The sequence below is a fragment of the Manihot esculenta genome, chromosome 11 (assembly GCF_001659605.2).
Source record: "Manihot esculenta cultivar AM560-2 chromosome 11, M.esculenta_v8, whole genome shotgun sequence".
Lineage (NCBI taxonomy): Eukaryota > Viridiplantae > Streptophyta > Magnoliopsida > Malpighiales > Euphorbiaceae > Manihot > Manihot esculenta.
Window position 1 is genome coordinate 23,854,688 of NC_035171.2, and position 144,179 is coordinate 23,998,866.

At 35.1% G+C, this 144,179-nt stretch overlaps 7 protein-coding genes and 2 long non-coding RNA genes across 11 annotated transcripts; 5 read left to right on the top strand and 4 right to left on the bottom strand.

Annotated features, from left to right (window-relative positions):
• Positions 1-7,649: 7,649 nt before the first annotated feature.
• LOC110617248 (outer envelope protein 61) lies at positions 7,650-22,901 on the bottom strand. Of its 3 annotated transcripts, none has more exons than XM_021759916.2 (11): positions 22,453-22,897; positions 20,596-20,826; positions 20,362-20,418; positions 20,126-20,254; positions 19,809-19,886; positions 19,587-19,657; positions 17,893-17,939; positions 17,541-17,733; positions 9,294-10,002; positions 8,437-8,580; positions 7,650-8,170 (listed from the first exon to the last, which is right to left on the bottom strand). In XM_021759916.2, exons 1-11 carry the CDS (start codon positions 22,546-22,548, stop codon positions 8,024-8,026), a joined length of 1,902 nt encoding a protein of 633 aa, XP_021615608.1. In that variant the 5' UTR covers positions 22,549-22,897; the 3' UTR covers positions 7,650-8,023. The 3 variants fall into 3 exon arrangements, with proteins under 3 accessions (XP_021615608.1, XP_021615609.1, XP_043817648.1); XM_021759917.2 differs by having other exon boundaries at positions 9,294-9,999; positions 22,453-22,896; XM_043961713.1 differs by having other exon boundaries at positions 8,166-8,277; positions 8,337-8,580; positions 22,453-22,901.
• A 22,445-nt stretch (positions 22,902-45,346) lies between these two features.
• LOC110626367 lies at positions 45,347-49,791 on the bottom strand. Its single transcript, XR_002489711.2, has 3 exons — positions 49,379-49,791; positions 48,320-48,523; positions 45,347-48,188 (listed from the first exon to the last, which is right to left on the bottom strand). It is a non-coding gene; the product is annotated as an uncharacterized LOC110626367 (long non-coding RNA).
• Positions 49,792-52,280: 2,489 nt separating this feature from the next.
• LOC110625979 (elongation factor-like GTPase 1) lies at positions 52,281-56,063 on the top strand. The gene has a single exon (XM_021771689.2). The coding sequence runs from the start codon at positions 52,759-52,761 to the stop codon at positions 55,840-55,842; it is 3,084 nt and encodes a 1,027-aa protein (XP_021627381.1). The 5' UTR covers positions 52,281-52,758; the 3' UTR covers positions 55,843-56,063.
• A 1,766-nt stretch (positions 56,064-57,829) lies between these two features.
• On the top strand, positions 57,830-60,153 carry LOC122725116. The gene is made up of 2 exons (XR_006352525.1): positions 57,830-59,663; positions 59,712-60,153. It is a non-coding gene; the product is annotated as an uncharacterized LOC122725116 (long non-coding RNA).
• A 1,812-nt stretch (positions 60,154-61,965) lies between these two features.
• On the top strand, positions 61,966-62,760 carry LOC110625453 (50S ribosomal protein L12-3, chloroplastic). Its single transcript, XM_021771049.2, has one exon. It carries the CDS (start codon positions 62,039-62,041, stop codon positions 62,600-62,602), a length of 564 nt encoding a protein of 187 aa, XP_021626741.1. The 5' UTR covers positions 61,966-62,038; the 3' UTR covers positions 62,603-62,760.
• Positions 62,761-70,665: 7,905 nt separating this feature from the next.
• On the bottom strand, positions 70,666-72,277 carry LOC110625796 (probable carboxylesterase 15). The gene is made up of 2 exons (XM_021771448.2): positions 71,527-72,277; positions 70,666-71,204 (listed from the first exon to the last, which is right to left on the bottom strand). Exons 1-2 carry the CDS (start codon positions 72,183-72,185, stop codon positions 70,898-70,900), a joined length of 966 nt encoding a protein of 321 aa, XP_021627140.1. The 5' UTR covers positions 72,186-72,277; the 3' UTR covers positions 70,666-70,897.
• A 26,582-nt stretch (positions 72,278-98,859) lies between these two features.
• Positions 98,860-101,096, top strand: LOC110625982 (single-stranded DNA-binding protein, mitochondrial). The gene is made up of 6 exons (XM_021771694.2): positions 98,860-99,037; positions 99,294-99,463; positions 99,646-99,854; positions 99,986-100,086; positions 100,617-100,676; positions 100,864-101,096. The coding sequence occupies exons 1-6, from the start codon at positions 98,965-98,967 to the stop codon at positions 100,881-100,883; spliced, it is 633 nt and encodes a 210-aa protein (XP_021627386.1). The 5' UTR covers positions 98,860-98,964; the 3' UTR covers positions 100,884-101,096.
• Positions 101,097-118,010: 16,914 nt separating this feature from the next.
• Positions 118,011-122,726, top strand: LOC110626775 (protein AIR1). The gene is made up of 7 exons (XM_021772851.2): positions 118,011-118,563; positions 118,692-118,847; positions 118,974-119,135; positions 119,464-119,625; positions 119,769-119,885; positions 121,894-122,001; positions 122,089-122,726. Exons 1-7 carry the CDS (start codon positions 118,174-118,176, stop codon positions 122,587-122,589), a joined length of 1,596 nt encoding a protein of 531 aa, XP_021628543.1. The 5' UTR covers positions 118,011-118,173; the 3' UTR covers positions 122,590-122,726.
• Positions 122,727-123,242: 516 nt separating this feature from the next.
• LOC110625650 (UDP-glycosyltransferase 88F4) lies at positions 123,243-124,834 on the bottom strand. The gene is made up of 2 exons (XM_021771289.1): positions 124,253-124,834; positions 123,243-123,263 (listed from the first exon to the last, which is right to left on the bottom strand). The coding sequence occupies exons 1-2, from the start codon at positions 124,832-124,834 to the stop codon at positions 123,243-123,245; spliced, it is 603 nt and encodes a 200-aa protein (XP_021626981.1).
• Positions 124,835-144,179: the final 19,345 nt, after the last annotated feature.

Here is a 144,179-nt window from a genome sequence, read left to right on the forward strand (position 1 = left end):
GAGACAATGTAATCTTATTGATAGTCTTCAATTGGCTTTGGGGGACTAGGTAGAAAGGGACACTGATATTTAAATTCTCATTTGAAAATCTTTCAACATCTTTATCTAGCAATGCCATGTATGATAAGGTTCTATCTCTTATACCCACTTTAGTCTCATCAACACTTAATGAGTTTTTGTTGGTGCTCCTTTTTAATTATGAGACAAAGGCAATAGTTTTTCAATTAGGTATAACTAAAGCTCCAGGTCCTCATGGATTCTCTGGCTTATTTATTTAGAATAATTGGGACATTGATTTTTTTTTTGTCAAGCTGTTTATAGTTTCTAAGCAAATGGGCAGTTATTGAAGGAGCTAAATACGACTAATATTATTCTGATTTCGAAATGTTGTAATCTAATTGATACTTATCAATTTTCCTCTCTCAATTTTTGCAATTTTGTGTATAAATTCATTTCCAAAACTATGGTCAATCAGTGCATTCTCTAATTCTTGATTGATTAGCATGCCTTTATTCTAGTTCGGCCCATTGAGGATAATGTTATAATTGGCATAAGGTTTTTCATTATTTGAATACTTCTTCTATGCATGCTATGGCTCCGAAATTAGATATGGATAAAGCTTATAAATTGGGGTTTTCTACATTCTATTCTTTTAAAAATGTGTTTTGCTTTATAATGGGTGCATTTGGTAATACAGTGCATTACAATTGTAGAGTTTTTCTATTCTAGTTAATGGTTTTCTTACTACTCTTTTTAGCACTTCTAGAAGACTCATACAAGGGGATCCTCTTTCTCTTTATATCTTTTTATTTATTTCTCAATCACTTTCTTACTTACTAGTTGATACTTATGTCAAAGGTCTTATTAAAGGTATTAAGGTTTCTTGGTGTACTCCAATAATTATTGATGTTATATTTGTAGATGATACTTTATTGTTTGCTTATGTAACAAGATATGAAGCATATAATTCACTAAATATCCTTAGTCCTATACTATGGCTTCATAGCAATAAATTAATTTCCATAATACATATTCTGTTTAGCAAACATACAACTTATGCTCTTAAGCACAAGTTGCTTTATAAGCTTACGATGCATGAATTGCTACTTTCTTATTGCTATTTAGGTCTACCAATGCTCGTATGACTTTCTCGATAGCAATCACTAGCGACTGTAAAGGATAGTCTATTATAGAACTCAGGCTTAGAAACAAAAACGTTTGGCTAAGCAAGTTGAGCTATAATGGTCAAATTAGTTTTATATGCTCTTCCCACTTATTCAAGAAGCAATTTTCCACAAAGTTTAACAACATGCTATTAAATTTTTTGTATGGGGTGATGATGAGAAAGTTAAAAAAAAAAAATACATTAGATTAATTGACATAAATCCTATCAATCAAAGTTGTAGGGGAGGGGTTAGGATTCAAGGATTTTAAAAATTTCAAGCCTACGTGTTTGGAAGAGAAGTGTTAGAGGCTTCTCCATAATCCGTCTCACTTATAGGTAAAGGTTTTAAAAGGATTATATTTCCCATGGTCTTTTTGTCTTTTTTTTACAGGCCGACCAAAGATACTACAACTCATTAATTTGGTGAAGTCTGTTGGCTAGTAGAAAGTTCTTCAAATGGACATTATAATGAATATAGGAGATGGGCGAAGTATTTCCATTTGGTTAGATCCATGGGCACTCAAGTCGAATAAATTCAAATTGTTTAGTCCTATAACTCTTCCGGTTAGTATTGATAGGGTGGCAAATTTAATTGATCATAGTATATTGGACTGGAATCATTAGGTAGTAAAGCAATTATTCACTCATCATATGCTTTGACTATTCTCCATATCCCAATTGCTCCTATTGGTTTGTTAAGGTATCTTGTATGACCATACGTGCTCTATTTGTCAGATTTCTTCTAAAATCTTGAAACATGTTTTCTTTTAGTACCCACAAGCTTGAGTAGTTTAGCTCATTGGTCTCTGTAATTATAAATCTCATCTCTAGACTTTTAGTTTTACAATATGGTGGGACCCCTTAATTGAAGGTTTTCTGATAAAGGACTAATTAGACTCTATCGGAAGTTTTAACCAATATCGTTTGGTTAAGACGATATAAGAGAAAAGATAGGTTGAAAAGACGAACAACCTTATTGAAATTCTTCAAAGATTGAAAAAGTGAGTTTCTAATAGTCAAGGGAGGCTATTTATAATAGAAATAAAACCCTAATATGCAAAATTATGAAAATATTCAAAATATCTCAAAAAATAATTAAAATACAAAATTGACCCTCCTAAACGATGAAATTTCCATATCGAACTTTGTGATAAGCCTGTGACCCTTATCACACTTTTGAAAGTCGTGCGTCTCGAAATTTCCTTTTCGAAAAGCTATCGTGGGTCTCCATCGCACGTCAGCAGCAAAAGTTAAGCCCGGTCTAAGTTTGCCGTAAAGTCCAATGCTAGTTGCTCCATGTCAATTTCAGATGGATGTAGAAGGTCCTTTCTTATTGACTTTAGTTATACTTACCATATGACATATTTGGAGGGAAAGAAATAAAGGTGTTTTTGAGTATGTAAAATCGAACCAATCACTATTTATACCATATATATACTGATTTCAACATGTTCTAGCAAAATAGTGTTTTCACTAATTCTCCCTTTCAGCCATATAGGTCTCATTTAGTTATTAATTAGTGTCATCCTCTTACAGAGTTCATCAAACTTAATTGTGATGTGGCATGGATGGATCAATTTTTACTTGCTACTATTATTGTAATGGCTACAGATAGTGTGGTATTATTACACTAGTTTGGTGTTTCCCTATTATGGTAGGAGAAGTGTGTGCATTGCTTGCATCGATCAAATTAGTGTATGATATAGGCTTTTAGTCTATCAAATGTGAAAAATATTCTACTATCATGTATGATGCTCTTGTAAGTATGTTGTTTGTAATATTGTGGAAAATTAGGGCTTTGGTTGTGGCTACTTTTAATATTTATTCTAGATTTCTACATGTTTTATTTCATTGGATTCCTCGTCGTTAATAATAATATCAATCGGTAAATTTGCATTCTTTATTGTAACAAAGATTTGCTGCTAAATATAGCCATATAATATAAATACTAATTTGAAGGTAATACAAAGGAGGAATTGTGGGGGTAATTTTTTTTTTAAAAAAAATAGAGTAATTTCATCTAAAGTTGGATGAGAGATATTATAGATAATAAGAAAGAGCTTGAATCTTTCTTGCTTAATGCAATAAAGGCTAGAGCAGGGAAAGATTATCAATATCAAGTGTCAAATGAATTAGAAAATCAAGTAAAGAGTACTCAAGAAAAAAAGAGATGCCCCTTCAAATGCTATAAGAAGTTTTAAGAGCTATAAACCATCATCAAGGAAGGGCTCATCAACGCATAAGTCCTATAAAATAACAACTCTAAAGCCCATAAATGAGTATAATAATTCTCCAATATATGAGACTAAAATACAAAAGATCATAAGCAATTAAAGAAAAAAAATAAAAAGAAGCTAAAATGTAGGAGGAGGGAGAGGGTCAATAATTAAGAAATTGTTGAACTTCCCTTTTGTTAAACTAGATTGATGATTCTAGAGAGCCAGGAGAGAGTTTTAGATAAGAGAAATAAAGGCATTTTAAGTCCCACAAAATCATTGTTAACTACATAAACTATGATTAGTATTATTAATTGAATTATTACTATAAAAATGGTAATTTATATTATTAATTCAAATGTTATTTTTATATTATAATATTAAAATGAAAAAGAAAATCATCTTATTAAAATAGATTCATTTTCTTTTTTATTTGTTTCGAAATATGTGTTTGGTGTGAGATCCTATTAATTTATCAACTTACAAATATATTCTTATTTAATCAGTCTATTTATAATTTGGATAAAAATATGCTTATAAATATTTACTATTATTAATATTATAAATTGAAAATTTTAGAAGTTTTTAAAACCAAGATTTGGAAGTTCTAGTGCCATAGATTTACAATATTCTATAGTCCAAATACATGCCTAAGTCATTGATTTTGGGTGGTTTTTCTAGTTTAGAACTTTGAAACATTAGTAATTAGTTTAGATTCAATTTTGGCTTCTATTAGGAGAGTGCAAAGTTCATTTTAATTTCAAATTAACGTATCATTTCTATCGTTATTATCTTTGTTTCGCTTTCACATAGAGTGACATAGTTGTTGTATGTTACCATTAAATTATATTTTTAGTATTTAATATTTTATCATGTGCATGTTTACTTCTAATTTTTTGCTGTTACATTTCTTTACTGTTTAGGATATTTCCGTTTAAATTCTATCACTGCAATTTTATTAGTCTCATGTGCTATGTTGGTTCCGAAATGCAACACTCATAAGTTGAACAATTGAGAAGTAAAAAGCATGAATGGCGAATTTATATGAGGGTAAAAGCTAATTTATGAGCAAGACACGAGTGCAAAAACCTTTTCAAGAGAAACACATAAGGGAGCATATAAGGTTCAACATTTGTTTTCTTATTTTTTTAAAAATTAAATTTCAACATGGTAAGTAAAGATAAAGAAGTTGAACATCATTCAAAGCAATCATCGATTAATTTCATCGTTTTGATATGGTGCTAAATGATTTCCGCAGCAATATGGAGAGACTTATCTTGAATTCCTCAATTTAAGGGATGTAATGATGTTGAGGCTTATCTCGAATGGGAGAGAAAGGTGGAGCTAAATTTTGAGTATCACAACTATTCCGAATAGAAGAAAATAAAATTAGTTGCTATTAAATTTACTCACTATGCATTAGTTTAAAGGGATCAATTGCTTTTAGCTAGGTGTAGAAATCAAGAAAAGCCAATGAAAACTTGAAAAGAGATGAAACACATCATTCGAAAGTAGTTTATTTTGTCCTATTACTATCATGAGCTACACCAAAAATTACAAAGATTGACACAAGGGTCCATATTTGTTGAGGACTATCATAAGGAGATAGAAATGGCAATAATGAGAGCTAATGCGGAAGAAGATCGAGAATAATGGCTAGATTCTTGAGTGGGCTCAACAAGGAGATTGTCAACATCATCGAATTACACCATTATTATTTGGAGCTTAAAGATATGGTAAGTATGACAATGAAAGTATATAAGCAGTTGAAAGGAAAAGGGCTACGAAATCATACACTAGCAACTAGATTTCTTAGTGCTCCAAAAAAGAGAAGGAAAAATAAGAAAAAGAAGTTGAAGGCAAGAAAAGCGTAGAGCTTCTCAATGTCCAAATAAAAATAGGCAAAAGGCCTTTTTAAATCCTTGAAAAAATTTTAAAATTTCACTCAAGCCTTCAACAAATTTTTTGTCAAACACCTTAATAAATAATATTGAATTAATTTACCCAAAAACGTTAACTTTTATCCATCCTTCCGTCCTTTCAACTAATGGTTTGCTTCATATTACACTTGCTTATGTGCTTACTCCCATGTTCATCACACTAATAGCTTCCTCTTGCTCTACTGCAATATTGCAACTAAGAGTTTTGTATTTGGAAATTGGAAATTTGATGAGCTTCTGTTTAATTGGATGAATTTGTAGAAAGATGAAGCTTAAATTTTTAATTAATTTATTTTTTATTTAAAATTAATTAATATGTATTAATCAATTTCTATGCAACCTTGGTAATCCTACCGTTTTTGACAAATCCCACGAGAAAGCAATTAAAAAAAAAAATAACTATTGGGTATGTTACTGATACATGTTCTCCATTTAAAATTTTAATTTGTATAAAATAGCAAAATTTTTTTAGATTTTGAATTATTATGTAAAAAAAATTAAATTAAAACGCCAAAAACCATAACGAGATTTCTTATAATATCAATTAAAATATAACAAGTAAATAAATTTAAATGCAATTATTTAATAGAACCGTTTTGATATGAGATAAAAACTTACAATAACAATGTCACATTTGAAATTGCTCAAACTAAATAATCAATTCATTTCAAAAACTTCATTTATTGAAATTAATTTGATCAATTCAAATTGTAATTGGAAATTAGAGTCTTCTAAAGAAATTTAAAACAGTTGGATGATAATTTTTGCCACCTCAGCATTTAATGCAATTGGCACAAACTTTCATACTTTGAGGGACAAATTTCCATTTTCTTCGATTCATTGACTCTATCAGTGGATTGCTAACCTTATGAAGAAAAGAAAAAGGCTAAACTATAGAAATTTTCCTTTTTCTTTTTTATTAATTTTAATTTTATTAATTTTATCCTATTTTAAAGATGTGTGTTAATTTTAATCATTGATCAAAATTTAGAATTGGACCTTTAACATGACTGTTGCGTAAGATTAATTATTTAATATATAGTTATTGACATTGTAAGAAGTTCGACAATAAAAAAAAAAATTAAAAGTATTTCGATTTTTATCAACTATAATACAATTTTAAAATTCTATTTCTTTTATAGCCAATTGATTAATTTTCATCAGTGGAATTGATATTTTATTTTATTTTTGAAAAATAATATTTATTTTAATTAATATAAGAAAAATAAATATTCTCTCCTCAATTTTTTTTTCAAAATATATTTATAAAATGACTTATTTATAAAAAATATATAAATTTTTATTAAAATTGAAAATTTATAAATAAATTCTAAAAAAAGAAAAGAAATATTTTTTATTATAGCAAGGAAATTGAATACTAGTTTTATTTTATTAAGTAATAAAATATAAATTTTGATTTTAAATCAATTAAGCTATAACTGATAAAAATTGAGATGGTTAGTTCTGTAATTATTAAATTTTATATTACATTAACATAATAACCCACGTTTGTTTCAATATCAACCGTCTTAATTTTCTGTTTTGATCACTAGTAACCATTAATATAAATCTTTAAAATTAAATTAAATTAAATTTAATAAATTGAAAAAAAAAATTGATTAGAATTGACAAATCACGAAAGGTTTGGCATTTTTATTTTATCATTTGACCAAAGAAAAAAGCCAAGAAGCTTCTTAATTTTGTTGGAGGTGGTGGATCTCATGACCTCAATTGTTAATTGTGAAAATATTTTAACCCTAGTTAACTACACTAATTTACTGAAAATCCTAATTTAAACTAAATCTGAATCATATTCTCCATCAAAAAGATTTGAACTATAACAGGCCATCAAGTCTCAGGCAGATATCTGTATTCACCAGCTCCAAACATCAACATGATTTGCCAAATATAGTCTGCTTTTCAGCACAGTTGAACCTGATGGATCAACTTCATAAGTGATCAAAGGCAGCAGTTTCAATCCCAAATCCTTGCATTGTAAACAAATGCCCCAAGAGTCCTTTATTAGAGCATTCAAACATTATTGCTGCAGTCAAAGTGTCGTTATCTCCATCAAAAATATTATGATTTTAGTGATTCGATAGAGAAAATGATTTGGCTCTAGTTTCAATTAAGGATTTTGACCAAAGGAGTATAGAGAATTAAATGTATTATTTTACAATTAAAAATTAATTGAAATTACACGAACAATGCCATATTGAACAATCAAATTCAGATTTTAAAATTTGACTAAATATCACCCAAAAAGCAAAAATTGAACAATTTGAATTAAAAAGCAAATCACCGTAAACGTTCGACTTTTTTAACCAATTGGCCTAACGGAGGATTAATAGATTTATAGTTTATTATATAGATAGGTTACAAAGTTTTTGGACATTAGTTCAACACATTGAATCTCCTTTCCGAGATTCCATTTTAGGAATTCAGATATTCTCACCCTATTAGTTTACAAAACAAAAATTAGAAGTTTAACAAATCAAAAGATTGTGGATAATCATCTTCTTCAAACAAATGCACAAATTACAGCTGCCCTCCAATTTCTCAATTTCCTTCATTCCCTAAACCCTCTGCTTCTCTTTCTACTTCCCATTCTTATTTCAAGGGTACAAGAATGGTTCAGCCAAATCTAAGCTGAGATTGAAGTTAACTTGCCTGACAACTTTCAAATAAGAGTTGGGGCCTCCCTACCTCCCAATGTAGCCTAGCCAGTGAAGGATCACGGCTAAGATGAGCATGCATATAGCCATAATCATACCGGGTCTCCCTAGTAACCAGTTCTTTGCAGTCCTTGCACCTTCAGCTCCTCTCTGGATCCTATCTGCCCATCGCATCTGTCACAATTTTAGTTTGGAAATAGAATTAGTATTCATATAAATGAAGTGCAAGCTACCAACCCAAATTATTATTATTTTTACTATTATTGTTTTTGAGGGGGTGTTTGGGAAAGAGAGTGGGTTAAGGTTGTATTCATTGTGCTGCTATAATTTCTTAAACAATTCCACAACTGTTAAAAAAAGGAAGAAAAAATTCTTGGCCAAATTGGTAGTAAATCCGAAAAGAAAGGTGTTTCAATAGTCAAAAAGGGTAAAGAACGTGCCATTCTATCCAAGTCCTCCGGTGACAAAGATGACATAGCTTGTTGAGCTTTTGCTGCATCTTCCGGAGAAAGTTTCAATCCAAATTGTTCACTCATGTTGGCCATCATCTCTGGGCTCATATTCTTCATCATTGATGTGAACATCTGCAAATTTTCATAAAAACACACACATGAAATTAAAAATATAGGTTGCATATATTAAATTGAGAAAATTATATTAAATTGAGAAAATTTACTATTTAACTCTAGGTTTAATTTTCATCACACAATTAAATCTTTCTGTCCATTTTTCCGTTAGTATCTTATCATAAATTACCATTTAAGTACAATTTTATCCTCCAATTTTGCAATTATTTATAATTTCATCAAGTAGTTTTAGCTTGTTATCTCTTCTCCATCCTAGAGAAGAGATAGAAACAGAAGGAGGGAGAGAAACAACGAGATGAATAGATAAATATGAGAGATGAAATTATAACCAATTATAAAGGTGAGGGACAAAAATGTAAAAAATTGCAATATTCAAGAATTAAATAATAATTTAATTTTAAAAACTAATGGCAAAAAGGACAAAATGACCTAAGTGTGTGATGAAAGCAAAACCAAGGGATTAATAAAGAGATCAAAATGTTATTAGTAATAAAATTTAGGGACTAAAAAGTAAATTTTCCTACTAAAAATAAATGCAAGCTAAAAATCATGTGCTCTAACCATGAATGATATTATCTCGACTCACTTGAACTGCTATCAAAATTAAAGATGGTTATTTAAAATCCTTCAGTATCCACCATGGAATGCTTTGGCTTAAATTATATGCGGATTTAATCACTTGAATAAAAATGACAACAAAATCTACATGCCTGTCGCATAGCTGGATCTTTCATTTGGTTTCTCACTTGCTCTTGCATGTCAGTTGTTGAGCTAGAAAAGCTTGGCTGAGAAACACTTCTTGATCTTGAAAGTAAACCATCAGACAAACTCGTTTCACTAGTAACACTGCTATCAGCTGCAAAACTTCCTTGGCGCCCTGTCAGTTTTGACCCATTGTCCAAACTTCGTTCAGTATTATTTAAAGCTGATGCTGTTGGAACCGAGTTGTTTCCTCTCAAAGAGGATGCCATTTCAAACATTTTTTGAAGCTCTTCTGGGGACATCCTACTCATCATATCAGTTGCTGTTTTAAGCATGTCTGGGGACATATTTGGAGGAACTGAGCTGGGTAAACTAGTTTCTGAAGAACTTGCCATTTCAAACATTCTCTGAAGCTCTTGTGGGGGCAGATTACTAATCATATCAGTAGCTGTTTTAAGCATGTCTGGCGACACATTCGGAGGAGCTGAACTGTTAAGATTAAGACCAGCATTCGAAGAACCACCTGCAGCGTATGGATTTCCCCCCTGAAATGAGGAGGCCATTTGAATCATTTTCTGGAGTTCTTCAGATGACAGCTTACTGATCATATTTGAGGCAGTTTTGAACATCTCAGGAGACATCTCTCCAGCTTTTGCACCACTTAAAGCAGCCAAAGTTTCAGGATCAGCATTAGATATGAAATTTTGGAATGATCTGCTAAGAGGGGAAAAAAGGAAATATTAATTGAAAGTCAAAAGTTTAATAGTAAATTAATTTAAGGGAGAAAACTATTTAGTCCCTCAGGTTTAGTAAAACTCACTAGTTCGTCCCTTAGTTTTGAAAAACACATTAAAACGTGCCTAAGGTATTAGAAAATCTACTAATTAGACCCTCCGCTAATTTTAATCATTAAGTGCTGAGAAAAGTCTAAAATGAGGGTTAATTAGTTTAATTTTTATAAAATTAAAGGACCAACTAATGAATTTTGTTTATACTATAGGGATTAAACAGTAGAACACTTAATGTCTAAAGTTAACAAAAGACTGATTAGTAGATTTTTTAATATTTCAGGAACGTTTTAATGTATTTTTAAAATCAATTGACTAACTAATGAGTTTCACTAAACCTGAGGGACTAAATAGTTGTTTTCCCTTAATTTAATGAATGCAGAAGATACAAATGAAATCAACAGTTCTAAAATAAACTACCCCTAAGAATTTTGTGCCGGTGTGTGTGTGTGTGAGAGAGAGAGAGAGAGAGAGAAGGAGAGCACATCCTTTTTTTTTCTTGTAGAATTTTGTGCAGGCGTGTGTGAGAGAGAGAGATAAAGAATTTTGTTTCTTAATATAGTACTTAAATACACTCTGATTCCCTATTGGACACTAAATAGGAATATACTCATTTATTAAATAGGAGTATATGCCTGTTATTGTGTTATCCCTAACAAGCCTTGAGAACGGAATTTAGAGAAAAAATAGAGAAGAAAAGTAGATTGACAGAGAATCGACTGTATTGATGATTCTGGAACTCCCTGCTGAATCTCTTTACTGAGATGTAGACAGCTTCCTATAACTGTCTTCCAAAGTCAACAGAAGCAGTTACAAGTAGTTACAACTAATTACAACAGAAAGAACTACTATTCCCGCCAGATATTCCACTACTACTTGCTCTAATTCCTTCTAGAAACTACTAGAATCATTTATTCCTCTTCCTATAGTATGTAAAAATAACCCCTCCTTGAGCACTTTCTTGTCCCCAAGAAAGTAAAATTTCTGGAAATTGAGCTGTAAAAAAGCTCCTATCTTCCCAAGTGGCATCTTCCTCAGGCTCATTAATCCACTTGATAAGCCCTTGCATTACTTGCTGTCCGTCCCTAGTGATTACTCTTGTATGCAAAACCTTTTCAGGAGCTACAACCATCTGGTCTTCCAAATGAACAGGGAAATCCAGCAAAGACGATATACCAGTGCCAATTTTCTTCTTTAACATTGACACATCAAATACAGGATGAATGGAAAAAGTAGCTGACCGCTCCAATCTATAAGTTACTTGCCCCACCCTAGCCAGCACTTTGTAAGGCCTATAGTCAACTGATAGCTTAAGAGCTTATCACATAGCTACTAAAGTTTGCTTTTATGGCTGAAGCTTCAGATATACCCAATCACCAACAGAAAGATCTTTTTCCGTTCTTCCTTTATCAACTTGCTACTTCATTCTGTTTTGGGCCTTCAATAGATTTTCCTTGAGCAGTTGGCTGAATTGCTGTCTCTCATAGATAAACTCCCCAACTACACCCACCTTCAGATTATTAACAGAAAGCATAGGTAAAAATGGAGGGGCATAGCCATGCAAAGCCTCAAATGGAAGCATCTTGAGAGCTGTAGGGTAAGAAGAATTATACCACCATTCTTCTAGAGGCAACCACCAAGTCCAATTTGAAGGTTTCAAATGGACCATGCATCTGAAAAAAGCTTTCCGTGCACTAGTTAACTCACTCATTTTTCTCGTCAGGCTGAGGATGATAGGCAGAAAAGAATGTCAGTGTAACCCCCATTCCTTTAAATAATTCCTGCCAAAACAGGCTGGTGAAGACTTTATCAATCTAAAACAATCACATGAGGAATCCCATGTAACTTGAACACATGATCCATGAAAGATTTAGCTACTGAGGAAGCTGAAAATGGGTGTGACAAGGGCAAGAAGTGAGCTACGCTGGTGAGTCTACAAACTATTAACAAGATTATTTCCTTTCCTTCAGACTTAGGAAGGCCTCTATAAAATCCATAGAAATTTCTTGCAAAGCCTAAGGTATAGGAAGGGGCTGCAACAGCCCTATATAAGAGCAATGCTCTCCGTAACACCTAGCACAAACTTCACATTTCTACACCCATTGCATAACATCCTTAAGCATGTCAGGCCAGTAAAAGTACCTTCTCAGTTTAATATGGGTGACATTGATTCTTGAATTGCCACCCCTTACAGAATGATGATAGGATTCAAGTAATTGTTGCCTCAAGGTAGAAGAACAACCCACGTACATTTGAACTTACTACGATAGAACTCCATTCTCCTACTGGTGTCATTGAGAAGCTACATGATCTAGTGACAGCTACTTTATTAACTCAGTCAATCTAGCATCATTTGCATAGCTATTAGTTAGCTGTTGTATCCAACTGGGGACTATTGCAAATTGCATACTACAAGAATAAGCATCTGCAAGTTTTCTAGAGTATCTACCTGCTACTTTATTGTCAACTCCTTTCCTATATGGGACTTATAGTCCAATCCCAATAAATTGGAGATACCCCTTTGTTAGGGATTTGTATGCAATCTCTGCTTCAGCAAGTACTTAATATTTTCAGTCAGTTTTGGTAAAGAACTAACCTTGCTCTAAGCAGTGCCTTCATTTGCTAACAGCAAATATGATGGCCAACAACTCTTTCTCAAAGACTGACATATACCAAGGCTTTAGATATAAAAGCTATAGAACAACCCCCATGCCCTCAACTGCTGACATCAGTTTCTACAACAAATGGCTTGATAAAATCTGCTAATGCAAGCACCAGTTCTTCAGACATAAGCTTTCTTAGGAAGTCAAATGCTTGTTGGGCTGCTAGGTTCCCAGGTTCCATTGGAAAGAGTCCTTCAATAGATCATTCAGAGGCTTGCAAATTATATCATAATTCCTTACAAATTTTCTATACTAACCTGTCAACCCCAGAAAACTCCTCAACTGCTTCATTGAAGTAGGCACAGGCCAATTTACCATGACAGCAACCTTCTTAGGATCATTAGCTACTTCTTTTCTGAGATTATATCCTCCAAAAATTCAATCTCAGGTTGCCCAAAGATGCACTTAGATTGCTTAGCAAATAGTTGTTGCTCTCTTAACACTTTAAAGACTTCCTCCAAATGCTGCAAATGGTTGTGTACCAGTATATCATCAAAAAAAGATAAGGCAAATCTTATAAGACTGGAATAGATGGTTTATCAAGGCCTGAAATGTGGCAGGAATATTAGTGAGGCCAAAAGACATTACTTCAAACTCAAAAAGGCCATGATGTGTATTGAATGCAATTTTACAAATATTCTCAGTTTGCATTCTTTTTTTTATGATACCACTGATTGTAACACCCTTTACCCTGATTCCTTTTGTTGACACTACATGTTTCAGAAATGTTATTTCATTAAGTCAAAAATCACATTTATTGAACTAGGCATGAAGTTATTTTTTTCCTCAGAATCTGCAATACTATTCTCAAGTATTTGTCAAGGTCTTCCCTAGGTCTTCCTCAGTTTTATAGTATATCAGAATAACATCAATGAACACTATAACAAACTAATCTAAATATGGATGAAAGATACAGTCCATCCAATCCATGAATGTTGGAGGTGCATTTGTCAATCCAAATGGTATAACCAAAAACTCATAATGTCCATACCGTGTCCCAAATACAGTCTTAGGCACATATGTCCCTTTAACTCTCAAGGAATGGTAGCCTGATCTGAGATCTATCTTAGAGAATATATAAGCTCCTTTCAACTGATCAAACAAATAATATATTTTAGATAGTGGATATAAATCATATGACATCAAATGAGAAACGAGAGTATAATTATAAATATGCTTTTCATTTGTACACGGTTAAGATGTTGATAGAACAAAGGAAACTATCTCAAAATTTTTAGTTCAAAATCTTTTACATTTACTTTGTTCACATTATAAAATTTATATGAATCATCTAATAACTTGATAATTTCACATTAAATACTTGGTTTAATTTTGAAATTCTAAGAAAGTATAGCTTATGGAAATTCTTACTCAGTGTACACCTGAACAAGATAAGGAGTGTTACAATAAGGATCCAGCTCTGAGGTTTATTTTAGAAAAAGACCTTAGCCCCATTCAACTCATTTAATAGGTCACCAATGATAGGGGATAAGTAACTTATCTTTTACTGTAAAGTCAAGTCATTAAGTTTTCTGTAATCAATATAGAACCTCCAAGTACCATCTTTCCTCTTTACTGGCAGCACTAATGAAGAATAAGGACTGGTACTGGGTTGGATGAAGAATAAGGATTGGTACTGGGTTGGATGATAGAGGCAGCCAGTATATCATCAACCAGTTTCTCAATTTCAAACTTCTGAGAATGAGAATATTTGTATGGCCTAATATTTACCAGCGGGGCAGAGAGCTGAAGAGGTATAAAGTGGATGTCGCTTCTGAAAAGGGGCAATCCTTTTGGTTCTTCAAAAATGTCCCGGTATTATTGCAATGATTACTACAGCCTACTATCCTCAATAGAATTGGAAGAAGAATATAAAAGGCTTCCCTCCTCCTAAAATTGCATGATGCAGGACAATAGTGTTTGAAAATCCACTCTTTTTCTATGTCACAGATTTTCTAAATGCCAAAACCTAGATTTGAAAGAATCCTCACTAATTCCCTCCATTGTAAAAGTAATTATAGGATGCTTCAAAATCAAATAACACAAGATTGTAATTTTTCAACCCATCCACACCTAAAATCATATCAAATCCCCCCCCCCAGCTCTGATATCACAATAGCAGCAATAATTCATGACCCTACATCTTCCACTTAAAGTTTTCACATTGATGGATACAATACAATTTTCCCCCATCAAACCATATGGAATATTAAGACTAATTCTAATTTCAACTCAGTAGTTATTTTCTCAATAAAGGAGTTAGTAGTGCTGCCACTATCAATTAAAATCACCATCTTCCTATTTCTATATAATCCCAGCATTCTTATAGTCCCCACCCTATGGCTTCCTATTATGGCATGCACTGATAAAGTATTATCAGTATTCCCAAACTCCTCTACGTCAACCCTAACCACATAGCATTTTTCATTAGCACCTTCTTCCTACCTTCTTCCTCCTTTTCTTCTGTATACATTGCATTTAGGGACATAGGTTTACGTTGGTGGCTAGGGAAATACTTTTATCCACACCTATAGCAAGGTTTAGGTGGTGAATTGGTAGCAAGGTTTAAGTTATTATTAGGCTTAGGTGTTGTGGATAAGGTTGTGGTTGGAGAGACATTTGTAGTACTAGTATTAATTGGTGTTTGGATGCAATAATTGAGAGTTTGCTTGCTTGATCTAAGTTGGGAGGTCTAGGAGGATTCTAGTAGGATTGATATGGTTTGTGATATTGTTTGAAGGGCTAGAATAGGAAATGGATGACTAATTATGGGTGAAAGTTCTAATTGGCTTAGAAAAGATGCTAGAATTTCTTGATTCTTGCCATCTATCAATTGTTCGTGCAATCTTGCCACCTATATTGCTTGAGCTAAAGAGCCAAGCCTCAACATTCTCACCAGTAACCTGATTTTATCTTTCAACCCTCCAATAAAACTGGATAGGAAGTAATTCTCCCTTAATTTGGCATAAGCCTTTCCATTCTCACCTTTAAGTTCTCAAATACTCTTTGATAATCCTCCAAAGTTCCTTCTAGTCTCAATTTATTAAATTCTTCCACTACATCCTCTAATTCAGAGTTTTCAAATCTATGCATTCTCAAATTCATCCCAAGAATGGTTTCCCCTTGTTCCAATTATGAAACCAAGCATCTTTCTTGTCCATTAAAAAGAGGTTTTTGGGCCATTAGGTACTTTGTAAACTATTTGACACATTTGCCCAACCACATCCTAGGTTCTTCTCGACTGAAAGTAACAAACTCCATTTTGGATAAAAGTGATTGCATACCTTCCATTGTGGACAGATTGTTAGGATTGTGGTGACGTTGAAGACCTCTAATTTCTCCTTGATTGTTTTGGAGATTCATAGGATTTCCAGGTCTAGCCCAGCCATTATTTTCACCATGTAAGATCTCAGTCCTACAGGATTACATTGTTGTCCTTGGAGTTCCTTCTCACTTATTCCTGTAAATCTTTCAATTCATCACCATTTCTTTGAGTTGCTTCTCGCAAATTCCTCAATTGTTCCTCCAATTTTGCAATTCTCACCCTTTCTTGCCTAACCACGACTAATCTGGTTAGGGTGGCATCGGAAAAAGTTCTCTTGCTGCTAGATTGATAGCTCTGATACTAATTGTTAGGGTGTTATCCCTAACAAGCTTCAAGAATGGAATTAGAGAGAGAGATAGAGAAGAATTTAGAGAGAGAATAGATAGAGAAGAGAAGTAGATTGCGAGAGAAAATTGATTATATTGATAATTCTGAAATGAATGCCAGCTGAATCTCTTTACTGTAACTGTCTTCCAAAGTCAACAAAAGCAATCACAAGTAGTTACAACTAATTACAACAGAAAGAACAACTATTCCCGCTTCTATTAACTACTCTAATTCTTTTCAGAAACTACTAAAATCATTTATTCCTTCTTTTCCTATAATATGTGACAATGCCTAAAACAAAATGGACCCTAAACAGGAAAAATTATAACTTTACTATAATCATGAAAAGCTAAATACTATTTGAATTAGGAAAACTAAATAAGGAAAAGAAAACTGCGTGAATAAACTGATGAAAAAATCAATTTTACACAAATCTAACGTGTGCCTTCTTTTTCCCATGCGAGAACCTCTTACAGCCTTCGCTGAAAAGCTTGATTTGCTGCTTATTCATAACAATTTTTTTACTAGAAATTACTTACTATGTGATCTGTGTACGGTTGTTAAGCTTCAGTTCCAAATATTCTTTCTTGTTTGCCAAAATAGTAACCTCATCCGTTTCACAAGAGCTTTACATGACCAATTATTATTTTAGTAACTTCTTTGTTGTTTCTTATACTACTATGCTAATAAATGATAAAACTAAAGCTTTGATTATGATAAGGATAGAAACAACAAAAGCAAGGAGAAATAATTGATAAGATTACTAAATCAGTGCACCATTTCCTTGGAGGAAGAGGCTACTAAAATTCTGATAGCATTGAAACAATTAGATTCCATGATTATAATATTGGGTCAATCAAAATAATCAAAATGCTAGGGGGGGAGGGGGGGGACTCTGTGCATGTGTGTGTTCCTTAGCATGCTAGCCAGCTAGCATGGTTTTAAAGCTCACTCAACTGGGTCAAGTTATCATTGTATGCAACCATAAGGGTTACAAAAGGTACAAGAACAAATAAAATAATAGTAGTAATAATAACAATAATAGCAACAACAACAATAAAATTAATAATAATAAAGAATGCTAGTCTAAAAAATTGCATACACAAATAAACAATAAAAAGAAGGCTCACTTTCAGATGGATATGAAATAACCTTATAGCTTCTGGGTCATCTTTTAAAGCATGCAGAGAACCTGAATTGGTTGAACCCCTGCCATTAGCTCTACTTTGATGGTTAGGAGCATCAACAGTTTGCTGTGGTTGCGAGGCCGAGCACTCTGCAGAAGCACCTAGCTTTTGAGAAGATGTAGTCTCAACTTCTTCAGTTATTTCCTCAATTACCAATCCTGTTTAGCAAACAGAACATGTGACCATCAAGAATTTTACAGAATTGGGCATATAGCTCATAGATCTCATGCAGCAAAGAAGTGAAGTGGAGAAAAGAGAAACACGTGAAGACATATTGCGCACACACACACGCTCTAGATGGAGGAACAAGTTAATACTTGGTGCACGTTGACCACCTTCTTGAGTCAACCTTTCCTTTGCATCCCTGCATCAACAATGGAAAAAATTAACCAATCTGCCATATTAAATATAAGTGCCTTTTCATTATATTTCTATTGGAAATTCCAACAAGCCATGCAGAAGTTATCTTACCATTGCAAATTTAAAGAAGAAAGTTAAAGATAATAAACCTAGTTACACAAAACATAACAGTAGCCTTTGTGCACCAACTGAAATATCACTACAGTATGTGGAATGAAAACTGTAATGCAAAACAACCTTGTTTTGAGAAATGTGAGACTTATTTGCTTAGTGTTATGCAAAATATTATTCTACAAATGCCTTTTTTGGACTGCCCACTGTTATGGATGCCAAATCCATTCTTCAATATAGTCAAAATATTAAAGAAGTCTTTTCAGGATAGATTAATATTAATTATCATTAATATTTGTGATCTGAACTTAGGATAAACTTATTTTCAAGTACTATAAGATTTTTAATTTGTTAGGAATTCTTATGCAAAGCAAAACAAATGCAAAATATCCTATATTGGAATAAAAAAACAATAACCACAAAGATTTTGAGTATCCTCTAAGTACAACAAGTTAGTTGGTCCGAAAAATCGAATCAACCCATCCTTTTCCAATCAGGTCAATTCAGGTTATAAAGGAAAAATTCACAAACCAATCAGGGTTGGGTCATTTCAAACCAACCCAATCCAACCCCTGAACAACCCTGCCTGCTAGACCTAGGATTTTCCAATGAGTACCCTAGAACCCTCAGCATGAATACCTTGCATTCCAAGTCATCTCCAGCTGTTTAGTGTATTAAATAGTCTACTCAGTGCATTAGATATCCAGGAACTCCAGCTAAGAAATAACTAGTACAGCTACTGTGACGGGATATGGATCGGTAAGCAATTGATGACAGTTACTGACACCTTTAAGGTTTAACAATGAGAACAATCTGTCCCTACAATGGCTGGTGAGTGCACACATCAATTCAGTGATGCCTGCAAATCACTCTATTTAGCTGGAAATATTATAAAACCCTTCAAAGGTACAAGAAATAGAACATTCCTAACTTAGACTCATCTATTCTCACATTTACACAAGCTTCTATCTCATTTTATCCCTTGAGCACTCTAATTGACTTAAAGCTTCGGAGTGCCAATTAGGGAGGCCCTACTTGGCTCTTTGACCCGTTAGACCATCATTCAGAAATACCCTTCTAGCCCAAAAGTGGTAGTTAGTAGTTACCCCTTCCTAGTGGCCGTGCTGCATTATATAGAGGTCATTTAAGCCATATCACTATTTTAGTCCACGTGGCACCCATCCAAAAGCACCCCGGATTTGTGGACAATCAAATAGGATATGTTATGTGAGAGATTCATATGATGATATTGTACATCATCCTTCTTACTTATGAATATCTAACCATCAAACAACTTTACCAGTTAGGGGGAGAGCTTGAAACACGGAAGAAGGAATGCATAACTGATGTCAAAACCAAATAAAAGAGAAGGCTTAACATTTGGAAAAGGAAAACAGTATGAACCTATCAACGTGAAGACTTCATCTGCTTTAGAAAGCAAAGAAGTGTTAGAAGACATCATCTAACAGCACTAGGAACATTTTAATGATTGAAACTTTCAGCACATGGATCATTCAGAGAAATTTAGAAGAATCCATACCATAAAACATTTGCAATAGTTTCGTCATCAGGAGAAACTTCATGTGCATTGCTCAAATCAGAGACGGCATCCTTACAAATACCACAAAAATAATATAAATTTGCTAAAGATTTTAGGATACTGATATAAACTTGCATAACTGCATAACTTTGTCAAAATGAGAAGTTAAATATATAATTCAAGCGAGTAATTCAGGAGAAATATGTATACAAATAAACTTACTTCCAACTGCCCTAGTTCTTTATATGCTTGGCCCCTCCGATAGAGAGCTTTGACATTCTTTGCATCATATTCCAAGACCTAAAATAATATAAAATGTGTAATCTTGGTTAGAAACCCACAGAAGATTAAACTGAATATAGTAGGCCAAAATATGTATAGAAGGATAGCAAACTTTTTTATGTTGGTTATTTATTTTATAAACTTTCTTGCTAAAGAAACTTTGTTGTTGAACATTAGGAAAATAATTAGAAAGAGACATCATGTACAGCAAAAAAATGAAAGATGCCAATGAATTAAAAATATGTGCTGCTCCACACCTCTGATCCTTCAGTTATGCATTCTTCATACTGCCTTGTTTTCAAGTAACATGACATCAGGTTAAGAGAGCATGCCAACAAAAGTGATCTCCCTTTGGAGGATGGAATTCCTGTTAGGTTTTTCTTTGCCTAAGATCATAAAGATGGAGAAGAATTATATCAGTTTAAATCATATAAACTACAAGAATTGACTGTCACAAGAAAAAGACATCAATGTACATAGATGCAGCACTTACAAGCAGATATTTCTGCAAGGCATCTTTGAACCTTCCTTGGTTGTGAAGTTCATTACCCTGACAAAGGGTGGATTACAACATGTTAGCAAAACAAATGCAAAGGCAGTAACAATTCCAAACACTACTGTATACATGAATAAAATGCTAGACAGAAACAAAGCCGGCAATAGAGAGAGAAAGCAACTTCACATAGAGAAAATGAATATCAATATCTGATGTAATAAGTATAATTACTTGGTTCTTCAGCATCTGGGCTGCATTTATTTCATAGGCGACCTGGGAATCAAAACGGGCACGCAAGGAAGCTATCTCTTCAGGTGATGCATTAGCCATTTTCTCACCAATCTCAGCCATATCCTCTGGACGGGTATGCTTTAACTGTTCAGCAGCCTGTCTCAAGTCTTCAGGCTTCATGTTCTTCATACTTTCTGAGGCCATTTTCATCAACTCTGGATTAGACATCATCTGCAAAACCAATTGTCCTTTGTGAGAACTGAGAATCAAAATCTAGGTGCTAGCAACTAAAACAAGCCAGAGATGTAAAATGATGGTCAGAAAAAACAAATCAAAAGAATAGCATAAGCATAAAAATTAGCTATAGCCTAATTTATAAACAAGAGTGGTTAAAACTATTATGGTTTCCTTTGGTTGTAGGAATCACCCAGTAAAATGATCTTCGAATATAACATCCTTTTTTTGGGTGCTACATTGTAAAAGATTACATTCGTGATCTTTTGGATTCCACCATAATTTTCCCATCCAAAAGGATGATGGGGGAATTGCATTCTCATGGAATTGGGATTTCAACAGTATGTTTGGATGGAGTGAAGAGAGGTTCTATAAAGTAAATAAGATATAAGAGATTTAAGTATTAAAACCTCCCCAGTCCACTAATTTGTTGGGTTGAAAAAATAAAACCTTTAAAAATTTTCCCTTGCTAAACAATATTCCTCTAAATAGAAGCATTACTTTAAAGATCTTTACTTTACCTTCAAAATTTTTCTTCCAAATATAGTGCGGAAACAAAAAAGAGAATTAGACATTATGGCCTTTATTGATAATAATGTTTTGATGGAATAGTCTTATGCATGTTATATAAATGCTTGTGTGCCTATTATAATGTAGATTTCAAAATAAGAATTTGCGATGGAGATTTTTAGGAAAATTTGATTGTCTGTTTTTAGTTGTCAAATAGTAAAAAGGTCATACTGTAGCACCTGGTGTCTTAGATTTACTATATGCATACATTACTAACTACGACCACTAATAATAAATAAAAAATTTGGAAAAAAAAAAAAAAGTGGATTCATAACTAAATAATTTTCAATCATAGATGTAGTCTATAATGCAAAGCAAAAGTTTTATTTTTATTTTTATTCATATAACATCAGAAACATGCAACTCAACTCAAAAAAGAATCAAATGTCTGACAGAAAAATTATAAATAAACAAATTATGTAAATAATATGCATCCATATTAGGAGTATTACAGCAATCTGTTTCTCTTCTTTGTATATTTCCCCCTATAAAATTTTGCTAAATCCCAGAGAATTTATACTTCTGGTCAGATAAGATAATGTTACAAACTTCCTATACCAGCAATACTTCTCAGAAATCCACTATCGTCAAAAAGTTATTGTAGTGATTGTGAATGTTTATTCCAGCAACCAAATCATGCCTAGAATTACTACATATTTTAGGTTTCCAATGTTGGATTAACAAGTTCAGCCAATCCCCACTAGTAAACCATAAAATTACAGATTTTGGTTCTCATTTCAATATCCTTTCACGACCAATGATTTGCACATTAAACAATTCTATTCAAGCAATTAATTAATCCATTGACCAATAACTCAAACAATGAATTAACCTAAAATCCTCAAAGAAACACCACCACGAAACCAAGAAGAAGCAACAATGGAAGCCCCTCTATTCAGATTCACAAATACACAAATACACAAAGCCAAGAAAATAAAAGTATTAAGAAAACCAAATTCAACCAGTAGTAACTACGATCAACCCAAGATTGACAATTCCAAACGAACCTGCACTAAATTGCAAGTATTAAGAAAACCCAAAAGAGGTAAAAACCTGTTGTTGGATCCTGGCTAACTCGGCGGGCGACATGCGACTCATTTGCTCCTGAGCAAGTCTGATCAATTCAGGATCCATCATTCCGTTAAACATCCTATCCCTCTCTCTGTCTCTACACTTAACAAATTATCGCCTCTCAAATCCAAACAAAAAGAAAAGGCTAATTTGCTGTCGTGGAAAAGAAGAATGTATCAAACTTGTACAATTTGTGAAGAAAGCAATCGATGGAGATAGAATAAGGTACGAATTTCTGGCACAAGATAGTGGGATTCTTATATATAGATTTGGAGAATAGAGAAAATGCAAGCCGTTAGGGAATAGTTATAATTGTCTTGTTGCAGAAGAAGAATTCGCCTACCAAACATGAATGGTTTCAGAGTCGGAAAAGGAGAGGAAAGAAGAATGGACTACGGGCACCTTCGTCTAAAATTACGGGTTTGCCCCTTCACGGCTTTACCTATCGAATTAGATTTTGGGTTTGGGAATATGTTTGGTATCCAATCCGACTCAACTCACCGTTTTGGATATATATGATTAGATTTCAGACCAAAATGGGGTATTGAAAAGGAAATTGAAACTATGATAATTTTAAATGATAAAATTAAATTTTTATAATTTGTTATAATTATAATTAAGAGAATTATATTAAATTTAAAAACGTTAATAATAAATTATAATATAGTATTTAAAATTTTATATTATTAATAAAATATATAATTTTTATTTTATATTTTATATTTATTTTATATGATATTAAATATATTATATTAAATAAATATTTATTATAAATAAATTCCTATTATATAAAATATCATATATAAATAATATATTAAAGTATTTTACTAAATAAATTTTTATATGTTCTTTATATTTGAAAATTTTTTACTTTTTGTGAAATTTTTATTTTTTTTAATATTTTAAATTTTTATCAAATATTTATAATATTATATAAAAATAGAAATAAAAAGTAAATAATGAAATTAATAATAAATAATGAAATTATAATAAAAATATATACTTAAATATTATTTTATTATTTAAATAAAATTTTAATGACTATATTATAATTTATAATTATCTTATATAAATTTAATTTAGTTTTTTTTAATTTTAAAAGATTTTATTTTATTATTTAAAATTTAAAGTGTGAGATATAAATGTAAATTATTATAAATATTTAGATTTTTTTTGTTCAATATTTTATATTAATGCTATAAAATTCTGTTTGTTTTATAAAAAATAACTTTTATATTTTTATATTTAAAATATTTAAAAATTTAATTAATAAAAAATATTTTTTAATTAATAAAATTAAATTATTTTAAAAAATACTTTTTTTAAAAAAAAAATCATTCGTAACCGTTTAAATATTTTATTAAAATTTCTATATATAAATTTATTAATATATATTATTTTAAACTAAAATTAAATAATAAAAAATATTATCTTATTAAAAAATATTTTTCATAAAAAAGTTTTTTTAAAATATAAATTATTTTTTACAAATAAAAAAATATAAATTTAAAATTTTCATGTATAGAGTATTTATTATGAATTTATTTATATATATAAATAATTAATTTAATATAAAATATATTTTTTATAATAATATTTTTAATTTTTTATATATTTTCATTTAAAAATTTAGAATTTAAATTAATAATATAAAATATATTTTTATATAAATTATTAATTAAATATATAAAATTAAACTAAATTTAAATATTATTGGAATAGTAATGTGTTGGATATGAGGTTAAATAATTTATAATAAATTTCTTCAAATTTAGAACGAATTAAAATATTAAAAGTTCTACTCCGTGTCAGATTTAAGCACGTGTTTTTTGTGCTGCCTTCGACTGTATGGCTCCCTGGCATGATTGGACTTTGTTTCTGTACACATCATCCCATGTCCTGTATTTTTTTCGAGGAATGCTTTTCGTTTTTCAATTTCAACTAGTTATTTTATTATTTTATTCTCTGAGAAAAATTACTTTTGTTTTTAATTAATCAATTCATTTCTCTATTTTAAAGCTTAATATTTTTATATTTAAAATTTAATTTCACTAAAATTAAAAATTATTCAGTAAAAAATAACATTAATAATATAAAAAATAACCGAACGATTTTTTCTAAAATTTAATACTTTAATTCTTAAAATTTAATTTTTATAAATTTATAAGTTTTTTTTTTAAAAAATTAAAGGAAAAATATATTTTTGTCACTAAAATATTATATAATTAATAAATTTATCCCTGTATTTTTTAAATTCAACACTTTAATCCCTAAAATTTAATTTTATCAAAATTTAAGAAAAAAATTTTCAAACTCAATCTTCATAAATAAATAAAAATTTTCATAAATTTAATATTTAAATTCAGCAAAAATAATAAAAATTAAAATATATAAAATTTAAATTATTAAAAGTAAAAAAGTTAAAACTCAATAGAAAAGTTAAAATTCAATAGAAAGTATTTTTGTAATATTGCTCGTTGATCACTATTCGCCATTTAAAAAATTCATTAAAATATTTTTAATATTTAAAAAAATCTATTAGTTAGTTTTTCATTAATTTGAGTCGTTAAATATTATAAAAAAAAATCTAAAACTCTGATATGGAAAGACTAATTAGTAAATTTTTTAATAATTTGAGAGATCAACTAATAATTTTTTTCTAAATTATAGAAACTACATAGTAAAATATTTAGTGATAAAATTAATAGAAAAACTAATTAGTAGATTTTTTAAAATATTAAGAATATTTTAATATATTTTTTTCAAATTTGAGAAATTAAGTACCGAGTTTTTTTATAATATAAAGACTAAATAGTAATTTTTTGTTTTATTATTGATAAAGATATTTTTGGAATTATATTTATTCTCTTTGATCAAGTCGAAATCATTGACTTAAATAGAAAATTTTGACGGAGGGATTTTGGATTTTGACGGAATTAAATCTCAAAGATGAAAGAATTGGATTCTAAAAATACAGAGATAAATTCGTTAATTATGCTATATTTCAAGGACTAAAAATAATTTTTTATATTTTTTATAATTTATTTTAGTAATATAATTTAATATTATTTTAACGGATTAAAATATAAAAATTAAAATATTTAATTTTAAAAATAAAATAATATTACTTTGGCTTATTAGTTATTGATTCAAATAGTTGTGTAGAGGCAACCTCTAAAGGAGACTAAAGTCATGTAGAGCTATGAAAATCGTCAGTTATAATTGCAAAGATCTAATGAGCTCCTTCACAATTGTTAATCTGCAAACACTATACAAGTCTTTTGTTCCCAATATTCTATTTCTTATGGAGATCCGGGTTAGTGCGGATAAAACGACTTATATAAAAGCTTGGTTGGATTTTTAAAATCTGGTTGGTGCTCATTGTAAGTTTAGCTTGTTTATGGAATGATAAGTTTTCTTTACAACTCATGTCTTATTCGGTTCATCATCCGGATTTTTAGGTTTTAGTTTTTGAGTTTGTTTTATGGTGCTTTAGTGGCTTCTATGGTTGGGTAGAGTGGAATAATAAACATTTATCATGGGATCTACTACATCATTTGCATAGGAAAAATTGTTTGGCTGCTTATGGGTGATTTTAATGAAATCATGTTGCACAATGAGAAGGCAAGAGGACCTATAAGACCATAGTAGTAATTGCAAGCTTTTAGGAATGTGGTTTTAGAGACTAATTTAGTTGATTTAGGCTTTTTTTGGCTATTCGTTTACATGGGATAATGGACATAATAGCTAGGCTTTTGTAAAAAAAATAGTTAGATAGGGCTCTGATTTTTTTCCTTGGCAGGTGATTTATCCTGAAACTAAACTTAATCATGCTCTTCATTCAAGTTCCGATCACTTATCACTTATGCATGATCTGGTAGGTATTGGACCTTGGTTGGATAGGTAAAGAAAACATTCTCGTTTCGAGTCTATATGGACAAGAGCACTTGAATGTGTAATGTATTTCAAGATAGTTGGATTACTGATTCCGGTGGTAGTATGGGTGATCAGTGGAATGAGAAGGTGCGCCATTGTGTAGATGGGTTAAGGGGTTGGTATAAATATTTTTTTGGGCACTTAAGACTTTAGAAGAAGGAAATTTGTTAGAAATTGGATCGATTGGATCAGTCATGTTCTGAGAGTCATGTAGTTTAGAGACGGGTGCTCATGTCACAATATATAAAAATTCATTTGCGAGAAGAGATGATGTAAAGACAACAGTCGAAACAGTTATGGCTTTAGGAAGGTGATAAAAAGACTAAGTATTTCTATTCCATGGCCACTTCTCTTAAAAAGATAAATACTATTCATAGCTTGATTGATGATAATAATATTGAGTTGTCATCGTCAATGCTGCATTCTCATATCTCGCATTTCTATGAGAAGCTTTTTATGTCAAAAAATGTAGAGGTGCATATTGATGATTTAAACTTTGTTCAATCAAAATTTTCTGCTAATATGAATGAGCAATTTAGTCATTCAAATAAACAGAATGAGATCCTCCAAGCTATCCGACAGATGCATCTTTTGAAAGCTCCAAGTCCCAATGGGCTTCCCCCTTTATTTTATAAAAAATATTGGTTGGTAGTTGGAGATGATGTGTGTGATCTAGTTCAGTATATCTTGAAGGGTGACGAGTTTCCTATTAATTTAAATCAAACTTTTTATGAGTTTGATTTCCAAAACTAAGAATTCTAAAAGTATCAGTGAGTTTCACTTGCTCAGTTTGTATCATGTTGTGATGAAAATTATGACTAAGGTTATTGCTAATTATTTGAAAGGGATTTTAGGAGCTGTAATTGATTAATCACAATGTATTTTATTCCTGGGAGATCAATTGCTAAAAAGGTCCTTATTGCTTTCTATGGTTTTTTATTATATGAAGACTTGGAGGAGAGCTAGTCATCCTCTTTTCTTTGAAAATAAACATAGTAAAAGCATACAATTAGGTGGAATGGTTGTTTTTAAAAGCTATAATGCTGAGATTGGGCTTTTGTCCTACTTGGGTGGCATTAGTTATGAAGTGTTTTCGGTCAATCTCTTACTCTATTCTCGTTAATGGAGATCCAGTGGGCCCTTTTCTACCAACTAAAGGTTTTCGACAAGAAGATCCATTATCATCCTACTTATTTCTATTTTACTCTAAAGGACTAATTTGTTTGTTGAATTCTACTACTGGTAGTGGAGATTTGCAAGGCATTCATGTATGTAAGGGAGCTCCACTAGTTTTCCATTTTTTCTTCGCGGATAATTGCCTTGTGTTCCTTTATGCAACGCAGATGCAGGTTTTTATTATGAAACAAGTGCTATAGATGTATGAGTCTTTATCAGGACAGAAGGTGAATTTTCACTACTTGAAAATAATTTTCAGTGCTCATGTTGATGAGAATTTATAGTTCTCATCATCTAATTTATTGGCAGTTTAGGTTATTCCAATCCATGCTTTATATATGGGTTTGCCTACTTTGGTTCAAAGATCGAAAAAAGAGGTCCTCCAAAATCTTTAAGATAGATAATGGTAGAGTTTATCTGGGTGGAAAGAAAAAATTTTATCTTGTGTTGCTAGAGATTTTTTTATTAAAACTGTTGCTCTAGTTATATCCACGTACATAATGTAATGCTTTCAGTTTCCCTCCTCTTTTGTGGTGAAATGAAATTTAGTCAATATTGGTGGGACCAACGATTAGAGGAGAAAAGTTGCATATTTGTGCCAGGGTTAGGTTATGTCGGCCTAAAGCAGAAGGAGGTTTGGATTTTTGAGACTTTGAGGTTTTTAATAAAGCTCTCTTTGATGAACAAGGTTGGAAAATATTAAAACCCACATATTCTTTTCTTGCTAGATTATTTAAAAGGAACAATACTTTTCTGTGTCTCTTTTCTAAAAGCCAAAGTTAGATCAGTCCTTAGTTTTACTTAGTAGAGCATTTTATACGGAGTGACCTATTACTAAAGGGCATTCGTTTACAAATAGGCTGACAAAATGGCACGTTTATGGTAGGATCTCTAGGTTTCGCAACAATCAACTTTCCATTTAATTACTCTTCCACTACCGTATAGCGGAGATATCACTGTTTCTACATTGATTAATGAGCAAAAACTATTATGGGATTTCCATTTGGCTTCTCAATTGCTTTTGCCTATTGATGTGTAGCGATTAAAGTTAATTCCACTTTGTGTTTTTTTCAAGACTCAACTCTTAGATATAGCACTATATATCTAATGGCTCCTATTCGATTAAGAGTGGTTATCGACTTGGTTTAACATTAATCAATAAAGCTAGGAATTCCATCACCTTTACTTTAGCTAGTGGGTTTCATTGGAGTACAATCTGAAACTTGTAGCCCTTGCTAAAGTAATCAATTTCCTTTGGCGAGCTAATTTGGGTATTCTTCCTGTAACGACTCAGAAACCGGACCGCTACCGGCGCTAGGATTCAGATCGACTTAAGGTTGTCGAAACCCGTAGCAAGCCTAACATACAACCTGTTATACCTGATAAAATCCCACACATGATTATACATTTTCATAAAAATTTTAAAATTTTCTTTTACCAAGTTTGACCTGAACATACATCATATCTGTAAACATAAAAACCTCATACTAGAGCCCTCATCAAATGCTCTAGTAGGGTCAACATCTCATACGTCAAGCTTGGTTCATCATATCTCATCATTAAAACATTTACATAAAGATCATGTACAACAGGGATTTACAATAAACATTAGGGCCAAGCACAATATTAATCCTCATTACATAACTTTACATTACATGTCCACTATAACTCTATTACATGACATAACCATTACCCTTGCTGACTTCTTGCTATCTCTGACTCTGCAAACCTGGAGGTTAGGGGAAAGGGGTGAGCTACAAAAGCCCAGTGAGCAGAACAGTAAAAAACGGTTCATTAAACATATGCTTTTATGAAATGCATCACATAACAAACAATTCACATCAAGGATGGACTTGTCACCAATGGCCCTCTACATAATCCAATGTGCCCGGCCCACAACGGGAGCTCCTCAGGACTTTCGCTTAACATATCATAACATAACATATCCATCTGTGCCAGGGGCGTAGAATGGGCCTCGACTTGGACTTTCTCTTACTCTGTGCCAAGGGCGTAGAATGGGCCTCGACCTAGACTTCCATACCATATCATATCATATCATATCAAGGGCCAATGGGTCATCCAACATCCATTCACATCAACATCATATTATGCAATGCGTCATATTCGTGAATTCTAATGCAATACAACCTATTACATACATGGCATTCATGATGCATGAACATGCTTAAAAGTTTAATTGCTTTGAAATAAAAAGAGTTGTGTTCTACTCACCTCTGGCTGACTCTGAACTAACTCTGAAGCAGCTATCTCACTGCTGATCACCTCGGTTTCTCAGGTCCGATCCTACACAGGTGGACTCAAATGAGGGATCAAACATGCTCTATAAGGACTCTAAACATCTCCCAAAAAATCCCCTAAAACATCATAAAACATACATGTAAAACAAGTAAGAGAAGGCTGGACAGGGGACTTTCGGCGGCAGGTTCGGCAGCCGAAAGCCCCTACAGATCTGAAAGTCAGGCACTTTCGGGGGCAAGGTTCGGCGACCGAAACTCTCTCCAGATCCGAAAGTCACTAACCTTCGGGGGCAGGTTCGGCGGCCGAAAGTCCCCTCCAGAGTCGAAAGTCCAACTTTCGGGGGCGAGTTTAGGCGGCCAAAGCTGCCTCCACAGGCAGGTTCGGCGGCCGAACCTTGCTTCGGCGGCTGAACCTTGCTTCGGCGGCCGAACCTTGCTTCGGCTGCCGAACCTGGGTTCTCCAGAATGGCAGAACCCGATTCTGCCTCTCTCAACCAGCCACCCAAAACTTTCCATACGCACAACCAACTATTTTAGAGCATGCATATACATTCATTCATGCATATAAGGGCATAAAACTAGCACATACCCCAACAAACATCACATTTAACATACATCTATCATTAAACTAACATAAACTCTAACATTTTAGACCTACTCTAAACATGCATTAAACACCCTTAAAAATCCCTCAAAACTTACTTAAAACATAAAAGAATGTGAGGATCTACGCTTACCTCTTGAAGATCGAGAGGAGAGGTGATCCAAACTTGGAGATTGGGAGAAATCGAGCTCCGGGGGTCTCCAAGCTTAAAAACTTTGATCTTAGCTTAAAATCTTCAAAATAAAGGTCAAAACTCATCAAAAACTTGAAGGATTTGAAGGAAAACATAAAATCAATCAAAGGAGGGCGAAATCTCACATATGCCCGAAAATAGAGAGAGAAAACTCGCCCATTTTCGGACAATGGGCTTTTTATAGGTGGCTGGCCAGATCACCTTCGGGGGCTAAAGGTGCTCCCGCAAGAGAGCCATGTTCGGCGGCCGAACCTGGGCTCTTCCTCCATGGTGTTTTCTTTCAAAACTCAATTTTCTTTCTTCATTAAAACCATAAACGTACTAAAAAAACATTTTATGAAAACCTTATTTTACCCTTCTAGAAGATCCGACGTCCGAGAAATTTCGGATTCCAACGGAGATTCCGCCGGAGGGTAGGAATTCCGATGCCGGGGTTGTAACGACCCGAAAATCGGACCGCTACCGGCGCTAGGATCCAGATCGGCTTAAGGCCGCCGGGACCCGTAGCAAGCCTGACATACAACCTGTAAACCTGTATAATCCCATACATGATCAACAACATGCATAAAAATTTAAAACTTTTCCTTAAAAACATCCAACTCAACCTGAACATACATGTACATAGTCCTGATCATAATCGTGATCCCTCTGTGGGATCTCATCAATGCCCCAACGGGCGATACAACATGAGATGAGTTGGCTAACATCTGTATCAACAAATAACTAAGATCATGCATCAACAAGGGATTACAATACACATAGGGTCAAGCACATCTATAACCTCAATATACCTCATTACATAACATACTGTAATCTCTTACATTACATTATAGTACAACTGTCATGTCCACAATCTAGCTATTACATACACATACTTCAAAACTCTGGCTAACCTCCTGGTCTACCCTGTACCTGCACATCTGGGGTTAGGGGAGAGGGGTGAGCTACAAAGCCCAGTGAGCAGAATAGTGAAATCATATATTAAAATTTCATGCCATTATGTAATGCAACACATCACAACTAATCACATCTCGGATGGTATTGTCACCAATAGTCCTCTACATAGTCCAACTGTGCCGGGACGTAGAATGGGTACAACCGGTCTTTCCCTTATCATAACATATCATAACATACCAATGTGCCAGGGACGTAGAATGGGTACAACCTGGACTTTCTCTTACATCGTGCCAGGGACGTAGAATGGGTACAATCTGGACTTCCATACCATCTCATGCCATAACATCATCATATCATATGAGGACTAAGGATCATCCAATAACCAATCCACATCAACATCATAAATGCAATGCAACATATTCGTGAATACTAATGCAGACAACCTACTATATTTCATGGCATTCATGATGCATGGATCATGCTCAAAATTCATATTTCATTTATTTTAAAACTTAAGGTTTATTCCACTCACCTCTGGCTAGCTCTGATAAACTCTGTAGCAGCTGGCTCACTGCTGGGGTCCTCGGTTCCTCGAGTCCGAACCTACACAGGTGGACTCCAATGAGGGACCAAACATACATAAACATAACTCTAATATACTCCCCAAAAACCGCCCAAAACATCATGAAACAATCATAGAAAAACATGCAAGAAATGGCTGAACAGGGCACTTTCGGCGGCAGGTTCGGCGGCCGAAAGTCCCTCCAGAGCTGAAAGTCAGGCAGGTTCGGCGGCCGAAACTCCCAGACAGAGGCGAAACTCATGCATGTTCGGCGGCACCTTCGGCGGCCGAAAGTGCCAGACAGAGACGAAAGTCTCCTTTCGGGGGCAACTTCGGCAGCCGAAAGGCTTGCCTCCCCAGCCATGTTCGGCGGCCGAAAGCTCCTTCGGCTGCCGAACCTGGTTTCTGCCAAAGGGCAGAAACTTGGCTCCTTTATGCACATTTGCCTCCAAACTCTTCCAACATGCATTTAACTCATCCAAAACATGCATACAAGCTCCTAGGGGTCTCAAACTACCTTAAACCCCAACTACAACACACAACAACAACACAATCCAACATACATTGCTCAAAACACATCATTAACTCAAAAACCTAACTATGAGCTAAACATGCATTCTACCCCATAGATCTTGCATAAAACTTACTTTAAACATAAAATGAGCTTAAGATCGGCTCTTACCTCTTGAAGATCGAGAGGGAGACGTCCTAAACTCAGAGGTGGGAGATTTTGGGTTCTTGAACCTCAAAGCTCCAAAACTTTGCTCAAAGCTTGAAAATCTTCAAAACCAAGTAAAAACTCATGAAAATCGAGTAAGATGGGAAGGAAAGAACTCAAGATCGGTGAGGGGGCGGCGGAGAACTCACCTTGGCCGGAAATGGGGAAAAGCTCGCCCGTTTTCGGCTAAGGGACCCTTTTATAGTGGCTGGCCAGGCCACGTTCGGGGGCCGAAAGTGCCTCCGCATACATGCCATGTTCGGCGGCCGAACTTGAGGTTCGGCGGCCGAACCTGAACTTCCCTCACTCATGCTTTCGGGGGCCTAAAGGCGCTCCCGAAGGCATGCATGTTCGGCGGCCGAACTTGACTTTCGGCGGCCGAACCTGGGTTTTCCTCCAAAGACTTTTCATGCAAAAACTCATTAAATTTTCATACTTAAAACCATGAAATACCTTAAAACATTTTATGAAAACATGTTTCTACCCTACTAGAGGCTTCCGACATCCGAGATTCCACCGGACGGTAGGAATTCCGATACCGGAGTCTAGCCGGGTATTACATTCTCCCCCCCTTAAAAACATTTGTCCCCGAATGTACCTCAACTAGCACATAACATGGCATCAAACATAACATACACACATAACACATAAACACAAAGAGATCTAACCTTAGAAGAGATGAGGGTACTGCTGGAGCATAGACTCCCGTGTCTCCCAAGTGCATTCCTTCAAATTGTGGTGGTTCCACAGGACTTTCACCATCGGGATTTCCTTGTTTCTAAGCTTCCTGATCTAGGTGTCAATGATCCGCACTGGTTGTTCAACATAGGTGAGATCCTCTTGGACCTCCACATCAGGCTCACTAAGAACCTTGCTCGGATCTGACACAAACTTCCTCAACATTGAAACATGGAAAACCGGATGGATTCTTGCCATTGAAGCAGGTAAATCCAGCTTGTACGACACATTCCCAATCTTTTGCAAGATTTCAAAGGGTCCGATGTATCGTGGGGCTAGTTTACCTTTCTTCCCAAAGCGAACCACTCCCTTCATTGGAGACACCTTGAGCAAAACCAGATCCCCCTCCTGAAACTCTAACTGTCTTCTGCGGATGTCTGCATAACTCTTCTGTCTGCTTGCAGCAGTCTTGATCCTTTCTCTGATTATGGGTGCTACCCTGCTGGTAATCTCTACTAGCTCAGGCCCTGCCAAGGCCTTTTCTCCAACTTCCTCCCAGCAAACAGGTGACCTGCACTTCCTTCCGTACAAAGCTTCATATGGAGCCATCCCGATGCTAGCATGATGGCTGTTGTTGTAGGCAAACTCCACCAAAGGTAGGTGCTGCCTCCAAGAACCTCCAAAGTCCAGCACACACATCCTGAGCATATCCTCTATAGTCTGGATGGTCCTTTCTGACTGTCCATCAGTCTGGGGGTGGAAGGCAGTACTGAAATCCAACCTAGTACCCATGGCATTCTGCAGACTCCGCTAAAATCTGGAGGTGAACTGGGGCCCTCTATCTGACACTATCGAAACAGGAACCCCATGCAGCCTGACGATCTCATCTACATACACCTGCGCCAACTTGTCCACAGAGTAGCCACTCCTGACAGGGATGAAGTGAGCAGATTTGGTGAGTCTGTCCACAATCACTCATATGGAGTCCAATCTGTTGGACGCTGCCGGTAACCCCACTACGAAGTCCATAGCTATATTCTCCCATTTCCATTCTGGAATAGGTAGCGGGTTAAGCATTCCAGCTGGCTTCTGATGTTCCAGCTTCACCTTCTGACACACTTCGCAGGCTGACACAAACTGTGCCACTTCTTTCTTCATAGCTGGCCACCAATAAACCTTCTTTAAATCTTGATACATCTTGGTGGCTCCGGGGTGAACGCTGTATCTTGCATTATGAGCCTCTCTCATAATGTCTCCTTTTAGCCCTATGTCATTTGGTACACATAGTCTGCTCCCATAGCGGAGGATCCCCTTGCTGTCGAATCTGAACTCACTATCATTGCCTGACTGAACAGTCCTGGCAATCTTCACTAACTCCGGGTCCTCATGCTGTTTCTGAGCCACCTGCTCCAGAAACACGGGTGCCACTCTCATCTGGGCCACCAAGGCACCTGTACCAGACAACTCCATCTGTAGAACTTCCTCAATAAGCTTGTAAAACTCCTTCACCACTGGCCTCCTCTCTGCCGATATGTGGGATAAGCTACCGAGTGATTTCCGGCTTAAGGCGTCTGCCACAACATTCGCCTTACCCGGATGGTACTGAATCTTGCAATCGTAGTCACTCAGCAGCTCCACCCACCTTCTCTGTCTCAAATTCAAATCTCTTTGACTCAGGATGTACTGCAGGCTTTTATGATCTGTGAAGATCTCACATTTAACCCCATAGAGGTAGTGCCTCCACATCTTGAGTGCAAAGATTACTGCTGCCATCTCCAGGTCGTGTGTGGGGTAATTCAACTCATGCTTCTTCAGCTGTCTAGAAGCATAAGCAATCACCCTCTCATTCTGCATCAGTACACAACCCAGTCCCACACGGGACGCATCACAAAAGACTATAAAGTCTTCATCACCAGATGGCAGAGCTAAAACTGGTGCTGAAGTCAACCTCTTCTTAAACTCTTCGAAACTCTCTTCGCACTGGTCGGTCCACACAAACTTCTGATTCTTCCTGGTTAACCTGGTCAAAGGAGCTGCTATCTTTGAGAAGTCCTGAACGAACCTCCTGTAGTAACCTGCCAAACCCAAGAAACTTCTAATCTCTGTCACTGAAGTGGGTCTAGGCCAGTTAGCCACAGTTTCTGTCTTCTTGGGGTCCACCTCAATCCCATTCTCTAACACTACATGCCCCAAGAACGAAATGCTCCTCAGCCAAAATTCACACTTAGAGAACTTGGCATACAAGCCATGTTCCCTCAAGGTCTGCAAGACCAACCGCAGATGATGGGCATGCTCCTCGGCATTCCTGGAATACACTAAGATATCATCTATGAAGACAATAACGAAGTGATCCAGGTACTGACTAAACACTCTGTTCATGAGATCCATGAATGTTGCAGGGGCGTTGGTCAACCCGAACGGCATTACAAGGAACTCAAAATGCCCATATCTGGTCCTGAAAGCTGTTTTCGGCACATCTTCATCCCTTATCCTTAGCTGATGGTACCCCGATCTCAGATCTATTTTAGAGAAACAACCCGCTCCGGCTAGCTGGTCGAATAGATCATCGATCCTTGGCAGAGGGTACCTATTCTTTCTCACAAACAAGACCGGAGCACCCCAAGGTGAGGTACTCTGTCGGATGAAACCCTTTTCTACCAGCTCTTGCAACTGCTCTTTCAACTCCTTCAACTCGGCTGGGGCCATCCTGTAGGGAGGGATAGAGATCGGTCTAGTTCCAGGCACCAACTCTATCTCGAACTCTATCTCCCTAGCAGGTGGTAAACCTGGAAGCTCATCCGGAAAAACATCCTGAAACTCTCTGACAACTGGCACCGAGGCTGGCTCCCTGACCTGACTGTCTAGCTCTCTCACATGAGCTAAGTACCCCTGACATCCCTTCCTAAGCAACCTACGAGCCTGAAGAGCTGATATCAGACCTCTAGGTGTGCCCCTCTTGTCTCCTCTAAAGATGACCTCTGACCCGTTTTGATCTCTGAACCTGACTACCTTGTCCCTGCAGTCCAAGGTAGCACCATGGGTAGATAGCCAATCCATCCCTAGAATGACGTCAAAGTCTGTCAAATCTAGAACCACAAGGTCGGCGGAGAGGCATCTTCCCTCAATAAAAACTAGACTGTACTGGCAGACCGACACTGCCACCGACGGGTCACACTTGGGTCCACTGACCCATAGGGGACACTCTAACCCAGAGACTATCAGACCCAACCTCTCAACGGCTCTCGGAGCAATAAATGAATGAGATGCACCCGGGTCCATTAATGCATACACATCAGAACACCCAATGACGAGATTACCTGACACCACGGTGTTGGATGTGTTAGCCTCCTGCTGAGTCATGGTGAAGATCTTGGCTGGAGCTGATGGACCTTCACCTCGGGAACCAGAAGAAGAGGCTGTCCCTCTCCCTCTACCTCTGCCACTGCCCTGAGTTGCGGCTGGAACTGCTGGCTGTGCCACACTACCAGAAGCTGTCTGCTGGGGCTGGCCCATAAAAGGCGCTCTAGGACACTCCCGAGCTATGTGTCCCTCCTGTCTACATCTGAAACATGTATTAGTCCCAGCTCGACACACTCCCCTGTGCGGTCTTCCACATCTCTGGCATTCTGTACCATCTGAGCCTGAGCTCGAGCCACCGCCAAATCCCAGACCGGATTTCAACTTGTTCCAAAACTTATTTTTCTTCGGCTTCCTGGTGGTGTTATCCCACCTCTTCTTACCTGAGCTCTGAGAAGAGAAACCTGGTCCTCCTCTGCCTGGGGTCTTAACCCCTGAAGACTGGGTCACTGACTGCTTCACTGACCCCTCAACTATAGCACTTGCCTCCATTCTTCGAGCCATATCCACCACAGTGTGGAAACTTTCTCTCTCAGCTGACTGAATCAACGAGGAGTACCTGGAATGCAGCTTCATAACATACCTCTTGGCTTTCTTCGTATCTGTATCTAGAGCTTGCCCTGAAAAAGGCAATAGCTCTAAGAATTTATCCGTGAACTCCTCTACACCCATATGCTCTGACTGCCTCAATTGCTCAAACTCAATCATCTTCAGTTCTCTGGAACTGTCTGGAAAAGCCCATCCAGCGAACTCATTCGCAAATTCCTCCCATGTCATGCCGTCTAGTCTTGGGTCCACATAACACTTGAACCATTCCCGTGCCTTCTTGCACTTTAAAGTGAACCCTGCCATCTGAATGGCCCTGCTGTCACTTGCCCCTAGCTTATCAGTTATTGTCTTCACCACTCTCAGATACTCAAAGGGGTCATCCCCTGACTTGTATTTGGGAGCATCTAGCTTGAGGTAATCTGTCATCTTTACCTTGCTCCCATCAGCTGAGCTAGGTCTAGGAGGTTGAGTAACTGGGGCTGCTGGTTCTGTAGGTGGTGGAGGTGGAGGTGCAGCATTCCCCGAGGTGGGGTTTGCCGGGTTTGGATAGAAGGGTGAGGGTGGATAAGCTGGGTACTGTGTGTAAGTAGGATAGAAAGGTGGATAAGGCATGTAGGTAGGGTAGGGGTTAAAACTGGAGTAATCCGATGTACCTCCCATCGGATACCCTGAACCCTGTGGGAAGGGTGGATAATGGGGTGGAAAACCATACCCCGAGGCCTGAACGCCTCCCTGAGACTCCCCTGTCCCTTCTTCCTCCATGCTCACATCCAGGTTCTCATCCCTCCTCTGATCCTCTTCCATAACCTCCCTCACATCTGAAGAACTTCCTCCTCTATCAGTCCCCCTTCTGCTAGCATCAAAAGACCTTCTAGGGTCCCTTGACACTCTTTCTCTGTTGGCTCTACAAGACATTGCCCTAGGCAATGTGGGAGGACTGGCGTTCGTGCCCTCATCCTCAGGTGGTACTCCAGTCAATCGTGCAGATCGACGAGTTCCTCTCATCCTGTTTTCTGAAAAACAGTACACATCAAGCAAGCATTAGCATCATATGGTTCATGTGGGCACACATAAACCCTCATCACAATCATATCATAGCATCAATGCACATGTATATAATCATGGCATTTCACATCATCATACAAGACAGGACTCCACATCCTATCCTAGTGGACATGATCTTCCTATTATGCTTGACCTTCTAGAACATCTATGAGCCCGACACTCTAGGTCCGATCCTATGAACCTAGGGCTCTGATACCATTCTGTAACGACCCGAAAATCAGACCGCTACCGGCGCTAGGATCCAGATCGGCTTAAGGCCGCCGGGACCCGTAGCAAGCCTGACATACAACCTGTAAACCTGTATAATCCCATACATGATCAACAACATGCATAAAAATTTAAAACTTTTCCTTAAAAACATCCAACTCAACCTGAACATACATGTACATAGTCCTGATCATAATCGTGATCCCTCTGTGGGATCTCATCAATGCCCCAACGGGCGATACAACATGAGATGAGTTGGCTAACATCTGTATCAACAAATAACTAAGATCATGCATCAACAAGGGATTACAATACACATAGGGTCAAGCACATCTATAACCTCAATATACCTCATTACATAACATACTGTAATCTCTTACATTACATTATAGTACAACTGTCATGTCCACAATCTAGCTATTACATACACATACTTCAAAACTCTGGCTAACCTCCTGGTCTACCCTGTACCTGCACATCTGAGGTTAGGGGAGAGGGGTGAGCTACAAAGCCCAGTGAGCAGAATAGTGAAATCATATATTAAAATTTCATGCCATTATGTAATGCAACACATCACAACTAATCACATCTCGGATGGTATTGTCACCAATAGTCCTCTACATAGTCCAACTGTGCCGGGACGTAGAATGGGTACAACCGGTCTTTCCCTTATCATAACATATCATAACATACCAATGTGCCAGGGACGTAGAATGGGTACAACCTGGACTTTCTCTTACATCGTGCCAGGGACGTAGAATGGGTACAACCTGGACTTCCATACCATCTCATGCCATAACATCATCATATCATATGAGGACTAAGGATCATCCAATAACCAATCCACATCAACATCATAAATGCAATGCAACATATTCGTGAATACTAATGCAGACAACCTACCATATTTCATGGCATTCATGATGCATGGATCATGCTCAAAATTCATATTTCATTTATTTTAAAACTTAAGGTTTATTCCACTCACCTCTGGCTAGCTCTGATAAACTCTGTAGCAGCTGGCTCACTGCTGGGGTCCTCGGTTCCTCGGGTCCGAACCTACACAGGTGGACTCCAATGAGGGACCAAACATACATAAACATAACTCTAATATACTCCCCAAAAACCCCCCAAAACATCATGAAACAATCATAGAAAAACATGCAAGAAATGGCTGAACAGGGCACTTTCGGCGGCCGAAAGTCCCTCCAGAGTCGAAAGTCAGGCAGGTTTGGCGGCACCTTCGGCGGCTGAAACTCCCAGACAGAGGCGAAACTCATGCATGTTCGGCGGCACCTTCGGCGGCCGAAAGTGCCAGACAGAGACGAAAGTCTCCTTTCGGGGGCAACTTCGGCAGCCGAAAGGCCTGCCTCCCCAGCCATGTTCGGCGGCCGAAAGCTCCTTCGGCTGCCGAACCTGGTTTCTGCCAAAGGGCAGAAACTTGGCTCCTTTATGCACATTTGCCTCCAAACTCTTCCAACATGCATTTAACTCATCCAAAACATGCATACAATCTCCTAGGGGTCTCAAACTACCTTAAACCCCAACTACAACACACAACAACAACACAATCCAACATACATTGCTCAAAACACATCATTAACTCAAAAACCTAACTATGAGCTAAACATGCATTCTACCCCATAGATCTTGCATAAAACTTACTTTAAACATAAAATGAGCTTAAGATCGGCTCTTACCTCTTGAAGATCGAGAGGGAGACGTCCTAAACTCGGAGGTGGGAGATTTTGGGTTCTTGAACCTCAAAACTCCAAAACTTTGCTCAAAGCTTGAAAATCTTCAAAACCAAGTAAAAACTCATGAAAATCGAGTAAGATGGGAAGGAAAGAACTCAAGATCGGTGAGGGGGCGGCGGAGAACTCACCTTGGCCGGAAATGGGGAAAAGCTCGCCCGTTTTCGGCTAAGGAACCCTTTTATAGTGGCTGGCCAGGCCACGTTCGGGGGCCGAAAGTGCCTCCGCATGCATGCCATGTTCGGCAGCCGAACTTGAGGTTCGGCGGCCGAACTTGAGGTTCGGCGGCCGAACCTGAACTTCCCTCACTCATGCTTTCGGGGGCCTAAAAGCGCTCCCGAAGGCATGCATGTTCGGCGGCCGAACTTGACTTTCGGCGGCCGAACCTGGGTTTTCCTCCAAAGACTTTTCATGCAAAAACTCATTAAATTTTCATACTTAAAACCATGAAATACCTTAAAACATTTTATGAAAACATGTTTCTACCCTACTAGAGGCTTCCGACATCCGAGATTCCACCGGACGGTAGGAATTCCGATACCGGAGTCTAGCCGGGTATTACAGGGGTCTAGCCGGGTATTACACTTCCAATAAAGGAGAAGCTCCATCTTTGTATTCTATTTATTTCTTCACAATGCTTGTCTTGCTCGGTGGATGAAACGGTACTTCATTTGTATATAGACCACCATGCACAACAGATATGAGATGTGTGTCATTTATCTTGGATTTATGCTATTTTGGTTCATAATTTTCAACAGTGATGGATGTGCTTTATGGAAAAAGGTTTTGCTGATGTATTGGGTTGTATTGCATGTGTTGTTATCAATTTTGGGACGCTAGGAATCAGTGTCTATTTGCGAATTTGGAATTGTCAGTTAGTTGCTGCACACGTTAAAGTTTTGTTTGCGACTTTCCACCAAGTTCAACAATAGGGGGTTCTTGCTTCTTCAATTGTTGATCATTCTTTGATTATTTGTTGGCTTGTGTAACGACCCGAAAACCAGACCGCTATCGGCGCTAGGATTCAGATCGACTTAAGGTCGCCGAAACCCGTAGCAAGCCTAACATACATCCTGTACATCTGATAAAATTCCATACATGATCATACATTTTCATAAAAGTTTTAAACTTTTCATATACCAAGCTTGACTTGTGCATGCATCATAACTGTAAACATAAAAACCCCATCCTAGAGCCCTCATCAAATGCTCTAGTAGGGTCAACATTTCATACATCAAGCTTGGTTCAACATATATCATCATTAAAAACATTTCATAAAGATCATGTACCAAAGGGATTAACCATACATTAGGGTCAAACACAATACTAATCCTCATTACATCACTGTACAATACCTTACATTACATTACATGTCATTTTATGTCCACTAATAATCTATTACATATACAAAGCCTTTACCCTTGCTGACTTCTTGTGCTATCTCTGACCTGCAAACCTGGGGGTTAGGGGAAAGGGGTGAGCTACTAAAGCCCAGTGAGCAGAACGATAAAATAATTTAATAACATATGCTTTCATGAAATGCATCACAACACAAACAATTCACATCAAGGATAGATTTGTCGCCAATAACCCTCTACTTATCCAATTGTGCCAGGGGCGTAGAATGGGCCTCACTGGACTTTCTCTTAAACATGACGTAACATAACATATCCAATTGTGCCAGGGGCGTAGCATGGGCCTCACTGGACTTTCTCTCACATGGTGCCAGGGGCGTAGAATGGGCCTCATTGGACTTTTATACCGTATCATAACATACCATATTGAGGGCTAGTGGGTCATCCAATATCCATCCACATCAACATCATATTATGCAATGCATCATATTCATGAATTCTAATGCAAAACAACCTAGTATATATCATGGCATTCGTGATGCATGAACATGCTAAAAATTTCATTTACTTTAAAACATAGTTCAGTTCTACTCACCTTTAGCTGATACTCAACTGACTCTGGAGTAGCTATCTCACTGCTGATCGCCTCGGTTCCTCAGGTCCGATCCTACACAGGTGGACTCAAATGAGGGACCAACATACTCTATAAGGACCCTAAACATCTCCCCAAAAAACCCTTAAAACACTATAAACATGCATGGAAAAACAGGCAAAGGAAGGCTAGGCAGGGGACTTTCGGCGGCAGGTTCGGCGGCCGAAGGTCCCTACAGATTCGAAAGTCAGGCACTTTCGGAGGCAAGGTTCGGCAGCCGAAACTCCCCTCCAGAGCCGAAAGTCCAAACTTTCGGGGGTGAGTTTAGGCGGCCAAAGTTGCCTCCACAGGCAGGTTCAGCAGCCGAACCTGGGTCCTCCCGAAGGGCAGAACTCGATTCTGCCTCACTCATCCAGCCACCCAAAACTTTCCAACACACATCCATCTATTCTAAAACATGTATAAACACATTTTCACGCATATAGGGGCATAAAACTAGCCTATACCCCAACAAACATCACATTTAACATACATTTATCATAAACCCTAACATTTTAGATATGCTCTAAACATGCATTAAATACCCTTAAAAACCCCTCAAAACTTACTTAAAACATAAAAGAAGGTGAGGATCTACGCTTAGCTCTTGAAGATCGAGAGGAGAGAGGTGATCCAAACTTAGAGATTGGGAGAAATCGAGCTTCGGGGGTCTCCAAGCTTCAAAACTTTGATCTTAGCTTAAAATCTTCAAAACAAAGGTGAAAACTCATCAAAACTTGAAGGATTTGAAGGAAAATATAAAATCAACCAAATGAGGGCGAAATCTCACCTATGCCCGAAAATAGAGAGAGAAAACTCGCCCATTTTCGGAGCCTTTTATAGGTGGCTGGCTAGACCACCTTCGGGGGCCAAAGGTGCTTCCGCAAGAGCTCAATGTTCGGCAGCCGAACATAAGGTTCGGCGGCCGAACCTAGCTTTTGCCTCCTTGGTCTTTTCTTTCAAAACTCAATTTCTTTCCTCATTAAAACCATAAAAACATATAAAAACATTTTAGAAAACCTTTATTTTTCCCTTCTAGAAGGCTCCGACATCCGAGAATTCTGGATTCCAATGGAGATTCCGCCGGAAGGTAGGAATTCCGATGCCGGGGTCTAGTCGGGTATTACAACATGCTTGTCCTTCACGTTTCGTTAAATTGAATGTGGACATTGGAGTTTTTGGTACAGATTTAGTGGGTACGAGGGTCATTTTTCATGATTATCTTGGTCGAGTTTTGACCATTTTTTGTTGTCTCCATGTCGCACCAATACTTGATGGGCACTGATGTCCGACCAAGTTGGATGGCCGTGAGTTGCACTTGCTCTGTAACGTGATCTTATCCGACCTGAAATGTGAGTCTGACTTCAAACATGATTCCAATCTCAAGCATAGGTCTAACTTGGAGCATAGGTCCAACTTTAACGTGTATTCTCTTAACAACATTTGTTGACTTTGCCGATTAAAGTTCGACCAATGATTCTTCCTCAAGTTGATGTGCTTTCACTTACAATAGTGGTTCTTGGATTTGTCCGGGCATAGATTTTTATTGAGGCCTTCACCGAAGTTTGAGTTTATTTATCGAAGCCTTCCATACTCTAGCCTAACTCAAGCTTTTGTTCATGGTTGTGTACAATATTTTGCCGACCTATCTGAGCTATTCAATCATTTCATGGAGGTTCCGATGCTCATAACATTAAATTGCCTATACTTTTCTGCAGGCCTAATGATGTCCCAAAGCTTGCATCGTCGACCTCCCAAGTCCTTCCTCTGATTTGCCAAGGACAACCAGCTCAGGCTTCCTTCCACCGACTTGTCAAGCATTTAATCAGCTAGAGTCTTCCCACCCGAGTTTTTCTTTCAACTTGATTTCCATTATTTGTTGTGCAGTCTAACCTTGCCCATTCTTTGTCCAGTCAGACTTCGTCGAGCTGTCCATTCCATCCAACCTACTGCATTGACCTGCTAAGCCCCTTTTTTTTATTTTACCTGCTAACCTAGGACTTTAGCCAACCTGCCTGATCTGATCTTTACAATATATATACATACTCGGCCGACTTCATGATTTAACAAATATATATATCATTCATATATATATAGAGGATTAAAATTTTATACTCATAGATAAGTATTTCAATCTGAAATTTCATTTCACCAGATTTCAAAGGAAAAATCAGGTGGGGTAGTAAAATCCAACAAATATTAAAACAAACTACCTCAAAGACTAGCAAAGTATTCTTAGGCAGAATGACTTTTCCTTCCAATTGGATTGTTGTAAATCTCCAGCATGACTTTTCCTTCCAATTGGATTGTTGTAAATCTCCAGCTTTCTTTTTATATAAACTTTTAAATCTTAAGGTGGATCTCAATGGGTGAATTTAAAAACTCTAGATATAGTAAAATATCATTCGTTTCCTACAGACGCTGCCACTTGATGAAGAATTTTCCTCTTGCTCCCTCATATGAGTCCCTCAATGCTCGATCTTGAGAAGGGAACAAATTAGAGAGAAAATGATCAGGGGTCTATCGAGGATACTTCTAATGGAGACCCTCTAACGTTTAAGTTGGATTTAAAACTTTTAGAGTAAGACTTTAATGATAGGTGATGGAGAGAAAATAATGGAGAAGAGAAGAGGAATAAGAAGCTGAATGAGAAGAGAGGGGAGGGAAAACCTCCCTTGTCAAGGTCTGTTGAACCTAACAAAAAAAAGAAAAAAAGAGACCCCTTATACTTTACCTAACCTACTTTATAGGAGATGTGAGAATATGCTTTAGTATATTTTTTGGTGGGACCTATTTTTTATTTAAAATAATATTATAATCTTTATAAACTCAAATAAATTCAAGACTCTTTAATAATAGTCAAATAAACTAAAAATCTGTAAGAGAATTGGCATCTGCATCCTCAAAAAAAGTGATATATCCTTCATAACCTCCCCCTTCTGGATTCAAGCGTATGATTTGGCCCTTAATCAAATTAATCAGCTTTAAAGCGATTGGCAACCTAGTGGGGGAATTTCTTGAAATGGATCTTACCTACTATGAACAAATAGGCTATTCTAATTTTCTTCGAATTAGAATTAATGTCTTCATTAAAAAGCCTCTATGTCCAGAGTTCCATAGTAAGAAACCAGATGGGAATATTTCTTGGGTGACTATTAAATATAAGAAAATGTCAGACCTATGTTACAAGTGCAGAGTGATGGGCCACCTCAATAAAATTTGTATTGTTTAATTAGCTGAGCAAGGAACATGCTTGAGGGAGGGTAGAAACAAGTTCGGTAATTGGATGAAAGCCACAACCTTAATCAGAACAGGGAAAATCAATGCCTCTGGGACATTGAACCAAGGAGAGGCTTCTTCGAAGAGTAAACTTTATGAACCCACAATTATGCCATGGTTGTTACCAACTCCAATGTTGACGGCCAAGCAAGTCTTCACTTCTTCACGATCTGAGTTTACCACTTCCCAGATCTAGACCCCACAACCAACCATTTCCATTTCTGCTAGTAATCCAGTTCTCGCCTTACTCCCTTTTACACCCAATAGCAATCCAAACAAATTGTCCTCAAACTCTCTTTCCATTTTACCACTAAACTTGTTTATCAAAGGACCTCCCTCTCTCTTATCCAAAAAGACAAACATAATGATGTCGGAATCATTAACCCAAAGTTTGTCTTTAAATATCACCCTCTTGGGTCCCCCGGGTGAGGAACTACCTGGAGATGATGGCATGACTGGCTATTTCTTTCAGCATTATCAGCATGTTATAGGAGAGGAGGTAATATATGCGGTCAAGAACTTCTTTGAGAGTGGAAAGATGCTTCGGAGTGTCAATCATACGGTAATCACTCTAATCCCCAAAACGAAAAGTGTGGTTTCAATGAAGGACTTCATCCTATTAGTCTTTTCAATGTTATTTTCAAGATTATATCTAATGTCCTTACCCATAGACTTCAACCTCTAATGCCTCATCTTATCACAAACGAGTAGAATGCCTTTGTTAAAGGGAGATTGATCTCAAACAATATTATCATTAGTCATAAGATCATGCATTATCTTAAGACTCGTAGTAAGGGTGGTAAGAGGGGTTTTGCTCTAAAATTGAACATCAACAAGGCCTATGATATTGTGGAATGGACTTTCTTAAAGCAGATGCTGATGTGTTTGGGCTTTCATCAACAATGGATTAGTTAGGTTATGGAATGTGTCTCTATAGTCTCCTACATTGTACGAGTAAATGGGTATAGATCCAAGTTGATTAAATTGGCTAGAGGACTTCGTCAAGGCAACCCTTTATCACCCTTCCAGTACCTCTTTTGTATCGAAGGTCTTTCACACTCGATTCACCAATTCGATATTGAAGATATTGTTATCTCTAAGAGAATTCCATCTATCAAGCACCTCCTCTTTGCAGATGATTCAATTCAATTTTCAAGGGCAAATATGAGTGAAGCAAGAAAGGTCAGAAGCATATTGCAGAATTACTCTATAGCTAGCGGCCAAATGGTCAACTTAGTCAAGTCAACCATCTTCTTTAGTCCAAATACTCCAGTTTAAGTGAGAGAAGAGATTTTTTCATGGTTAGAAATTCCAAATATAGGAGGACTCTATAGTTTTTTAGGTCTTCCTACTATCATTTCCAAATCCAAATCTCAGACCTTTGCTTCTATCTAGGCTAAAATTCAAAATAAGATAGCAGGTTGGAAAAGGAACCTTCTCTTGCAAGGAGGTAGAGAGAAACTCTTATTAAAGCAGTGGCGGTGGCCATTCTGATTTTTGCTATGAGTTGCTTCCGGTTTCCTTCTACCTTTTGTCAATCCATCAATAGCTTGAGGGCAAATTTTTGGTGAAAAGATCCATTGGGCATCGTGGCATAGTATGTGTCATCCAAAGTTTAAAGGGAGTATGGATTTCTGAGACCTCAAATTGTTTAACATGGCACTCCTCGCCAAACAAGGGTGGCAACTTATTAAAGAATCTATTCTCGCTTGTGGCTTGTACTCTTAAAGGCAGATATTTCCCTCATTCTGATTATATGCAGGCGTTCCAAGGAGCCAGACCTTCGTGGATATGGCAGTGTATTTTATGGGGACTACAAATTCTAGAAAGAAGGGGTTAGATGGAATGTTAACGATGAACGAGATCAATTTTATGTCAGTTTAATAGATGAATCCAAAAGTCTTTCCCTAATTTACCAAGATGCAAACATAATGCTAATCTAATGCTGCATTAGGTCCGTTAGTTGATAGATACCTCCTTAAATGCTTGGGACATTCAAAAACTTCAAAGAGTTTTCGAAGAGGAGTAGATTCCAAATATTCTTGCCATTCCAATCAATCTTTTTCGTCAAGAAGACGAGCGAGTATAGCATTTCATAAATTCTCGAGACCTTACAATCAAATTTGGATATTGGGTTGCTCTTAATATGAATTCATCTATCTCCTAGATATCCTTGAGGCCCTCAATTAGTCATACCTCCTTAGTCCCAGAGCAAGCTTGAAAAATCTTTGGGCTTTCAAGCTCCCACCAAAAATTTCGATCTTCATCTGGAAGTTTCTATAGGATCGTTTGCCAACCAATGAACGCCTACATAAAATCTTACTCCGAGATGAAATGTGTAAATTTTGTGGAGAACCTGAGTCAGTTATCCATCTTTTCCATCTTTTCTTCACCTATCCGCAAGCCTCGCCGGTTTGGATTATCTCTCCCCTTATGCTACAATCTTCTTTATTGAATGGCAATTCTCCAGCATTATGTTGAATAGAGCTTATAAACTATCTGAAGTGTGCATATCAGGATGATAAAGTTTTTAAGTTAGCAAACTTCATATTATGACATCTATAGAAAGGACAGAATGAATAAATTTTTAATAACAAATGTCTCTCCCCAAATCAGATCATGAACAATACCATAACTAGCTTAGACGAGTTTCTTTTGGCACAACAAAGCCTACAACACGCAGTCCATAAATCTCGTTCTCCCTCTCAACCTTCAATTTGGAAACCACCTCTGAAGAATGTTACGAAATTTAACTTTGATGAAGTAATGGATTCATGTAAAAACAGAGGTTCTATTGCATGGATAGCTCGCGATGATGAAGGAAGACCCTTTACCTGGAATTGTAGAAGGATTCCTTACATTACTAACCCAAAGGTTTTAGAAGCCATGGCATGTAGAGAAGCAGTCAGTTTTGCTTCAAGGAACAACAATAAATTTTTGAAGGAGATTTCCTTTTGATTATTAAAACCATATAAGAGAAGCTACAAACCATATCCTCTAAGGACATTGTGGCTTACTCTCTTACATTGCTATCCAATTTTAGGAATATCTCTTTCTTTCATGTCAATAACAAGATGAATGCTTTTGTTCACTTTTTGGCCAGAAAGTACTTGTTAGATAATATTTTTCCACTGCAATCCTTTGACGCAATTATAAGTTTATATATGATGGTTTAGTCTTCATAACTTGATTAATATAACCTGTCTTAAAAAAGAAACTCTAAAGTGTAAATAAATAAATAAAATAATACATAAAGAATGGAAAAAAAAAACACTCAAAATCTAGAGTTGAATCCTTAAACCACAATCTGAGTTTTTTTTTTTTTTTTTTTTTTTTCCCAAAGGATGTGCAGACCATCTTCTTTGATTTTATATGATAGAATTTCAAACACAACAAGAGAAATCTAGAAATTATAAATTGAAAACTCTTTGTGGTTTTTAGCTGCAAGTTTGAATTTGCGATCAAACCGTTTAATCTAACAAAGAAACTCTATTTAGAAAGAGAAAAGAAGAAAAAGAAAAAAAAAAAGAAACCAAAGAAATAATAATTCCACCACATGATAGCAACACATTTACATCATGAAAAGTAAAGGGAATTCTTCAATTAATTTAACTATGTGAAACGAGGCATGTAAATTTGCACCCATACGTCTATAATCTCAATCCATCAAGTTTCATGGTTCTTTATACCTCTCTACAATTCTGCTTTATGAAGTACAGAGCCTTCTAACAGGTCCAGCTATAAACCATTTGGAGCTAGTGACGGAATTTAATCAGCCTATCGCTTCCCGGATTTGATTCCTCTGAGACCTTCAACAGACTAGCTGAGTCAACTACAGTGCGAGTGGCAGGCTTGACTCCGGCAACAAATACGGTCTCTTTAAAGCTGGCTATGGATCAAGTTCCACTTCCAATACCAGCACAAGCTACGGAAGCTGCGGTAAAGGATATGAAACAAAGGGCTGCAAATGGAGGATTAAAGGCCAGATTTATTGGTTTCATGCAGAGTTATGGTAGTTATTTGAGAAATAAAGCTTAGGAGGGACATGAGAGATCAAAATGGAGTCTTCTTTAGATGGTTCTGGAGAAGTGATGCAAACTTTCTGTTTATTATTATTATTATTATTATTTTAACAATTTTTTATTATTTTTATCAACACAAACATGAAACTCTAATATATTTTGGGTTTATTTTGTCCATATTGAAAAGTTCATGAACTAAAAGTTAAAAATGAATTTATTTGGAGGGATGAAGCAAGGATGCTTACTAGGCATCTTCTCAGGACATCATCAAAGATTGGTATAGGAGCTGATTGAGCTGTCACTACTACTTGTTTTCTCAAACAGTATGGCTACACATCACCGCAAGTAGCAGCAAGTGCACTTACTACATAGTAGCTGCACAGCAACACTTGCTGCATATGTGGACTTTCTGCACTTGCAGCAAGTGCACATATGCAGCAAATGCTGCTGTCAAACTCCTAGGTGCTCCCATGTATTTGGGGCATCTAATTTTACAGGGAAGAGATTTAAGCCAGTATAGTCCCACCTTTCTTGCAACCATCAGCTTTGCGAATCAAAATGGGTGTAGAAGAATTCTGGGATTCATGTACCTGTTCTTATGACAGCTTCTTACTCTAATGTTTTATGTTCCAGTGACATGAATCCCATCAGTGCTGGGACTATTTCCAGGAGCAGTCACCATGAGATTCAAAGCTCTCACGTTGATACATTTCTGAAATGTGAGATGCATTTGTTGTGCGTTCTTAAACCACAGGTTTGGTACTATCAAATTCTTGCACTCAGAGAAGGTGACAGCCTGGAGAAGAACAAGGTTTAAGAAACTTAAAAAGAAAACCTTTCTTTTTAAAAAAAAAAATGGAGTAAGATCATGAACTTACAGTTGCTGCATCTTTACAAGGCTGTAAAAGAAATGGAAAAGGATAAAAACCCATAATTAGTGGCAATTAATAGATTTTGATCATAATGAAGTATTTTGATCATAATGTTTATCCACCCTTTGATCTGTTGACCAACAGAACTATGGATGGAATGATTTTGTGCAGTTAACCATTACATGTGATATACATCTTATACATGGTAATTGATGGACACAGGTGGCAGTACAGGGAAAATTTTAAACCTGTGGTTTAAGAATGCAGAACTGATTCATCACACATTTTAAAAATGACTGAAATTGTAAGTATTTTTATTAAAATTTTAAAATTATCAAGTGCCGGAGAATTTTAATGAAGGGAAATTGAAGAACAAAAAGAGTTAAATTTTAGTTGAATATAATAATCTGGATAAAAGTTAATGGAGATTTAAGTGTTATTTCACGTTAAAAAATAAAGAATTGAAATGTTTAAATTTGAATAGAGAAAGGAAAATAGAGAAAATCTTAATTTTTAATTTTTTATTTAAAAAAAGGATAATAAAAATATTTTTCATATTTTAATCACAAGAAATGAACGAAAACATCCTCCTCATAAATAAAAAACCTACCTTCTCTTACTATTATCAATTTCTTTATCCTCTTCATTTGTTTTTCAGCTGCTTTAAACTCTCCTATTAAGGCCATCTGCAACGCTGCGCCAATTTTTATTTTGGCGTTGGAGATGGCCCTCCAACACTGTGCCAAAATTCAACGGAATTTTGGCGCACGCTACAGTGTCACGCCAAATATGGCGTGACACTATAACAGCGCTATTTTTTTTTTAATTTATAATATAATTTAAAATTTATATCTTTTTCTTTTTTTTTAAATTATAATATAATTTAAAATTTATATATATTTTCAATTAAGTTAATTTTTTTTACTCTTATAATTTATTATTTTTATAATTTATTTTATTTTTAATTTGCTTTTATAATTAATGTTTAAGTAATGTTTTTTTATAATTATTATTTAATTAATATATTTTTATAATTAATATGTTTTTTTGTTTATTTATAAAATAATTAAATATTTAAATATTAGATGGAAATATAAAATATATAAATATTTAGAGTGAATATATAAAATTATATGAATTTTTTGAGTGAAATATATAAATAAAATTAAAGTAAAATAAATAATATAATATTAAAAAAAATGTAAATAGAATATTTTTTTTATTATTAAAATTGGTGTAGAAGGTTGGAGATAATATTCAACATTTGGATGTAAAGTATTAAAATAGTGCAAAATATAGTGTATTGGTTGGAAACGCGTAAAGTACAACACTAAGAAGCAAGAGTTAATAGTAATCAATGTTGGAAATTGAGAAAATCTACATTTCTCTCTACCGGTGTAAAGCTAGTGAAAGAAAAGCCCATAGAAAGCCTATTCAAAAGAACTTAATGACCCATAGACTTGCTTCATATAAAATGTATACTAATATTTTGTGAATGTTTCCTAATTAAATTTTCAAATAATATTTAATTGATAAGTTTCAAATTCTACTATATTAATTTTTAATTTTCATTTAATATATAATTTATATATTTAATTTTAAAAATACAATAACTTATTAATTACGTTGAAATCAAACTTATAAAAGTATAATTTACCCGAAATAAAAAAGATGAATAAACCGCCCAATTCGCAGTTATTACAACTATTTGTGTATTAAGCGAAATGGCCGTTCTTCCTCGCATCCTAAACTTCATATTAACCTAACAGCTAACAAGCGAAGTTAAAGCCCTAAAGCCGCCGATTTGTGTCGCCTCTCACTCCGCGTCTGAGACACAACCAGAAGCCTCTCGCTCGCCTTTCTTCTCTTCGTCAACTGCGGTATCTGCTCTTCTCTCTCCCTCTCTATTAGATATGTTTATGCTTTCAAATACCCAATCAAGCATTTGTAGAGAAATCAAGAAAACCACATCAAGGGTCTGCCCTATCCTCCACAGGAAAGAACCCAACAGACATCAAAACCCTATCCTTTTTATACACCCAATTTTCCTTATATAGCTATATATTGGGATATATATTTTTGGCTTCTGCATTTGTTTATTTGCGCTGGCCTGTTTGCTTGGTTGTTGATTTGTTGTAACTTATAATAACTATCTTTATACATAGTTTTGGAAAAATGGGTGATTATGATGCCCAAAAAATCCGAAATATATGCATATTAGCTCATGTTGATCATGGCAAGACAACACTTGCTGACCACCTAATTGCTGCCACTGGGGGTGGTCTGCTTCACCCAAAAATGGCTGGGAAGCTTAGGTTTATGGATTATCTTGATGAGGAACAGAGACGTGCAATAACAATGAAGAGCTCTTCAATAGCTCTTCATTATAAAGACTATTCAATAAACCTCATAGATTCTCCTGGTCATATGGATTTTTGTTGTGAGGTTTCTACTGCTGCCAGATTGAGTGATGGGGCATTGATTTTGGTTGATGCTGTTGAGGGGGTTCATATACAGACACATGCTGTTTTGCGTCAGTCTTGGATTGAGAAGCTCACACCATGTTTGGTGCTTAATAAGATTGACAGGTTGATTTATGAGTTGAAGTTGAGTCCCGTGGAAGCATATAATCGGTTGCTTAGGATTGTTCATGAGGTTAATGGGATCATGAGTACATATAAGAGTGAGAAATATCTTTCTGATGTAGACTCATTACTTGCTGGGCCATCTGGGGAAGTGGATTATGAGAATCTTGAGTTTATAGAAGATGACGAGGAGGATACCTTTCAACCACAGAAGGGGAATGTGGCATTTGTATGTGCATTGGATGGGTGGGGTTTTGGTATTAGTGAGTTTGCTGAATTTTATGCTTCAAAGCTTGGTGCTAGTTCAGCTGCATTGCAGAAGGCTCTGTGGGGTCCTAGGTATTTCAATCCCAAGAGTAAGATGATTGTGGGGAAGAAGGGAGTGGAAGGAGGAAGTAAGGCCCGGCCTATGTTTGTGCAGTTTGTGCTTGAGCCATTGTGGCAGGTTTACCAGTCAGCCTTGGAGCCTGATGGAAATAAAGGTTTACTTGAGAAGGTCATTAAGTCATTTAATTTGAATGTACCACCACGTGAACTTCGGAATAAGGATCCAAAGGTTGTGCTTCAAGCTGTTATGAGCCGCTGGCTTCCATTGTCTGATGCAATTTTGTCAATGGTTGTGAAGTGTATGCCAGATCCAATTGTTGCTCAGTCTTTTCGAATTTCACGTTTGCTGCCCAAGAGAGAGGTTTTGCATGATGCAGTTGACTTGAGTATTATTGCAGAGGCAGATCTTGTGAGAAAGTCAGTTGAGATTTGTGATTCCAGCCCTGAAGCACCTTCTGTTGCTTTTGTGTCCAAAATGTTTGCAGTACCAAGAAAGATGCTACCTCAAAGGGGACCAAATGGTGAGATTTTGAACAATCACAGTGACGAAAATGGAAGTCATGAATCAGATGAGTGCTTCCTTGCGTTTGCAAGAATTTTTAGTGGGGTTCTTTACTCACGGCAAAGAGTCTTTGTGCTTTCAGCATTATATGACCCATTGAAGGTAGAGTCCATGCAGAAGCATGTGCAGGATGCTGAGCTGCACTCTTTATATCTCATGATGGGTCAAGGCTTGAAACCAGTAGCTTCTGCAAAAGCAGGAGATATTGTGGCAATCCAAGGCCTCGGTCAACATATTTTAAAAAGTGCAACTCTTTCATCCACAAGAAACTGTTGGCCTTTCTCTAGCATGGCATTCCAGGTTTCCCCTACTTTAAGAGTTGCAATTGAGCCGTCTGATCCAGCAGACATGACAACTCTGATGAAGGGTCTGAGGCTTCTGAACCGGGCTGATCCCTTTGTAGAGGTAACTGTCTCTTCTAGAGGGGAGCATGTGCTTGCTGCTGCTGGAGAAGTTCACCTAGAAAGGTGCATCAAGGATTTGAAGGAGAGATTTGCAAAAGTGAGCCTGGAAGTCTCTCCACCTCTTGTGTCCTATAAGGAGACCATAGAAGGGCACACGGCCAATGCTTTAGATAATCTGAAATCACTAAGTAGAAGCTCCGATTATGTGGAGAAGACAACACCAAATGGAAGGGGCGTTGTTCGTGTGCAAGTCATGAGACTTCCTCCTGCACTAACCAAAGTTCTGGATGAAAGTGTTGACATCCTTGGAGATATTATTGGTGGGAGGCTGGGGCAGACAAATAAAGATGTGGAAAAGCAGGGTTCGACCATTGTACATGATGATAATTCAATTGAAGGACTCAAAAAACGCATAATGGATGCTGTGGATGGTGAAATATCATCATGGAGTGGGACTGACAAGGATCGAGCTGAGAAATACAAACACAAGTGGCAAAAATTTCTTAGGAGGATTTGGGCACTTGGTCCAAGGCAGGTTGGCCCTAATATCCTCTTCACTCCAGATTTGAAAAGCAAGAGCAATGATTTCTCTGTTCTTGTGCGGGGTTCTCCTCATGTATCCGAAAGATTAGGCTTAGTGGATAATTCCAGTGATGGTGATATGCCTGCTGACCCTTCCTCTGAAGCAACTAAAATATTGGAAATCGAAGCAGAGAGTCTTCAGAACAGCATAGTGTCTGGATTCCAACTTGCAACAGCAGCTGGACCTCTATGTGATGAACCAATGTGGGGAGTGGCTTTTTTGGTTGAGGTTTACATATCTCCATTAGCTGAGCAATCTGACGAGTCTGACATTAACCAACAATCTGAGCAGCATGGCATCTTCACAGGACAGGTTATGACAGCAGTCAAGGATGCGTGTAGAGCAGCTGTACTTCAGAACAAACCTCGGCTTGTTGAAGCAATGTATTTTTGTGAGTTGAACACCCGAACTGAATATTTGGGCTCCATGTATGCAGTGCTTAATCGGAAACGGGCTCGGGTCTTGAAGGAGGAGATGCAGGAAGGGTCTCCACTTTTCACGGTTCATGCATATGTCCCAGTTTCTGAGAGCTTTGGTTTTGCTGATGAGCTCAGAAGATGGACTTCAGGAGCAGCAAGTGCACTGCTTGTTCTTAGCCATTGGGAAGTACTTCCCGAGGATCCTTTCTTTGTCCCAAAAACAGAAGAGGAAATTGAAGAGTTTGGAGATGGTTCCAGTGTTCTGCCTAATACAGCTAGAAAGCTCATTAATGCTGTTAGGCGGCGGAAGGGCTTGCCTGTGGAAGAAAAAATAGTCCAGCATGCTACTAAACAGAGGACATTGGCTCGTAAAGTGTAGAATTCATTGAACTAGTTTTGTTTTCTGTGGATTACAGAAACTGTATGTGCACAACTCATATTCTTTTTAGTACAAAAATCCAGAATAAATCTGGTTTCTTTGTTGGTTCAAACATTAGTCCCTTTTTCTGTAAGTGAATTATGCAGATCTTGTTTCAAGTCATTGTTGAAGAATGATACTGTCTTAATGGCAAGAGTGAGCTCTTGAGCTCTGTTTCTTTCTTTCTTTATTTATTTTTAATGATAAACAAAGAACTGCTTTATTACATAATATACTATAGTTTGTTGTTAATGAATCCTAAGGTTGTTCACATTGTAGATATAACTGACCAGCCTAACCAATTCAATCTGATCCAAATAAAAAATTTGGTTTGAATTATAAGATTGGATCAGGTTGGTTGATTTATAAAATAAAACTTGTTCTCTTTGGCCGGTTGACGGAATATCCACCAAAACCAGGAAAACCCTTAATTTTTCGTACCACTAGAAGAATTTCAACCTCGTTGTCATCATCAACTTATGCCCTCTTTATTCGCTCTCATTGCTTCTCGTACTCTCTACTCTATCAAGAAGACATCATATCCTCTTTTGTAAGTTCTCTCTCTTTCTCTTCTCTCTATCTCAATTTGTGTTTATAGTCATGTGTTTGGATCGATGTGTATGGGTTTTTGCATAAATGTCTCGTGTTAATCCTGTCATTGCTTAGTTGTTCCAGTTTTTCCTTTCTGCATGTAATATCTGTAGAAAATCAAATCACTAGTTTGGATTAGATCTGCAGGAGTTTTCTGGTCCTGAGATAAATTACCTAACCTTTTCTTTTGGTCCTGAGATAAATTACCTAACCCTTTCTTTTGGTCTTGAGTTAACTAATCCTTTTGTAAATTTATGAGCCATCATAATCCTTTTTTTACAATTAATCCAGTCAAACTATCAAATATATGTATTCTATGTGTATAGTTAATCAATGGCTTCTTAATTTGCAGTTTCTTTAATAGAGTATTTTTAAATTCTTGAATGTGATTGGATATGAATTGCATGCATGTATAATGAGATTTTGCCTACATAGAAGAGAATTGGTGATGTGTGGTTAAAAATATATATGGATTTGGTTCTTTGCTTTCTTGTAGATAATCCTACTATAAGTCAAATTATTTAATTGTAGAATTATTGAGTTATTAACAAATTAGATTCTAAATAAAAAGGCTATAATTTTTCTGAATAAAATGGCTTATTCAATTATATCCTCATTATTAATTGTTTAAACTTTTTACAATTGCAATGGTAGAATGATCCAAGATTCTACATCAGGAGCGAAAAAGCTCTAGAAACCAACTGATCCGATTCTAATTATCTGAATTAGTAGCATTGGTTGCTTTTCTACTTTTTGCTATTATTTATTGGCTCTGCTTTTCATATTTGCTGCTTTGTAGTTCTGATTCTTTTCTCTATCAAATTAAACAGTTTTTCAAACTATGACTGCTTCACGGGTGCTTTGTAAGATTTGAGATCATGAGGAATTACATGCCTAAAGTTGGCTCATCAGGACTTGATATGATAGAGTTCAGAACATGCACTGTACAGGTTAGATCAACCTCACATTTTCTCTAATTTGCTAATCTAAAGCATACTCTTCTTTTCCAGCTAATTTTCAGTAATTTAATCTTGAATATTAATTCTATCAAAGTTTTTTGTTTTTATTTTGTAAAGCTCATGCGCTTGAAAATTCATTTTCAATAGGTTAATCTGGATTTCTGTTCTGAAGCTGACATGATAAGGAAATTTTGTGCTGGTCTTGCTTTGCAGCGGGTGACATATTTGGTCTTATTAATGTTTTTAACTTTTAATTTTTCCAATTCCATTATATCTAACTAGTGCAAATTAACAGATAGCAACAACTCTATTTGCAAATTTACCTTCCACTGAAGGAAAGCCAAATGGTTATTTAAGCATGAGAAGGTTTATATGCATTATCATATAGTAGTTGTGCTTGCTCTTTTTCTATTTTTTTCCCATAGACTTCTTAGTGAATTTTCTTGTCTACTGTCAAATTTGGATGGATGCTGCCTTTTGTTTTTGATGTCTCATTTGGGTGAGTGGATGCATGTATGCGCACGTGTGTGTGATTTGCTTTTTTTTAGATTTTAATGGGGACTTTCCGTAGTATGTTTATCTCTCTCTAGTATGAAATTGTGCTTAAAAGTATGTTATTTCAGTTATTCACATTTACATCATTTCAATTATTCAAATTTTGTTTAAAAGTAAGAAAAGGCCTTGGATATATATCATTTCTTGTGTCTAATAGTATTTTTTGCTAATTTTGACTAGAATTCATAATGATGGGAATATGGGATACCATTTTAGCTAGAAGTAATAGCATGACATTTTAAAATTGAAGCTTTCTTGAAAGCTTCTGTATTGAGATAGGTAAAGTCTATGTTGTTTATCTTTACACATTTCCTTGTTTTATCTATAATTATTCAAAGTTATTACATGAATATAGATGGTGATTATAAAGTTATTTAGGTTTGCTATTAACTTGAAAGATTAATCGACTTTTACTAAAAGAGCTAGTATATAACTTCTTGAATAAACTTTTCTATGCTAAGGTAGTGGAAGTAGTCCTCAATTATGGTGCTTATGAATTAATTTCCAGGTTGCATAATTAGTCGTTTAGGTAATTAAAGGTTCAAGTTTACAATTTAATTTCATTCCGTATTATTAGGTGTATGAAATTGATATAATACTTTTCAAACATATAAAATAGCGTACATTCTCTATATAATTATGGGTCCTATTTGAATAAATCAATTTTATCTGTTGATTTATGATGTATGACAATATTTTACTAATATTTGGGTTCTGATACAATACTTTTGTTTAATATAATAATTTTTTTACTATACTAAAATTTTATTTAATATATTATTTTTTTTTCAAAATTTTTAAAATTATGTCAATCAACCGTTGAAGGCTGGTACCCTTGTAAAATTTGGAACTGTTTGAGTTATAATATTAATTGGATTTTAATGGTATTTCTATTAGTTGAACAATGTAATATCTAAATTCAATTATTTTTATCTTTATTTATGTAATTTTTAATGATAAATTGCAAAATTTAATTTTTTTGGGTGCTTGTATCATTTTAGTAAAATATAATAATGTGTGATGATTATTATATTTCATCCAACCCAATCTTTGAACACTCATAATTAATTATTGACTCAAGTTCTTTGTTGTGGAGTTTGATTTGTTGCATTATCCATTGTATGTGTGCTATTACTCTAAGATGGTATAAAGATGTGTTCAGATTTTTGGGATTTGTTACTGCACTTCAGGTGATTTTTTTTTTCAGCTTCTGGATCTAATCAAGGCTAACCCCAAAAGAAAATGTAAAAGATGAAACATTCAGGAGTGGGAGAAAGGAAGGTACGGGCAAGCTGGGGTTTTGCATTGGTCTGACCTGCAAATTCAGTGTTCTGTACAATGAGAAATAGGTAAAGAGGGGTGAGAGGGTAGTTGAGAGAAAAAGAAAGGGAAAGCAAAGAGACTGAGAAAGCGCTCCATTTTTATTCATTTTCGGTTCATCTCCGTTGCCTCAATGGCAGGGCACGACTTGTTTTTGGTTTATTTTCATTTTTTTTTTGGGTTTGTTGTGAGTTAATTCAGTCGACGAAGGTTCTTCCTTGATTTAGTTGATCGGTTGATTTGTTTCTTTGGTCTCTGTTTGTTCGACTTTTCAGATCTGTGGATGCTTTGGTTGATGGTCCATTACCAGATCTGATGAGTGTTTCCAGTAAGGGTTTTCTGCTAGGTTTGAGGGAGGTGCAACTTGCATGGATTGGTAACAGTCCTCTACGGAGTTTGATGGAGGTGCAACTTGCATGGATTGGTAACAGTCCTCTGCGGAGTTAATAGCCATCCTCTTGAGATTGGTTTCCCTCAAGGCTAGCTAGAGGTTTCTCCTCCTGCTTCCTGTCGCTAATGCATGGTTGGTATAGGTATTTCTAATGGTTTTGCAAGTCTGTCCTGCTATGGTCTTTGTCCCAATAGTGGTGGCATGTGGGCTGGTCGATGGTGGTGCTTGATTACAGTGGATGGTGCATGGTTGTTGGTGTGTGGCCATTGGGGCTAGGTTTTTTTAGTATGGATTTTCCATTGGGGCTAGGTTTTTTTAGTATGGATTTTTTGGAAGCTGTTATGCTGATTTTTTTAGGAATGGAATGCCTAATGCCTAAGGCTTAAAATTTTATGGATTTATGGGTGGTTATGTTGGATTCTCTGAGCTCTATTTATGGACCTTTATTCGATGTTGTACAATGAGTCTAGTAAATTTATATATCTAAAGCTAAATTGGGATCAGATGAGGGAATTCAATTCCTTGAATATCTCAATCAACAAACTCAACAATAGAAGTTGGAGGAGATCTAAAGTATTCTAAATGCATGGTGTTTTCTATGGGATTTCATTCGGTTCACAATAATAACATTTCATCTCAACTCGCGAATAACACCGAGATTAAATTTAGAAAGCATATTTTAGTTCTTTTAATCATGAGACATAACAAATTTAAGTTTGTTGTTGAATCAATTTTAAAATTCACTTGCCGACTACCATGCGCTCAAACTATGCGTAATCTGTATAATAAAATAGTCAACTTAGCTTGTAATTAATTATAAAATTTCAGCTTGATCGGAAATCCATTTACTTAGAAATCTTTGCTATTAAGCGCCATGTATTTAATTTTATCCAACCCTCTAAAGGAGAATTTTATGATACCGATATAATCTTATGGTTCTTAACAACACAATACTCGTTTCAAACAATATCATTCAAATATAAAAAAACAATTGATTTGACAGATCAGATGCAGCCAATCTCTAATCGAACTAAAAAATAAAAAATGCAAGGAATTTGGTTCTCAAATCAAATGCCATATCTCTCTAGCCTTAGAATAATTCTTGAAAAGATGGCTTATGTTCTCCATAACTCCAACAAACAATAGGTACATTGGATCTGCAGTAAAACCTCTAAGTTGTTTTTTACAATTAGTCATTAACTTGTTAAGATACATAAGCCATAGAAAAAAACGAATTTTCTAAGTAAATTTTTAACTTTCTAAATACAGTCTTATATCTTATCCGCCTGAGTAAATCTCTCAATTCTTTACACGTGAAAAATAAACTTTATAGAAAATTGTCTGGAGGATGTATCTTTCCATGCTAGCTGATCATGATCCTTCAAATGTGGACTTACCATCATAACTTTTAACTGCAAATAGAGGAGAGTGAAGAAGAAAAAGGTTAATCAACTCTCAATTCCATGATATATCTTGTTATATTTGTGCGATCAAGAATTACAATAAATAATTTGAAATTGCAACTAACGCATGTATAATTTTATGGTGCTGGGTAAACGGATATTGTACCACGATTCAATGCATCTATCATTCGAAGGAGAATTGTGAACGGTAAAGGATTGTTACTATAGAAAACTTATATGGAGATTGAGAATGATGGTAACTTATATGGCCTTTGATTATGTAAATAAAGGTTGAATGCATGGTAAAAGAAAAAAAAAAAAGGTAATGAATATAAATCCATCAATGTATGGTGACTTATTCCCCAAACCTCCTCATCAAGGAGTAAATCCAACAAGAAAACAGGGCCGCGATTCTATTTTAATTGAAGTTTGATGTTAGCCTTAACATCAGATTTTCTCTGTAAACAGTTCCATATAGAGGTGATTCTGGGTTTTTCATTTTTTTTTTCTTAATTATTTTAAATTAAAATTTGGTTTTTAATTATGAAAAATCTTTATTTTCATTGATTTTTTTTTCTAAAAAAAAATTGATGTTGAATTTTATTTTGTCTTTTATCTTTAATTTTTTCAGAATAAATCTATTATTTTGATTTTATGGGAAAAAAAGAGTAGCTAAAAAATTCATTGATGAAAATTTTAAAATTATTAATAATAATTGGATAAAATTTATTAAAAAATAATAATAATAAATTCCAGAAGCCCAAAACTAAAGCCAACACAAGTGTAAGAGTAATTTTGATAAAATGAGGAGGACAATATAGTCCATCGAATTTTTTCCCCAACCCATAGCATAAACGCCTTCTACTTCCTTATCCTCTCCTATCCATCCTCCTCTTTCTTAAGCTTTGCTCCTCAGTCACTCTCTCTCCAGAGAAGAAATGGCGACATCTCTCTCTTCCACAACAACACTCACTCTCTCCTCCCCTTCCCCTTATCTTACACCTTCCCCTACCAAGCATTTCCTTGTTGAATTCCCTCTCCGTTCCAACTTCTCCACCCTTACCCATCGCTCCACCCACCTCCGACCTATTTCCGCCGTTTCAGCTCCCGAGAAAATTGAAAAATTGGGTGCTGAAATCTCTTCCTTGACTCTGGAGGAAGCCCGCACCCTCGTCGACTACCTACAGGATAAGCTTGGAGTTTCTGCTGCCGCCTTTGCACCCGCTGCAGCCGTAGTTGCCGCTCCAGGAGCAGGTGGGGATACTGGAGCAGCAGCAGTGGAGGAAAAAACGGAGTTCGATGTTGTGATTGAGGAGGTGCCAGCTAATGCGAGAATTGCAGTGATTAAAGCGGTTAGGGCATTGACGAGCTTGGCTTTGAAAGAGGCTAAGGACCTGATTGAGGGTTTGCCTAAGAAGTTTAAAGAGGGAGCTTCGAAGGACGAGGCAGAGGACGCTAAGAAGCAGCTGGAAGCAGCTGGAGCAAAGGTTAACATTGTCTGAAACAATAATTGGTATTTGGAGGGAGGAACTTAGAGGGTAATTTTGTGTACTCTTTTCGAGCAAATTTGTAGTATTTTGTTTTTGGTAATTTGAAAATGTATTTGAATTCATAAAATTTCTAAATTCAATGTGGATTATCACTGTTTTAGGATTGTAAATTTGTGGGGTTTTGTGGGATTGATTAACATCTAGCAAATTACCATGTAAATTGCTTCTGTGAGAATCCAATAGAAGGGATTTGAAATTCCTCTCTAGGTTTGTTTGCAAAACAAATTCTTAATGGGGATTTGAATTCTCTTCTGTAGTAACGTGTTTGTCTGTAGAAGTACAAACCCAAACCCAATTCTTTTGCAGATCTTCTTCCATTTTTTCTGATCAGGAGCTTGGATGGTGTCTCATGTTTTCCAATCAGCTCAACTCTTTATTTCTGAAGCTGATGCTCCCCTCACTGTTCTCTCACTTGTTGTTAATTCTATATCAAATATCTCAATCTCCATTCAAATCTTGGGCTAACAGATGCTGCAGGTGTTAATACAGACATTTGGTTCTCTATGAGAGGTTCTTCTCTTGGGGCTTTCTGTATGTCAATTTGAACAGTTTGCATCTCAGTGTATATGTTTCCTGATTTTATGTTCCAAGAGATGAAGCTTTTCTTATTATCCCTGTGTTTTACATGATTAGCTGTTCGCTGGTTCGCCAAGGTATGCGATGCAGAGACAAAATGCAAGCTGAAAGAAAGCATGTATTCTTATTCTTTGTATAGCATTAGAAGAGAAGAATACAGCTTATACTTGGTCAATAGACACAACAATCTATTATGCACTTAGCCACATGACTAACATTAGGGGTTATTTAATTATATTATTGTTAAATTTTGTTTAACTATCTCAATTAAAAAGTTTAGAGACTTGTTTGGACTCAAAATATATTTAAACACTTAAAGAACTTTCTATATTTAAATGGGTTTTTGTTGCAAATAGATTTGCAACTTGAATAGCAGATGAAACATGAAGAGGTAAATGAAGCCCTTCTAATTGTATATCAATATACTTGGTCCTCTCATGAAATACTAGAATGATTACACCATGGATAGCAGCTTCATTGTCACACTGCACTATAATAGATTATTGAATAAAGACCTACAAATCATTAAGAACAAAAGAAATCCATATGAGTTCCCAAACAGTAGCAGTCATAAATTTTGTACTTTGTTTCTGCTAAAAACTTAAAGATTGTATTTTGCTTCATAGTCTTCCAAGACACCAAAGCACTATCAAGCAAGACACCAAAGCATTATCAAGCAAAACACCAAAGCATTATCAAGCAAAACACCAAAAACTTGCCATAAATCTAAAATAGATCTAAATTGATGTTAAATATATTTAAATACCAATAGTAAATTAATAATAATAGTTAAAAAAAAACAGCTAAATTTATAATATATTATTTATTAAAATATATTAATATATATAAATCAAGGTATTTATTAAAATATCACTACTAAGATATTGCTACTAAAATTTTAAAATATACTGGGTCACATATTTGAAAATAATAAATTTAAAAAACAAAAATAATCTATTAATCAATTTATTACAAAATTTAGAATTAGACTGTTTATCTTTATATCCTTTATCAAATACAAAATTATGTCAATTACTATTAAAAATATATTATCAAATCAAATTATAACTTTTTTTTATTTTTTAATTACTAGTTATTGAATACTAATATAATATTTAAGAAAGTGTCAACTCATTAATCTATTTCTTGTTGTAGACTTATTTTTTTTAATCATACGTGATCGTTTTTTAAAAAAAATTATAATTTAATCTCTATATTTTTAAAATTTACCGCCACATACTTAACATTTGAATGAATTTATAAATTTATTTCTTCAATTAAATATCATTAAATTATTTTTATTTTTAATTGGATAAATTATAATTTAATATCTGAATAATTAATGAATTTATATTTCTATTTTTAAAATCGAACACTTAAATCTCTGAGTTTTACTTTAAAAAAAAAAATTTCTGAGTTTAGAATTCGTCCTACAAACAGTCTTTTCATCCATTTTTTTAAAAAGTTATCGTTATGTAATATTAAAATGTCTATTTTATTCTTTATAATCATGAGATTTTAAAACTAAATATTCAGTCAAAACACTTCTATTATGCCATTATTATTTATTAAATATAAACACATTCAAATTTCCAGAATTATAATGAATGAACTTTCATTTTTTTTTAAATGAAAATTGAACATTGGAGGAGTAGAATCTGAGATCTCTTTACTCAGATATACTTACCACTAAACTAATATTGTGAATGCATACGGTCAAAAAGGATCGAAGTGGTGAGCAATAAACATCGCAACTTTTTCAATTTTACCCTGCGTTAGAGGTATGAATTAAGTCACAAAAGCAAGCCCATATATTTTATCACATATTAACAAAAAATATTAGAAGGAAAAACATGAATACAATTTCATTCTTACTTATAAATCCAAATGAAAATTAAAAAAAAAAAAACTCAAGCTTTTAAATAAGCAGTATTGAACTCAAATTTATCACAAATTCATAAAACCCAAATTTATGATTCCATGAGAGATTAAGAGAGGCCAAACTCATATAGCCAAACTCATATATTTAGACTCAATAATAGAATAAGTGATTATGAGGAGCAAATGATTCAAAAATAAATTTATAAAATGAGTGATTACATCCATATTCATCAAATCCATTGGACATACTCATAAAAAGATTGATTTATCAATAAGACCTCAAGAACTCTAGTTTGCAATTTATGGAAATTCACCTCCAAGATTTTGGAGGATGATTAAATCTGGATAATGGCAGTGGTAGAGATTGACTGGAACACGATTGACAGCGATGGAGGATGATTACAATATAATGACAACGAGGATGGAAGATAGACATGAGCTAAGAAAACCAAAGGAAAAAGAAAATTGAAATAGTGTAAAATAGAAAAGAAATAGTTTCATTTGTGCATCTGAAATTTTTGGTCCAGAAAGATGAAAAATAGAGAAAAAGTAGCCCCCTAATTTAAACGGATCGAAAATTTAAAAATTTAAATATTCAATTTTAAAAATACAGAAATTAATTTATTAATTATATTATAATTCAAGGTAAAATGTAAAATGAAATTTACTCTTTATAAATTTAATTAAATTTACTAATTTAATTTCTTAATTTAAACTTTTTGAATCTTTTTACGATTCACTTCAATAATTAACAAATCATCTCTAAATATTATAATTACTTAAAAAAACACATAAATTTATAAATTAATCCCTATATATTATACTTATTTACGTATAAGTGTTTATACTTTACAAATAAATCTCTAAATATTACGATTATTCATATAAATAAACCTTTATATTTACAAAATAATTTTTAAATATAATTATTTGTAAATAAGTATATTTTTTTATAAATTGATTCCTGAACACTATAATTATTTATAAATAAGCTTTATAATTTTATAAATTGTCATTTCAAAAAAAAATTTATAAATTGATGCTCATATTATAATTATTTACAAGTAAGCCTTTTATTTTCCAAATCATTGATAAATATTATAATCTTATACTTCACAAATTAATCCCTAAATATTTCAATTATTTGCTAATATGCATATATATTTTTACAAATTGATTTTTGATATTACTATTATTTGTGAATAAACCTAAAATATTTTACAAAATAATTCCTAAATATAATTATTTACAAATACGTCTTTTTTTTATAATTGATTCTTAAATATTATAATTATTTATTTTATAAAAGTGTTTATTTTATCCCAATAAAATTGTGGGGTCTTTAAAATTCAACATATTCATATTCAACAAATTTTAATTGCTTTTGCTTTATAATTTTTATTTATTAATATACTTTAATCCTTGATAATATAAAAATAAATATAAAAATATTTAGATACCCAAAATTCTAACAAAAAAGCTTATTCTCAGTTAAAAATATTTCTCATTTAATACACATATCAAGCAAGCAATTGATTTTAGATTGGGCAGAACTTTCCTAAAAGCATTGGTTAAACTCATTAATTCACATTTCAAAAAAATCAAACAATCAAGCGGAAAGCATAAACTCAAATGAAATTTTATTTTTCTTCATAAACCCATGTTTACATTTTTAATGTTGAAATCAAACTCACATAATATTAATAAATTTATTTATAAATTCAAAAAACCTAAATACTTGCATGAAAAAATCTAAAATTCATAAAATCCACACACGTGCTCTCCACAATCTCAACCCTCTACAACAAACTTTTTAAATCTATATTTTTTTATTGAAATTAAAATATATTATCTCTCATTTTATCATACTCAATTCATTGATTAATAGAATTATTGACGTAAAGACTTTTAATTTACTCGAAATTAAAACTCAAAAATTTAAGTGTTCGATTTTAAAAATAAAAATATAAATTCATTAAATTTAATAATTAAAATATAATTTATTCTTATTAAAATATTAAGAAGCTAATAGTTGAGTTTTAATAATATAAAAATTAAATCATATATTTCATTAAACTATATGAACTAAATCATAGATTTAGTTTATCTCTATTTTTTAATTTAATTATGTTGGTAAGATATTATATATTATTATAATCTTATTATAGGCTATGTAAAGGAAAATTATTAATATAAATAAATAAAATTATATTATTTCTACTGCAAAAATTAATATTAAGTACTAGAATATCTAAATTTTATTTGGAATTAATTTATCTGATTAATGATCTAAAATTAATTATTTAAATTAGGGTAAATAATCTAAAAGTAATTGTCTCTCTTGTGTAAGAATAATTTTTTTTAATTAGAGATAATTTCATTAATATTGAAAAAGGTAAGGGCTAAATACAAACCTTCATATTTATAGAAAAAGCTACTAACTCCAACCCAATACATGAAGCCTATGGTCCTAGAAGTCAAAAAATCCTAGAGCTAAATAGAGCAGATAAGGGATGATTTTACCCCGTTTGTGGATGTGGGCAATAACACCATTGAATTGACCAGCAACAGAGGTTTCTATACCAAAAGCAACATATTGAAAAGCAAAATCAAATATCAACCCACAACTTAGAAAACTTGAAAGGAGAAGGAAGAGTTTCAATGGTTTAAACTAGGGAAAACTAGCCTGATGGAGGCGTTCAGGCTTAGAGAAGCAACGCAAGACAAAGCTTGCCTGCAATGCTCACACACCACAGGGCATCCATCTAGAAAAGTGGCTAAAAGAATCCATGAGATATCCATCATCAAATACAAAGATGAGAACTTCTGGAGCTAAGCAAACATATAAAGGTCATACTGAAGCAAAGTGTAGAACACTCCGATGGCCCTTCCACTGCGAATCGGGACATAGATGTGAGATCTAAACTTTTCTCCTTCGTCCATGATTCTCGATCTATCCGAAAAGAACTCACCAACCACAAAACACAAAAAAAATGTACAAATTGAAAAGGAAAAAAAAAAAAACAAGAAGCCATCAAACCCTCTTCAAATTTTCTCTATTGTCTCTCAAAAGGAGTCAAAAAAAAAATTTACCTAACAAGGAGAGGGACCTACAGAGAGCTCGGATAGACAAGGCCTTCCATGGAGAAGAAGAAGAATCAAAGAGAGGTTTTTAGACCAAATTAATTGGAAAATAGGTGATAAGCTTTAGTTAGAGTAAATTAATTAATTAAAATTTATTATCCATTTTCTAATAATATGATAATACTTTAATTAATTTTATAAATACAATGATTATTTTTTAAAACTCTACTTGTGTAAATTTCATTTGTAATATAATTACTATTCATGTAATGTTTAATTCTCTGTTCAATTTTGAAACATTTTCTCCAGTATTAATCTTAGCATTAAATCATTTAAGAATCCAAAGTGATATTCTAAAATATTAAATATAAGAAACAATAGTTTACTAGAGAAAATTAATTCAGAAAAATTAAATAAACATCAAGTCTCCTAATAAAGAAATTTAGCTACTCATAATTAAGGATTTAAAGACAAGTTCCATTGAAAAATTATTCAAAAATCATTCTAAAAACTAAATCAAAGGAACAAGGGAAAAGAATAAAAACTCTAAATACCGTCTTTTAGGCCTCTAAATATTCCTCCTTGATTCCCTCATGATTTATAGTGTAGAAGTTTTAAATTACAGTAAAAAAAGTCCCCCTCCCAACTCTGAGAACTGAAGTATTTGATTTTGCATAAATCACATCCTTTATGATTTGACGATCTGTAAAAGAGAAAGTAGGAGATAGTTGGCGCCTTGTGAGTAACCACTACAATAATCAAATCAATATCTCGTAAAAAATGGGCAAGTGCAGTATTAAATAAGCAATGATTTGAATGCTCAGAATTACGTATTTTGTACTCTATATTTTGATTGCCTTTATAGTGTAAGAAGATAGGATCAATTAGTCGTTTTCTTTAGAATATGAGATTAACAACTAGTGGATAAGAGATCCCGCATTTGTAAAGATTCTCAAGATATTGTAATAACAACTGTCAACGGTCATATAATAATAGTTAGTCTTGCCTAATTAAGGGCAAGGCTTTGGAGATCCGAGCAGCGATCGTCCAAGGAATGATAACTTAAGCTACAAAGTTTCATTTGACCCAATCAAAATAGGCGATGGGTGAGTCGCAGACGCATCACTATTGAAAATTAATGAAGAATGGTCAATAAGTTAAAGCCTATGGGTGAATACTAGTCATATCAAAAGTCCTCCTGTGAGTTTTCGATTCTTTAGCTTGGAAGGTACTAATGGCAAGCTGGGTGTTATTCGAACAAATAGCCCATTTATATTCCTGCCCTAATTATTCCATGAGGGCCAATCCTTCCAAGGGTGAAACCCTACTAATTCATGATATCCAATCTGTGATCTCAAATAGGGATTTAGTTGGCTTGTACAATCTTTATCAAATCCTAGGGATTTATTTGAGGTTTTTTCCCCTGGACCTGATGATCGAGAAGATGGCCCCATAAAAACAATACACTTAAAATATATGAGGAATAATTGAAAATGGGACTACGATTCCTAATTAACCTCTCCTTTGTCGAGGTTTTGATTTTTCACAAGCTTTTCATGGTTCAACTTTATCTTGACAACTGATGAATCTTAGTTGCTTTCAAGTTCCTTTTGTACCAACCATAGCACAATCTGAGTGTGGTGATCTTTTTCCAGTTGTATTAGTTGGGTACACGAATCAACAAAGAATATTGATTCTTTAGCGAGAGAAAGTGCCAAACTCTATTCGACTGTCTCTCATCTTCCTTAAAGAGATAGAAGAATAAATTTTGAAGAGGAAGAGGAAGACAAGGCTGACCATGGCGACAAGGGCCTCCTAGCTGAAAATGACAATGTAAATGTAGAAACTTGGGAGGAGGGGCAAACTTGATATTTTATATTTGTTTTGGAAAACACAAGGTGGAATGCTTTTTCTGTTAAAAAAATGAGGCAAACTTAATAAGCACAAATTTGCTTCATGTTATATTTTGTCAGAAAACAATTTCTTAAACCGTAAAACATGGTCAACTATAGAAAAATACAAGGTAAACAAAAGTAACAAGAGTATACCCTGTATTTTTTACTGCTAGACTGTGCTCTTAATTCTCTTTGTATTCTTCTTCTGTGAATACAAGGTAAAGTCCCAAAATATGGATTACATGCGGATAATACAAAACTACCCTATGTTCTCCTCCGCCAAATCTTGCATCATTTCTCTTTTTTTTTTTTCCAAATACAAAAAGACATGCTTTAAAAATACCCAAAGCCGCGATAAAAAATTATAATCCTACCCTATATTATTTATTGTTGCTCAAAAATTGCTTTCAATTCATTCGAGTCCCCTCTGAAAAACAATTTAAGATTAAATACTCAATAAGCAATATAAAATTAGTAAAAATAGTTGATGTGGTTAGAAAAATATGAACAAATTATAACCACATTAATTAATTAATGAAAATTGAATAAAATATTAACAATTTTTAGAAATATGTTCAATTATGCAAATCTTAAATATTTAAATTACATCAATACAAAAAAAATTATTTAATATAATTAAGCCACTGAAATGGAAGATTATGATTGAGATAGTTTGAAGAAATATTGCACACAACCAATTTGAGTTTTAGACTCGCTCTTTATTTCAATTTAATGGTAGCATGCAACAGATAACAAGCAGGATTGATGGGGTTTGAATGCAGATTAATCCTTAAAAGGCAAATATAGAAATTTAGCAGGAATTTTCAGAAATGAAAGTTTTGATGACGAGCATCAACATTGATGCTGCTTCATCGTTGGGATAAATGGTGAAGAACCCATGTTGTTGTTCTTCAAATTCAACGTATTCAATCTTCGTTCCCCAAGTTTTCAATCTCTCTGCATAATCCTTAGCGCGATCTTTGAGCAGATCACTTCCTCCAACCACTACCAGGATTGGGTCAAGTTTAACTGATTCAAGACTCTTGCTATCTGGTCCAAATGGGTTCACCAACGGGTGGTCAGTTGTTTCTCCAATCGGAATTGACAATTTCCAAAACCTGCTCACATTATATCATAATCATTTTGTTACTAAATTTGCCATTCCTTCCAAAGTTAAATTAATTTTTTATTTCATTATTCCGACTAGAATTCAAATCCGAAATCTCACAACTTTTAATATGACTGTAATACTAATTGTCTTATAATGAAATATCACACAATATGCTGAAGCTTATGGGTACATTTTTTTAAATATTAAAATTCGTTTATTTTAAAAAAAAATTAAAATTCAAGTAAATATTTGGAAGATTTTGTCAATTTAACCATAAATGAAATGACATGAGGCATAAGTGAATCAAAACGACAACGCATTAAACAAACCTGTCGATGAGCTCTAGGTTAAGGAAAGCATCTTTCGGTCCCTCGGCTTCAGACTTAGCCCTCGCAGTCCCACCAAAAAATGGTGCCAATAGCACATAACCCCTGACTTGAATAGGAGCCAACTCCGGTGAACCAGCCTCCAGCCGGACAGCCAAATGATGAGCAATATTACCACCGGCAGAGTCACCAGAAATGAACACCTTCCCAAAATCAGCCACCTCAGTAAGCCATGTATCCGCCTCTTCAGAAACCGCCTGACGTTGAAGCCATTTCACAGCCAAGAACCCATCATCAATGGCAGCCGGAAGCCTGTTTTCAGGAGCCAAACGGTAGTCTGGTGCAACAATCACAGCTTGAAGCTCTGAACAAAGCTTGAAACAGTAGTTTTGACAATTAGGCCATGTTCGAGACCCAATACAAAACCCACCACCGTGGATGTAGTAGAATATCGGGAGCTTGGTGGAAGAAGAAGCTGGCTTGTAGAGTCGGAGGTGAAGATTATTCACAGGATCAAAGAGGACATCTTTCCATAGAACAGAGCCATCATCGTGAACAGGAACCTTGAAGCTAGGCTCAGTAGAGCGCCAGATGGAGCCATCGCTGTACACTCGAAGGACTCCTCGGCATTCATGGACTTCGTAGGGGGCGAATTGTGACATCTTGTGGGATTGAGAGAAGAAAGGGAGAGGCTTTGGGGTTAAGAAAAGGAAGGAAAGCGAAGGAAAACAGAGGAAGAGTTAAAAAGAGGTGGCTTTCTTTAAGCCGTTGGATTAAGTTAGTAGGCAAATGGAGTTTTGTTTATCTTTCTTTTTGTTTTTTTGTATAGGACAAAGTTGTTGGTTGCAATTTGCAATTTCATAGCATAATTAGCATTAATTACTTTATCATTTCCCAAGATTGGTTAAGGATTTGTGCACTAATTGATTTTGGATAATAGTGCTTGTGGTTTTTAATTAATTTTAATTTTGATATCAATAATAAATTACTATTATTTTTATTTGTGCATTATATCAAAATTAGCACATATTTATTATATCTCCCAATATTTTTTTTAATTTTGTTTCTTATATTTTGTTGTATTGGAATTGAAAGTTTTCTGTCCATATTTAAACTGTGTATTTTCTTCTTTTCAATTGATAGATTTAAAATATAGATTCTAAACTATTAACGTGGGACATTATGTTTAATTTTAAAATAATTTAAAAATATAAAAAATAATATATTTAAGCATTTTTTTTAAACGGCAAATAATGAATTGATTAAAATAAGAGTGAAAGAAGCAACCGAGAAGTGTAAAGAGAAGAGCAAGCTGAGAAGAATCGAGAAGAGTAGTTTTTGGTGAAGGAAGGTGTTTGCTTCGATATTCTCCTTCGGCCATAGTACTTTCTTAAGATTTTTTTTAAAAATTCAATGATTTCTTTTATGAGTTTATTTTTTTAAATCTATTTTTTTATTTTGGTTTAGTTTACCATCGCCAATATATATAATTCTCTTATTTTATATTTTGATTTGTTGTTTTTCTTAGTTTTTATTATTGCAATCTTCCAGATTTTAGGATTTTTGCTCGAGGAGGTTTGATCTTGATCGATTTGGTTGTTGCGTATAAGTCTGCCAAGGTTTAGTGATGGAATGTTTCGGGAATTTCATGCATACCGTTGATGAGCGTCTTTTAGGGATTGGAAGGTTTTTCTCGTCTCATTCCGGTGGTGTTTTATGCATCTTAACACTACCTTTGGTTCTTCCATTCTCTTAGTTTTTTTGGTATGCTAATGGACTAGAGTCATTGTTGCTTTTCTAGATAACTTCAGGGGCCTACTGGTCCTGTGGACGGCTTCTTAGCTGTAGGCAGCCTTACTTTTAGAGGTTTTAGTTTAACATCCGTTGATTTGTGATTTATTTTTGTGATAATTTATTTCGATTTAATTTGATTAGTTTATTTTATCTCGTTTAATTTCATTAATTTCAATACGATATTATATTTATTCGGTTGGACCATACTAATGCAATTTCAAAAATATTGATTGAAAATTAAAAATGAATTCAGTTTGATGGTGTCAAAATATATAGATTATATATTAATTTTTAAAAAACTCCAAACACATATATATTAGTTTTGACATGTAATAAAAATAAAAAGTAGTTATTTAAAGATTAAAGATTAAAAATAAAAAATTATAATTTAATCTTCATATTACAATAAAATTAAGTATTTAATTTTTATATTTTTAAAACCATGTTATTTAATTTTTAAGTCGCTGTCATCTCTGTCAATTCTTTTCTACTTTTATCATTAACACTAAAAATTATTATTCCTTGAGCTTTTACCTTTATAAACATTTTTCTTTATATTAAGTTAACATAAATATATAAATAAAAGAATATTAATCTATGTCTTTTAGAAGAATTTTCTATGCTTTAGGAACGATGGTAATTATTCTTAAATCAAGTTTTATAATTTCATAACATTTTAATATGTATTATTTTTCTATTTTTATATAATAAATAACTCCTTAATATATTTTTATGTTTTCCTTAATTCTCTTCTTTATATCGGTTAAAGAAAATACTTTTTATAATCTAAACTTTATGCTTTAACTTAAGCAACAATGTATGAACTTCATGTACTTAAAAGGTAAATTTCTCTATTTACATTTTAATTTGTTTTCTAATAGTAATAGCAATATAATTCTAACACGAGAAGTTAAACAACAATAACATTAGTTTGGGTGCTCGCTACATTTTATTTCAAGGTTGTTGTCGTCAAGTTAATAATGGCTTGACAATTTCAATTTGGAATCATCTTTAGTTTCTTGATACTAGTAATCTATGGATTATGTTGCCACTTGTGAATGGACTTGAGAATTTAACTCTATCCTCTTTGATATTTTCGGATTGTGGTAGGTGGAATGTAGCAATGTTGTTTTAATTAAACAAATTTCATTATCTTTAAACTCGAGGCAAGATAAATGGGTTTGGTCTTATGAAAGGAAAGCAGTGTATACAGTTTCTAGTGGGTATAAGGTTGCAGTTCAAGCATTGAATAATGATCCTCATATGGTTGGTGATGTTTGGTCCTTGATTTAGAAAGCCAATGTCCCAAGCAAAGTGAAACATTTTGCATGGCGTTTTAGCTTGGATTTGATCCATTATGCCACGAATTTGTTAAAGAAAAACTTCACTGTCCCTTTGCTATGTCAATTATGTGGTTGTTATGATGAGACTGCTATTCATTTATTGTTACAATGTCAGCTTTTCAGGCTATTCATTTATTGTTGTAATGTCAGTTTTTCAGGCAGGTATGGGTAATGACGAAGATGGAAGATATACAAGTAGACTCGATATTTGCATGGTTCTTGCGTTTGCATGGAAATGATAAGGAGATGGTGGTTGAGGCATTATGTGTTCTATATTAGTTATGGTATGGGCGATGTAATACCCGGCTAGACTCCGGTATCGGAATTCCTACCGTCCGGTGGAATCTCGGATGTCGGAGACCTCTAGAAGGGTAGAACCATGCTTTCATAAAATGTTTTCATGTTTTTAATGGTTTTAAAGTATGAAACTAAATGAGTTTTTGCATGAAAATAGCATTGGAGGAAAACCCAGGTTCGGCCGCCGAAAGTCAAGTTCGGCCGCCGAACATGCATGCGTTTTGAAGGCACGTTAGGCCTCCGAAAGCATGAGTTAGGGAAGTTCAGGTTCGGCCGCCGAAAGTCAAGTTCGGCCGCCGAACATTGCATGGATGCGGAGGCACATTCGGCCCCCGAACGTGGCCTGGCCAGCCACCTATAAATGGGGCACTTAGCCGAAATGGGTGAGCTTTCTCCCATTTTCGGCCACAGCAAGCTTCCGACCTTCCCTTTGCAACTCTTGTGCTCTTCCTCCAAATCTCTTCCATTTTTCTTAAGTTTTAAACTCACATTGCAAGTTTTGAACATTTAAACCAAGTTTTGGAGCTTTGGGAACTCAGGAGCTCATTTTCGTGGATCTCCAAGTTTAGGTCATCTTCCTCTCGATCTTCAAGAGGTAAGAGCCGATCTTAAGCTCCTCATGTGTTTTAAGTAAGTTTTATGCTAGATCTATGAGTAGAAATGCATGTTAGGTTATATTTTGAGTTATGGGTTAATATTGATGTTTTGGTCAATGTGTGTTGATTGTGGGTGTTTGAAGTGTTGTAGTTGGGGTATTTGATGTTTTGAGGCCCCTAGGAACTTGTATGCATGATTTGGTTGAGATATATGCATGATTGGCGAGTTTGGAGGCGAAAATGCACAAAGGAGCCAAGTTTATGCCCTTTTGCAGAAACCAGGTTCGGCAGCCGAAGGCACTTTCGGCCGCCGAACATGGCTGGGGAGGCAGGCCTTTCGGCTGCCGAGGTTGCCCCCGAAAAGAGACTTTCGTCTCTGTCTGGCACTTTCGGCCGCCGAAGGTGCCGCCGAACCTACCTGAGTTTCGTCTCTGTCTGGGACTTTCGGCCGCCGAAGGTGCCGCCGAAAGTGCCCTGTTCAGCCACCCCATGCATATCTCTATGTGATATTTTCAGGATGTTTTAGGGGGTTTTTTGGGGAATATATTAGAGTTATGTTTATGGATGTTTGGTCCCTCATTGGAGTCCACCTGTGTAGGTTCGGACCCGAGGAACCAAGGACCCCAGCAGTGAGCCAGCTGCTACAGAGTTTGTCAGAGTCAGCCAGAGGTGAGTGGAACTAAACTTAACCTTTTAAATTAAGAAATGAAATGCTTTTATCATGCTTCATGCATCATGATCATATTATAGGTTGTTTGCATTAGAATTCATGACTATGCCGCATTGTATTGTTGTGATAGATGACAGTGGATGGACATTAGGATGATTCATTAGCCTTCTGAATACGAAGTCCTGTGGTGCCCATAATAGGGCCGGGCATGGAGCTGAGGGATTTTTGAATCAGTCCATCCGTGGTGTGATTTGTTTGTGCAGTGACGCATTTCATGATAGCATGTTTTAAATATTTTCTTTTATAGTTCTACTCACTGGGCATCTAGCTCACCCCTCTCCCCTAACCCCCAGGTTTGCAGGTACGGGATAGATAGAGAAGGCAAGATGAGAAAAAGTCATATGTATGTAATAGTTAGTTTGTGGACATGACAATTGCATTATGATGAAATGTAAAAATATTCAGGATGTTATGTAATGAGGTTATTGAGGATAGAGTTGTGCTTGACCATAATATATTGTTAATCCCTTTTGTATATACATGATCTTATGTTATGATGTTTATGTAAACTAACTCAACACAGGTTGTTTTGCCTTTAAGGCTTGATGAGATCCCACAGAGGGACTATGTTATGAATATGTTCAGAGTATGCACAGGTTGAGTTAGTTGATGACAGTTTGTATGAAGAAAAGTTTTAATTTTTATGCATGTTGTTGATCATGTATGGGATTATACAGGTTTACAGGTTATATGTCAGGCTTGCTACGGGTCCCGGCGGCCTTAAGTCGACCCGGACCCTAGCGCCGGTAGCGGTCCGGATTTCTGGGGCGTTACAGAATGGTATCAGAGCCCTAGGTTCATATGGTCGGACCTAGAGTGTCGGGCTCATAGATGTTCTAGAAGGTCAAGCACAATAGGAAGGTCATGTCCACTAGGATAGGATGTTGAGTCCTGTCTTGTATAATGATGTGAAATGCCATGATTTTGTACATGTGCATGGATGACATGCTATGCTATGTGATGTATGTGATGAGGGTTCATGTGTGCCCACATGAACCACATGATGCTAATGTTTGCTTGTTATGAGCTGTTTTTCAGAGAATAGGATGAGAGGAACTCGTCGATCTGCGCGATTGACTGGAGTGCCACCTGAGGATGAGGTCACGAGCGCCCGTCCTCCTACATTGCCTAGGGCAATGTCTTGTAGAGCCAACAGAGAGAGAGTGTCAAGGGACCCTAGAAGGTCTTTTGATGCTAGCAGAAGGGGGACAAATAGAGGAGGAAGTTCTTCAGATGTGAGGGAGGTTATGGAAGAGGATCAGAGGAGGGATGGGAACCTGGATGTGAGCATGCAGGAAGAAGGGACAGGGGAGTCTCAGGGAGGCGTTCAGGCCTCGGGGTATGGTTTTCCACCCCATTATCCACCCTTCCCACAGGGTTCAGGGTATCCGATGGGAGGCACATCGGATTACTCCAGCTTTAACCCCTATCCTACCTACATGCCTTATCCACCTTTCTATCCACCCTATACACAATACCCAGCTTATCCACCCTCACCCTTCTATCCAAACCCGGCAAACCCCACCTCGGGGAATGCTGCACCTCCACCTCCACCACCTACAGAACCAGCAGCCCCAGTTACTCAACCTCCTAGACCTAGCTCAGTCGATGGGAGCAAGGTAAAGATGATAGATTACCTCAAGCTAGATGCTCCCAAATACAAGTCAGGGGATGACCCCTTTGAGTATCTGAGAGTAGTGAAGACAATAACTGATGAGTTAGGGGCAAGTGACAGCAGGGCCATTCAAATGGCAGGGTTCACTTTAAAGTGCAAGAAGGCACGGGAATGGTTCAAGTGTTATGTGGACCCTAGACTAGACGGTATGATATGGGAGGAATTTGCGAATGAGTTCGCTGGATGGGCTTTTCCAGACAGTTCTAGAGAACTGAAAATGATTGAGTTTGAGCAACTGAGGCAGTCAGAGCACATGAGTGTAGAGGAGTTCACGGATAAATTCTTGGAGCTATTGCCTTTTTCAGGGCAAGCTCTAGATTCAGATACGAAGAAAGCCAAGAAATATGTTATGAAGCTGCATTCTAGGTACTCCTCGTTGGTTCAGTCAGCTGAGAGAGAAAGTTTCCACACTGTGGTGGATATGGCTCGAAGAATGGAGGCAAGTGCTATAGTTGAGGGGTCAGTGAAGCAGTCAGTGACCCAGTCTTCAGGGGTTAAGACCCCAAACAGAGGAGGACCAAGTTTCTCTTCTCAGAGCTCAGGTAAGAAGAGGTGGGATAGCACCACCAAGAAGCCGAAGAAGAATAAGTTTTGGAACAAGTTGAAATCCGGTCTGGGATTCGGCGGTGGCTCGAGCTCAGGCTCAGATGGTACAGAATGCCAGAGATGTGGAAGACCGCACAGGGGAGTGTGTCGAGCTGGGACTAATGCATGTTTCAGATGTGGACAGGAGGGACACATAGCTCGGGATTGTCCTAGAGCGCCTTTTATGGGCCAGCCCCAGCAGACAGCTTCTGGTAGTGTGGCACAGCCAGCAGTTCCAGCCACAACTCAGGGCAGTGGCAGAGGTAGAGGGAGAGGGGCAGCCTCTTCTTCTGGTTCCCGAGGTGAAGGTCCATCAGCTCCAGCCAGGATCTTCACCATGACACAGCAGGAGGCTAACACATCCAACACCGTTGTGTCAGGTAATCTCGTCATTGGGTGTTCTGATGTGTATGCATTAATGGACCCGGGTGCATCTCATTCATTTATTGCTCCGAGAGCCGTTGAGAGGTTAGGTCTGATAGTCTCTGGGTTAGAGTGTCCCCTATGGGTCAGTGGACCCAAGTGTGACCCGTCAGTGGCAGCGTCAGTCTGCCAGTACAGTCCAGTTTTTATTGAGGGAAGATGCCTCTCCGCCGACCTTGTGGTTCTAGATTTGACAGACTTTGACGTCATTCTAGGGATGGATTGGCTATCTACCCATGGTGCTACCTTGGACTGCAGGGACAAGGTAGTCAGGTTCAGAGATCAGAACGGGTCAGAGGTCGTCTTCAGAGGAGACAAGAGGGGCACACCTAGAGGTCTGATATCAGCTCTTCAGGCTCGTAGGTTGCTTAGGAAGGGATGTCAGGGGTACTTAGCTCATGTGAGAGAGCTAGACAGTCAGGTCAGGGAGCCGGCCTCGGTGCCAGTTGTCAGAGAGTTTCAGGATGTCTTTCCTGATGAGCTTCCAGGTTTACCACCTGCTAGGGAGATAGAGTTCGAGATAGAGTTGATGCCTGGAACTAGACCGATCTCTATCCCTCCCTACAGGATGGCTCCAGCCGAGTTAAAGGAGTTGAAAGAGCAATTGCAAGAGCTGGTAGAAAAGGGTTTCATCCGACAGAGTACCTCACCTTGGGGTGCTCCGGTCTTGTTTGTGAGGAAGAAGGATGGATCCCTTAGACTTTGTATCGACTACAGGCAGTTGAACAAAGTCACTACCAAGAATAGGTACCCATTGCCTAGGATCGATGATCTATTCGACCAGCTAGCCGGAGCGGGTTGTTTCTCCAAAATAGATCTAAGATCGGGGTACCATCAGCTAAGGATAAGGGATGAGGATGTGCCAAAGACGGCTTTCAGGACCAGATATGGGCATTTTGAGTTCCTTGTGATGCCGTTCGGGTTAACTAACGCCCCTGCAGCATTCATGGATCTCATGAACAGAGTGTTTAGCCAGTACCTGGATCACTTCGTTATTGTCTTCATAGATGACATCTTGGTGTATTCCAGGAATGCAGAGGAGCATGCCCATCATCTGCGGTTGGTCTTGCAGACTTTGAGGGAACATGGCTTGTATGCCAAGTTCTCTAAATGTGAGTTCTGGCTGAGGAGCATTTCGTTCTTGGGGCATGTAGTGTCAGAGAATGGTATTGAGGTAGATCCCAAGAAGACAGAAACTGTGGCTAACTGGCCTAGACCCACTTCAGTGACAGAGATTAGAAGTTTCTTGGGTTTGGCAGGTTACTACAGGAGGTTCGTTCAGGACTTCTCAAAGATAGCAGCTCCTCTGACCAGACTAACCAGGAAGAATAAGAAGTTTCTGTGGACCGACCAGTGCGAGGAGAGTTTCGAAGAGCTTAAGAAGAGGTTGACTTCAGCACCAGTGTTAGCTCTGTCATCTAGTGATGAGGACTTTACAGTCTTTTGTGATGCGTCCCGTGTGGGACTGGGTTGTGTACTGATGCAGAATGAGAGGGTGATCGCTTATGCTTCTAGGCAGCTGAAGAAGCATGAGTTGAATTACCCCACACATGACCTTGAGATGGCAGCAGTAATCTTTGCACTCAAGATGTGGAGGCATTACCTCTATGGGGTGAAATGTGAGATCTTTACAGATCATAAGAGCCTGCAGTACATCTTGAGTCAGAGGGATCTGAATCTGAGGCAGAGGAGGTGGGTGGAGCTGCTGAGTGACTATGATTGCAAGATTCAGTATCATCCGGGTAAGGCGAATGTCGTGGCAGACGCCCTAAGCCGGAAGTCACTAGGCAGTCTATCCCACATCGCGGTAGAGAGGAGACCAGTGGTGAAGGAGTTCTACAAGCTTAGTGAGGAAGGTCTACAGTTGGAGTTGTCTGGTACAGGTGCCTTAGTGGCCCAGATGAGAGTAGCACCCGTGTTTCTGGAGCAAGTGGCTCAGAAACAGCATGAGGACCCGGAGTTAGTGAAGGTTGCCAGGACTGTTCAGTCAGGCAAGGATAGCGAGTACAGATTCGACAGTAAGGGGATCCTCCGCTATGGGAGCAGACTATGTGTACCAGATGACATTGGGCTAAAAGGAGACATTATGAGAGAGGCTCATAATGCAAGATACAACATTCACCCCGGAGCCACCAAGATGTATCAAGATTTGAAGAAAGTTTATTGGTGGCCAGCGATGAAGAAAGAAGTGGCACAGTTTGTGTCCGCCTGCGAAATATGTCAGAGGGTGAAGCTGGAACATCAGAAGCCGGCTGGAATGCTTAACCCGCTACCTATTCCAGAGTGGAAATGGGAGAATATAGCTATGGACTTCGTAGTGGGGTTACCGGCGACGTCCAACAGATTGGACTTCATATGGGTGATTGTGGACAGACTCACCAAATCTGCTCACTTCATTCCTGTCAGGAGTGGCTACTCTGTGGACAAGTTGGCGCAGGTATATGTGGATGAGATCGTCAGGCTGCATGGGGTTCCTGTTTCGATAGTGTCAGATAGAGGGCCCCAGTTCACCTCCAGATTTTGGCGGAGTCTGCAGAATGCCATGGGTACTAGGTTGGATTTCAGTACTGCCTTCCACCCCCAGACTGATGGACAGTCAGAAAGGACCATCCAGACTATCGAGGATATGCTCAGAATGTGTGTGCTAGACTTTGGCGGTTCTTGGGGGCAGCATCTACCTTTGGTGGAGTTTGCCTACAACAACAGCCATCATGCTAGCATCGGGATGGCTCCATATGAAGCTTTGTATGGAAGGAAGTGCAGATCACCTGTTTGCTGGGAGGAAGTTGGAGAAAAGGCCTTGGCAGGGCCTGAGTTAGTAGAGATCACCAGCAGGGTGGTACCCATAATCAGAGAAAGAATCAAGACTGCTGCAAGCAGACAGAAGAGCTATGCAGACGTCCGCAGAAGACAGTTAGAGTTTCAGGAGGGGGATCTGGTATTGCTCAAGGTGTCTCCAATGAAGGGAGTGGTTCGCTTCGGGAAGAAAGGTAAACTAGCCCCACGATACATCGGACCCTTTGAAATCTTGCAAAAGATTGGGAATGTGTCGTACAAGTTGGATTTACCTGCTTCGATGGAAAGAATCCATCCGGTTTTCCATGTTTCAATGTTGAGGAAGTTTGTGTCAGATCCGAACAAGGTTCTTAGTGAGCCTGATGTGGAGGTCCAAGAGGATCTCACCTATGTTGAACAGCCAGTACGGATCATAGACACCCAGATCAGAAAGTTAAGAAACAAGGAAATCCCGATGGTGAAAGTCTTGTGGAACCACCACAACTTGGAAGAATGCACTTGGGAGACACGGGAGTCTATGCTCCAGCAGTACCCTCATCTCTTTTAGTATTTTAAAATTTAATTAAAATATTTTAATTTTATTTAAACTCTAATCTCTCTATATTATTAAAACATTGTAACTAATTGATTGATTTGATTTTGTCAATTTTTTTATTAAAATTTAAATTAATTTAATTTTATCTATTATTTTAATTTGTACTGAATACTACTACCATATAATTAAAACTCAAGAGTATTGTTTAACATACTTTAGAATATTTTATTTTATTAGTTATTAAAAAATATTATTGTAATTTATTATTTTTTAATTAATTAGATTGATTTTCTATTATATATTTCATGTTGCTTTTGAATTTATAAAAGAATTTCATTAGATTGTTCTCATTGCTTAGTTCCATTAATATATTTCAAAAATTTTCTTTTAAAAAATTCAGAATTTATATTGTGACTTATCAATTGCTGCTTTCTCAATATTATAAAAATATTTGAGATTCTCTTAGACTTTCATGTGATGTAATTGAATTTTTATAGGTATAATTTGAAATTTAAATATGTGCTTTGTATAATTATACTATTAAATTTTGTTTTAGTAGAAATTCTTCTATTAATCCTATTGTTTAGGAGTGAGAACATTAGTGAAAATAACGTGTGTTATATATAATATTTTTTTATCTCATAATTTTTATTTATTTATTTTAATTGTTTTAAAATTATTGTATTTTTTTTACACTATGCTAATATATAAATTGATATTATAATTTTATTTTATTTTTAAGAATTTTTTAAAATTTATTTTAATATTTAATAAAATTTAATGTATTTAAAATGAATATAATTAAAATTTAATAAAAAATTATTTTTTTAATGTATATAAAAAAATAAAATAAATACAAATTATGTAATGGATGAAATAGTATTATACAGATCCAAAAGTAAATGCGGGCCAGGAGCAAGCTATGTTCTTGACGAGGAAGGGCACAAGTAGACGCCATGGGCCGATCGGAATTCGGTAGTTGGATTTATTTTTTGAATTGAATTAAAATTAATTTGATTTAAAATAGTTGGATATGATTTTGATTTTTTAATAATTTTAATTTAATTTTAAAATAATTACAGTTTTAATTTTTCACAGTTCAGGTTTTAATTTTTAATTAAATTAAAATTATAAATCGATAATTTGATTTTAATTTTTAATTAAGTTTAAATTATAAATTGAGAATTTGATTTTAATTTTAAAAAAATAAAAAATAAAAATTCAAATATAAATATAAATGTTAAATATTGTTGAATATATATTTTATTAAATAAATAAAATATTTAAAATATATCAATTTACATGAAAAAAATAAAATAATTTTACATATAATATAAAAAATAAAATAATATTACATTTAAATATAAAAAATATTTTTTATAAATTAAAAATAAAATTTAATTCAATTATTTGATAATTTAATTTCATGTGACATAAATTTATAAAATTATTTATTTTAAAAAGAAAAAAATTAAATTAAATTATCAATTTAAATCGATGGATTTCGATCTGATTTTAATTTTAATTTATTAAAAGTGAAACAGTAACCTGTCTTTTTAATTCAAAATTTGAATTTAATTTAAAAATGAAAGCGGATTGGCTAGTTCAATTGCAGATTTAATCGGTTTGATTCATAGTTTGAACCAAATCGTGTCGGCACAGGTCTTACCCGAAAACTGCCAAAGGGCAAGAGGGATTAACGAGAAAAAAAAAAAAAAAAAAAAAAAAAAAAAAGAGAAGGAGAAGAAACATCTCGTTATCTACTCAAAACGCATGCAAAATCTTATTATGATTTTTTTCCTGTATCTCAACTTCTTTTATATAATTGTTTTTATTTATTTATAATTATTTTATGAATAATGAATTTGTAATATTTATAATAAAAATAATGTTTTAGTTTTTAATTAGATACTTTTTACTATAACTAATTTTCCCAAACGTGTATTATAGGTTATCTCTATTTAGTGTATACACTCATATTTTAGTATTTCTATATTTTATAGTTTTATATGTAAAATATTATATTAAAGTTTTATATTTAAAAAATAATTAAAGGATAATTATTATAATATAATTATGAATACATCTCGCAAACAAAATAGTTTTTACATACATTGTTTTTTAAATATAAAAAATTTTACATGACTTAAAATTTTTATATCTTACTGTTAATTCAAATTAACAATATAACTATAATATTAATTTTAAAAACATATTTGATAGAATTTAAAATAATGAAGTTACTTTAATAGTCTTTTATATACATATATTCAAAATTTAGAGTTTGTATGTGATATAAAAGATAATCGACATAATAAAAATTATTATCCAATTCATAATTCAAATATTATTGCTAATAGTTAAAATAATTAAAGATGTTTTAAAAAATTTATTATTCATTCCTTTCCATATATATAGATTCTAGATGTATAAAATTGAATTATTATTTAAATACTTTTTAAAAATAAACATAAAATTACATAGTTATTCTTTATTATATATATATATTATAATATGTTAAAAAATGGAATTCAGCAATTACTTTCTAAATTATGTTTCATGAAATTTAATTTAATTATTTTTTAAATAAAAGTGGATATACTCATAATTTTTCTTCCCATATTTCTTTTTTATTTGGAATTCAATTGATATAAAATGAAATTAATTTTTAAAATTATGGTTTTAATCTAATTTATATAATATATTTTTCTTAATTTATTTTTATTAAGAATCTAATTAATTTAAAATATTTTTTTAAAATTTATCTAATAAGATATTTGATGTAGCCGAAAATGAGCTAAATATGACATGTCAATCCGTAAAAAAAGAATACGAGGGATAGGTGTCTAGAGGCAACTACTATAACATTCAAATCAGTAATTTTTTCATGAATGGTGAGTGTAAATAAACGATTTAAGTTTTAGAAAAGTGTGTTAGAATGCATATTTGAACACTTTGTTTGTTTTATTTTTATATTATAATAAGATAAGGTTAATTAGTGATTTTTCTGAAAATTCGGCTAGTACCGGCTAGTGGATAAGAAATTCCTTAGTTGTAGATATAATGAAAACCTATTGTATAACATCCTTTAACGATAACTAGATGTCACGGGATGCTTGTTCATATACACGGGCGAGCCTTCTATTATTTCGAATATCGACCATTCGGTTGACCGGGTTTTCTCTCTTGAGGGTGAGACCTGAGTGACTGAGTGTCACAGTCTATTAAGATTTTGCCACGTGGTTCCGTTGTATAGTGATAATGTATGATACTCTTGGGCGATCATTATGCCATATCAGAAGTCCCTCCATTAGTTTTTGATTCTTCAGATTCGAAATTTACAACTGTTTTCTACGATTTGGACACCTGGTATGCTCGAATTAGTTTCCCATACTCGTGTCTCTTTGACTGTTCTAGTAATAAATGGTGTTGCTTCACTTCTCGAGCCACATTTAAACTAGTCGTCATAACAACAGTATAAATTCTCCCTTTCTCCAACGATCACAACTTTTGCTCTCAAATACTTCTTTTTTGGAAAAAGCTTAAATACTCGATTCTCTCTTTCATTCATATTATCCAAAGCTAGCTCCTCCTTCCATCATTTTCTATTCTTTAGAAATGAATAGGTCTTCTATGACTTCTTTGCCTTCATCTTTTGGTAGTAGCTCAACCTCTAGCTCTTCCTCCGGTGGCTCCATCTGTGCTCCGACTCCCATAGTTCTATTGAGAGCAATCCATGGTAATGATACTCTACTGGTGAATGACATCCTATCCATATTAACTGAGAGGGATGTAGATCGTCTCCATTACCACTACCAGATCTCCCGAGAGATTTTTAGGATTTACACTCCTAATCTAAACGTTCGAATTGATGACTAAATCCTGACTGAAGATATCATCATGGTGTACGAGGAGTAGTTAAAGGCAGGTCTTCGGTTTTCAATTGATCCATTCTACGTTGAAGTCCTCAGATTTCATAAAATATCAATCGCCCAACTGCATCCCAACAGCTGGAGAATTTTGGTTACCTTTCACTTTATCTGCTTCAATAATAACATTGATCCAAGCGTGGCCTTATTCTCCTAGTTGTACTAGCTAGGTACTCAAAAAAACGAAGAGTTTTGGTTCTTCAGCAAGCAAAAGCGCTAGAATTTTTTCGACCGGATTGCCTCTTTTCTAAAGTGTTGGAAGAATAAGTTTTTCATGCTCCGCCATAGGGTTTCCGAGGATTTTGGCCAGCTTCGAACCGATTGGAACGTGTATGTGAAACTGAGGAAGGATGGGGTCTAATCATGGAGGGACGAGGAAAAGGCTCTAAACTTCCTCTAGCCCCCCGAGTAGATATTAATGTGACTGTGAGGAAGCTACCTTGTCCTAGCAAAGCCACTTTTCAATCGGAACGGGCCTGGTTGCCACAGTCAATCAGTTATCAGAACCCAAGGATGATTTTACTCTCTTCCTCAAAGCATAGTATTTTATATTTTAACCACCTTTACCTTTGCATTATTTTACTTACTCTCCATTTTATGCAGACATGCAGACATGACTGCCAAAGGGAAGATCAAGTTTACAGAGGGAACTCATGCTGCTTGAAAAAGAAATGCTGCTACTGGTACCTCGGACCTCTGTAAGGAAACTCAGAGATTACTGCAATCCAAATTTACGCAGCAGAAAAAAAAAATCTTTATTTCCCTTTCAAGATCTGAGTGCTTCATTCAATTCGAAATGAAGGATAAAAGACTAACCTTTTAGACTTGACGAAAAGAGATTGTTCTGGACTGATGGTGCTGCTTCTGAAATGAACACCCTCAATGGTATCCACAAGAACGTTTCCATCTAGAATGCTAGCTCTCTCAATGGATAGATTAGCTATGTGCTCCCCAATCTGCAATTTAGAAAAATGATCACTCAAAAACCTTTTTCCCATAATTCAAAGAAGGTGTTTTATGATCACTCATTTTTCTCAGTCTTTTTATTTTTCCACACTTCTTTTCGTAAAAAAATTATGTTCATACCCAACTATCACAATCTCACAGATACTCATATATCTATGTGATAATTCATTTTCAAAAGAAAAACAAAAAATCTTTTATCTGTAATAGTTATAGATAGACTGCAAATCTTTTAAATATTATTATCTTATAATAATAAATAATTAATATTAACAATAATAATATCTTTATTATTATTAATTATATTAATGAGCTTTTAGCCCATTAATATGACATAGCACATCAATGACGTTCTTTTTTGTGTGACCTAATAGTCTCACATTAATTGACAATAGGCCTAGTCCGATAAGACCCGTAAATCATAAGCGGCCTCTAACAAGACGTTATGACTACCCAATTAATATGAGGATCGATAGTCCGATAAAGCCTAATAAACAGAATATGTATTAATCCATTTGTCACATGATATCTAGTTTGAACATAAGTCATGGTCAATGTCAAACTTATAATGTTCAAACTTATGATTTCTCGATCTCTAAGTAGACTGATAAAACCAAATGATATTGATCACATTATCAATTCATTTGAGTATAGCCATGCATTTCTCAGTCTCACTTATCGAGGGGCCCATAAGATATCTCTCTCAAAGAGAGAGACAAATTTTGTCTTGATTATTCAATATCCTCTACATAATTTCTATTATATTCAATCATAACCTTTATGATTATCCATTTAAAGACAATGTTTGGTTATGTCAAAACATAACAACTCTTATGTTGGAAACTATGACTATCTTGAGATTCACTTATGATAATAGCTCATGTAGTGATCTCAATGTGGCTCCATCCAATACTTTGTTCTCTAACAAGTATCTATGATTATTGATTTATATCAACATACACATAATCATCTCATGATTATCAATCAATAATCATACTAGTCATATTTTATTATTATCATCATAATAATAAATATCCAGGAATGTTAATCATTATTATATAGTATGCAAACAAATAATAATGATAACAAAACCTCTTTTATTAATAAACAAAATGACATACAAAAAGGTCCAAGATAATGGCCTAGGGCAAATACACTAACACCCTCCTCCAAAACGGGTACGATGGGCATAAGAGATCATCATGCTGCCTCCTCCCCCACCTCCTCCCCCACCTCCTCTTGCTGCAGCGACCAGGCCTTCAAATACCCAACTCGAGTCTTCAGCTAGGCTTCTCCCCTCTCTCCTAGCTATCCCCCTCCACAAAACTATGAAGAGGCTGGTACAGGAGTTCCTTGGTCTCGGAGCATCCAACATCTTGCCATGGCACTGACCCGAGTCGACTCTCTCCTTGAGGAGCCTAGATTGTCTCTCCTTATTTCGAAAAATGCCATGCGACCTGGAGATCACTAGAGGCTAGGTGCTGTTGAGATGGATGACCTGTATGATAACATCATCCACTCAGCTATAGAATGTGCTCTGTCCGCCTACTTGGCCAAAGAGTGCAACAAGAGCCTAAGAAGGGAGTTTAAGGCTTAAGAGATGGATAAGAATCTCCTTCAGGAGGAATTTTCAAGGCTAAAGGATCGAGTGTCCAAGGTGGAGAACACAATGAAGGAGACCCTAGAGTTCGTAGACAAGCTTCAGGCCGACCTAGACGAGGCTAATACTGAGAAGGCCACCCTTGAGAATTGGGCCAAGACCATTGAGGATCAACGATCGATCTTTAATGGCAAGTCTAGGAACTACAATCTCAGGCTCAAGAAAGTCGAGCCACCACAGATCGAGTTGCTGAGTTGGAAGTTGAACTTCAAAAGACAGTGGCTCGGGGTGGGGAGATGTTTGTTGAAGGCAAGGACTCTATAAAGAAGGAGCTCATCGAGCGATTTTCAACAGAGGACTTCTCTTGGATTGACGACATCTTCTCCGAGGAGGAGGACGAGAATGAGGATAGGCAGGATGAGGAGACCAAATGAAGACAATATCCCTTACTCGACTTCTGTTGAAAATATACTAGATGTAAACGAGAATTTAATAGAAGCACGAGAGGAGATGACTGAAGATGTCCCTATTGCCATGTAAAAAAATTTTCTAATGAAAATATTTCCTTCATTTTCTTGTCTTTATTTTTGCTAAGTATTAGGATCAATACTCAACCTAATAATATAAACAATAATCAGAACTCTCACCTGGTAATTTTACAGATCATTCACCAACCTTGATAAATAAATGACTTAATGTATTTCAACGGAGCTAACGGCCAAACATTTGCCTAACGGTTTTAACCTGCCTTGTGGCCTGGGCATAAATGCTTTAGAAACTTTATTAATTTGACTAACACAACCAATTATGTGCCTGGCCATTACCTGCCTTGTGGCTTAGGCATAAATGCCTTAGAAAATTTATTAATGGGATTAACACTCAGTTATATGCCTGACAGTTACCCGCCTTGTAGCTCAGACATAAATGCCTTAGAAAATTTATTAATGGGATTAACACCCCGTTATGTGCCTGGCAGTTCTTGTAACTCAGGCATAAATGTCTTTAAAATTTATTAATAGAACTAATACCCAATTATGTGCCTGGCAGTTACCTGCTTTGTGGCTCAGGCATAAATGCCTTAAAAAAAATTATTAAGGGACTAACACTCAGTTATATGCCTAGAGGTACTCGCCTTGTGGCTTATTCCTGCAAGAACCTTTCTTAATCATCAGTTCATGCTTATTTTGGCAAACCATCGTTTCCATATAGCTGAATAAAACATGACATATAAAAAATACCTTGTTAATGTTATTGATAAAATTTGTGTAAATTATAAATATTCCAGGAATAGGGGGTGACTCGACCATTTAACTTGGCTAGTATATAAGTCCCAAGACGAATAACTTTCGAGACTCTAACTGGTCTTTTCCAGTTTTTGCTCAACTTATCAGACTCGACACTACCACCTGTTACATTAAACCATTTAAGAACTAAGTCTCCTATATTAAAGAATCGAGGTTTAACCCGTGTGTTGAATATCAGAGACATTTTATTCCTATAAATAGCTATTCTGATTGAGCCTTATTCTCATAGAAACTTAGCTTGGCCAAGGTTGAATTGTATCTCTTCAGAGTCCCCTGAGGAGTCGGGATGCTGGGTCTTAAAACTGCTTACCTAGACCTCCATGGATATTACCGCTTCGGCACTATATACTAGTGAAAATGAGGTTTCCCTTGTGGCTACTTTTGGAGTTATTCTGTATGCCCATAGAATATGAGGTAATTCTTTGGGCCAGTTGTCTTTGGTCTTGTTGAGCCTTTTCTTTTAATCTTGAAGGATCGTTTTGTTTGTAACCTGGATTGTATTGTTGGTTTGTGAGTGGTATGCTGAGCTGAATCGTAGGTCAATACCCCATTTCTTACAAAAGTCTTTAAACTTGAAACTTGCAAATTGCCTCCCATTTTCAATGATGACTACCTTAGGATACCAAATCATGTTAAGATGCTCTTGCTGATGAAGGAAATGGCCTGTTAGGTGGTCATGGACTGGACCGTCTCTGCCTCGGTCCATTTGTTGAAATGATCAACCGCTATAATTACGTACTTCCTTGACACGGTTGTTTTGGAAAATAGGTCATTGCCAATTGTTGCTTGCATCTCACTTGGAGTTTGAGGGATACTTGCATGGGCTTGACATCTTTGGCACTTCTAGACGAGCTCCCTTACATCTTGCATTACTGTAGGCTAGTAATATCCTTGTCTGAATGCTTTCTGAGTGATTGTCCGAGCTTCTTCATGACTTTCACAGTCTCCTTCATGGATATCTTTGAGGATACTCCTACCCTCATTCTCCGTTACGCACCATAACCGTGGCTGAGTTGATGATTTTCTGTACAACCAACTATTTATTAGTGTATATCTAGAAGATTTTTTTAATTACCAATTTAGCTGCTAAACCTTCTGCTGGCAAATCGTCCTCTGTTAGGAATCTGTACACTAGATTCATTCATGAGTCTACCATCTCAATTGGCAGAGTCATCTCTTCATAGTTGTTGGAGTATGCAAAACTTCAAACTGGACAGGCTAAGTCAAATGTTGCTCTCCTGCTGCTGCCATTTTTGCTAGCTGATCAGCCTCTTCATTGTCGCTTCTAGCTACTTGGTGGAGTTCACAGTCGCTCTACCTATTCTTAATCTTCATCATTAGGGATTGGAATTTTTTTTCATATTTGATGAAACTTGGGTCCCATACCTTGAATTGACCCTGGCACTAATGAATAACCAGTTGTGAGTGACTAAAAATAATTGACTTTTACATACCTATTTCCTCGATGATCCTAAGTGCCATGATCATAGCTTCATATTCCGCTGCATTGTTTGTGGCACTGAAGGTGAGTTTTACCGCATATTGAAGTCTTATTCTTGTCTGGCTTTGTAGAAGAATTCCTATACCAGAACCCCCAGCTCCATAGGCACTATCCGCCACAACTGCCACTCATCAATTGCAAGCTCGAAAGTCTCAAGGGATAGTGTCATTTTTGCTACAAAAATCAACTAGAGTTTGGGCCTTCATTGCAATTCTAGGAATGTACCTGATGTCATAGTTTGACAATATAACAGCCTAAGTGGATAGTCACCCTGAAAGCTCTAGCCTATGAAGCACCTTTCAAAGAGGGTATTTTGTCCTTACCTCTATAATATAGGACTCGAAGTAAGGTTGTAGTTTTGGTTGCATATATCAACACTACGAAGGCCAGCTTCTCAAGAGGAGGATAATTTAATTCTTCCCCTTTCAAGACTTGGCTGGTATAATAAACTGAGCTTTACTCTCATTTGACTTCTCATATAAGCATCGAGCTTATTGTATCCTGTGTAACAAAAAAATATAAAACCAAAACCTCTCCTTCAATGGGTGAGTTTAGCAAAGGTGGGGATGACAAAAAATGTTTCAAATTATGAAATGCCTCAATGTACTCTTCCTCCCACACAAACTTATTTTTTCTTTTTAATACTTTAAAGAAAGGGAGACATCTCTTGGCTGAATATAATGTGAACCGACCTAGAGCTATTACTTGAGCATTGTGTTTTTGAACATCGTTAATGCATTTAGGTGCCTTCATGTCTTGTATAGTTTTAATCTTATCAGGTCAACTTCTATACCCCTTTCAGAGACTATGTACCCTAAAAATTTATCAGCCCTTCTCTCAAAAATGCATTTTTCAGGGTTTAGTTTCATACTTGTTTTATCCAGTACATTAAAGATCTTCTGAATGTTGCCCGGGTGGTCTTTCAAGGTTCAAATTTTTTCACCATGTCATCAACATACACCTCCACTGTTGTTCCTTCTAGATCTTTAAAACCGTCTGTGTAACATCCTCAAACCCATAGGTAGAGTAGTGCCATCGTTAGGCTATTTCATTCCTAGAGTAAGTGGCATTAGGGGAGGTGCTAGCTTAACTCTAATCTGCTAATAACTGAATCATAGAAAACTTAAATAAAGAAAAGGTATAGTTTGTGACATTCCTTGCTCTGTCTACTCTTTGATAGGGTAAGGGGTGTTACAATCTGACACGAGCCTTTGATAGTTTTTCCCTGTATTGTTCAATTCGAATGGCATTATCTTGTAGCAAAAAACCCCCTTCATCTGTGATGAAGGCGGACTTTTCGGCATCATCGGGATCCATAAGGATCTGGTAATATCCTAAAGTGGCATCTAAAAAAATGACCACAATATGAACCAAGGTAGATTCTACTAAGCTGTTGATAGATAGGAGTGAATAATGGTCCTTTAGACATGCTTTATTTAAATTGGTAAAGTCCACTCACATCCTCCTCTTTCCATTTGCCTTTTTTACCAACACTACATTGGTAAGCCATGTAGGATATTGGACTTCATTTATTAAACCTGCACTTAAAAGTTTTTTAACTTCTTCCTTAATCACCTGTTGTCTCTCTAGAGCAAACTTCCTTTTATTTTGTTGTACTAGTTTAACTGATTCATCAATAGACAGCTTGTGGGTGATTAGGGTCGGGTCTACACCTGTTATATCCTCTGGATACCATGCAAAGGTTTTCATTCTCCACTTTAGTAAATTCACCAAGTTATCTTTTACTACACTACTCAATGTAGTTCCAAAACACACCTTTTTATCTGCTTCTAAGAGAATCTCCTTCACCGAGTTCATCGGCTCTGCCTTCATATGAGAATCTGATTTTTCTAGTAGATCAATTGACATCATTGCTTTTTCGAGGCTTTTCATAGAATGCGTATAATATTCTTGCGTTGACTTTTGGCTGCCTTGAATAATCACCAATCCCCCTAAAGCTGGCAACTTTAAACATAAAGCACCCATATTAATTACTATCCCGTAGTAGTTTAAGATCAGGAGATCGAGTATTACATTATAGGCAAGTGGAATGTCTACCACTACGAATTCTGCATACACCTCTCGCTTGTACTTTTCATTCCTTAGCACGAGTGAGAGATTAATGGTGCTAAGCTCTACCATGATTTTGTCCCCTAACCCCACTAACGGGCAGGAGACTTTGGTTAGATTATTTTTATCCAAATCCAATTTATTAAGAACTCCCAAAATGAGCAGGTTAACAGAGCTACCTGTGTCTACTAAGAATCATCTTACATCATACCTGTTTAACCAGATGCTTATGACTAAAGGGTCATTATGCAGAGTTTATGTTATCCTGTCAATTGGCCTGAATCTTACCTCCTATTTCGTCCATGGTCCTTATTTTATAGATATGACATCTTCAAGGGCATGCTTATTCTTTCATTTACAATTGCCAGGGCCTCCTGCAATCACATCTATAACCCCAACGAGTTCACTGTCAATAGGATTTTCTGGTATTCTTACCTCATGTGCGAGTCTTTTATCCTCTCTATCTTTCCTGGAAAACTTCCAAAGTGTGTCATCTCTTATTAATATTTCAATTTCATCCTTTAACTGGCGGCATTCTTCAGTCATGTGCCCGTGATCCTCATAGAAACGATAATATTTTTTCCTTTCCCGTCTACCTGCTTTATCAGGGTTGAATTTAGAAGGTCATCTGACCTCTTTAATTTTTTCCTAATCCATATCAAAATATGCATTTGTGAATCATTTAGGAGAGTATAATTCCTATACTTATCTCAGTATTCCCTCTCTCGTGACATGTAATAATTCTTTTGATCTCCTTCATAGCCTCACCTTTCTGGTTTCTAGATTTTACTCTGACTTATCTTCTTATCCTCTCTTAGTGCCTAGACTTCATCGCCAATTGTATGTATTCTTTTAGCCTTATACATCAGCTATTGATAGGTGGTTGCAGGATTCTTAATTAATGAACCCATGAACTTTATATTGCGAGTCCCCTTCTTTAGTGCTTCACAGGCTATTTTATGATTTAACTCTTCAATTTGTATCGTTTCAGCATTGAAACGTGAGATAAAACTCCTTAAAGACTCGCCTTTCCTTACTGAATTTTTTGCAAGTTTGAGGAGAGCTTTTTAAGAGGTATACAGGTGATAAATTTAGATTTAAAAAGCATAGCAAGTTGAGTAAAGCTATTGATAAAACCTGAATTCAGATGTTGGTACCATTTCTAGGTCAAATCTGTAAGGGTGGATAGAAAGACCTGGCACAGTACGAAGTCGTTGACATCTTGGCGCTGCATTGTAGACTTGAAGATAGTTAAATGGCTCTTGGAGCCTGCTGTTCTACTATACTTGTCCAAACTAGACAGTTTGAACTTTGTGGAAATGATCTCTGCGAGGATTTCCTCTGACAAAGGCGAGGCATCATCCAGACCATAATATTTCTCTTGTCCTTCTAGTACCTTTGTACAGCCCGAGCCAACTTCCAGTTGATGTCTCTTGGTGTCTCGTCTGATGATTCCTCATCCTCAACTTTGGCCTTACCTTTGGACTGCGTGTGAATTTCCTTCATCCGGGTCTTTGGAGTCTCAAAAGATGCTTCCTTCCTTATTCTAGGAGCCATGAATAAGGCCACTTCCCGAGTTTTGTATTGCTTAAGAGTTTCCTGTAGTTTCTTGATGTATTGTACCATCTGCTCATTATTTAAATTATTGAGGTCTGTCTCGTTGACCATGGGAGGAGTGTCCTGTCCATTGCCAAGGGTGAAGGAGATGATGGATCCCTTGTTGGCAGCACACTTAACAACAACTCATGAATTTTTAGCTTTTTTAAGAGTGAGAAATTAAAAAAGGATTCTAAGTGAAGAGGTAAATAGAAAGGGTAGACCAGATTTATTCCAAATAAACAAGAGAAATCAATGAGTTCCCAGCAATGAAATCAAATGATGTGGCCGAAAATGAGCTAAATATGATTTGTCAATCTGCAAAAAAAGAATGTGAGGTGGTAGGTGCCTAAAGGCAACCACTTCGACACTCAAGTCAGTAAATTTTTCAAGAAGGGCGAGTGTAAATAGAAAACTTAAATTTTAGAAGAGTGTGTTAGAATGCATACCTTGAACTCTGTATATATTTTATTTTTATACTATAATAAAATAAGATTAGTTAGTGATTTTTCTGAAAATCCTACTAATACTGACTAGTGGATAAGGAGATTTTATAATTATAGATATAATAGAAATCTATTGTATAACATCTTTTAATGGTAACTAAATGTCATAAGAGATTTGTACATACACATAGGATGAGCATTCCTTTTATTGTTTCAAGCACCGACGATTCAGTTGACCGGGTCTTTTTTCTTATGAGTGAGACCTGAGTGATCAAATATTATAATATATTAAAATTTTGCCTCGTGGTACCATTATATGATGAAAACGCATAATAATTTTTAGGCGATTATGGTGACATATTAATATTAATTTTTTTATTATTAAAAATTCAATTAATATAACAATATGTAATTTTATTATATATACTTTTTTATAATTTTATTTTATTAGAAATTTAATTAATATGAATTATTTTTTCTTCTTTATAATTTTGACTTTATTTTTACGATTCAAATTTAATAAATTAATTTTTATTAATAAATAGTAACTATTTTATTTTATAGATTATAAAATTTTAATTTCAATATATTGATTTTTTGTTAGTATTATACATGTTTTTAATGAAATCAAATAATTTATAGGGAAAATGAATTATTTTTAAATTTTTTGCACTAATATTGAACTGTTGTTTTTTAATAAATTATTATAAAATTTAATTAAAAAGAATTCAAAAATAAATATAATTGAATAATTTTAAATTCAAATAAACTCCATAACTGATTTAAATAATAAAATTTAAAATAAATAAATTTAACAACAAATTAAATTTAATATTTAAATTTGAGTAAATAGTGTTTAAATAAGAATAAAGAAAAATAAATGTATTTAAATTTTAAAAATAATTTACATAATAAATTTAAAATAAATTAATATTAATAGCCAATAAAATTTATTTTTTATTAGATATAATATAAATAATCAAGAATGTTTTAGAATTCACATTATTTCCTGACCATTTCCACTTTTATATATATTATAAATAAAAAAAAATATTATTCATAAAACATTTTTTCTGAGAGAAAATCTAATATTTTTTATTTAATATTTTAATAATATTAAAACCTTTTCTATTATAGATAGAAATTAAAATATTTACTTTAAAGCATAATAGAATTTGAAATGTTTAAATTAGTTGGGTTTGTTTTAGTATAAAAATTAAATATTGTAAATTTAAACAAAGGTAAAAAAAAAATCTATGATCATTCTAGCATTAGTAGAACCAAAATAAAAATTAATAAAAGTAAAACTGCTATATTATGTCACAAAAAAAACTTTTTAATACAAAATTTATTTTATATCACAAAATTAAAATTATTTTTTTAATGAATTTATTTAAGACTATTAATTTTATCAAAGTAGACATTATTTAAAAGAAAATTTATTATTTAGTTGTTATATTATAAAAAAATTCACTATAAATTTATTAATTTTAAAATGCCAAAATTTTAAAAAGTTTATTAATTAATTTTTTTTATAATTTTAATCATTAAATATTATAAAAAAATTAAAATACTTTCAATATGAAATAATTATTTAATAAATATTTTTATAAAACTGAATAATTTTTATAAGCACAATTATTTTATAATCACAACTCTAATCAATATTTAAAAAAATAAATATTTAATTAAATCTACATAATCAATTTTTTAATTTTAATTAACTATACATTCTAAAAATATTTAACTCTTATTATTTTAATTAATTTTTAGATATTTACTATAATTATAAAAAAAATTAAAAATTTTGGTTATAATATTAAAATTTTTTAATTTTAGCTTTGTCAAATTGAATAAATTATTTTACAAATTAACTATAATTATATTAAATTTAAAAAACAGAGTTGTGTTATCTAAAATTAAAAAATTTTAATTATAATCACAAATAAATATAAAGTTTTGCCATTTATGTTCAATAGACTTTTTAACCTATCATATAAGTTTTAAGCAAATTTCTAATTGTATAATTTGTTTTAATAATATATCAAACTTGGTATAAAAAATATTAATAATAACTTAATGCTTAAAATCACAAAAAATAAAAAAGTTATAAAAATTAATTAATATAATTAAGTGTTATTATTTACACAAATCACTTGAAAAATATAAATTTATAAACTATTATATAATTAATTATAATTAAATGTTCATGAAAAACATACAATCTTTCTTAATTAAACTAAATTTGTGAATATTACAAAACAGTTTTAAAATTTTAATTTTTTATTAAATATATTAAAATAAATTAAATATTTTGAATGAATTAATAAATTTCTAGGATTAAGATCCAAGAATTACTAAATTTCCAAATTATGAACTGTAATAGAGTTTTTATATATATAAATTAGAGTTACTATTAGTAATATTAAAATTTTATTTTTTATTAGTTATAATAATATTAAAAACTAAATTTATTTTTAAATTTAATTTTTCGTATCAACTTTTATCGTTGTGTATTATTAGTGATGGTTTGGGTATAGTTAAAAATTATTACAGATGAATTTAGAGGATATTTGTATTAGCTTATAATCTAGTCAAATTAATTTATAATTTCTAAAAATTTACAAGATTTTTTACGAGTATTTAATTCGGTTTAAAATTAAATACAACGGAATATACTGAAAATTAAAATTTTAGTATTTATAAAAATTAAATTTAATTAATTTTTAACAGAAATTAAATTAAATCGAATCGAATTAGTTTAATTTGATTTGATTCGATTTGATCGGTTTGATTTTTTAATAAATTTTTTAATTTTTATATTTTACTTTTAATATTATAAAATTTAGTTAAAATTTAATTTTAATTATAATTTAATCTCTTTATATTATTAAAAATAATATATTATTATCATTGATCGCTTCGATTTGATTTTTTTAATTTTTCGTAACTAAAATTGAATCGAATTAAAACCATCCGTCGGAGGCAATTGCAAAACCGCATTTATTTATGGGTTTCATAGGCCCTGCACAGTATCCGCACCTATCTTGGGCCTCTCTGGGCTTGGCCGCTCTTTCTTTCTCTTCGCTTTTCTTTCTAATGTTCCTTGCTCACGCTTTCACTATTTCCTCTGCTGCGCGCCCCCCTAGACTCCTCTTCTCTGCATAAACCCGCCTAGACTCCTCTTCTCTGCATAAACCCGCCTAGACTCCTCTTCTCTGCATTAAACTGGTGATTCAGTTAGTTAAATAGCCGAGAATGAGTTCACTTGCGGCCAGATTCGCTAAGTTGTTAAGAGTGTCTTGTCCTACCAGGCGTAGCTCTCCTCCAGGTATCTTTCTCCTTTTCCGTATGTATATGTATATGCGTGCGTGTTTATGTTCTTAGCTTATGGATAAATTTGTGGTTCAATTTATTTAATTCCATGTAAGGGTTTTGTTCAAAACCCTCTTGGAATAAAAAATTTTCAGATAAATTTTATCGAAAAGATGGTGTGCACTAGAAAATTTATTCTTAAAGTGCGGGTTTTTTAAGGAATATTGTGAAATGGGTGTCTTGACTTGAGGTGGATTTTTGAGTGATTGTAGTGGTGGGCTTGAGGTCGTGGTACTCAACTGTGTCGTCTAATGGAGACAATGATTGTGCGAAGGATGATGAATTGGACGTGGAGTTTGATGATGTACTTAGTGAAAAGCCAGAGTTACAGCTCCAAGGTGTGGATCCCCGGAAAGGTTGGGGATTCCGTGGTGTCCACAAGGTGATTGATGTCAAATGTTCAATGACTGGATCAGTCATTAACTTTGCCGTTGAATATTAATATAGATCCGGTGGTGTTAAGTATGACTGATTTCCCAGGAGGTTAAATTGTAGATAATGTATTTGTATTATCCTGTATCTTTATCTGTTCTTGTGTAAATCAACTTCTTGTAATTTACACAGGCGATCCTCTGTGGTAAAGTTGGGCAAGCTCCAGTGCAGAAGATCTTGAGGAATGGTCGAACTGTAACCATATTTACTGTGGGAACAGGAGGCATGTTTGACCAAAGAATTGTGGGAGCAAAAGACTTGCCAAAACCTGCTCAGTGGCATCGAATTGCTGTGCACAATGATGTGCTTGGCGCTTATTCTGTACAACAACTTGCCAAAAAGTATATATTCATTTATTAAATATATCAACTTAACTGTCCTTAAGAGAGAAGGAGAGAGAGACAGAGGAGCTTAGTTTTCTCTTAAGTAATTAAGTTGTCTTTTAGTCTCATGAATGGACCTTCATTTGCAGTTCCTCTGTTTATGTTGAGGGTGACATTGAGACTAGGATTTACAATGACAGTGTAAGTGGTGAAGTCAAAAACATTCCGGAGATTTGTGTTCGTCGAGATGGTATGTCTCTTTGTATATCCTGCCTACACACTGTTGGTTTTCCCCATTTACACATGGTATTCTTCTCTTAAAGGTTTAGGATAGTGTTGAATATTGTTGTTGTTGTTATTATTATTAGTTTATTACTACTACTACTACTAATTGGACATACATCTTTGCTTTTGATATTATCAGTGTTAAATGCGAAGGTGGATGATATGGCCTTTATGTAGTTTCTGAACTCATTTCTCAACATTTTCTCTTCTGGTTATAATGCATCATAGTTACATGTACTGTTTGTTAAATGAAAACAAAATTTTGCTCCTTTGACATTTGTATTGTTACTCGTGTCTCTAATGTAGCTTTTTTCTTTTCTCTTTTTTGTCCCCTCCATGTGTAAATCGATTTGGAAGAATGAGGATGTGGAAATGATTCCAGAAAATGTCGCATAGTTCTATGGACATTCTTAGATTGGAAATTCTTTCTTTATTTATAATTGTATTGTACACTTCTATCCTCATATGTGTGGTACTGTTGTTTACTCCTTGCAGGGAAAATTCGTCTTATAACCTCTGGAAAACCAATCAGTGATATTTCTTTTGAGGATCTACGTAAGTTTTATTTTCTTACTAGCATTATTAAAGGTGATAGGAGGACATATAATGAAGCACTTCCATGTTAAAGACAGCTTAATTGGGCATAGTTGAGGATTATCACTTACTTCCAATTTATAGTTACCTTTGAGCTACATGTCACTTCATGCTTTCAATCTTGTAAATTGTCTATGTTTGTTTGCAGGAGAGGGATTGTTTAGCTGAAAGATGGTGCATTACAGAAAACTGAATCTCAAAAAGCAGGAGCAACTAACTTTTTGTAAGAAATTGATATTGTTTTCGCTATAGTGACAAATTGGTTTAACTTTTAAGTGTTCCTGTCTACCATTTGGTTGTTTAGCATGCCTTTTCTCTAGCATGATCATCAGTGTAACTGGATGGTGGTGTATACACTTTATTATTTCTTTGTTTGGTGCATAACAGCATGTTGGTAATTGGAATTAAAATTGCCTAAGAAACTAAGTGGAATTAATTATCCACATAAACACTCACATAATTTTATTAAAACAAAAATACTCTCACAAATATAAAGCATTTTTCACACATTATAACTCATAGGAGTTTTTTTTTTTTTTTAACTTAACTCATTGGAGCTATATCTCTATTTTTTATCCACATAAATGTCTCTCACTCTTAATATTTGCACTCTAGAAATTCTGGTACAAATGTTGTAACTAGCACCCTTTTTGTAGATAAAAGTTTCTTTAACATTAAGAAAATGGACTTGATTGGTTAATGACTTATTTGTTGGCAGCTTGCATATTTGCATGAGTTGATGCTTCAACTTTGTAAATTCTTAATTGAGAAGAATTGATAATGTGGCCATACTTGATTTACCTCTAACACAGTCTGCATTAGGATTTGAATATAAGATTTTCAAGTTGAATTCAAATTCCAACCGTTGGGAGTATCCCTTTTGGGATATATATTTGGCTAACTATTTGTATTAAGATAATATAACCAAATAGTTATTGTAAGAAACCTTGGAGAAAGCGTTAGACTAAGGAACAAGGAATTTTTATAGCATATATCAACTTAAATAATGTTATATTATGCAATAACCTGTGGTTCTCACACTTCTTTCTATTAAATTCTAGCTGAGCATTTTGAAGACTACATGTTACTCTATTTATATTTTTACCCATAGAAAGCAAATTCATTCCTGCAAATGATAAATGTCTGCAGTGGTCAGCCTCTTAGGAAATCTGCTATTAACCATGTTTGATATTATCCACAAAAGAAGATTAGCAGTTAAATGCATTTGGTATACCTAAATAATTTTTAGGTTTCTTGAAAACTTTAAATTAGAGTTATTCCAAACAAACAAGACCGGAGTATAAATGAGTTGAATTATTATATATATATTTTTTATTTTTTTATTTTTTTAAAAATACATTTTTTTAATATATACTGGTTTTATTATTTAATTATTATGATTAAAATTTTTAGTTGATAACTAATATTTTCTTTTATTAAAAGATAAACTTTAATTTTATAAATTATATAAATGTTTGATTAAGTAATTTATAACTAGGAATTAAATAGATACTCTTAACAAAATAAGAAGATTATTCTCAAAACAAGAAGCTATTAATAATTCATTCTTAATTAAGTAAAAAATTACAGCAAAAAAAATAAAGTTGTGCTATAAATTTTTTTTGTTGAAGTACAATTCATTAACTCTTATATTTTGTATAAATATATAAATTTAATTATATAATTAATTAATATATTTTCTATATAAATTTATTAGTAGATTTAATATTTGTAAGATAAATAAATATTAGTCAAAGTAATTTTTTTAAATAATTTAATATTTTTATAATTAGATACTTTTAATTTATAATCAAAATTAATAATAAGGATGGCTACGCCTAGATTATCCACAAATTATTATATTCAAATCTAAATTCAATTAATATTTTTTAATATCCAAAAAATATATTTTTAATTAATAATTTTCATTTTAAAAAATTAATATTTTAAGAAAAACAAATTCTATTTTTTTAAAGGAAAGATTTTTAATTAATTGATATTTAAATCATTTCAAATTAATGCATTAGATATTATTGGAAGCACTCAAGGCTTAATACGGTGATACGTGCATTTTAAGTAAATCTGATTTTACTATCTAATTTTCATTAAAAAAAATGTTATTGTAAAATTATTAAATTATTTTAATATAATATGTACATTTTGATTAATATTTATGATTAATAATAATCACTATTATAAGTTTATCATAAATATGTGTTTTTTTGAAATCAATAATATTTTATTTTATTTTATTTTTTAATCAATTCTCTTTATTTGTAATAAAATAATTTATTTTCTTAAATTAATTTTTTTTAAAAAAATTCAAATTATGAATAATTTATAAGAATTCATTTGAATTATTTTATTATAAAATAAATAAATTTCAAAAGAAATTATAATAGCAATATAATGTCATTAGTTTATGATGTGATCTGATTGATTATAAAGGTTTTTTAATTTAGTGAAATTAAAATTCATTAAAATAAAAAATTAATTTTGTATTATAATTTCACATAAAAATGTTTACAATATATAATTAATATATATATATATATATATATATATTAATCTCGTCATTAAATATATTAAATAGCCTGACAATGTTCTCGTATAAATTATTTATATTTTATTATTCACTAAATAATTTTAATATTTTATAGTATTTTAATAAAATTTAGAAATTTATTTTTTTTTTTATTTTTCTTATTTTAAAATATGTCCATATATATTATTTTGGCTTTAATCTGCTACCATTTTAATAAAAATTAAGATGTTATAATTTTTTTTATTTATGTAATACTTTTTAATTATTAATTGAAAAATAATTTTAAAATTTACATATAAAAAATATAGATTGTCCTAGGATTTTATTTTAAATTTAATATTTAGAATATGTTTATATTTCTTTCCAAATTAATGCAAAAATCTCATTTACATAATCCTTATCACCTTTGAAATCATTAGTCACTTCACAAAATCCCAAAGTTCATATATTTATCAATCTATCCAACCATAACTAACCTAAACCTTAGGAAAACAATAAAGTTAAATTTAATTTATTAATATATTTCACTGCATTCAAACTATAATTTTACTAGTTTAATTCAATTTATTATTTAAAAATTTTTAAATTTAATCTATAAAATCTCATTTTTTATAAGAGATAATTATTTACAATTTGTTAATCATTTATCATTTATAAAAATAATTATTTAAACAATAATTATCATTTATAATTATTATCATTTACCATTTTAAAAAATTATTCTTTGTCATTTATAATAATAATTATAAAATTTTGTTAACTAACTAAAGTTAATTTAAAGAATAAAATTATCATTTATAATAATAATTCTTTTTCTTAAGTTTTTGTATTTAGCAAAATTATTTTTGTGAAAATTGATTTTGAATTAAAAATAAATTTGGTCAAAATTATTAGAATTTTGTAAGAAATTATTTCACTTAAAAATATTTACATCAAAATTATTTAATTAGTCTTTAAAAATACTTTTTATTTTCTTTTTTTCTTTATTTTTTATTTTTTATTTATTTTTATTTTTTATTTTTAATTAATAACTGCTCTTTATAAAAATTATTTTAATTTAATATTGACTATTAATACTTAATATATTTATAATTAACATTAATAAATTTATTATATTATTTTGATAATTAAAAAATAATTTTTATATTTTTTAATGGTAAAAATTATGTAAAATTCAGATTTTAAATGTTATAAAAATATTAATAATGATTTATCATGATAAAAATAATTGTAATTTATAAAAAATAAATATTTATGTTTAATTTAAAAATAATATAATAATGAATAAATTAAATGAATTTAAATTTTATTATTAATTTATCTAATATAAAAGAGTTAAATGGAATTCTAATACATTTAAATTGATTTTAAATAAATATATTTTTTTATAAATTGAAATTAATTAATTTTTATTGTAGAATTCAATTTTTTTTTTATATATAAATTGAATGGAATTGTCCCTAGCATCAATTAACAACCAATTATGAGTTATTAAAAATAATGAATTTTTATATACCTAACTACTTGATGATTCTCAAAGCTATTATTACGGTCTCGTATTCGGCTATAATGTTGGTGGTATTGAAGGCAAGCTTTGCCGCATACTGAAGCTTTATACTGGTTTAAGACTGCAACAGGATCCCGATTCCTAAACTCTCAGCCTCTCAAGCTCCATTTGCCCAAAATTTCCACTCTTTCATGGTTGCTTTAGAGGACTCCAAAGGTTCTAATGATGGAGTTATTTTCGTGAAAAAATTGGCTAGTATTTAGGGTTTCATGGCTTTCCTTAGAATATACCTGATGCCATAGGCCGACAATATTACCACCCAAAGGTTCTAATGATTGAGTCAAGTGTTAATCACCCATTACTGCTATCTTGGCTAGATGATCCGCCTTTTTATTATTGCCTCTAGTTATCTGAAAAAGTTTACAGTTACCTTGCCCATCTCTGACTCTCTTCATTAAGTACCGAACCCTTTCCTCGTATTTGACGAGGCTCAGTTCTCAGACTTTGAATTGTCCCTAGCATCAATTAACAACCAATTATGAGTCACTAAAAATAATGAAATTTTATATATCTAACTGCTTGATGATTCTCAAAGCTATTATTATGGCATCGTATTCAGCTACATTGTTGGTGGTATTGAAGGCAAGCTTTGCCGCATACTGAAGCTTTATATTGGTTTCAGACTGCAATAGGATCCCGATTCCTAAACCCTCAGCCTCTGAAGCTCCATTTGCCCAAAATTTCCACTCTTTCATGGTTGCTTTAGAGGACTCCAAAGGTTCTAATGATGGAGTTATTTTCGTGAAAAAATTGGCTAGTATTTAGGGTTTCATGGCTTTCCTTAGAATATACCTGATGCCATAGGCCGACAATATTACCGCCTAAAAGTTCTAATGATTGAGTCAAGTGTTGATCACCCATTACTGCCATCTTGCCTAGATGATTCGCCTTTTTATTATTGCCTCTGGTTATCTGAAAAAGTTTACAGTTACCTTGCCCATCTCTGACTCTCTTCATTAAGGACCGAATCCTTTCCTCGTATTTGACGAGGCTCAGTTCTCAGACTTTGAATTGTCCCTAGCATTAATTAACAACCAATATATCTAACTGCTTGATGATTCTCAAAGCTATTATTACGGCCTCGTATTCGGCTACATTGTTGCTGGTATTGAAGGCAAGCTTTGCCGCATACTGAAGCTTTATACTGGTTTGAGACTGCATTAGGATCCCGATTCCTAAACCCTCAGCCTCTCAAGCTCCATTTGCCCAAAATTTCCACTCTTTCATGGTTGCTTTAGAGGACTCTAAAGGTTCTAATGATGCAGCCATTTTCGTGAAAAAATTGGCTAGTATTTGGGGTTTCATGGCTTTCCTTAGAACATACCTAATGCCATAGGCCGACAATATTACCGCCCAAGTGGACAACCGCCCTAACGACTATGGCCTATGAAGGACCTTTCGCAGAGGATAATTGGTTCTAACTTCTATGGTATGTAACTCGAAGTATGGTTGTAACTTTATGACCAACATGAGGACTGCAAATGCCAATTTTTTGAAAGGGGAGTAATTTAACTCTTCCCTTTCAAAACTTGGCTGGCATAATATATTGGATTTTGTTCTCCATTATTTTCGTGAATGAATACCAAGCAAATTATTTCTTGTATCACAGACAAATATAGAAAAAAAACTTCGTTTTCGATAGACAAGCTTAACAACAAAGGAGATGATAAAAAGGTTTTCAAAGTTTCAAAAGTCTCTGCACACTCCTCCCCCCATTTAAACTTATCTTTGTCTTTCAAGACCTTGAAGAATGGAAGACACCTTCTGACCAAACATGATATAAATTGACTCAAGGTAGTGACTTGGCTATTTAACCTCTGTACTTCATTGATGGTTCTAGGTGCTTCCATATTTTGGATAGCACTGATTTTCTCAGGATTCGCCTCTATGCCTCTTTTTGAGATGATATGCCTTATAAACTTTCCCGTATTGACTCCGAAGGTACACTTTCCAGGCTTTAGCTTTATACCTACCTTGTCCAGGATGTCAAAGACTTTTCAGATATCTTCGGGGTGGCCAATGATCGGCTCTTTACCACTATGTCGTCTACGTACACTTCAACAGTTGATCCCACCATGTCCTTAAAGATTCTTGATACCAACCTTTGGTACGTCGCCTCTATGTTTTTTAAACTAAAAGGCATTACCTTATAGCAGTAAACTCCCTCGTCCATTATAAATGTAGTATTTTTCACATTATCGGTGTCTATCATAATTTGTTGGTATCCTGAAATGGCGTCAAGGAATGAAACTATCACATGACCCGAGGTCGAGACTACTAACCTATCGATAAATAGCAGCGAATAATGATCTTTTGGACATGCTTTATTTAGGTCAGTAAAATTCATACACATCCTCTATTTTCCGTTAGCCTCCTTTACCAGGACCACATTAGCCAGCCATATGGGATATTAGACTTCCGTTATCAAGCCTGCACTCAAAAGCTTGTCCACCTTTTCTTTGATCATCTGCCGCCTTTTCAGTGCAAACTTTCTTTTCTTTTGTTGAACTGGTTTAACGTTCTTATCAATAGATAACATATGGGTAATGAGAGTCGAGTCTATACCCATTACATCTTTTGGGAACCAAGCAAAAGTGGTTACTTGGCTCTTTAGCAATTCTACAGACAAGTCTTTACTTCACTGGTTAGCGCAGTACCAAACGATACCTTTTGCTCCTTGCCTATCTGGATTTCCTCTACAGAGTCCGCTGGTTCTGACTTTATGTGAGACTCTAATTTTTCCAGCCAGTCGATGGGCATGGCTGCTTTTTCAAGACTTTTTGCTGAGTGTCCATAACCTTCTTTGGCCAATCTCGAATTGCTTCGGACTACTGCTATTCACCCTGAAACTGGAAGTTTAAGACACATAGCACCCATATTAATAAAGATACTATGGCAGTTTAGGATCGGACGGACGAGTATCACATTGCATGCAAATAGGATATCTACCACCGCAAACTCTACAAATAATTCTCGATGGATACTTTTCGTCACCCAGTACCAGAGGAAGGTTAATGGTATCCAACACTGCTACGGTCTTATCTCCTAATCCCATAAAGGATAGAAAACTCTGACGAGGTTGTTTTAAAAATATTTAAGATGAGAAGGTTAACAAAACTACGTGTATCCACCAATATCCATCTTACCTCGTATCGGTTCATTATGATCGTAACGACCAACGGATCATTCTGAAATAATCTAATTGCTTTGTCAGCTGGACCGAATCACACCTCTTACTTGGTCCATGGTTCTTGATCGACAAACAAGATATCTTTTGCTATCCACTTATTTTTTCTTGTGTCCCTATCAGATTCTCAAGTAATGTCATGTACGATTCCAGCCATTTTAAGAGATAGAGAGGAAAGATTCTCCCTCCTTTTTTTTTAGAAAGAAAAGAAAAGAAATAAGAGACCGATGTTGATCTAAATGAACATATAGAGCTCAAAGGATTTTTCAGCAATGCAACCAAATGATGTTGCAAAGATTCGATTGATGACGTGCCCGGAATAGAGCTGCGTTGTGATTGATTAGAACCTGCAAGAGAGAAAATGTAATGTAAGAGAATGTAATAAATTGCTAAGAGTTTGAGTTGTATTCAAGAATAGCGTACCTTTACCTCTGTTATTCTTCTATTTTTTATACTGTAAGAGGATGTAGATAAATATAACATTTTCTGATTATTCAGCAGTAATGTGGCTGTAATGACCCGAAAATCGGACCGCTATTGGCGCTAGGATCCAGATCGGTTTAAGGCCGCCGGGACCCGTAGCAAGCCTTCTATACCTGCTATATACCTGATAACATCCCATACATGATCATACATATATATAAAAACTTTAAACTTTTCTTTCATTTACCAAGTTTAACCTATGCATGCATTTAACCATAAACATAAAACCCCACACTGGAGCCCTCATCAAATGCTCCAATGGGGTAACATATCATACATTAAGCTTGGTTTACATAAAACATTACATAGATCATGTATACAAAAGGGATTAATCATACATACTTGGGTCAAGCACAATTCTAATCCTCAATATCATCATTACATTACATGACTGTTCAACACTTTACATTACAACATTTTCATGTCCACGTCTAACTATTACATAAACATGACTTTATTCATGCTGACATTCTGGTCTGTCCCGTACCTGTACACCTGAGGGTTAAGGGAATGGCGTGAGCTAAAAAGCCCAGTGAGCAGAACCATAAAACATTATCATAAGTCATGCTTTTATGTAATGCATCACAACACATACAATTCACATCACGGATGAACTTGTCACCAATAACCCTCTAATTCCAATGTGCCCGGCCCTCGACAAAGCTCCGCAGGACTTCCTCTTAATCATCACACAATGCCAAGACGCGTGGACATGGGCAGCCCTTGTAACGACCCGAAAATCGGACCGCTACCGGCGCTAGGATCCAGATCGACTTAAGGCCGCCGGGACCCGTAGCAAGCCTGACATGTAACCTGTAAACCTGTTTAATCCCATACATGATCAACAACATACATAAAAATTTAAAACTTTTCTTTCATACATTCTATCATACACCAAACTCAACCTGTGCATGCACTGAACATATACATAATCATAAACTTGACCCCTCTGTGGCATCTCATCAATACCCCCAATGGGTGGCAATACATGTGTTGAGTTGGCTAAACATAGACATCAATAATCATTAAGATCATGTATCGAAAGGGATTACAATATACTATGGTCAAGCACACTTCTAAACCTCAATATCATTATACATAACATGACTATTCAACTTTACATTATTATACAATTTATCATGTCCACATTCTAACTATTACATACATAAGACTTCATTATTCTTCTTGACTTCTCTGTCTAACCCGTACCTGCAAACCTGGGGAATTTGGGAGAGGGGTGAGCTACTAGAGCCCAGTGAGCAGAATCATAAAGCATTTAAAACACATGCTATAATGGAATGCATCACATCACAATTAATCATATCAAGGATGAACTTGTCACCATTTAGCCCTCTACATATTCCAATCATGCCAGGGGCGTAGTGCAGGCCACACCTGGTCTTTCTCTTATACATAACATAACATACATAATCCATGGTGCCGGGGGCGTAGTGCAGGCCACGTCCGGTCTTTCCCTTACATAGTGCCAGGGGCGTAGTGCAGGCCACATCTGGACTTCCATATCATATCATCATGTCATAACATATGAGGGCTAATGGATCATTCAACATTCATCCACATCAACAACATATTATGCAATGCAACATATTCGTGATTTCTAATGCAAACAACCTAAAATATCACATGGCATCCGTGATGCATGAACATGCTCAAAACTGATTTATTTATTTAAAAAGCATAAGAGTTATTCCACTCACCTCTGGCTAGCTCTGACACTGACTGAAGCAGCTGACTCACTGCTGAGGTCCTCGGTTCCTCGGGTCCGAACCTACACAGGTGGACTCAAATGAGGGACCAACATACTAGAACATAATTCTAAAAACATCCCCCAAAAACCCCCTAAAACACCTCAAAACAATCATGCAAAAACATGCAAAGGAGGCCTGGACAGGGCACTTTCGGCGGCAGGTTCGGCGGCTGAAAGTCCTTCCAGAGCCGAAAGTCAAGCAGGTTCGGCGGCACCTTCGGCGGCCGAAACTCCCAGACAGAGACGAAACTCATGCATGTTCGGCGGCACTTTCGGCGGCCGAAACTCCCAGACAGAGACGAAAGTCTCCTTTCGGGGGCAAGTTTCGGCAGCCGAAGGCTGCCTCCACAAGAGGGTTCGGCGGCCGAAAGTCCCTTCGGCTGCCGAACCTGGTTTCTCCCAAAGGGCAGAAACTTGGTTCAAACATGCACAAATGCCTCCAAACTCAAACTAACATCCATTTAGCTCAACCAAAACAAGCATACAAGCTCCTAGGGGTCTCAAACTACCTTAAACCCCAACTACAACACATCAAACACACATTACAAGCCACATTGCTCAAAAACTCATCAAAAACCCATAAACATAACTATAACCTAAACATGCATTCTACCTCCATAGATCTACTTAAAACTTACTTAAAACATACAATGAGCTTAAGATCGGCTCTTACCTCTTGAAGATCGAGAGAGAGACGACCAAAAACTCGAAGGTGGGAGAGATTGGGTTCTTGAACCTCCAAGCTCCAAAACTTTGCTCAAAAGCTCAAATCTTCAAAACAAAGTTAAAACAAATGAAAAACTTGAAAGATCTAGAGGAAAAACATCAAAGATTGGTGAGAAACGGCGGAGAACTCACCTTGGCCGAAAATGGGGAAAAAGCTCGCCCGTTTTCGGCTAAGGGACCCTTTTATAGTGGCTGTCCAGGCCACGTTCGGGGGTCGAACGTGCCTCCGCATGCATGCCATGTTCGGCGGCCGAACTTGAGGTTCGGCGGCCGAACCTGGACTTCCCTCACTCATGCCTTCGGGGGCCTAAGGCACACCCGAAATGCATGCATGTTCGGCGGCCGAACTTTGAGTTTCGGCGGCCGAACCTGAGCTTTCCTCCAAGGTTGTTTTTATTCAAAAACTCATTTCCTCTTTACTTAAAATCATCAAAAACATTAAAAAGTTTCATGAAAACATGGTTTTACCCTTCTAGAGGTCTCCGACATCCGAGATTCCACCGGACGGTAGAAATTCTGATACCGGAGTCTAGCCGGGTATTACATTCTCCCCCCCTTAAGAACATTCGTCCCCGAATGTTCCTCAACTAACACATAGCATGGCATTGGAATAATTGGTACTCACTCTCACCAGACTATTCCCTTAAAGTGGGAGGTCAAGGGTTCGAGTAGTGGGGGAGGCGACCTAATTTCCAAAGGGAAATTTGGGCCAAATCCACTTGGGGAAGGATGCATTCGATGCAAGAACCCAAGGGGACAAATCCTGCCAGGAACCCGTGAGGGTGAATGGATGTTAAGAGCTGTTCACGATGCCAGTGGAAAGCCCGAGGTGGCAAGAGGCCAGGCGAGGGATAGCCCTGGGCCGTGAACGGTAATAGTGCCGGGGTTCACGTCTGGGCTGTTACAGCCCTGGACTTTCATTAATCATCATACATAAATAAATGCCAGGACGCGTGGACATGGGCAACCTTGGACTTTTATTAATCATCATACATATTGAGGGCTAATGGGTCATCCAATACCCATCCACATCAACAACAAATAATGCAATGCATCATCTTCGTGAATTCTAATGCAATACAACCTAATATAAACATGGCATTCATGATGCATGAAACATGCTAAAAACTTTCATTATTTAAAACATAGATTAGTTCTACTCACCTCTGGCTGACCCTGATATGCTCTGTAGCAGTTGACTCACTGCTGGGGTCCTCGGTTCCTCGGGTCCGAACCTACACAGGTGGACTCAAATGAGGGACCAAACATAGACGAACATGACTCTAAACTATTCCCCAAAAACCTCCTAAAACACCTTAAAACAATCATAGAAAACATGCAAAGGAAGGCTGAACAGGGCACCTTCGGCGGCACCTTCGGCGGTCGAAATTCCCCTCCAGAGCTGAAAGTCCAACTTTCGGGGGCAGGGTTCGGCAGCCGAAGGCTTACCTCCACAGGCAGGTTCGGCGGCCGAAAGTCCTTCGGCTGCCGAACCTGAGTTCTTCCAAAGGGCAGAACTCAGCCTCTTCATGCATTTTTGCCTCCCAAACCATTCAAACATGCATTTAGTTATTCTACAACATGCATACACATACCACCAAGCATATAGCGGTCTCAAACTACCCTAAACCTCAACACAAACACATATAGCAACTCAAACAACATACATTGTCCATAAATTCAACATTAACCTAAACATGCATTTCTACCCCATAACCCCTCAAAACTTGTTTAAAACATACAAGAAAGGTAGGATCTAAGCTTACCTCTTGAAGATCGAGAGGAGAGACGATCCTAACTTGGAGATGGGAGAAATCTAGCTCCTTGGGTCTCCAAGCTCCAAAACTTGATCTTAGCTTCAAAAATCTTCAAAACCAAGTTAAAACTTGTTAAAACTTGAAAGATTTGAGGAAAATTATCAAAACCAACCATGGGAGAGCATGGACTCACCGTTGGCCGAAAATAGGGGAGAAAACTTGCCCATTTTCGGCCATGGGGCCTTTTATAGGTGGCTGGCCAGGCCACCTTCGGAAGCCGAAGGTGACTCCAAAACTCATGCATGTTCGGCGGCCGAAAGAAAGCCACTTTCGGAAGCCTAACGTGCCCCCTAAACTATCCCATGTTCGGCGGCCGAATCTGAAAATGCCTCCATGGTCTTTTTTCATTCAAAACTCAATTTCTTTCTTACTTAAAACCATAAAATACATGAAAACATTTTATAAAAACATGATTTTACCCTTCTAGAGGTTTCTGGCATCCGAGATTCCATCGGACGGTAGGAATTCCAATACCGGAGTCTAGCTGGGTATTACAGTGGCCGTTTGCCCGATAAGGGATATTGTTAGCTAATGAGCTGACAATCCCGCAATTATAGGTGTAATGAGAATATGTTATTCTGTACCTACTGATGGCAACTTCGTGCCGAGACTCACCCTGTCGATAGAATGGCGAGTCTTGATGATGCACCAGATATTTATGATGTCTGGATCTTTCTTTTCTCGAACTATAATACATTTTTCACTTACCAAATATTTACCATGTGTACCTATTTTATGGTGACAGATCACAATTTACTTTTGGCTTGTTGTTATGTAATATCAGAAAATATTTTGCTTTTATTTTTCCTACTTATTAAAAAATGTACTTATAATTAAAAAACTAAAAACTATAAATATTAGTTTTGTTGTTGTATATTTTATGAAATCCTTATTTTTTTAATAATTTTTATAAGATTATTATTAATAATTTCAAAATTTTATCATTATTAATCAAATTCCTTTTTTAAAAAGTACATATTCATTCAATTAATATATGAACTATAGTTTTATTTTATTATTATAAAAAAATTTACTATTTAATTTTTATAATTAGAAAAAACTCATTAATTTGAACATATATTAAATTATTATTGAAATTTTAAATAATATAATAATTAGTCATTTTTATTGAATTTTTTACTATTCAGTTTTATAACATGAAAAACCTCATTATCAACGTATACTAATTATTCTCTCTATAGTCAGTAAATTTTAAATTTTTTTATAAAAATTTTACTATTTAGTCTTTATAATATTAAAATAATTATTCTCTCTATAGTCAGTAAATTTTAAACTTTTTTACGAAAATTTTACTATTTAGTCTTTATGATATTAAAAAATTCATTAGTTAGTCTCTTAATTTTAAAAAATATATTAAAATAATGCGTAAATTATTATACAATATACTAATTAATTCTTCTATTAATTTAGCCGTTAAATATTTAATTATTTAGTATCTATAATAATTAGTCTCTCAATTTTGTTAAAAGTATCTACTAATTATTCTCTTCGTATTGAGGTCATTTTAAATAATTTTGCAACACTTAATATCTAAAATTGATGATAAAATTAATTATTATATTTATTTCAAAATTAATATATTTTTTAAAATTAATTGACTAATTAATGAGTTTTCTATATTACAAGACTAAATAACAATTTTCTATTTTTATAACACGGTTAAAATTAATTAATAGAAGGAATATTAATAAATGTTTTAAAATTTAAAAATATACTAATATATTTTTCAAAATTAAAAGACCGACCAATGAGTTTTTCTATATTACAAGAATCAAATAATAATTCTTTTTATTATAATGTTATATACTTTATAAAATTAATTATTATTTATTTTTATGTGTAATTATTTATGAAATTATTTGTATTAATATCATATTTTTAAAAAAAATTTACTATTTATTTTTATATAAAAATTTATAAATTTATTTTTTTATAATTTTTAAAAAGTAAATAATAAAAATAAAAGAAACTGTTTTTAATTAAAAAAAAAAACAAAAAATATAAATTCTATCCTAGGTGTGAAGAAGAATAGGATAGCTTTAGCTCTGTGCAAAACACTTGCTTCTAATCACTTTAACGCTTTTCGATCCTTTATGCCATTTATAGGTAAGCGTTTATGGATTAAAAGAGAGAAGAAAGTTAATCAAAGGTTCTTCGGATTTTATGAAATCTATAAAAAGAAAAAAAAAAAAAAAAAAGGAGAAATATAAATTATTAGGAGAAATTATTTCACTTTTTTATTCAACTCAGGTGCATAATGGAGATAGAAGGGATTGTTCGGCTTATTGGAGGGATTGAATTTATAATCGAATGGAATAAAATAAATTAAAATTTAAAATTTAAATATTTATAAAATTAAATTAAATTAATTTTAAATAAAAATTAAATTGAATCAATTTAATTTAATAAACTGAGTTTTTTAATAAATTTTTTAATATTTTATTTTTAAAATTTTAAAATTTAATTAAAATATTTTAATTTTAATTATAAATTAATCTTTTTATATTATTAAAAATAATATATTATTATCAGTTTGATTTTTTTATTTTTTTTACTAAAATCGAATCGAACTAAAATAATAAAAAATTTTAAAATTAAAAATCAAATTAAAATTATCAAAATAAAATTTTAAATTAATTTAATTTCATTAAATTTTTCTATTTAAATTGAATATTATACACTTCTGATGGATTTATATAGAGGGAGAAATTATTTTTTAAATGATTTTAAATTAACATTGACAACGACCTGAAGATCTCACAGTGGATGAGGGAAGCTTTGGATTGATTTACATTAAACCTTGAGTATTTTTGCAATTGAAAGTTAAGGGGCTGTGATGTAATACCTTTTAAAATTTAGGAACTATAAGTAAAGGTTCCTACTAAAGTTCACTACATTTTAAGAGAAAGAATTTACATTCGCTCTTTGAAAAAAATAATACTAGAGAGGATAATTGATTGAAATAGTTTAATTAATGTTTATATTGTGATATAATTTTAAATTAATTTTTAAAATTTAAATTATGATAATTTAAATAACTTGTGTAATATTTTATTATTTTTAAATATAAATTAATTATATATATAAAAATAATATTAACTTTTATTTAATTATAATTAATTAATATATTTAATTTCAATTATAATAATAATTTAACGGTTAAATATATAATTGATACTTTTAAATATATTTTATTTTTTTAATAATAATTATTAATTTTTTTATAATATATATTATTTAATAAAACCAAATATCATTAATAAAATTAATACACTAAGTTTTAACTAAATTTACTTATATACAAAATAATATTTGTTGTAGAATTTTTATAATTATTACTATAAAGTAAAATTTATTTATAATTAAATATATGCACTGTATATTTAATAATTAAATTACATAAAATTATTATATATATTATATTATTTAAATTTTTATATTTTAATTTTAAAATTAATTAAAATATTTAAATATAAATATTGACAAAATCAATTTAAAATATAAATATTTAGATTAAAATATTAAATTACGCAAATATTTCAATTTTTAGAGAGGGTAGCCACCAACGCCGAGTATTAGCAATCTTGTGAGAAGGAATGTACCATCAAAGACAAATAAAAAAAAAAAAATAAATTTTAGTAATTTTTAAATAATATTTATATATTTTTCTCAAGAAAACTGTGGATTAGGTAATTTATAGTTCTAATTGTAATTAACTTAACCGAATATCTCTTTTTACTGATTTTCTAACTTAGATTATTTAATTTTTTTTTTTGTTTTTATAACAAATAAATATTAAAAATTTCCTAATCTTATTGTTTTATAAGAATTAATCTATCAAAATTTATTTTTTATTATTATAAATAAATTTGTTATCATGAAAAATTTTCTATCTATTATTATAATTATTATTTTAAAATTTAAATTATAAACTGAAATTTTTAAGAAAAAAAAAAAAAAAATAGATGAATTAATTTAAAAATATATTAAATTATTCTTACACATTACTTTTTTTAAATAATAACACATTATTAATATTTAAATTAATAGTAAAAAGTCAATATTTTATTATAATTCTACTCTATATCCTACTTTTACCGATTAAAATATACTTTTTAAAATTATTTTAATTATAACTGTAATTTATACTGTTAAAAAATTAATAAAATTACCATATCACTTGTTAACACAATATCACCCTATTATATTAGTAAAATTTAAAATTAATTATTAAAAAAATATATTTTATTTTTATTATTATTTTATTTTATATTTTTATTTTTTATTAATTAAATTTTGACTTTTTAATATATAATAAAATGCACCTTACTTTACTGGTATTTATATAATCGAAAACTTATAAAATTATAAAGTTATTTTTTTATTATTAAATATATTTAAAAATTACTATTATTATTATTTTATTTTTAGTTTTTTATCAATAACTTTTAATAATAATAATTTATCTTCCGTTGATTATTATCAATCCATTTTTTTAGAATTTATTTAATATATTTACTATTTAATACTACTTTTAAAATCATCGTTAATAAAAAATTTTATTAAATACATTAGTTATGAAATATTAAAAAATAATTTAAAATAATATTTAATATGAATTAATTTAAAAATATTAAAAATAATAAAATATTTTTTAAAATAATTTTTTAAATTATATTTTAACTTTTAAATATAATACTAATCCACCACTTTTTTTCTTCAAACTACACTAACACTTAGACTAAATTTAAAAAAATTTAATAATATATAAATTAAATATTTAATTTTCTAATTAACTTGTTTAAATGACTAAAAAAATATATAATTTATCTGAAATTATAAATTTAATTCTCATTCTTTCAATTCTTAAAAAAATTAATAAAATTAATAATTACTAAAAAAAATTATATTTTTAATTTTATTATAATTTTATTTTAAAATTTTAAATTATCATTAATTTTATTTTTAAATTTATTGATATAACATTGACAGGATAAAATATAATTAAAATAATTTTAAAAAATTAAATTTTAATTAATAAAAAAATATATTGTGTAATTATAATAAAATTAAAAGTACTCGTTTTTGTTGAGATTAACTCTTAATATTTATTAAAAAGTCATAATACTGGGCGGAATTCGAAAACCCGGTTGAGTTTCATATAAGGTACCGCTCGGCCCAAAATTCGAATGCTCCACGTTGAAATTAGGTAAAAACAGCCACTGGAAGTTTTTAAGGGCAGAAACCCTAGCTGCTCATCTTCTTCTCCCCGGTCGGGAACCCTAACTTCTCAACTACTGTAATTCAAACCGAGGATTCTTGATTTCTTCTTTGTACTAAAAAAATGGCAAGGGGAAGGAAGCTAAAAGGAAAAATTCAAGAAGAAGAAGAAGAAGAAGAAGAGAAGCCGGTGATAGAAGTGAGCAGCGGCGATGACGACGACGAGGCGAACGAGGATCTGAGCTTGAAGATCATTGAGAAATCGCTACTAATGCGGGCGGCTAAGTTGGTTCAAAATGAGAATGATGTTGTCGTTTTGAATGATGATGATAATTTTGTTAAGAACGATAGCGGGGTTATTGGTGTCAGCTGTAGCGGTGGCGGTAATGAGGGGAAGATTGTGGAGTTGGCAGCATCTTCGTCGATGGTGGTTGAACCGGTTGTTAAGAATCCCACTTCGTTGAAGAGGAGGAGGAAGAAGAAGATTCAAAAGATGGAAACTGGAGACCAATCTGTGAGTTCCTGTTTGTGGTTAATTGAATATTTGTTGGGTAATATGCGTAATCTTATATCGTGTTCTTTTATTTTTGGGTATACAAAAATTACATGTATTGTAATGTTCCTAATACGCAAATGGATTAGGTTGTCATTGCAAAGGAAGTGGAAAATGCTGAAACAGTGGAAAAAGTGGATCCTATAGAGAACGCAGAGGCAATTCAGAGCACAGTACAATTGGTTGAAAATGTAGACACAAGTGCCCTTGACATACCTGAGAATATTGTGCTGCGAAAGCTTCTTGTGAGTTAAATTAAAATATATGTTCTAGTCTGCGATTTGAAACAAAAAGAAATTAAAAGTTAAAAAAAAAAGAATGCAAATCAATGTGAAGACTTAGATGGACATTTGATATATTTATTCTCTCAGCGAGGCCCGAGATACTTTGATCCTCCCGATAGTGGCTGGTCAACATGCTATAATTGTGGCAAGGAAGGTCATATGGCAGTGAATTGTCCATCATTTGAGAAGAAGAAAAGGCCGTGCTTTCTTTGTGGGAGTTTGGAGCATGGTTTTAAGCAATGCTCCAAGGTTTGTATTTAAAATTGTGATGCAAATTTTCGTTTATTCATAGGTTCTGGTTGTTTGTTGAAGAGGAGTGAGTATGTTTGAACTTTGTTCCTATTTTCTTTTACGTTATTGTTTGTTGAGTATAATTGATTCTCTTTGAGCAAATGAAAACTCTATTGAAAACTTTAATTCGTATTAAATGAATTACTTGTTACCATTAGAGACTCTTTGATCCTTCTTCATCTTCTTTAACCTTCTACATTTATATCTTGGAATTCAATATTAAATAGCTTTGTAATTTAAATAATGGCATTTTTTGATTATTTGTTGCACTTTGGTCTATTTGTAGGAACGAGTCTGCATTATTTGCAAATCAAGTGGCCACCGTACAAATCATTGCCCAGAGAAACATAAAGGTGGACCTCAGAGTTCAAAAGTATGTTTAAAATGTGGAGATTCTGGGCATGATTTGTTTTCTTGCAAGAACAAGTATTCTGTTGACGACCTCAAGGTGACATCCCACTTCCTTCACTGTTTCCAGTATTTATACTCTTTATGTCTTTTTTAAAAAAAACAGAACTTACGAGGCAGTTGTATATTTGAATATATATATATATATATATATATATGAATTTTTTCTCTTTTTCCATTTAGGAGATACAATGTTACATCTGCAAGAGCTTTGGCCATCTATGTTGTGTTAATGTTGTCGATAATAGCCCAAGAGAAGTTTCTTGCTATAAATGTGGTGAACTTGGTCATACCGGTTTGGTAAGTCCTATTAAATGTTCTTCAATGCCCATTATCTTTTCTCCAAGAGAATGTTTCTGTGTGTGGTGCTGGTGCCTGCTTCTTTTCATTCCCATGGTTAGAGATACCATCATGCATATGAATGTAGGCATTCTAAAATGACCAATTTATTGCAACCTTTTGAGGTATGAAAATCTTTGTTGTTTCGTGCCATATTGTATTAGTTTAGTTGTTTTGAAGGTCGGATTGGGTGTCTGTTTTTCTGTTTATGCCACTTTTGTTGTGGTTTTGCTATCTGGAATGCTCAAGGCATCTTGGTGGTTTCTTCTTGTGTGCAAACTTTCTATAATTTTATGTATAAGATGATGCCTTTTATACAAGCCTGAGTTTGAGATCAAGTGGTGGGACGTAGAAGAGGGGGATCGATGGGTCTGTCCAACAATTTGAATTCAAATACTGACTGCCTTCATTCACATTGACAAGATATATGCAAGCTACACTAGCATAATACCATAATTACTAAACTGCAGACACCATATCCAAAACTGGGGATGGGCAAAGAAAATTGAAAATTTTGTTAGCGGAACTTTTTTTTTATTATTATGGTTTTCTTTTTTTTTTTTTAAAGAAACCAATGGTTCACCAAGGAAACAGAAGTGTATGTAAACGTATAAATTCTCTTTATATTTTATTAGATTAGAAGTAAATATGCTTAAGGAATAATTGCTTTCTGATTTTCTACATTTTTGAACTGTTAATCCTTGTGAATTTGTCATTGAACACATATATAAAGACAACATTTTTTATTGTGTTGATTGTTGAGGGTATTTTGTCTAACGTGGTTTAGTTTCACTTTCACCTACTTTTAGGGGGTTGTAATGATGATTCTTCATATTTTATCTGTATTACAGAGCTTCCACAGATCAATTTAATTAACAGCTAAATACTCTTACTGGATTTCGTTTGGGGGCCAAATGCTAATGTAGCACTTCCATGCTGGTTTTAGCCAATTAATAGTACCTTCTCTTCCATTTTCGAACACTTTATCCTCCATGCATTGGCTCTCTATGTCTTTAGTTTCTCTCTCTACTGTCTCTCTCCATTTGCATATCCATCTCCCTCCTTTTCGTCCCCCATTCTCTCTCTCTATTTCTCTTTCTATTGCTTATACCTCTCTATCCATCTCTCTATCTATGTATATCCCTCTCTCTTCTCTCAATGCAACCCAACCCAATCCTAACGAAAAGAAAAATTCTGTTCTCTGATGATTCACTTGTGTTTTTAGCTGTTTCTTGTTTCCCATGCATTTGAGCACCAAGAGTTCAAAACCATTTACTCTGTTGGATACTCGTGGGTTTCGAGCTAAGGTTCAAGGAATTTCTGCAATATTTGATAATTCAATCCCCAAATTTCTCCTATTCAAGCGCTGATGCAAAGCCCACAAATTCCCCATTGACTGAAAATGCTTATGTGGCAGTTTTTTGAATTAAATAATAGAAGTGTTAACCTGAAATCCATGTCATTTTATGGTCTAATCTAATCAAGATCTGGCATGAGGGATATTATTATTTCAAATTGATGTTTGAGGAGTTTTGATACAATTGTAGATGAATGACTGCATCATTACAACGTCCTAATTTGAGGAACTGTAGATGAAATTAATTTCTTTTAATGCATCAGACATTAATGATATTATCTTTAATTGATCTTAGGAGGTTGTAATTACTAGTTCTATTGCAGTCATTCTGCCTACATATAACATTTGTTATGTTATATTTTCAATTGCAGTAGTGTCATTTTTGTACTGATATAAATAGATCTCTTGTGATTATTTTGACAATTCCTGTGTTTAAAAATCCATGCAAGTTACAAGCTATTATTTTCATTACGTAGATCATTATTTTTAAGGTTGTACCTTGACATTGGCATGTGTTGGCATCCCTATGGGACCCTGATTGGTTTTGTGCTTGGTAAACTATTAACGATTATCATCAGCCTCTTCTTCACGCATGGAATTTTACTTGTGCAGGAATGCTCAAGTTTTGATGAGGAACCCACCACTGCACCTTCACCTAGTTTGTGCTACAAATGTGGTGAAGGAGGACATTTTGCACGCGAGTGCACAAGTTCTGTCAGGGTACGGTACATGTTTTAAGAATTGCTCAATTTTGCCAAAATGATTTTCAACACTTAGACATCAAAGTATCGTGTCAATTATATGCAGAGTGGGAAGAGGAATCATGAATTATCAACCCCTGCTTTGAGGCCTCGTAGAGTGGATAAAAAAATTCCAGGATTCAAATCTGCTCCTCAAGATCTTGGCAAGTCTCAAAAAAGGAGAAAAAACAAGCCTGAAGAACAAAGCAACACAACCCCGAAAAAATCAAAACAAAGAGGTGGATGGCTTACAGATGATTTTGAAGATTCATCCAAGTCAAAGTCCAAAAAGAACCGTTGGAGGTCTCCTTCAACGCCATCTTATAAGGGTCATCAGATTTCTGTTTTAACCTCAGATGGTCGGATGTCAAATTCTCAGTCTTCCAAGAGAATGTACAAGAGTCATTCAGGTATGTCAGGTTCTCAATCTTACAAGAAAATGCAAAATGGTCATTTAGGATCTTCGTCATTTCAAAGTTCGACTACACCTTACGAGAACAGATACTCTGCGTCAAGGTTTAGCTACTCTGGCCGTTCAGAGTTTAGGGGAAATTATAATTGGTGGTAGAAACTTAGCTTTGTATGTAACAACAGCAAAGAAATTATAGACTTGTTCGCTTTTCTGATACATTGAGCACTGTAACCTTGTAACACTGCGAGCTTTTGTTTTAAGTTATTTCTTAATGAAGCTGGTTTCTTGATACATATGGGCGTGCGTTTAGTGATTCATTATCTTTGCTTCTATCATCGCATTGTAGTCTTGGATTTATGTACTCTTTGATGAAAACAATCGACTTATTCTTTGCTTGATTTGATATTTAATTCCTGTGAATAATGCCGTGTGTTTCCTTAAATGTGTATGCAAAAGACTGAATAGAAAACCATATTGGTACCGAAAAGTAATGATGCTGTGGAAATCAAACCATGCAAATTGAACATTTAGCTGGAATTGTACCGGAATCATATCGAAATATATATTCAAGAATTGTGTCGGAATGAATACAATTACATTGAAAAGTTATATGTATATAGATTTTTAAATTATTTCTGTGATACTATGATTCATTATATGATTTTAATAATATATTTTGTATTTTATATAGTTTTAATATAATTTTATAAAGGTTTATTTATATGAAAAATGTAAAAGTTTTTATTATTTTGTAATTGTTTTCAAAATTATAAATTTTATTATAATTATATTCAAACTTAAAATTTAGATCAGAAAAAGTGTTTTGCCAACTGACATGGCAAAAACAACATAGTAATATAATGCGAATTATTTTATTATATTCATGTGTGAAATATTCATATTATGTATATAAATATAAGTGATATAAAAAATTTAAAATTTTATGTTAATTTGTAATTTAATTTAAATCTTTAAAAATTGATGCATTCAGCTCAAAATGTCTTAATTTATTTGTTTTCATTTTTATTTGGTTTGGTGCAAAAAAGTTACAACTTTAACTTCTCGACTAATTTTAATAGAAATTATAATAAGTTTCATATTTATTATTTTTTACTTTTTAAATATCTTGTTGGATGTTATTATAATAAATTTTACTATAATCATTATAAAAATATTATGTCTCTATAATAAAAAAATAAAAATTGTAGTATTTTTATCATAATGTTGTTATCTTTGATTACTATTTAATAGTATAAGTCGGCGCAACTATAATATAGACATTGTATTAAGAGTATACATAATTAAAATTCAAAAAAATTAAGAGAACTAAAATTAAAAAATAAAAAATAAAAATTTATTATGATTTCTTGTACCAAACAGATAGAAATAAAATATAATAATAAGATTTTAGAAACTTAGCGGTAAAAGCGGTTAATTTAGAAATTTTAAATTAAATTATATCAATTTTTAAAATTTTAAATTAAATTAAAAAGTAGTTAAAAGTTTTAAATTTTTTTTGAGTAAACTGTAATTTAGTCCCTCTGATTTAGTAAAAAATAACCTTTCGTCCCTCTGTTTTAAAAAATTTTTAATTTAGTCACTGTGATTTTTAAAAATTATGCGTTTAGTCCCTCCCGTTAGATTTTCAGTTAAATCACCATTAGTTTTAGTTAAAAAGACTAAAATACCCATTCTCTCTTCTTCCTCATCCTCCTCTTCTTCTTCTGATGCTGGTTGTCTTTCTGCCTTCTTATATTTTAAAATAAAAAAGATAGATTTTCTCTTCCTCTTCTGGCTCCAGATCGTTGAAGGAATTAACAATAATTCCATCAGCTTTTGGGAGATTCGAACAGAAGTATAGCAAGTCATAATAGCAAGGATCATCTCTTGATAGCATCGGTTCCGGCATGTGAATAGCTTTAAGAGGTGGCAAGTTAGGGAAATAAAGGACAGTGTTTGCAAGATCTTTGAAGTTCTCGTCGTATTGTTCATGGATTTTAGGGAAATATAAGAAGGTAGAAAGACAACCAGCACCAGAAGTGAAAAAATAGTAAGTGGGGATTTTTAGATCTTTACTTAGAGAAAGAGCAGAAGTGCAGAAGAGATCAATAACAAAAGCAGAGATTTTATCTTTCTTGGAGATTTCTTGAAGGGAATCAAGAAAGTTAGGCTTGTTGAGGAGTATGCACTCAAAGAGTACGACAGGCTTGCTGCGATTGAGAGTTGTGTCGTAGGAGACAGGAGGATAACGACGGAAGGAGATAGAATGGTAGGTTTGAGAGATGGTGTTGATGTATGAAACAAGGCCTGGGGTTTCGAAGAATTCAACGGTGATAAGGAAGATGGTGATGGAGAAGTGGTGGCCATAGCGGTGGAGGATAAGCTTGCCTAGCTCTACCATGGAGACTACATGGCCTATGGTTGGAGCTGGGCACAAGACAATAGTGTCTCGCATCTTTGGTTGCTGTTCATTTTGCATTGGCGTTCTTCTTTTGCTTTGACTGACAGAAATCGGGAAGGAGAAGAAGAAGAAGAGGAGAAAGGAGAGAGGATGGGTATTTTAGTCTTTTTAACTAAAATTAACGGTGATTTAACTGAAAATCTAACGGAAGGGATTAAACGCATAATTTTTAAAAATCACAGTGACTAAATTAAAGGTTTTTTAAAACAGAGGGATGAAATGTTGTTTTTCACTAAATCAGAGGGACTAAATTACAGTTTACCCTTTTTTTTTTGTCAATAGAATTTTATTTATGGTATATGAATATAATAAAATAATTCATATCCTATTATCATGTCAGCAATATTCACTCTCTCCTATTCAAGTTTTAACCTTGAATAATTGTAATAAAATTTATAATTTTAGATAATTTTATTAATTTTTAAAATTTTAGATTAAATTATAAAATAACGAAAAATTTTAAAATTTTCATATAAATAGCACTTTTCTAAATTATATTATCAAAACTATATGATTTTAGAATTCAAATTTTAGCTTTATAAAGCATTAAATAATGTACAATAACTTTGAAAAAAAATATAGTAAAAAACTATAAATAAACAAAAGTATAAACAAAGTAAATTATTTATAAATTATTTGAAACTCAATTTAATAAAAGTTTAATTTATTATGTGTATTATATACACTCTTTATTTGGTTAATTTTATATTTAATATTATCTAATTATTATTATAAAGTAAATTATTTATATAATTAAAATATAACTAAACTATTAAATAGTTATTTTTTATGAAAATAAATTTTTATTAATAATATTATAAATAATCATATATTCTAACTTAATGTAATGAATTGCTTAGAATTCAAGAGTAGTTGTGTAAGAATTGATGATCTTTTATCTATGTGATATTAGCTTTTATACTATAAGAAGATGGAATTATTTATAGCATTTTCTGAGAATTCGGCAGGTGCCAACTAATTGATAAGGGATTCTACCAGCTACTTGATCGGAGATCCCATAATTATAGGCGTAATGGGGATAAACTGGATTGTGCCTACTAATGATAAGTTTACATGAAAAATCGACCCATTCAGGAGAGGGTGAGTCTTGATGAAGAACCGAGTGCTACGGTATTCGGATCTTTCTTTCCACAGGTGGGACTGCGTATCGACTTATCAGACCCTTGCCATGTAGCTCTATTTTATAATGACAGCTCATGACTTACTTTGGACAATTGTTTTATAACATTAGAGGTCCTCCTGTTGGTTTTTTATTCTTCATATTAGAAAGTGACAATTGACTTCACGATCATGGGCACGTGATATATCTATATTGACTTTCCATACTCGCTTCACTCTGCTTGCCTCTGATCATAAATGGCGATTGCCTTGTGATTATGGAATAAATAACGTGAAAATAGTAAACCAAACTTAACACCCGCTATAACGACTTGAGGATTTTATTAATTAGGACTATCACCCGGTCATTAGCCTGGCGGATACCCGCCTCGTGATGCTTTTTGGTAGAAACTCGCCTTTGCCTTTTGGGTAGAAAATTGCCTCTGTCTTTTGGGGATAACATCTGAAGACTTGCCTAGCAGTTACTCGCCTCGTGGCATTTTTCGGCGAAACTCGCCTTTGTCTTTTGGGACTAACACCCGAAGGCTTGTCTGGCGGTTATCCATCTTGTAGTGATTTCTAGAAAAAAAACTCGCCTTTTGTCTTTTAGGACTAACACCTAGTCATGCGGCTTGATAGATATCTGCCTTGTGGCCTGGCATAAAATGCCTTAGAAATTTTTTGTGAAGCGGAACTGACACCCGGATTATGGCCTGGAGGAACTCGCATTGTGGCCTTGACATAAAATATCTTTTTGAATTGGACTAATACCCGGATTATGGCCTAGCAAAACCCGCCTTGTGGCCTAGCATCAGATGTCTTATTTAGAGAGATTATCTGGCGAAATCTGCCTTATGGCCTGACATCAGATGCCTTGTTTAATGGGACTAACACCCGGAATTGAGTTTGTACAAGTATGAAAATGCTTTACAATGTATGAAAGCTTTCTATTTTGCATAAGAGTAAAAAAGATTAAGTTGATATAGAAAAATCATCCATAGTTGTTACAACATACTTTGCCCTTGAAATATTGGAAATAGAATAGGAACCCCACAAATCAACATGAATTAGCCGAAAAATTTCACTTGTATTAACTCTATTTTTCAAGAAAACAAGCTTTTGTTGCTTTTCCAAATGACAAACTTCACAAAGATGATCATAGGTAAGTACATTTAATCTAGGTATATGAGATAACTTTTTCTTGGATGGATGTCCTAATCTAGAGTTCCATACATATGCTAGGTTTAAATATGAAATCTAGCATACTTTATTTTCATAATAGTAGCTGGGAGGTACTCGGTCAATCCTATATAAACCTTATTATAGTTTTTCAATAGCTATCACTTCATGGGTCACTTGGTCCCACATCAAGCAATGAGAATGATAAAAAGAAACAGATACATGTGAGGCTTGAATTAATTTGTTCACATACAATAAGCTATATTTAAAAGAGGATGTATAAAGAACATCTTATAAATGGCATTTGGAGCTCAAGGAAATGGTGCCAATATGATAAACATTTTGCAACTTCCATTTAGAAAAGTAATGAAAAATGGCTTTTTGCCTTTTCAAGGAAAAAAACATTATTTTTTAAATTCTGGTCTAGAAAAAAGTATTTTTCATATCAAAGTGAATTGATCCTCTATCGCACTTTAAAAGTGCAAAAGAACCTACCGCATAGTAAGCTTTTTAAAAAATAAAAAAATTTGCAAAAAACATGGTAAATGATTTTTTAAAAAGAAAAAATTCATAAAAATTTATTGTTAATCAAGAGACAACAAAATTCTCAAAGTGCGATATCGCGGTCGAGACCGTATTTGGAAAAATTTTTGTATATTGCACTTTAAAAGTGCACAACATTTTTTAATTTTAAAAAATTAATTCTACTACTTTGTGTGTTTTTAAATTATCTAATTTATTTTAAAAATAATAATTATTATGTTATTTTAATAATTATTATTTTATTTTAATTCTAAATACAAATCTAGTTGTTTCACAGTATGTATAAAATTTAATATTAATGTATAGTAGTTATATTATTATTTGTAGTTTAGATGTTTCATATTTAAAATTGTATTTTATTAAAATATTTTAATTGTATAAAATTAAATATTAACTATTGATTTATAAGATAAATTTTAGGAAGATAAAATAATGTAAATATTTATAAATCGTGGAAAGTAATAAAAATAAGGTAATACATTTACAAATGATAAAGTTAAGAAATATTGCTAAGAATGATGCGAATGTCCTCCTGTACCATATGGACGCCTTCTTTTTTCATGTGCATATCGAGTTCTATATGACTGATGATCACTGCTTGTACCGTCACATTCAATAATAGGATTAATATTAGTTGAGGTCATGGGAACGTTAAGATTAGAAGCCACCGACCTCATATATTGTTTTGCAATATATTGTGTTAGTAAAAAGATATCATCATATGACCTAAATAAATCACGATCAGATGCAACATTGGAGTAGTACTATCCCGACGTATACTGTATAAAATGTCCAGAAAATTATTATGCTTCTAGACTGGATGAATGAATATCCACAGAATGTCTAGCAGAGAATCCATTAACGGAGCTGGCATGTCGGGTAAAAGCATCAAAAGTAGCACCTCCGGGTGTGCATCTGATATAGATAATCTTGAATACCAGCTTGCTGGAAGGACCACTGCGTCGAGATTATATAAGGTGGTGGCATAAAACTACTAAGTGTCCAGGTAGTATTTTGTGATCTACTGTCTTGTGGAACACTTGTCCTCTTGATGACTATCCAACCTCAACAAATGGTCGATGAGTATGGAATGAAATGGGTGACAAAATTGTGACATTTGTCGGGAGAGTAGTATGTGTATCAACATCGGCTTTTTGGCGTGAGCTACGTCTACGAATAGGTCTCATTGACAAGTCAACTGGCTCGTTAGTCATCTAGCATAGGTTGCGCCTGAGGAGAAGATTGTGGAGGAGGTATCTCAGTGATTTGTTTCTCTTCCTCCATGACATAGAATATAGCTGTTGTTTGTATTTCAATATAATATGTGCCCGGATTAGGAAACTGTCGATTTATCATATAAATATTTTCGATACCGTCCTCCTATTTGCATAATATTATTAAACACTGATATTTTAAGTAAATATAAAAAATATGAAAAAATATTGAATAGTAAAATATTACCACTATGCCAATAGCTGCACCACGATGTGATATCTATTGATGAGATACTCTTTTGTATCATTTAAGGTATTATGAATAATAATGAAGTTGCTCATCTAATGGTGCTGCTTCAACCAACCTTATCTTCCCATATGGCAATCCAACACGCATAAACTTTAATCCAATTATCATCAGATGGTAGTAGCTGTTATTAAATGATGATCCAGCAAAAAGAAGCCTAATTTGACAATACCTTAAAAATTCACTAAATCTAAGATATGCTTTGATACGAGAGTGAAAATCTTGCTTTATTTCAATCATACTAGGTACAACTATGATATGTCCTTTTAGAGCGAACATGTGCACCTTTGGTAGACTTTTCAGATGATTCATTAATGGTGGACAGTTGACTCATTTAATGCTTAACTAGCTAAGACTATACTTATGTCAAGGTTGTCATTGCATGCACATTTAAGGCTTTGTATGGATATCATAGGTGAGAGGCTTGATGCTCAAAAGTCGAGATGAGGAGAGCTCAGCAGGTCTGTAGGAGGGCTTTAGACTCCTGCAAGTCATGTACTCCATTGGCCTGGTCAAGCCAACCAACCCTCTTAACTATAATTAATAAGGTTAATGGCAGTGTATACACATGTCTCAATCTTGGCAAGGCATATATTTTATATGTTATCACTATCAAATCAACATATGACACTATAATTCTAATCCCTAATGTCATAATTTATAGAGAGAATTATTATTAAATATCTGGATTTTTAGTAAATTTATTAGTTCGTACAAAGTAATTCAATTAAAACGTCAGTATATTTTATAAATTAAACTTTTAGTCCTTGTATCAAAGAAATCATTACTCATCTTGAATATTTATATTATTTATTTGATATAATTTTAAATATACATATTATTTAGTTCTTCTAACTTTGAAGAGCCATATTAGTTCCTCTGCACAAGGCTAAAATAAATTAATTAATGTTGATAGGAGTAAACAGTTTAATTTTATAAAATATAAGAACGTTTTAATTGAGTGATTTTAAGATAGAAACGAACCGGTGAATTTCTTAGAAAGTAAATACTTGATAGTAATTTTTTTTATAATAAACTAAAGATGTCCAAGTATTAATATTTGATTTTTTTATAATAATGTAATATTCAAAAAAAGTTGTAATTGATGTTAATGTGATTCCAACGGGTACAAAAACCACAAAGTAATTAAAATGAAATAGATTTCTGGCTTATATGATCACTTTAATATTTGAAATAGGAGAGACATTTAGAAAGGAGTCAGTTCCATCTCAAGCAAAGATTTATAGGGACATCAACCCAAGAGGACTGTTTGCGCCATTGTTATTCAAGGATCTCCAGGTTGTTACTATTGACGGATCGGTCTCTGGGAGGTTGATGACATATAGCTCACGGCTTCTTAATCTTCTTTAGTCACTCAGAAAGCTGTTTGACATAAGATGCCATCATCAAGAACATGCAAGAGCTCCTCCCTTTAAGCAAACATATCTAAGCCTATAGCTCTCAACTGATGATAACTGATTCCTTCATTAGGAAGAACAAGATCCTTAATTAAAGAAATCTAAACAAAGATATACAAGCAATCCAAATGGATAGGAAGATTCAAATCCTGGTGGCAATAAAAGAAAACACATACACAACATTACTAAAGATAAATGAAAAAACCTTCCATGCACTTTCTCATCTCGACTTGATTGAGAAAGGCAGATATAGGAAACTAAGAATTGAGTGATCTCTCTGATAAACTAGAGGGACATGCATAATGAAGTAATGAACTTGATTTCAAAAGTAATAACTTCTTATATAAGCCATGTTAGGGAGCTAATAAAAGTGGTTACATGATCTCAATAAGCATTGGATTAATATGATAAGAAAATTTTTAGATGGACTTTGTAACGACCCGGAAATTGGACCGCTACCGGCGCTAGGATCCAGATCGGCTTAAGGCCGCCGGGACCCGTAGCAAGCCTAACATACATCCTGTTACCTGGTAAAATCCCATATATGATCAAACATAAACATAAAAACTGAAACATCTGATGTATATACCGAGCTTAATGTAATACCCGGCTAGATTCCGGTATCGGAATCCCTACCTTCCGGCGGAATCTCCGCTGGAATATGGAATGTTGATGGTGCCAGAATCTTCTAGAGGGGTAAAATGTGATTTCTAAAATGATTTTTACTGATTTCATGGTTTTAAATGAAAAAGAAGTGAGTTTTGAAAAGAAAAGACCAAGGAGGTTTTGCCAGGTTCGGCCGCCGAAAGTGAAGTTCGACCGCCGAACATGAGTTGGTTTTGGGAGCGCTTTTGGCCTCCGAAAGCTATGTTTGAACAAACCAGGTTCGGCCACCGAACCTCAAGTTCGGCCGCCGAACATGGGGGGGTTTTTGCATGCACGTTAGGCCGCCGAAGGAGGTTTGGCTGGCCACCTATAAAAGCCCCTCAGACCGAAAATGGGCGAGATTTCTCCCCATTCTCGAGCCCAGGTGTGTTCATGTCCTCCTTTGGTCATTTTCATGTTTTCCCTTCATCTCCTTCATATTTTTATGAGTTCCATGGTTGTTTGAAGAGTTTTCAAGCTTAAATCAAAGTTTTGGAAGCTTGGAGATCCAAGGAGTAGTTTCCTCCCATCTCCAAGTTAGAGCTCGCACAAACCCTCGATCTTCAAGAGGTAAGTGTGGATCTATGCTTTCTTTTACGTTTCATGAAGTTTTAGGTGAGTTTTAAGAGGTTTTGATGGTTGAGTATGGGTAGATATGCATGTTAGGGTTTATGTGGATTTTATGCCCAATGTATGATAATGTATGTTCATGTGATGATTGTGTTGGGGTTTAAGTTAGTTTTCAAGCCCCTTGAGCATATGGGAGAGAGTATGCATGATTGGGAGAGAGTATGTGAGGTTTGGTTTGTTTTGATGGTTTTGGCCTATGTGGGTCATAAACTATCTATATATGCTTTAGATGTTGTTTTTGGGAGTTTAAGCTTGTTTGAGCTCCTTTGTGCATGGTTAAGGAGGTATGCATGTGTTTGAGAAGTTGGGTGCTTGTTTTGGGGTGTATGGAAGGTTTGGGAGGCTTGAAATGCACAAGGACTGAGTTCTGGATGAACTCAGGTTCGGCCGCCGAAGGTGGTTTCGGCCGCCGAACCTGCCTGAGGATGCATGGATTGGCCGCCTAACCTTGCCCCCGAAAGTTTAATTTTGGCTTGAAAGCAGACTTTCGGCCGCCGAAGGTAATGTTCGGCCGCCGAAAGTGCCTGACTTTCGTCTCTGGAGAGAGGGTTCGGCCGCCGAAGGTGCCGCCGAACCTGCTTGACTTTCGTCTCTGTCTGGGACTTTCGGCCGTCGAAAGTGCCGCCGAAAGTGCCCTGTCCAGCCTTTTCTTGAGTGTTTTCTATGCATGTTTAAGTGATGCTTTAGGGGGTTTTTGGGTAGTTGTTTATGAGTTGTTTAGAGTATGTTTGGCACCTCACTGGAGTCCACCTGTGTAGGATCAGACCCGAGGAACCGAGGGTTTAGCAGTGTTAGCTGCTTCAGAGTTAGTCCAGAGCTAGCCAGAGGTGAGTGGAACTAACCCTTATGTTTTAAATCAAATGTTTTCAGCATGTTCAAGCATGTTCATGCATCATGAATACCATGTTATGCAATAGGTTGTTTGCATTAGAATTCACGAATATGATGCATTGCATAATACGATGACAATGATGTGGATGGATACTGGATGATCCTGTAGCCCTCAGTATGTGATGACTTGATATGAAATGGTATGTTATGGCATGTACGATATGATATGAGATGAGAAGTCCAGGTGTGGCCGTATCGCCCCTGGCATAGAGCATGAGAAGTCCAGGTGTGGCCGTATCGCCCCTGGCATAAAGTATGTGAAGTCCAGGCGTGGCCGTAACGCCCCTGGCATAAAGTATTGTTGACTTGTTATGGTACGAGATTGATATGTAGAGGGCTATTGGTGACAGATTCATCCTTGAGGTGATATATATGTGATGTGACGCATTCCATGATAGCATACGTTAAAATGAACTATTTTCTTTTATGGTTTCTGCTCACTGGGCTTTTTAGCTCACCCCTCTCCCCTAACCCCAAGTTTGCAGGGTCAGAGATAGTCAGGAGATCAGCAGGTTACGTCCATGGTCATGTTTATGTAATAGAATAGTAGTGGACATGATGTAATGTATTGTTGTAAAAAGAGTTGTATTACATAATGATATTATGTTATATGTTCAGAGTTATAGTATTGTGCTTGGCCCGAGTTGGATAATCCCTTTGTACATGAGTTTTATTTTATGTTGTTTCATATGATGGACCGAGTTTGACATAGGGTATGCTGACCCTAGGGGTTCTATGATTTCAGTCATAGTGCATACACAAGTCAAACTGGTTAAAGGTAAAGTTTTAAATGTTTTATGGATATGTTTGATCATGTTTGGGATTATACCAGCTGTACAGGATGCATAGTAGGCTTGCTACGGGTCCCGGCGGCCTTACGCCGATCTGGATCCTAGCGCCGGTAGCGGTCCAGATTTTTGGGTCGTTACAGAATGGTATCAAAGCCCTAGGTTCACATGGTCGGACCTATAGTGTGTCGGGCTCATAGAGGTTATAGTAGGGCAAGCACAATAGGAAGATCATGTCCACTAGGATAGGATATGGAGTCCTATCTTGTATGATGATGTGAAATGCCATGATGATGAGCATGTGCATTAATGCTATGATATGTATGTTATGTATGTGATGCAGGTTCATGTGTTTCCACATGAACCGTAAGATGCTAATGTTTATGTGCTATGTTATGCTTTCAGAAGTCAAGATGAGAGGAACTCGTCGATTTGCTAGATTGACTGGAGCTCCGCCAGAGAATGAGGGCATGGATGCCCATTCCCCTGCTCTGCAGAGGGCAAGATCTTGTAGGACGATCAGGGAAAGTACAGCAAGGGACCCTAGTGTAATACTCGGCTAGACTCCGGTATCGGAATTCCTACCGTCCGGTGGAATCTCGGATGTCGGAGACCTCTAGAAGGGTAGAGGCATGTTTTATAAAATGTTTTCATGTATTTTAATGTTTTAAAGTATGAAACTAAATGAGTTTTTGCATGAAAATAGCATTGGAGGAAAACCCAGGTTCGGCCGCCGAAAGTCAAGTTCGGCCGCCAAACATGCATGCGTTTTGGAGGCACGTTAGGCCCCCGAAAGCATGAGTTAGGGAAGTTCAGGTTCGGCCGCCGAAAGTCAAGTTCGGCCGCCGAACATTTGCATGGATGCGGAGGCACATTCGGCCCCCGAACGTGGCCTGGCCAGCCACTATATAAGGGGCACTTAGCCGAAATGGGCGAGCTTTCTCCCATTTTCGGCCACAGCAAGCTTCCGACTTTCCCTTTGCAAACCTAGTGTTCTTCCTCCAAATCCCCACCATTTTTCTTGAGTTTTAAACTAACATTGCAAGTTTTGAACGTTTAAACCAAGTTTTGGAGCTTTGGGAACTCAGGAGCTCATTTTCGTGGATCTCCAAGTTTAGGTCGTCTCCCTCTCGATCTTCAAGAGGTAAGAGCCGATCTTAAGCTCCTTATGTGTTTTCAATAAGTTTTATGCTAGATCGATGGGTAGAAATGCATGTTAGGTTATATGTGGAGTTATAGGTTAATCTTGATGTCTTGGATAATGTATGTTGTTTTTGTGTGTTTGAAGTGTTGTAGTTGGGGTATTTGATGTTTTGAGGCCCCTAGGAACTTGTATGCATGTTTTAACTGAGGTATATGCATGATTGGTGAGTTTGGAGGCGAAATTGCATTTGGGAGCCAAGTTTCTGCCCTTCGGCAGAAACCAGGTTCGGCAGCCGAAGGCACTTTCGGCCGCCGAACATGGCTGGTGAGGCAGGCCTTTCGGCTGCCGAAGTTGCCCCCGAAGGGAGACTTTCGTCTCTGTCTGGGACTTTCGGCCACCGAAGGTGCCGCCGAACATGCATGAGTTTCGTCTCTGTCTGGGAGTTTCGGCCGCCGAAGGTGCCGCCGAACCTGCCTGACTTTCGGCTCTGGAGGGACTTTCGGCCGCCGAACCTGCCGCCGAAAGTGCCCTGTCCAGCCATTTCTTGCATGTTGTTATGTGATTGTTTCATGATGTTTTAGGGGGTTTTTTGGGGAGTATATTAGAGTTATGTTTATGTATGTTTGGTCCCTCATTGGAGTCCACCTGTGTAGGTTCGGACCCGAGGAACCGAGGACCCCAGCAGTGAGTCAGCTGCTACAGAGTTTGTCAGAGCTAGCCAGAGGTGAGTGGAATAAACCTTAAGTTTTAAATAAATGAAATATGAATTTTGAGCATGATCCATGCATCATGAATGCCATGAGATATAATAGGTTGCTTGCATTAGTATTCACGAATATGTTGCATTGCATTTATGATATTAATGTTGATGTGGATTGGTTATTGGATGATCCTTTAGTCCTCCTATGATATGATTGATGTTATGGCATGTTATGGTATGGAAGTCCAGGTTGTACCCATTCTACGTCCCTAGCACGATGTAAGAGAAAGTCCAGGTTGTACCCATTCTACGTCCCTGGCACAGTTGGTCCATATGATATGTTATGATAAGGGAAAGACCGGTTGACCCATTCTACGTCCCGGCACAGTTGGACCTATGTAGAGGACTATAGGTGACAATACCATCCGAGATGTGATTTGTTGTGATGTGTTGCATTCCATGAAAGCATAAAATTTTAAAATAATGTTTTATACTATTCTGCTCACTGGGCTTTGTAGCTCACCCCTCTCCCCTAACCCCAGATGTGCAGGTACAGGGTAGATCAGAAGGTTAGCCAGAGTTTTGAAGTATGTCTTATGTATGTAATAGTTAGTATGTGGACATGACAATTGATGAAATGTAAAAATATTCAGAATGTTATGTAATGAGGTTATTGAGGATAGAGTTGTGCTTGACCATAATGTATTGTTAATCCCTTTTGTCTATACATGATCTTATGTTATGATGTTTATGTAAACTAACTCAACACAGGCTATTTTGCCTTTAAGGCTTGATGAGATCCCACAGAGGGACTATGTTATGTATATGATCAGAGTATGTACAGGTTGAGTTAGTTGATGACAGTATGTATGAGGAAAAGTTTTAATTTTGATGCATGTTGTTGATCATGTACGGGATTATACAGGTTTACAGGTTATATGTCAGGCTTGCTACGGGTCCCGGCGGCCTTAAGTCGACCCGGATCCTAGCGCCGGTAGCGGTCCGATTTTCGGGTCGTTACAGAATGGTATCAGAGCCCTAGGTTCACATGGTCGGACCTAGAGTGTCGGGCTCATAGATGTTATAGAGGTCAAGCACAATAGGAAGGTCATGTCCACTAGGATAGGATGTTGAGTCCTGTCTTGCATGATGATGTGAAATGCCATGACTTTATGCATGTGCATTAATGATATGATATACTATGTGATGTATGTGATGAGGGTTCATGTGTGCTCACATGAACCATATGATGCTAATGTTTGTATGTTGTGTACTGTTTTCAGAAAACAGGATGAGAGGAACTCGTCGATCTGCACGGTTGACTGGAGTGCCACCTGAGGATGAGGGCACGAGCGCCCGTCCTCCTACATTGCCTAGGGCAATGTCTTGTAGAGCCAACAGAGAAAGAGTGTCAAGGGACCCTAGAAGGTCTTTTGATGCTAGCAGAAGGGGGACTGATAGAGGAGGAAGTTCTTCAGATGTGAGGGAGGTTATGGAAGAGGATCAGAGGAGGGATGGGAACCTGGATGTGAGCATGCAGGAAGAAGGGACAGGGGAGTCACAGGGAGGCGTTCAGGCCTCGGGGTATGGTTTTCCACCCCATTATCCACCCTTCCCACAGGGTTCAGGGTATCCGATGGGAGGTACATCGGATTACTCCAGCTTTCACCCCTACCCTACCTACATGCCTTATCCACCTTTCTATCCACCCTACACACAGTACCCAGCTTATCCACCCTCACCCTTCTATCCAAATCCGGCAAACCCCACCTCGGGGAATGCTGCACCTCCACCTCCGCCACCTACAGAACCAGCAGCCCCAGTTACTCAACCTCCTAGACCTAGCTCAGTTGATGGGAGCAAGGTAAAGATGACAGACTACCTCAAGTTAGATGCTCCCAAATACAAGTCAGGGGATGACCCCTTTGAGTATCTGAGAGTGGTGAAGACGATAACTGATGAGCTAGGGGCAAGTGACAGTAGGGCCATTCAGATGGCAGGGTTCACTTTAAAGTGCAAGAAGGCACGGGAATGGTTCAAATGTTATGTGGACCCGAGACTAGACGGTATGACGTGGGAAGAATTTGCGAATGAGTTCGCTGGATGGGCTTTTCCGGACAGTTCTAGAGAACTGAAAATGATTGAGTTTGAGCAACTGAGGCAGTCAGAGCACATGAGTGTAGAGGAGTTCACGGATAAATTCTTGGAGCTATTGCCTTTTTCAGGGCAAGCTCTAGATTCAGATACGAAGAAAGCCAAGAAATATGTTATGAAGCTGCATTCCAGGTACTCCTCGTTGGTTCAGTCAGCTGAGAGAGAAAGTTTCCACACTGTGGTGGATATGGCTCGAAGAATGGAGGCAAGTGCTATAGTTGAGGGGTCAGTGAAGCAGTCAGTGACCCAGTCTTCAGGGGTTAAGACCCCAGGCAGAGGAGGACCAGGGTTCTCTTCTCAGAGTTCAGGCAAGAAGAGGTGGGATAACACCACCAGGAAGTCGAAGAAGAATAAGTTTTGGAACAAGTTGAAATCCGGTTTGGGATTCGGCGGTGGCTCGAGCTCAGGCTCAGATGGTACAGAATGTCAGAGATGTGGAAGACCGCACAGGGGAGTGTGTCGAGCTGGGTGTAATACCCGGCTAGACTCCGGTATCGAAATTCCTACCGTCCGGTGGAATTTCGGATGTCGGAAGCCTCTAGAAGGGTAAAATCATGTTTTATAAATGTTTTCATGTATTTTAATGTTTTAAAGAATGTTTTTAAATGAGTTTTTGCATGAAAATTCTCTAAGGAAAAACCCAGGTTCGGCCGCCGAAAGTTAGGATTCGGCCGCCGAACGTGCATGCATGCGGAGGCACGTTAGGCCCCCGAAAGTATGAGTGAGGGAAATGCAGGTTCGGCCGCCGAACCTAATGTTCGGCCGCCGAACATTGCATGGATACGGAGGCACTTTCGGCCCCCGAACGTGGTCTGGCCAGCCACTATAAAAGGGTCCCTTAGGATCGCACGGGCGAGCTTTTTCTCCCCCGTTGTCGGCCAAGGTGAGTCTCCGCCGCTCCTCCCTCAATCTTGAGTGTTTCCTCTAGATCTTTCATGGTTTTAACAAGTTTATAACTTTGTTTTGAAGATTTGTGAGCTTTGAGCAAGTTTTGAGCAAGTTTTGAGTGCTTGGAGGTTCAAAGAGCTTAATCTCTCCATCTCCAAGCTAGGATCACTTTCCTCTCGTTTCTTCAAGAGGTGAGGGTCGATCTTGAACCCTTTTTATGTTTTAAACAAGTTTTAAGTAAGATCTATGGGTAGAAATGCATGTTAGGACATATGTTGAGTTTATGGGTTTTGATGATGTTTTGGGCATTGTGGCTCATGTTTGTGTGTTTGAAGTGTTGTAGATGGGGTATATATTAGTATGAGGCCCCTAGGAATGTTTATGCATGTTTTGGAGCTAGTTTGTGCATGATTTGAGGATTTGGGAGGCAAGAGGTTCGTTTGAACCAAGTTTCTGCCCGTTTGGCAGAAACCAGGTTCGGCAGCCGAAGGGAGTTTCGGCCGCCGAACCCCCTTTTGTGGAGGCAGCATTCGGCTGCCGAAGTTGCCCCCGAAAAGAGACTTTCGTCTCTGTCTGGGACTTTCGGCCGCCGAAGGTGCCGCCGAAAGTGCCTGACTTTCGGATCTGTCCAGGACTTTCGGCCGCCGAAGGTGCCGCCGAAAGTGCCCTGTTCAGCCATTTCATGCATGTTCTTCTATGAGTATTTCATGATGTTTTAGGGGGTTTTTGGGGAGTTGTTTATGAGTTGTTTAGAGTATGTTTGGTACCTCACTGGAGTCCACCTGTGTAGGATCGGACCCGAGGAACCAAGGTGTTTAGCAGTGTCAGCCGTTCAGAGTCGGTATAGAGCTAATCTCAGGTGAGTAGAACTAACCCTAATGTTTTAAATTAAGAAATTAAATGTTTTTAGAGCATGATCCATGCATCATAAAATGCCATGATATGTATTAGGTTGTTTTGCATTAGAACCCACGAATATGATGCATTGCATAATATATGTTGTTGATGTGGATGGATTTTGGACGATCCTTAGCCCCCAATATGAGATGAGAAGATATGATATGATATGCCATGGAATGACATGAGAGAGATAGACCAGGTGTGGCCTAATCGCCCCTGGTAAAATGTTATATGGAAGAGTAGACCAGGCGTGGCCTAATCGCCCCTGGCATAGTTGGACACGTTATGATCTGAGTTAAATAAGTGAATACTAGGTGTGGCCTCATCGCCCCTGGTACAGTTGGACATATTACGATATGTAGAGGGCTATTGGTGACAAATTCATCCTTGACGTGATATGTTTGTGTTGTGGTGCATTTCATAATAGCATGATTTATAACCTGTTTTTGTATAGTTCTGCTCACTGGGCTTTTTAGCTCACCCCTCTCCCCTAACCCCAGTTTTGCAGGGTTCCCAGATAGCAGGAAGTCGTCAAGGGTAAAGTCTAAGGCTATGGTCTATTTTATGTAATAGTTAGAAAGTGGACATGATAATTTGTAAAGTGATGTAAAGTTAAATAGTCATGATTTGTATAATGATTTTGAGTTTTAGAAATTGTGCTTGATCCTATTGTTACTGTTATCCCATTTATACATGATCTTCGATACTTTATGATGTTTATGTAAACCAACTCAACACAGGTTATGTCACCCTTGAGGTGTTGATGAAACCCCATAGAGGGATTAATGTTTATGATTGTGCTGTGCATATGTACAGGTTGAGTTTGGTGTATGAAGGGAAAGAAAAGTTTATTTCTTTTTTGCATGTCTGTTGATCATGTATGGGATTATACAGGTTTACAGGTTTTATGTCAGGCTTGCTACGGGTCCCGGCGGCCTTATGTCGATCCGGATCCTAGCGCCGGTAGCGGTCCGATTTTCGGGTCGTTACAGAGTGGTATCAGAGCCCTAGGTTCATATGGTCGGACCTAGATAGTGTTGGGCTCATAGATGTTATGGAAGGTCAAGCACAATAGGAAAATATCATGTCCACTAGGATAGGATGTAGAGTCCTGTCTTTTGATAATGATGTGAAATGCCATGATGATGAGCATGTGCATTAATACTATGATATGTATGCTATGTATGTGATGAGGGTTCATGTGTTTCCACATGAACCATATGATGCTAATGTTTATGTGCTATGTTATGCTCACAGAAGTTAAGATGAGAGGAACTCGTCGATCTGCAAGATTGACTGGAGCTCCACCAGAGAATGAGGGCATGGATGCCCATTCCCCTGCTCTGCAGAGGGCAAGGTCTTGTAGGACGATCAGGGAAGGTACATCAAGGGACCCTAGAAGGTCTTTTGATGCAAGTCGGAGGAGAGCAGTTCAGGGTGATATGTCAGTAGATGTGATGGAAACTGAGGAGGATAATCAGAGAAGAGATAGTAGTCTGGGCATGAGTATGTCAGCAGAGGATATGGGAGAGTCCCAAGGAGGCACTCAGGCCTCGGGCTTTGTTCCACCACAGTATCCACCCTACCCGCAAGGGCCAGGGTATCCGATGGGAGGTACATCGGATTTCTTTAGCCATAGCCCATATCCCACCTTTATGCCCTATCCTCCCTTTCACCCACCGTACCCACAGTACCCCATGTTTCCACCCTCATCTTTCTATCCAGGTCCAGCAAACCCTAACCCAGGGAATGCTGCACCTCCTCCTCCACCAGCAGAGCCAATAGTCCCTGATGTCCAGATACCCAAACCTGGTTCATCAGTTGGGGGTAAAGTAAAGATGACAGATTACCTTAAGTTGGGTGCCCCCAAGTTTGAATCAGGAGATGACCCTTTTGAGTACCTCAGAACGGTAAAGATGATAACTGATGAGTTGGGAGCAAGTGACAGTAGAGCCATTCAGATGGCAGGGTTCACATTGAAATGCAAGAAGGCAAGGGAATGGTTCAAAAACTATGTGGACCCAAGGTTGGAAGGCTTATCCTGGAAGCAGTTTGCCAATGAGTTTGCAGGATGGGCATTTCCAGATAGTTCTAGAGAATTGAAGATGATCGAGTTCGAACAACTAAGGCAGACGGAAGAGATGAGCGTAGATGAGTTTACAGACAGGTTCCTGGAGCTGTTGCCGTTTGCAGGACAAGATCTTGACACAGATCAGAAGAAGTCTAGGAGATATGTTATGAAGCTTCACTCCAGGTATTCCTCGTTAGTCCAATCAACAGAAAGGGAGAGCTTCCATACTATAGTGGATATGGCACGGAGAATGGAGGCTAGTGCCATCATCCGAGGGACAGTTAAACAGTCTATGGCACCGTCTTCGGGTCTCCAAGTCCCGGGGACAAGTGATGTTAATCTCTCCCCTCTGAACGAGGCTGTCACAAAGAGTAAGAAAGGAGGCAGAGGCCTCAGAAGATCGAAGAAGAGCAAGTTCTGGGATCAGATAAAGTCTGGTCTGGGTTTAGGTGATGGTTCGAGCTCTGGTTCGGGTAGCTCCAGATGTACGAGGTGCGGTAGGCCGCACAAGGGAGTCTGTTTGGTGGGGACAACGGCATGTTTCAGGTGCGGACAGGAGGGGCACATGGCACGTGAGTGTTCCACCGCGACCTTGGTGACACAGTCCCAGCAGACAGCTTCAGGTAGAATGGCTCAACCAGGTGCTCCAGCCATGGCGCAGGGCAGAGGCAGAGGAAGAGGGATAGCTCCTTCTTCGACAGGTTTCCCAAGTGAAGGTCCATCAACTCCAGCACGGACCTTCGCTATGACCCAGCAGGAGGCTAACACATCGACCCCGATGGGATCAGGTAATCTCATTCCTCTATGTTGATGTGTGTGCTTTTATGAACCCTGATGTTTCTTTTTTTTTCTTTGTTTGCTTGTGAGCCCTTGTGAGGTTGGGTTGATAGCTTATAGGTTAGAGTATCCCCTTGGGGTCAGTGCACCCAAGTGTGATCCATCAGTGGCAGAGTCAGTCTGCCGGTATAGTCAGAGTATGTGTTGTGAGTAGATGCCTTCCAGCTGACCTAGCGGTTCTAGATTTGACTGTTTGACGTCATTCTAGGGTTGGATTGGTCCTTCTACTAGTGGTACTACCTGGTCTGCAGAGACAAGGTAGTCAGGTTCAGAGATCAGGATGGATCAGAGGTAGTCCTTAGAGGGGACAGAATAGGGATACCTAGAGGCTCAGTATCAACCCTACAGGCTCGTAGGTTGTTCAGGAAAAGTTGTCAGGGGTTCTAGCTCTTCTGTGAGAGTATAGCAGTCAGGTCAGGGAGCCGCCTCAGTGCCCATTGTTAGAGAGTTTAGATGTTTCCCCAGACGAGTTCCCAGGACTATTACTTGTCAGGGAGATAGAGTTCAAAATGGAAGTAACGCATGGAAGTGGACCAATCTCTATTCCTCCCCACAGGATGGTATCAACAAAGGTTAAAGAGTTATGAGGATCAGTTGTAAGAGCAATAGTATAAGTTGTTAGTTAAGGATTCCCATCTGAATGAGCACTTCGCCTTAGGGTGTTCCAGTGTTGTTATGAGGATGAAGGATGGATCCCTAGGACTTTGTATCGATTACAAATCGTTGAGCAAAGTCACTACCAGAACAAGTATTTGCTACCTTGGATCGACGATCTATTTAGGCCAGCTAGCAGAAGCTGGTTGCCGTTTCAAAATAGATCTGAAGTCTGGGTACCATCAGTTAAGATCAAGGAAGAAGATGTACAGAGAGTCGTGTTTAGAACCTGATATGGGCACTATGAGTTCCTAGGAATGTCGTTCAGGTTAATGAACACCCCTACAGCATTCATGGATCTCATAAGCAGAGTTTTAATTGATTTCTGGATCACTCCGTTATCGTCTTCCTTGACGGTACCTCGGTGAGTCCCAGAAATGCAGAAGAGTATGCCCATTATCTGAAATCAGGATTGCAGGTCCTGAGAGAACATGGCTTGGATGCCTAGTTCTCCGCTGTGAGTTCTGGTCAAGGAGCATATCTTTCTTGGAATATATGTGTCGGAGAAAGAAAAGTGAAGTAGACCCGAGAAAGTCGAAGTTGTAGCCGACTAGCCCAGGCCCATGGTAATGATTAAGATCAAGAGTGCGAAGAGAGCTTTGAAGAACAGAAAGAAGTGTTGATGTCAGCACCAATGGTGGCTAAGTCCGCCAGTAATGAAGATGTCACAGTGTTCTGTGACACGTTCCAAGTGGAACTAGATTGTGTGTTAACGTAAGGGGGCAGGATGATTGCTTATGCTTCTAGATAGTTGGAGAAGCATGAGTTGAATCATCTTACACATGATCTAAGGATGGCGATGGTAAGCTTTGCACTCAAGATGTGGAGGCGGTACCTGTATAAGGCGTGATAGTAGATCCTCACAGATCGAAAGAACTTGCAATACATCTTGAGTCAAGGGAGAAGAACCTGAAGTAAAGGTGATGGGTAAAACTGCGTAGTGGTTACGACTTCAAGGTTCAATATCCGGGTGAGGCAAATACTTAAGTAGATGCCCTCGACCGGGAACCACTTGACGGCTTATTCCATCCCTTAGTGCAAGAGGAAGGAGGCCAGTAATCGGAGGGCAAAAGAATCAGAACTGCTGTAAATCAGCAAGAGAGTTATGAAGTTGTTCACAAGAGGCATGCAGAGTACCAGAAGAGAGAAGGGTTTTGTTTGAGTGCGCAGCGGAAGCATGTTGAGGTTCTCGAGGAAGTCGAG

Excerpts from the sequence above, each read along its gene's own strand:
- LOC110617248 (XM_021759916.2), bottom strand. The coding sequence starts at position 22,548 with ATGTTTAACGGAATGATGGATCCTGAATTGATCAGACTTGCTCAGGAG. Across the intron at positions 10,003-17,540 it reads GATGACCCAGAAGCTATAAG|CAGATCATTCCAAAATTTCA; the intron begins GTTATTTCATAT and ends TTCCCCTCTTAG. Across the intron at positions 8,581-9,293 it reads AAGATCCAGCTATGCGACAG|ATGTTCACATCAATGATGAA; the intron begins GCATGTAGATTT and ends GAAAATTTGCAG.
- LOC110625979 (XM_021771689.2), top strand. The coding sequence starts at position 52,759 with ATGGGTGATTATGATGCCCAAAAAATCCGAAATATATGCATATTAGCT.
- LOC110625453 (XM_021771049.2), top strand. The coding sequence starts at position 62,039 with ATGGCGACATCTCTCTCTTCCACAACAACACTCACTCTCTCCTCCCCT.
- LOC110625796 (XM_021771448.2), bottom strand. The coding sequence starts at position 72,185 with ATGTCACAATTCGCCCCCTACGAAGTCCATGAATGCCGAGGAGTCCTT. Across the intron at positions 71,205-71,526 it reads AACCTAGAGCTCATCGACAG|GTTTTGGAAATTGTCAATTC; the intron begins GTTTGTTTAATG and ends TAATGTGAGCAG.
- LOC110625982 (XM_021771694.2), top strand. The coding sequence starts at position 98,965 with ATGAGTTCACTTGCGGCCAGATTCGCTAAGTTGTTAAGAGTGTCTTGT. Across the intron at positions 99,464-99,645 it reads GATTCCGTGGTGTCCACAAG|GCGATCCTCTGTGGTAAAGT; the intron begins GTGATTGATGTC and ends TAATTTACACAG. Across the intron at positions 100,087-100,616 it reads GATTTGTGTTCGTCGAGATG|GGAAAATTCGTCTTATAACC; the intron begins GTATGTCTCTTT and ends TACTCCTTGCAG.
- LOC110626775 (XM_021772851.2), top strand. The coding sequence starts at position 118,174 with ATGGCAAGGGGAAGGAAGCTAAAAGGAAAAATTCAAGAAGAAGAAGAA. Across the intron at positions 118,848-118,973 it reads TTGTGCTGCGAAAGCTTCTT|CGAGGCCCGAGATACTTTGA; the intron begins GTGAGTTAAATT and ends TTATTCTCTCAG. Across the intron at positions 119,886-121,893 it reads AACTTGGTCATACCGGTTTG|GAATGCTCAAGTTTTGATGA; the intron begins GTAAGTCCTATT and ends TTACTTGTGCAG.
- LOC110625650 (XM_021771289.1), bottom strand. The coding sequence starts at position 124,834 with ATGGTAGAGCTAGGCAAGCTTATCCTCCACCGCTATGGCCACCACTTC. Across the intron at positions 123,264-124,252 it reads CAAAAGCTGATGGAATTATT|TTGGCAAAACACTTTTTCTG; the intron begins GTTAATTCCTTC and ends TTGCCATGTCAG.